Source organism: Lynx canadensis, chromosome C2 (assembly GCF_007474595.2).
Source record: "Lynx canadensis isolate LIC74 chromosome C2, mLynCan4.pri.v2, whole genome shotgun sequence".
In the NCBI taxonomy this organism is placed as follows: domain Eukaryota; kingdom Metazoa; phylum Chordata; class Mammalia; order Carnivora; family Felidae; genus Lynx; species Lynx canadensis.
In genome coordinates this window covers 155,159,887-155,299,450 of record NC_044311.2, presented here as the reverse complement: position 1 = coordinate 155,299,450, position 139,564 = coordinate 155,159,887, and the positions used below count along the sequence as shown (strand labels likewise).

The window sequence follows — 139,564 nt, the reverse complement described above, 5'->3', positions numbered from 1 at the left end:
CTCTGGTGGAGAGGGGAGGGGACGCGGGCCTGTCCCCTTCCTGCTCCTCTTGTCCCGCCAGGGCTCTCCCCCTTACCCCCACCTGGAATCGCAGATCGATGGAGAACGTGGTCTGATGGTTAGGCCCTGTTTGCTCCTTCTCCTTCCCACCCCACCCCCCCACCCCGTCCCCGCATCAGCCGACCCCGTGAAGGGTGACCCCGTGAGCCACTGTTGACACAACTGTGATTTTTCGGGCCACCTCTCCCGTGACTCACTCTTCGGTGAGTGTAATGTTGACATTCACAGGAGGGCCTCCACTGCGGTTAGGATCTGGATGGGGTCGTGGCCCAGGAGACTCCCACGGCACAGGAGGGACCTTCTGAGGTCCCTCAGCCAGATGACAATTCGGCACTTGCTTGTATCAGCACACTGTGTTGATCGGAGGAGATTATGCGGAGTGGAGAATTTCGGGACCCTCCTTAGGCAAATGTTACCTAACACTCGTTGGGCAAACAGGCCTGCATAAAATCCAGAGCCTGGACAGGTTCTCATCCCTGACTCGTGGTCTCCGGTAGAGCAGAGAGGAAGGTCACAGCTGCCATGGAGCCCAGGGTTATCTGCGTCCTGCTGTTGGTCTCCACACTGGCCCTCAGTTCCTTGGCCCAGGGCCAGCTGGGTAAGCAGCCTTCTCCCCGCGTCACGGTGGGCGCCAGCCCCGGGTCAGCCCCTGGCGGGGGGGGGGGGGGGCACCGTGCGTCACAGTCCATGTGTTTGAGCCGAGCACTGTTCTGGGCCCTGGGAGGATTTTGGAGGATGAAGGCAGGTGGAAAGCAGCGAAAGAGCAGAGGCCACAGAAGCTCCGAGCGCTGCTGGGAGGACGCGGGTGGACGCCCCAGTGGAAATCGCTTCCGCGTAGTTCCGTCGTGCGACAGTCCATTGGGTGGACAGCAGCTTGGAAACCTTGACTTCCTGTTGAGCAGTGCCGGCCGGGAGGGGCCGCATCGCCCAGCGAGCCCCCCGCCCCCACTCCCAGCTGCCACTTCGCCCTCGGGCAGGGGGAGGGACACAGAGCTGCGTCTGAACGTGCACACGCACGTGCACACACTCACACATGCATGTGTCCTCCTGACTTCACAGCCTCCCTGTGTGTGTGTGTGTGGGGGGGGTGGCAATGCCACCTCCCCTCTCGGGTGCAGAGCCAGACCCGGGGAGGCTGCCATCCTGCAGGGGCCGCCCAGCCGGCGGGAGATGGTCCAGAACTTTCCCGCGAAGCCACGGAATCCTTTCTTCAGAGAAAGCTTGAGGCGATCCTCCCCTTCATGTGCTTTGCCGGGTCTAACAGAGGAACAGACGTGGGTTCGGCCCCTTCAGTTCTCGTGTGTAGACCACACGGGAGCCCCGCGTCCCCTGTGCGGTCTGGCCACGTGGTCTGGCTTCCATCACCAGCCCGCACTCCTGGTTAAAGCTGGCGCCCACCCACCCCAGCCCCTGCGTCTTTCTTGCAAACGGGGCGACGCCTCCGGAAATGCACCTTGCTCCCCCTCTCTCTTGACTGCCTTTGAGCACACCGCTCCCCCTGCAGGATACCCCCACGGCCTCGTCCCCACCTAGAAGCCCTCCTTGCTTCGTTCAGTCTGGTCCCTGTCCGTCCCGTGCTTGCCCTCAGCACCCTGGGACGGACACACTGTGCCGTTTGGGGCATTTACTTGGCTTTCTCCTCCCTTAGGCTGCTAGCTTCTTAACAACGACTGTCTTATTTTTAGTTTCCGGGTCCCCAGCTCCTGGCACAGGGCCCGGCACGAGCTTGACCTTCACCGTCTGGTTTTGTTGTGCTAATTTCTGTTTCTAGCATGCACAAACGATGCTCCATAGGTGCTAAGCGGAGTTATTGTTGGCTGGAATGAATGAATGCATCTGTAAGTTCTGTCGCTGGGCGTGACGTTTCCAAATCCCCGGCACCTTGCGATGGCTCTGAGCTTCTGTGTCTTTGCATCTGGAGACGAGGGACAAGGTGTCCCTCTTGTCCCCTGAGCCCCGAGTCCCCATCAGCAGTGCCAGCTGGCTGCTGATTCAACTGGAGAAGGAAGGTGGACGACAGCCCGAGACCTGACTTGGCCTCTTGTCCCCTATACGTTCAGAGACGTGCGTCGTGGATCCTCACAAGAGGACGAACTGTGGCTCCCCGGGAATCACGCCCTCCCAGTGCAAAGATAAGGGCTGCTGCTTCGACAACACTGTGCGTGGAGTCCCGTGGTGCTTCTTCCCCGTGGCCGTGGACAACCCTCCCGAAGGTAGGGCCAGGGCGGCTCTGGGGGGTCTGAAGGTGTAGGATGAGTGACGGGACGGCCTGGGAGCGCACGGCCCTGGTCCGCACCACCGGCTGTGTCTGTACGCCCGACAGGGGCCGCAGGGTGGCCGTGGGGAGGTGGCGTCGGGCTGACGTCGGGCTGGGGGCACAAAGACCGGGCTGCAACGTCGCTCGGCGAGGAGTTCTGTCTGTTCGTGGCTTTTCTTCGCGTGGCTAACCGGAAGCCTCTGACGAATCCTGGTTGCTCCTTACCTGCCGCTTGGCTGCAGGGGAGGAAACGCCAACCACGATATGAGGCTGGAGCGAGTTTTCTAAGAAATGTCCCCCTTGGGCTGCCGAGTCCAATTTTTGTGGTTATTTACCTCTCCCTGCCTCGCGCCTTCTCCCCCCGCCTCACCCTTCAGAGGAGTGCTCCTTCTAGACGCGCTTCGGCCGAGCCTCGCCAGGAGCGGCCATGGCCTCCCCGGTGGCCGGGAGCCCAGCCCTCGGGGCCTCCGCACCTGCACCAGCGCTCACTGCGTGGACGGACTCACACACTCCCCTGCTCGAAACTGGCTTAAAGATTAAAAGACATGGATGTTACTCGTGTTTTCAGTTCTTGTGAAAAACTGCAAATGATTGGACTTTGCGAGGGCCCGAGGAGGGAATGACGCGCTCACCGTGCCACCAAGGCCCCCTAGGCATGTGTCAGCGGTGGGCGTCAACCCATGAGCCCGCTAGATTGTCTCGGGCAAAGCTCGCGTCCTGGGGAGGGCAGTTGGTCTGGTCCCCGGCACCAGAGGGGCGGGCTCACCCCCATGACATGGAGCCCCAGGCCTTTCCCCGGGTTCCTGCCGCCCATTCCCCACCTTCTTCCTTACCTGACTCCCACTCTACCTAAAGCGGAGGCAAGTACTCACTCTCCCAGCCTCTCGCAGCTGCAGGAGGCTGCGTGGCTTCCTTCTGACTCTTGAGTCGGAGGCTCTGGGGAGCGACTTTTCCTCCTTGGGAGAAGAGCTCCCTCTGGCGGTCCTGGCCAGGCTCTGCAGCCTTGCCTTCGGACGCTGTGTGCTCTGAGGGTGTGATGTGCTGCTCCAAGCAGCCGTTCTGTGCTAATGAGGAAAAGGCATAGAACTAGAGGTTTGACACCCCTGGGCTCCTGATTTGACTCACCCACCTTGAGACTTCATGTTGAGTAAACCCAAATGTCCCGATGGGTTAAACCACTGCTCGTTTGGTCTTCTGTTCCTCAACCACACATAACCAAGGCCCAGCCACCGTGGGGGGAGAGGGGTGCAGCGAACTCTCACCCAACGTGAAATCCTTAGGCGGAGTCCTCCCTTGAGCTGTTAAAGGAGCAGGCAATCTATTGGTTTCCTCCTTCACACCCAGCACTCCCCCCCTGGCTACTCCTTAAGCCCTTGGTGTGACGCAGGCTCTCAGCGGAAGCTCGGGGTCCGTGTCAGGAGTGAATGGCAGGTGTTGCGGGGAGAGTTAAAAGACATATCTTTCTGTTTTCGAAACCAACTCCTTTACAAATGATATCTCGTCCTTATCTTCCCAACTGACAAGGATGGGCGGGAGAACGTTTGCCAGTCTCCCGCGTGAGCAGGCACACCGCCCGACCAGCCCAGCCACCCTCCTGGATCACGGGCTCTCCAGAATCCGGGTCTGTGATAATTTCAAGGATGCAGCTGAGAGAAAGGTGGGGGGTGGAGGACGCCTTCGCTCCTTCCCGTGTCACACGGGACCTAGCGTGCTGGACAATAGACGACTTCTCTGCTGGAGCCAACACAGCAGAGCATGTGATTGTGAGATGCGCCCCCCCCCCCGACTCCCCCAGAGGGCTGTGTGGCTCAAGTGGCACTTTCAGTGACCCGCTGACCGGGGGCTCCTTGATCGCAGTGCTCCCGTGGCTGGGAGTGTCCAGCAGGGACGGGCCTTCCTCCTGGCCCATGCACCAGGAGGGGCCCCGGGCCGGGTGACCAGCTGTGTCCCCAGCTTCCTTGCATTTCCCTGGATTCCTGCCCGGTGAGGGCGGGGTGGGGGGAGGGGCTGAAGGCTGGTAGTGTCTCCAGCTCCCCCTCCCACCATGTGACACGGGGAGAAATCCGGGTCCGGCATCCGCTGGGGACCATCCAGGATGCGTGGCTGTGTGATCTTGGCCCCACCATCTGGACTGCAGCCTAGAGAGAGCCTGGGGACTCTGCAGGGATGGCCCTGCCTCCAGAGGGGACACGCGGCCTTCTGTCCCTGCCTGGGAGGTGGGGCACAAGGGAGGTTCAGTTTGGTCTCTGCTACTCTGTCCTTGTGGAAAATCGCACCCTGTCCAAGAATCCCGCCAGCAGACTACAGACGAGGGGAGGGCGAGAAAACACTCAGGCGGCAGCGGGGGTCCTGACGTATCAGAGGGGTGGGGCGCCCCGAAGGCTCTAGGACTCGAACTGCCTTGGGGACACTCAGTGTAAGCCGCTCTGTGTCTCTCTGTCCCTTGGTCCCTCCGTCCCTTGGTGGCCCGCAGCTCCCTGAAGCTTTGCTGCGGGGGCTGGGGAGCCCGAGGGGTAACGTGGGCGCAGAGGCTAGAGCTGGGGTCAGGGGCACTGGCGGCGTGCGGCTTTCTCCTCGGGTCCAAGGAGGGAGGGTGCCTGGCAGAACAGAGAGGCTCTGCGGCGGTGACAGGGGCTGTGTCCTCAGCGCTGGGAACACAGAGGAGTCACTGCTCCATGGGTGGACCTATGGCCCCCTCCCGGCCCCCTCCCAGCCCCCTCCTGACCACCCTCCCAGCCACCCTCCAGGCCCCTCTGGCCCCCTCTTCGTCCCCTCCAGTTCCCTCCGGCCCCCTCTCCAGGCCCCGGGGCCACCCCCAGCCCTCCCCTGCCTCCCAGCAATAGGAACCCCGGGTGGCCTGGTTGTGGCAGCCTGGGGCCCCTTGAGTCCTTGAAGTGCCAAAGGGGGTGGGAAACAGGCACCTGTGGCAACAAAGCACCTTCGTGGGAACCGTTGTGCTGATAAGGCGCCAGGAGGGACGTGTCTGTCACACGCGTGCACACACGCACGCACACTCGGCTCTTAAAGGGCCCCGGGGAACCCAGAGAAGGGGGCCGTTTGGGGCAAGCCTTCCGTACCTTACACCGCTGGATTTCCGTCGGAGGAGAGGAGGCCACCTGATACCTGCTCTGTTTGAACACATCGCTTGGCAGTGGAAAGATTTGTATATTTTCTATGTCGTTTTCAGGAACAGGCAATGGAGTGATGTGTCTGCTTACAGTGATCTTGGTTTTACTAGACACGAAGCTAAAACGCCAGCTTGATCCATTTAAACCCTGGCAAAGCTGTCCTTCCCATCCCGCCTGCTGCCCTTTTCCCACCAGCCTGGAAACCAGCGTCTCAGGGGACCTTCCAGAACTTTCCACGTCCTTGAAGGACTTCAGGAAGTCTCCCGTGGCAAGTGATTCACATTTCAGGCAGAGTTGGGGGATCTCGTAGGTAGACAGCTGGCGTGGGAGAGAGTTGGTCTCCGTCAGCCCTGGAACGGACCCAGAATCTCGGAATGCACGACGGAGGAGCTCCCAGGAGAGGAGCCGGGAGGACGATGGAGAGGGGCCAGGCCAGGGCGGAGGCACGTCCTGACCCTGAGGCTGACGGGGCTGCGGCCCTGAGGGTCCAGTGACACCCTGAAGCCAGATAACCCTCTCCCCGCTTTCTCCTCCAGCTGGAGTTGGTGTGTTAGCTCAGGCCACCTCGGTGAAGGACCGCACACTGAGGGACAGCGCAGAACGTGCTGGGGATCCTCTCTCTCCCCCTCTTTGTGCCCCTTCCCAGCTCATGTGCTCTCTTTCTTTCTCTCAAAGTAAATAAATAAAATAAACTTTAAAAAAAAGGTAGACGGTAACCTGTAGGACATGTGACATGATGAAAGGGAAAGAACAACAGAAATGTTGCCAAAAACAGGCAGGGCTGGAAAGGCCAGGCCATCAGAAGCAGACTGTGCATGTCTGGGCTGACAGCTTTCTGACACCCCTCGGTCGGGTACCCATCGTGACTCCCGTCAGGGCCCAAATGGGGGTCCATGTGTCAACCCCAGAAACACAGACTAGTGTCACGGCTGTTCTGCGGGTCACTGTGGGCTATGGCTGGGCAGGAAGGGTTCACCCCGGGTCTCTCCAATGAAGCCTGAGCTTGTGGTGGCCCCTGGTGCCATCCATGTCCTGGCCCCTTGCCCAAATGCCGATTCTGGTCCCGGTTACCATGCGTTGGTGGAAAGTCCGAGAACAGGACAGGACCCGTGAGTATTTCCTGACCCAGGATCAGGTGTGTGGTCCTTCTAAACCCACCTGCACCTCAGGCAAAATGTGAACCTGCCTCTCGATTTTCACACGCGTTACAGATGGATTACCACGCTCTGTGGCTTTGCTCCACGAGCCTTTCTGTTCTGTGTACCTGTTGGCGACCCTCGCTTCCGGATGATTTCCCGCACAGGAACAGGGTTCTGTTCAGAAAAATGTTGAACTAAGCGCCAGACCAGGAACCAGTTCTCGAAGCCAAGTTGTGGTTTCAGATCATGTTTGTAGGGTCACTGACAAGGATATTGTTAGCTTAAGAAAACTCCCTCACCTTTCTCTATGAGTTCGGGGAAAGGCGGTTGGTGGAAAGGTTCAGTGCCTGCGAGCCTGATAGGAAACATCAGCTCAAAGAGAGACACACACATGGCAAGCCCAGCACCGGAACTTACCGGAAGGTGTCAAGGGTTCCTAGGGAACAGTCACTCGTGTAGGGTCCGAGCAGATGGAAAGTTCCAGCTGGCAACAGGAAGAGCATTGGCATTGTTTTTAAAGGTATTTCTTAATTGTTCTCGGCTTGTAACATTGCTCTGAGCTGGCCGTTTGGGGGGTAGCAGATTGAATCGGGGAAAACCACACACAGCTACATACGTATGCGGTGCAACACGACTGAGTGACCTGAAAGTTGGGGACGTGTACTCTTAAGGCAAACGTTGAAAGGGCTTTCAGTCAGTGCGGAGAACTTGGAAGGGCTGAGAGTTTACCTTCCTTGCAAGCTGACAGACTGCCAGGTGCTGGCAGAGGATACGAGATTCCTGGTTCAGAGGCAAAGGGCTTTATTACTCACGGCAGAGCCCATAGCATGGGCCTCAGCATCTTTGTGCTGCCTCCCTTTGCCCCCAAGTCCTCCTGGGGTGGCATGGACGGGCCCGGACGGATGCGGGCACACACAGTGGGTTGCAGTAGAGGCGGGGAGCTCTGACCACTTCAGGGACTCCAGTCTTTTCAGGGGCAGGGAGCTTGCCTGCCTTTGTCCTGGAGGGAGGCATCGTATCTCCCTTCCGTGGTTGTTTGCTGCACAAACATTGGACAGATGAGATCAAGAGCAGTTAATGAGTCACATACACTCACCCCAGGGGGGGAAGACGTCACGCCACGCAGGGCCACATGGGTTGCAGCCCCGGGAACAGAAAGAGCCCCGAGAGCTGTGGCAGGAGGCTCTAGAGGAACGAGAGAGGGTGGAGTGCCTTCAGGAGGTTCCCACAGGAGAGGGTGGCTGGCTTGTTTGAGTAATTCTGCGGCTGGCCTGGGAGGGAGACCCACCGCTCAGGGGTGAGCAGAAACCGGGCCTGGCCCCTTGATAAGGAGGGTTGTTTGGCCAGGGGGCCATATCTGTGGGAGCAGAGCAGGGAGGGGAACTTGAGTTTCGCCACTCGAAGCCCTCCAGTTCCACCAGATGCCAAGGCAGCGTGTACCCCTAAACCTTGATTGTAGGTCCCATACCGTATGGATCGTTAATGCCTCGTTCACATGCGCAGAAATGAGACACTCGTGGAGAACTGTCTCCCAACAGTGTACCCAACGTATCGTTTTCGAGACCAGATTACGGAAAGAGAGAAAAAGCAAAAAACAAAACAAACATCGAGGCGTTTTTCAAGAGCAGATTACAGAAGAAGGAGAACAAACATCGAGGCATGTTCCCGCAACATCTTCTTTACAAATGAAATAAAATACAAATATTTCTCTCCATCTTTATTTTGAAAATTCACTGTTAGAATTTTAAGACTAGAATACAGGGTATAGAGATTTTTCTTTCATAAAGGGCCAGATAGTAAATAGTTTAGGTCTTGTGGGGTTTACAGTCTCCATCACAACTCAAAAGGTCTCCCACTATAACGTGAAAGTAGTCATAAACAGGATTTAAATGGGCATGCTGGCTTCTCATAAAGTTTTATTTAGAAAACAATGAGCCCACGGGCCATAGTTTGCCAACTTCTATTACAATGTATTATTCTTCCTTGATATGTAGTAACCTGTATGGTTCAAATATTTTTTTTTATTTAATTTTTTTTAATGTTTATTTATTTTGGGGACAGAGAGAGACAGAGCATGAACGGGGGAGGGGCAGAGAGAGAGGGAGACACAGAATCGGAAGCAGGCTCCAGGCTCCGAGCCATCAGCCCAGAGCCCGACGCGGGGCTCGAACTCACGGACCGCGAGATCGTGACCTGAGCTGAAGTCGGACACTTAACCGACTGAGCCACCCAGGTGCCCCGATGGTTCAAATATTTTTAAGTTTTAATATTGGCCAGATCGTGGCTTGTCTCAGCGTGGTGCCGGTAAAACGAAACAAAGTATCCACTCAGATACCACAGAGACATCTTCAAGTAATTTAAATCATTTTTTTTTCAACGTTTATTTATTTTTTGGGGGGACAGAGAGAGACAAAGCATGAACAGGGGAGGGGCAGAGAGAGAGGGAGACACAGAATCGGAAACAGGCTCCAGGCTCTGAGCCATCAGCCCAGAGCCTGATGCGGGGCTCGAACTCACGGACCGCGAGATCGTGACCTGGCTGAAGTCGGACGCTTAACCGACTGCGCCACCCAGGCGCCCCAATTTAAATCATTTTTAAAAATTTTCTAAACAAAATTATTTATTTATTTTGAGAGAGACAGAGTCAGCGGGAGTCGGGGAGGGGCAGAGAGGGAATCCCAAGCAGGTCCCACACCGCCAGCACAGAGCCTGATGCAGGGCTCAAACCCACAAACTGTGAGATCATGACCTGAGCCAAAACCAAGAGTCAGATGCTTAACTGACTGAGCCACCCAGGTGCCCCTAAATCTTTTTTTTTTTTTTTGGTAAGTTTATGTATTTATTTTGAGAGAGAGAGAGGAGGGGAGGGGCAGAGAGAGAGGGAGAGAGAGAGAATCCCAAGCAGACTCCACGCTGTCTGTGCCGAACCCTACTCTGGGCTCGAACCCACGAACTGTGAGATCGTGACCCGAGCTGAGATCAAGAGTCGGACTGTTAACTGACTGAGCCACCCAAGTGCCCCTTCAAGTAATTTCAATCTTAACAGGAGTCTTTCAAAGAAGTTCAAGGAGGAATTTTATCACACAGCACATTGAAAACGGTGCTAAAATTCATGTCTGTCTAATTATATCTCTCAAATATAAGTTATCAAGAATCTCCAATGTCATTCCCTCCCAGACTCTATCAGAATTCCTACCAGCATTGTTTCATTTGCTTATTTCTTCTCCCAGTTTTAGCCATACTTTTTATTATATGGATGATTTTAGTTTTGGGCTTTAAAGATTCTATTATTTAGCAAGTTTTAAAATATTTTATTTATTTTTGAGAGAGAGAGAGAGAGAGAGAGGACAACAGAGGAGAGGCAGAGAGAGGGAGACACAGAATCCAAAGCAGGCTCCAGGCTCTGAGCCGTCAGCACAGAGCCCGATGTGGGGCTTGAACCCACAGACCCCAAGATCAGACACTTAACCAGCTGAGCCCCCCCAGGCGCCCTTTTTCAGCCAATCTATTGACCAGCACAACCAAACTGCAGACGCCTGCATGCTGAGGAGGGGGCTGGAGGATCCCTGCTCTTCTGGATTTGAGGAGATTGGGTCTGTAAATGCTGGAAGTAACCATACATTTTCCCCTGATGATAGTGTAAAAATGATACGTTATTGGGGTGCCTGGGTGGCTCAGTGAGTTAAGCGTCCCCCTCTTGATCTCGGCTCCGGTCATGATCTCACACTTGGTGGGTTCAAGCCCCGCGTCGGGCTCTGTGCTGACAGCACGGAGCCCGCTTGGGATTCTGTCTCTCTCTCCCTCGCTCACTCTCTCTCTCCCTCTCTCAAAATAAATAAGTAAACTTAAAAATGTGAGATTTTATCTTACTCAGGTTTTAGGGGGCTTGTGACACTTTGAAAAGCATTTAAACTTCTTCATTCCACCTCTCCTCTTACCTCTCCTTGGGACACCTGCTCACTCTCTGTCTCTCTGTCTCAAAAATAAATAAAACATTAAAAAAAGTTTTTAATGACACACAGGTGCCAAGCAGGTGCCACGCTGAGGGGATCCTGCCAGATGAGAAGGGGGCACTCACACCCTGCGTTAGAGGTCACCGCAACCTCAGCCAGAAACGCGACCTTGAAACGCCCCCGGACAACAGTTTTGCAGGTGGCCGATTCTCTTGGCTTCTGTTACATGTCTAAAAAAAACCAAAACAAAATGGTTTGAAATCTCTGTGCCTTCCTCTGCTCAACTTTGCTGTGAACCCAGAACGGTTCTAAAACTAAAAGCCATTTTTTATTTTTTTGGTGTATTTATTTATTTCTGAGACAGAGTATGAGCAGGGAGAGGGGCAGAGAGAGAGGGAGACACAGAATTTGAAGCGGGGCTCCAGGCTCCGAGCTGTCAGCCCAGAGCCCGACACGGGGCTCGAACCCACAAACCGTGAGATCATGACCTGAGCTGAAGTCGGACGCTCAACCGACTGAGCCACCCAGGCACCCCAAAATCCATTTTTTAAAGCGTATTTTGCCTTTCTCTTTGAGGGGTATTCTTACTGAGTATAGAATTCTGTCTTTACAAATCTTTCAGTGCTTAAAAATTGTCACTCGGTTCCTTCTGGTTTGTACTGGCCCAGCGAGAAGTCAGCTGACTTGTCCTGTATGTGGAGAACTCCAGCGGCCGCAAGGATTATATTAAACACTCATTTTCAACAATCCGAGCTTTGCCTGGGTGCGGTTCTCTTCGTACTTCTCTTGCTTGGAGTTTGTTGAGCTTCTAAGATACATGGGTTTAGAGTTTTCAACAAGCGTCCCCCCTAAACTGCTTGCCCATTATTTCTTCAAATACTTTTTCTCTCCTCTCCTGCCGGCACCCCGATTACATGACTGTTAGAACCCTTGAAAATGCCTCTGGGGTCACTGAGGTTCTATTCACTGTTCTCAGCCCCCTTTCTCTCTCCGCAAGAGTCTGAAGAATTTACACTGCGCTGGCTTCAGATAAACTGCCATTTCTTTTCTTTTCTTTTTTTAATTTTTTTTTTAATGTTTACTTATTTCTGAGAGAGACGGAAAGGCACAGAGTGTGAGTAGGGGACGGGCAGAGAGAGAGAGGGAGACACAGAATCCAACACAGGCTCCAGGCTCTGAGCTGTCAGCACAGAGCCCGACTCGGGGTTCGAACCCACGGACCGTGAGATCATCACCCGAGCCGAAGTCGGACGCTCAACCGACTGAGCCCCCCAGGCACCCCTGGGTCTATTTTTATTCCCTGTGTTTTCCAGTGACCATGGGTCATGTTTTCCAGCTCCTTCACATGTCTGGTTTTGTGCTAACCGTCGTGAATGTAACGTCACGTGTCTGGGTTTTGCTGTCTCCCTTAGTAAAATGACTTGCTTTTAGGACTCGTTTTAAAGTTCCGCGAGGACAGGCACGGAGCGCCTCTGCTCTAGAACTGGATCAACCCCGCTTTTATGGCATAATGTGGCCTGAATGTTTGTGTCCCCATAAGATTAAGGTCCTAACCCCCGATACGATCGTTGTTTGGAGGTGGGGCCTTTGGGAGGTAATTAGGGCCAGCTGAGGTCATGAGGATGATGTCTTCATGGTCTGACACCAGAGCTCGCTCTCTCTCTCTCTCTCTCTCAGGCAAGGACACAGCGAGAAGGTGGCGTCTGCGGACTAGGAGGAGACCCCTCCCCAGAACCACACCCCCCTCATGCAGGGAGCCTGATCTTGGACATCCAGCCTCCAGAGCTGTGGGAAATAAAGGTCTGCTGTTCAAGGCACCCCGTCTGCGGCGTTTTGACGTGGTCACCTGAGCCGGCTAAGACACGGCAGGGCCTTCTGTGTCCCTGCTGAGTGCTCAACACGACCAATGGGCTTGCTCCCACTGTCAGAGCTCGGATGATTCCCGCCTTGTGGCCACCCCACTCGCCCTCCTCGGGGCTCGTTCTTTCCCCGGCAGCTGCTCCCACCTTCCCTGTGTCCGCGTGGGCAGCCTGGTTCTTTCAGTAAAACCCCAGGGAGATCCCCCCCCCACTCCTATTTCCGGAGCACCCCCCTCTCTGGGACCCCTCCCCTGAAATCCACTCCCTCCGAGGCTTCTAATTCGGCCTCTGTCCCCGCAGCCCGGCGAGTCTGCCTGCTGCCTATGGCCCAGCCGGCACCTGCAGGCAGAGAACGAGGGCGATGGAGGGGCGCCCGCACCGCTCCCTTCCCTCGGCCTGCCACTGCTCTGTACGTGCTCAGCACCCGTGCCCGCTATTTCCTATGTTTCGAGTTACCTGTGCCGGGAGGGATGGCCTGGGACCAGTGTCTGGGCGGGGATCCGTGCAGATCCCGCACCGACCGTGGCCGCAGTCGGAGGCGGACGTCCGCTGGGTTCAGCGGGTGCCGCGGGCCTGGAGACAGTTCGCAGATGGGCGCACCGCTGGGCACCAGGGCGACAGAGCAGATGCAGTGGGGACCGTGGGGAGCAGGCTGGGAAGGAGGGGCGGAGGAAGGGACGGGCACGATGGCTCACAGAGGGAACGAGGGGGATCGAGGGGTCCCTGGGATTTGGAGAGCAGAGAAAACGCCAGAAGCTTAGGACACCTGAACGGAAGGGACATTGCCGTGTCTTCTTTCTGAGTGGAGCGTGGATCCCCAGTGTGCTCGTGGGAGACCCGTAGCAGACACAGAGTAGGGAGGGGTGTTCCTAGAGATGAAACCACAAGCGACTATGGGTTTGGATGAGCTGCCCACGGGGACGTGGGAGGCGGAAGCCAGCAGGGATGTTGCTAAGTCTTGGCGTGAAGGGAACACAGCGAACTCGGTGCTGAAATCCTGGACGGAAGTGACCGGCTGAAGGTCGGCAGATGACGTAGGGCAGGGGCATCGGAAGTGGTGCAGGTCACAGCCTGCTTCCCCAAGGAACATGCTTTTCCCACGCACGTGGAGACATCTGGGCACACGGCCAGCACCCAGCCCCCCCCGGCCCCCACGAGCTCAGGTGACGGGCACGCGGCCCCCAGGACTGTGTGGGTGCTGAGTGCGCACATCCTGGGGCCGGACTGGGTGGGGCAGGAGGCCTGGAGCACAGAGGACACCGGGTTTGGGATTCTGTGCCTCTCCGGGTCCCGGGAGGCTCAACCTGCGACCCGCAGATGGGTGACCCCCTACAGGACCTCAGGCGGGAGTGGGGAGGGGGTCACGACCTCCTCTCTGCCCTCCATCTCCCCTCTTTGTCCCTTGGGGTGTCTCCCCCTCCCTCCCCTCCCCTCTCCCTCCGTCCCAGGCATGGACTCTCTTCCCCGGAGCATTTCACCCCTGCGCGTGGGCAGACTTCTGTCTTGAGGAGACAAAGCGCTCCCATGGAAGAGAAACCGAGGCATTTCGGGGGTTGCTGAAATGAACCTGTCATTTTACTCACCGGCCCGTGTCCAAGGGGAGCAGCCCCTCCCCGGGACGGACACGAGGAGACACAGGAGACAAGGGGCTGGGGCTGGCAGAGGCGTCCCCGCTGCCTTGGAGGTAGGGTCTTCTCCATGTCTCCGGCTGGCTTGGTCATTTTCCCCAGTAACCTTGGGCCTAATATTTAAAAAGAAAAAAAAAAAAATCGTGTAACCGCCTCCTTTATCAGGAGACATACATGGCTTATCCCTTCCTGGGTGTGATCCCGTGAGCGCCCAGTGCCAGATGTGCACGTGGCCAGTTTTCCACGTCGGCATCCTGGTGTGACCTGGCTCCCGGCCCAGGGCAGGGGGAGGCCCGGCCAGTGTGCCCGCAGCCCCTGGCGGAAACCTCGTATTGTCTCTGGAGCAGCGGGCTACCTCAGCCCCTTTTCCTAACAAAGGAGCCACAGGGCTGGTGCCCCAGGGGACACAGGAAGGTTATCTGCACTTGGTGAGCAAACAGAGAGCAGATTATAAAACAGCCCGTGGCAGCAGGCACTGTGCATTCTGCCCTGGGACGCAACATGGACATGGGACCTCGAGGCGTCCGGCTCCTGGCGGTTCTCCTGGTCCTGGGGCTGTGGGCCCCGGCAGGGGCCCAGAAACCTTGTAAGTGAGCGGCTGTAGGTTGTCCTGTGTCTCTCGGTGTCCTTGACCGGGCGACGGAGCACTGGGGCCAGCGAGCCCCGAGAACCTTCTCGCGCACCCCCAAAATGCAACGGAGGTGGGCAAACTGCGTGCTTTCTGCGGTGCCTCCCTTGGCCTCGCTGGGTCTCTGTGCTCTTGGTTGTTTCCCTCAAAGCGCCGGGGTGGGGTGTGATGGGCTCACTTGAGAGCAGAAGTAGCTAAAAAGGCACCCCGAGATTCGTGACGTGGGCTATGCGATTCGTGCACCCTTCCCGCCATCAGGAAGGACACCCTGATGACGGGGCGCCGTGTGACACCTCCAGGAAAGCCAACCTTCGCGGACAAGGTCAGGGTGAGCACAGGAGCCGGTGGGCCAGCTACGGAGAAGGGCTGAGAAGGGGCCCCCAGGGTGTCTGGAGCCCACGTTGGTCACCTTTTACTCTGACTTTTCCTGGGTCCCCTGTCGGCCCTGTTTCCAAAAGGTTTCTCCTTTTTTTTTTTTTTTAAACTAATAAAATAATTTCTGCAGAGCCCTGTGTCGGAAGGGGCATCGCATGGTTCAAATACAGGCAGGATGGGACTTTCCTGTTTCCCTGCGCGGCCGCAGGACCCACGTGGCAGGCGGGGAGCACGTGTGGTCCAGGCTGACCGAGGCTCTCTCCACAGCCCCCTGCCGGTGCTCACGGGTAACCCCCCACAAGAGGGAGAACTGTGGATTCCCGGGCATCACCAGCGACCAGTGCTTCTCCTCTGGCTGCTGCTTCGACTCCAGCGTCGTGGGGGTCCCCTGGTGTTTCCACCCCCTCCCGAAGCAAGGTAACCCCCAGGGGGAGCTGGCCCTCTTCCGGCGCCCTGACCGGCTTCCCAGAGCGTATGTGTGGACCCCCGCCCGGGCCAGCCAGGAGGGAGGGGAAAGGGGGCCCCGGCCCGCTGTCCACACCCGGAGCCCCCAGGGTCAGCCACTCGCCCTTCTGCAGACTTTTGTGAGAACCCGTCAGTTTCACTGTGTTAGAAGGAAAAGCAGCTCTCAGGGCCCTCCTAGCTGTGCAAGTACGACTTCGGAAGGAGCTTCTAAGGGCAATGAAGGCATTTCATAGGACGGTATCCACATGACCGCTCATAGACCTTAAGTGGTAAGAGGCTCAGTTAAAACTTCCAGGATTTTCCTTTGAGAAGGAGTCTGACGTCAGTGCACATGAGCAAGATACCAGGTCTTTAATTCCAAGGCGTGCACGAGAGAAAGTTGCGTGTGCATAGCGCTCCGTGTGGGTGGAGCTCGTGCCCGCGGCCGCCCGTCCACGCCGCCAGCAGCTGTGGGTGACGGGCTCCCTGGGCGTTGAAGGGGACAAGACAGACGGGTGGTTGTTAGCCGGGGCCCTCCCGCTGGCGGAAGCGGGGCTGGCTTTCAGCACCTCGGCCAGACGCTCCACATGCTCAAGTTCACGGTACGGTGGGTCGGCCCGTCTTACAGACGGGAATATCGGGTCCCGAGAGGCGGAATGGTTAACCCCGGCCCCAGAACTTCCGACGCGCGGCCTCTGCGTGGATCGAAGGCGGCCGGCCTGGGGGTTGCAGTCCGGCGGCCCCCGCGCACGCCGAGGCTGAGGTCCAGCGCTTCCCCCCGGGGAGGACGGGAAGAGAAGTTGCCGTTAGCTAGCTGCCCTAACCGGGTCTCCGTGTCGCTCCTTTCCCGGTTCCGGGGGCCGCGTGACCAGCGTCGGAGGAATGCGTCATGGAAGTCTCGGCCCGTAGGAACTGCGGGTACCCGGGCATCAGCCCCGAGGAGTGTGCCTCCCGCAAGTGCTGCTTTTCCGACAACATCTTCGAAGTGCCCTGGTGCTTCTTCCCGATGTCCGTGGACGGTAATGTCCGTGCAGGTCGGGGCGGGAACCGGGGCCGTGGCGGGGGGCTGCCGGGCCCCGAGCCGACTCTGGCCTCACGGCCATCGACGCCAGGCCCCTGGGCCCCGTGGGGGCCAGGTCAGCACCAAGCGGCTCTGAGGGCGAGTCCAGAATGCGGTCCACGCTGACGGCTGCTTTTCCAGAAGCTGAAAGCCCCCAGGCTCCCACTGTGGTTTGTGTGACGGCCGCAGGGAGCGGATCACTTCAGTCACGCCCCCGGGTCCCGGTGCGGCTGGTGGCACCGCCCAACTCACTGTCCTCAGGCCACCGGTTTGCGGTGCTACTTACTAAGGGTTGTGTGTGGTGCTGGGGGCCGTGGGGGGGGACGTGGGCCTCCCCCAACCCCCGGGGCCTTACTGCTCCCTTCACGTGGGGGCCGCAGGGACACGTTCTGCCCACGGCCGCCTGCCCAGCGCCACCCCAGGAGGGTCTGGCTGCCCCCTCCCCATTAGCTACAGCGTGTCTCCTCACACTGTTTGGCCACACCCAGGAAAGCTCAGACGCTTTCCCAAAATGGGCACCGTGGCCTTGACCGTGCTGGATGGTCTTTCCCTGTTTTAGAACCTCAGGGTCCTCCGGAGAGTGCAGCCTTCGCTCAGACTCGTCCGAGCGATGCCTTCGCTAAGGGTCGTTCTGGACAACTGCCATTCCTGGGGTGGGGGTGGGGGGGAGAATGGACCCCCTAGAAGTGTCCCCCTCCGTCCCCCAGAACGGGGGTCCTTCAGCAGGAAGTCTATTGACAGGAGCCCCCGGGCTCCCCCGGCCCCCTAACGCTGCCCATTTCAAACCTCCGCCATTTCAAATTTCCAGACTGTCATTATTAAGAGGAGTCCCTTCCGAGGACCCAGCAGGCTCCCTGGATGTCTGGAAATGAGGAATACTCACCACCACATCTCAGGTTTCCTGAGTTCCTGGCTTTCCTGAATCGGCTTTCTGTCCTTTCCACTGGTTCCACATACAACTCCTTCAAATAAAGAAAGTCCTTAAAATCTGCTAAATTTCCTCTTGGCTTCATTGAGGCAAAAGTGGAGAGAGGGGGAGAGGGAGCGTGTGTGTGTGTGTGTGTGCAGGTGAGAGGGTGCGCGGCTCGGATTCTCTCATTTGCTGCTGGAACAAGGGTCCACCCGGCACACGCAGGCTGCGCCAGCCGCAGTCAAGGATTGTGTGCACGGGAATTTCAGAAACCACAACCACTCCTGTTCCCGATCACTTGTGTAAAAACTCAAGTGCCTTTAGCCCTGAAAACCTCTGGGGGGGGGGGTAGGGGGAGCGCCTCGGTGGCTCAGTCGGTTAAGCCGACTGAAACTTTGGCTCAGGTCACGATCTCGCAATTCGTGGGTTCGAGCCCCGCGTCGGGCTCCGTGCTGACAGCTCAGAGCCTGGAGCCTGCTTCGGATTCTGTGTCTCCCTCAGCCCCCTGCCCCGTCTCAAAAATAAGTAAATATTTTTTAAAAACTTAAGTTTAAAAAATAAATAAATAAAATTTTAAAAAACGTCTTGGAGTAACACATAATTTCCGATCGTAGTTACAAAATTGCTTCGCTTGTATCAAACGCAACCCGGACCGCGGCTTCTGCACGGAGGGTGGGAGCCACCTGTTCATCCCGCGTGTGGGGCGAGGTGGGCTGGCTCAGCGACGCCCCCCCCCCACCCACCCAGCGACACTTTCCCAAAATGGGTTTCCATGTTTCCTGGCCTCCCCCTCTAAGTGCCGAGGTCTGAAGCCGTCCGGAGAGGAGGCTGACAGCTTCCATCCCATCAAGCCAGCCCGGAGGGAGGTTTGGGCGCAAAACCTCGTTCTACGGGTCTCCACGAAAGGGTCCCGGCATTCTTCAGTCGGGCGGGAGTGCGGGCGACGACACAGGCCAGTCTTTCTGTGGCCCCTCCCTCCTCCCCAATGCCGCCTCCAGCTTGAGCCCACCAGCTTAGCCAGGGTGTCACCCGCTGGCCTGCCTGCCACCGTGGAAATCCAAGGCCTCTCCTTTCAGGGCCGGGGGTTGCCCAGGGTGCCCACTCTGCATCCAAAGGTAGGAATGCTCAGAAACGCCTCTTCAAGGAAGGACCTCGGCCCACATCACCTCTCGGGACGCCTATTTTGAGTCAAGCCAAGTCCGCGTCATATCTTGGTCTGGCTTACAACACACCCGTGAGCTCAAGGAGACAAGGGCTCCCGTGGGACCGGGGTCTCTGACACAGGACAGATGGGCTGCGGAGACGGACCCTGGCGCCTGTGACGTCACTCACCACAGAGCACCGTGTCCCTCACCGTGTACTTCACGCCGGAGGCACAGCCGCGTCAGGCCCCGACCTTCGGAAAGGGTCTCGCCCCTGGACTGGAACCGAGAGTTTGGGGTTCTGCTGCCGGAACTGGCACAGGGCCGTCTTGCCTGCGGGGCTCGGGAAGCTCCAGGTCTCATGCCCTCCGTGGGCCTTTCCTGGCCCGCCGCTCCTGTCTCGGGCCCTCTGCACCCATCGGCGGGCGCGGGAACGTGGCGTCCTTCTCAGAGCTTTCTCGTGCCCCCCCCCCCCGCCCCCAGCCTCGCTTCCTCCCGGAGGGTCTCCTGGTGCGGCACGCCCTGCCTGGAGGAGCGGAGCCTACACCGCCCGTCTGATGACCAAGGGTGGATTCTTGAACAGCGGCCATGGCCTTCGCCCTGGGCTCAGGGGCTTGGCCGACTCACCCCGTGTCAGATACTCTGCCTCCTTCTCCGCCCCTGCAGATTGGAGGCCACAGCGGGGCACCCCACCGTGGTGGCTGGGGCTGTGCTCCCTCCTCCCCCTCCAGATGGGCCACCGGAGGGTCCTCGTCGTCCCAGGAGCAACAGCTGGTGACATTCAAACCCACCCCATGAGAAAAACCAACCTTCCTTTCTCCTCCTCCGATGACGTAGTTCCTTCACCCCTTTGCCGTGTCTGCTTCTCTTTCCCTCCTTCCGTCTCCCTCCCGTGGGACCCCGCTGGCCGGGCAGGGGTGCAGAGGGTCCAGCGGTTGCCCCCCGAGCCCGAGCAGAGGAAGGGGAAGGCCATCTCCGGCCCTCGATCCCCCCGTCCTGGTCTCTGGCTTCTCAGCGTCCTCAGTGCAGGCTTCTTCCTGGCTGGTTCAGGTAACAGGTGCCGTGACGGGTGCTCACAGAAGAGGGGACTGGCCAGCCTTTGGGCAGCAGGAGCAGCAGGACGAGCCACAGGGGACAAGTGGGTTGATATCCCACGTGCGTGACCTTGGCGGGGGGGTTCTCTTATCTCTCAAGATCTTCCGCTTTTCTGTTTGTAAAACATAGGTAGGAGTTAGATTCCTGGCCGTGTTGTGGTGGGCATTAAAACCGATCTTTGTGAACTGCCTGGTGCCTGGTGCCCGCGGGCTCTTTCGGGAGAGTCTGGGCAGAGGTGACCGTCTGCTCTCATCCTGACACCAAGTGGGGTCATGTAGGAAAGCCCGTCCCCACGCACAGCAGCATGGCTGTGTCCAGAATGTGGGGGGAGCCTGACGAATACGTATCTACTCCTCGTATTCACGACACGGTCACCATGTCCCGAGTATATACGTGCAGCCGATTCTCTGTTCGAGGTTCCCGAGGGCGTCCTAACCAATTTCATCAATGACCAATAGGTGACCGTGCTTGATGTGTGTGTCTGCTTAAAGACAATTTATTTCAAATGTATTATTGACTCATTAGCATTGAACCCACAGCCAACAGCACTATAACTCATGCCCGGACGTACCTCACACGCACACCTGCCTTCTCTGCACGGCACGACACGACCTTCTCGCCCACAGGTCGCACTTCCCCACTGTGCACGGGAACCATTTAAACAGCGAAATCAACGAAAAGCACAAAGAGGCGAAAAATGCAGTACTAAATCGGCCATGAAAGGTCTCCTGTCTACAGTCTGAGAGCTGTAACGAGAAGGCACAGTGTCACCTTGCCGGACCTCGGCTGGCAGTGTTCGTGTCACAAATAAACATTAGCCAGCAGGTGAATTTGCACATAGGGGATCTGAATTATGAGGATCGGTTATATATTCATCATAGGTATTGCATGCTCAATACGCGGATGTTGGAGGTGTGCCTTATACACACAAATGCCCCTCGCTGTTGCCTTGGGGTCCAGGGGCCCCGGGCCCCCCCTGCCCCTTTTGCTTAAAGAAAGAGAAGGAAAGACCACAGCACAATCTGAGCCTCCGTGGGGAGCCCTGGAATCGGACTGTGGCAGTGAGAGCATAGGTATCAGATCTCCAAAATACATATGCTGCACTTATGTTCTATATGATTTCTGCTTCAAGCTCAGTTCGCAGCTGTGTGACCTTGAGCAAGTTACGTAGATGTTCTGTGCCTAATTTTACTCGTGTGCAAAGTGGGGGTATTGACAGCATCTTTTCTTAATTTTATTTGAGAGAGAGAGAGAGAGAGTATCGTAAGCAGACTCCAAGCCCAGCCCAGAGTCCCATGTGGGGCTCACCCTGGGATCATGACCTGGGCTGAAATCTCAATGGACTGAGCCCCCCAGGTGCCCCCAATAGCATCTTGTCATGAGGAGTCAATGAGCCAATTCGTGCAACATGCCGACCACAGTGTCAGGCACATAGGAAGGGCTCAGTGAGAACGTAACGCCAGTTCCAGTCATTGTTGAAGCCACAGCCCAGCAGTCCAGGCCCCACCAGGAGACAAATGTGTCCCCACTGCCTCAGGACACAGCTCTCAGACCCTCCACGATCCTGCCTGCTGATGCAGGAGGCCAGTCCCTCCGAGTCCCCTCCCCAGGGCTTCTCCTGTGGCCCTGGCTGTGCTGAGGTCCTGGCGGGCAGTGGTCCCTGTCCCAGGCACTGGCCAGAGGTGTTCCGGTGAAGAGGACTTTTTCGGCCCCATCACCAGCTTCTCACAGCCTCTGTCCCCTGCCCAAGGCTTGTCTGCCTCTATGTGAACACCTGTGGGAGGTTTCCAGGACATTCCTGGGAGTTTGCCGCCTTTCCCCACGGCCCAGACGGGTTGGGAACAGAGGGGTAGCCTCTGTCCACAGCACCCGGAAGAGTCTGACCCCTGCTCCAGCCCAGCCGGGCTCCCCTGGCAGCTCAGACACGGACGTGCTGATACCACGGCTGGATGGCCAGGTTTCCACAAGGTCCCATGGCTGGCCGACTCCATGACCCCCTGTAGCCCAAAGAGAGCACAGAACTTCATAGGTGCTCAACCTTCGTCTGGCACAGGCAGAAACGTGGCTTGGGGGAAAGAAGGACCGTTCTGTTCTGTTTGTCCTACTTGGGACACAGGGCTAGTGACTAGAAGGACCTTCCGGCCAAGGACGCTCATGCAGCTCCCACGCCAGTCCTCTGGTGCCCTCTGCTGGCCACCCCGGGAGCGGACGTCCCCAGCATTCACCTGTTGGGCACCTGCGGGTCTGCCCAGGCAGTTGCAAGGATTTGGTGTCTGACCACATAGCCTCCCAATGTCAAGAGAGCGATCTCAGTAACAAGTGTAAGTTGCTGAACTCATAACGTAAGTCAGATTGGACCAGATTTAGTGACGTGGGCTCACAAAGCCCAGATTCTGTGTCCGACGATGCAGCTGGAGGGGGCGGTGGGGGGTTAGAAAAGGCTCTCTTGTGGCTGGAAGACAGTCATGTGTCTGCACATGGGAGGGGAAGCAAAGGGAGGTGGGAGGGGAGAGAGGAGGGTGGGAGAGAGAAGGGCAGGGAGAGGGAAGGAAAGGGAGAGGGGAGGCAGGGGGAGAGGGAGAGAGGGGAAGGGAAAGAGGGAAAGGGAGGACTGAGATCCAGGCTCTCTGATCCTAATCCTATCAGATCAGGGTCCTACCCTTATGGTTTCATTTAAGCTGAATTACATCTGTCAAGGCCCCTGTGTCCAAATACCATCAACCCGAGGGGCAGGGCTTCGGCATATGGATTTGGGGGCACCACTCAGTCATATCAGCTCACTGACTTGACACGAGTGATGCTGATAATTGTAACGGTTGTACCTTAAAAGTTTGTTCTTTTTTTCAAATCAGCTCTATTGAGATATAATCCAATACAACAAAACGTGCCTAATTTAAGTGACTTGGTTCGGTGAGTTTTGAAAAACGTACGCGGTCACGGGAACACTCCACCGCACGAAGGTGCCCAATTCCCTCCGCCCTTTGGCAGTCGGTCCCCGTCTCCCACCTCCGGCGCCGAGACACCGACCATCCACATTCTTTCGGGACAGTTTTGACTCCTGTGGACTTTCACAAGTTGACCGAAGAGTGCGTGCTCCTGGGCCTGTCTCCTTTCACCCGGCACCGTGCTCTCGAGACGTAGCCCGGTCGCTGCGGGTAAAGGGACTCCCTTCCATCGTCCCCCCACCGCGGGGACACCGCACGCTGCGAACGGCTTGCCAGCTGCTGGACGCGTGGGCGGTTCCTGGTTCTTTACTGCGAACCGAGTGCTATGCTTCAGTGGGCTTTGGGAAGACACCTTTACTCATGGCAACTATCTGGTGGTCAGATTGCCGCGTGGTGTTCTGCTTAACTTCCTAAGAACGTAACAGACTGTTCTCTGGAGTCATCGGCCGGCTTTGCCTTCCCGGGAACAACGTATGAGGACCCCAGGTGTCCTCCTGTCCTCGCCAGCACCTGCCGTCATGTGTTAATCGTAGCCAGGCTAGTGGATGGGACACAGTATTTTATTTTCATTTCTGTCTCCCTGGCAGCCGGTGATACGGAACACCCATTCGTTGGCCCATCTTTGTGTTACATCCTCTCCTCCACGAACGCGTCTGCTCAAACCTTTACGCCATTTTACTCAGGGGGCTTTGTGGTCTTTATACCAAAGCAGAGCGCTCTTCACCTGTTCTGCAAGCGAGTTCTTCATCGGGTGTGTGTTGTGCAAACGCTTTCCCCCAGTCCGCCAGGTACTTTTCCATTTCCTTAACAGGACCTTTCAAGGAACAAATGGTTTTCATTTTTCTGAAGTCCCGCCTTCTTTATGACTCACACTTGATGGGTCCCCGCTAAAACAAAATCTGTCTGATTCAAGGCCACAAGGACTTGCTGGTATATATTCTTCTAGAAGTTTCATAGCTTTTGCATTTTGGGTTTAGGACACTGTTCAAGTTAACTTTTCAGTAGGAATGTGGCTCCGATTTCGGCTCAGGTCACGATCTCATGGTTTGTGGGATCGAACCCCGCATTGGGCTCTCTTAACTTGACTGGGCCACCCAGGCGCCCCTATGCTGTTGTGTTCTTTAAATGAAACACGTGTCTGAAATAAGAGATTTTTATATCAATTTACTTTATCCTATGCCATACAAACTTATTGGCAATTATTTTTTATAATTCCATCAGAAAGGGTTTGGGGCTTTTTTTTCCCCATGTAAAGTGTTCACAGACAGAAGGGTTGGGAAGGGTTGCTCAGTCTGCTTCTACGCTCCTTCCACTCTCGACCCCCCTCACTCCTGACCTCTCACCCCCATGCGTTACTCATTGACTCTAGAATCTGAACTTCTGTGCTTTGTTGGGACACTGTTCTGCAAAATGCACCTCGGCACACTGGGCGTATCGAAGTAGGCTCCAAATGATCCTCGTCGTGGCAAATAAACCACGCAGGGCTCCCGTGTGCCCGCTCTCGCTTTGTTTCACCAGGTCTGCAAGAGCCTGATGATAAGAAAGTGCTCAGCCTCTGCGGATGGTTTTCCATTCGTATCCGAGGCCACTGGGTGCGTGCTGCCTAGCTCACCTCTGGCCTCAGGGCGCAGCTCTGTGGTACAGGGTTCCTCCCCAAGCGCGTCTGGGTGACGCTCATTTCCCCATCCTCCGTCTGCAGACCCCGTACAGCAGGGGGGAGCTGAGCAGGCCAGCGGCTGCCAGCTAAGTGGGGGCGGCTCGAGACAAGAGTGGGAAGGTCGGGTGAGGCCAGGCGTCTGCTCCGGGACGGTCCCCAGCTGCTCCGGGCGTAAAACTCAGGGGCTTGGTTAGCGAGTTAGACCAAGTCCCGTGGAACTGAGTCACAAGGGACCAAGAATGCTTATCGTCTGCACCCCCCGATCATCACAGCCGTGGTAAAGCAGTCACCGTGCGGGTCTGTGTTGAGCCGGCGACAACCCCGGGCACTGGCAGGTGGATGGTGCTTCGCCCACTAGGTTGTGCCGAGCGCAGCTCCTCGAGTCGCTCCACCTTGGAAGGAAGGCATCGCGGTTATCCATCAGGAAACCGCGGCTCGGGTGTCCAGGGACACCCATGAAAGCTTGAACCCTAGTCTCTGTCTCCAGACCCATCAGGGTCGTCCTCTCTCAACCTTCCTACCCCACCGCAAAGATCACGGCGAAGAACCCGGCCCGTGACCACTGTGCTCGGCTCTTGCCAAAAGGAGGCCAAGTACCGGAGATCCTTCTGCCCCCCCCCCCCCCGGGGCTGCCCAGGGTCCCTCCCCCCACGTTCGTTCCCAGTCTCCGGATGTCTCACCCTGCCCTGGTGCCCTGGAGAGAGGTGCCTTCCCATTTCAGGCGACACTGACTGACTCACATCCCACCTGCCTGGTGGAAGTCGGTGCAGGGTCTCCTGTCCCTTTACCACCGCCTCTGTTGGAAAGAGCAAGGTGCCAATGTTCATAGCCGACACCCACGCGTCTTTCCTCCCACGGGGGGGGCATGCGTGTTTGTGAAATTGTTTTTGCAATTAACACATTCACCGACTCGGTGTCCCGAGCCACTAGAGGGCGGTCGCTGCCGCCGCGAGAACGCGGCATGGATCCCACAGTGTGGCCTTTGACTTTGAGTTTCTGACGCCCCCTCCAGACCGCAGTCTTCTTATCAGGGGTGATCACATCTTCTTCCTTTATAGGCTCCCACAGCACCTGGGCTGAAGCCTGTGCACACAAAGGATGTTTGGTAAATATTGACTGATTGTTCTTTGTCCAATAACTTATCCACCTATGGGAGTTCAACAAACATGCATGCTTTGGTAAAACCCCTCAAGACGTTCAAACCCAACATCTCGGAGAGTGCTCTGTACGAATAATCTGCTAACGAACCGTGCTATTTAGCTTTTTACCTTTTGAGGCACCAGTCTTGAGAGCAGGTGGGCACCTTCATGACCAAGAACCACAGGGACGCATGGGCTGTTGAGGCCACCTGTTTCCTATGGATGTTGCCTCTTTGTGATGTGACACACTTTGCTTTCAATTCCCTGGTGGATTCAGTGCTTCACGGGGTGAATGCGTGACAGCAGGGAAAAAGCAGTCCTCAAAGCATTGATGGTGAGTACAAGAAGGGTGAACAGGAGAGACGTTCGCTTCAACAATGTCCGTGTGGCACCTTTGACACAAACCAGCCGGAGTCCCTGTGAACAGCAGCCCCGGAGAGGTGACTGGCTGTGGGAAGTTTCTCCTCCATGCAGAGGACCCCCCCCTCCCCTGCACAGACACGTTCAAGGAAGCAAGAGACTCTGGTCCAGGCCATCTTGTACATTCTCTTTGTAGTTTTGATGGTCCACTATGTGGGTTTTTTGTTTTTTTTTTTTTTTTTGCTTTTGGCAAACGATGCATGTCTTTTTTATTTTTTATTAAAAAAATTTTTTTAATGTTTTATTTATTTTTTAAGACAGAGACAGACAGAGCATGAATGGGGAGGGGGCAGAGAGAGAGGGAGACCCAGAATCTGAGCCGTCAGCACAGAGCCTGATGTGGGGCTCGAACCCACAACCCGTCAGATCGTGACCTGAGCCGAAGTCAGACGCTCCACCAACTGAGCCCCCTGGGCGCCCCGAACACAATGCATTGCTGAAGGATGGCGTCTGCTTTCCATTTCTTTTGAAGTCCTTAAAAACTACTGCAGCTGAACTAAAAATTGTCTGAGGTGTGGTTGGAAAGAACGAGGCATGGCATACGGTTGTGCTTTATGAGATGTAAGATGCTTTCAATTCTATCGTTCTTACTGTGTCTTTTAGTGAAACGTCTCATAGGCCATTTAGTCTCGTCTGATGGATTAGTGCTCATTTCCAGAAAGTCAGAATCATCATCTCTAGTTTATTCTCTGACGGACTTCGAGGGGGAAGGAGGAGATGAGGTACAGCAGGGGGACAAACCGATAGCACGTTCGATCCAGAGGTTAATAGTGCGAACCCTGATCACTTACTTGGCACTTGCCGCTGGGATGCCGAGCCACACACATACGGCCTCCTCGTCCCCACCCAGGACACAGCCAGGCCCCCATATCTGGATGATTTTTCAAGCCTACTGATACAGAGGGAAAGCTGAGGTTGCCTTGCGGAGGCCCAGAGACCTGGGACTCAAAATCAGAAAAGTTGAAATGACTGGAGGCATTGTTTCCTATTAAGATGGAATTCTGGAAGAGGTTCCGGAGTGGTCCCCTCCCTCATCCCTGACCAGATGAACCTCTCTGATATTGACCCGGCATCCCGGATGGAATATTACAATGGCTTCTCCAAACCAGGACCCCAGGGTTCTGATCCCCAGCCTCAGAGCCGGCTTGTCCCAGGCTTGGTCACACTCAGCACATTCCCTCCTTCCTTCCCAAACCACCTTACGTTGTCTGGATTTTCTAAAGAAACATTTTCAGCAGCCAGGAGGGGAGTTAAGATGGAGGAGTAGTAGGAGAACCCAGGGCTCGTCTCATCCCTTGAACGCAGCTAGATTAACATCAAATCCTTTTGAACACCTAGGAAATCGATCTGAAGATTAAGAGAACAGTCTGTCCATCTAGAGGGAGAGAACATGGCAGTTACGTGGTGCGGAGACGTGAATTAGGGGAGAGGAAAGCCGAGGTGGCGTGTAATGGGGGGGGGGGAACCTTTTTCTCGGAGAGAGGAGAGAGAGAGAGAAAAAGAGAGAGATGCACGCTGGGTTCGCTCAAGAAACACACTCCCCAAAACCATTAACTGGGGAATTGAGGGGAGCTATTGCAAGTGTTTACATGCAGCAGAGCTCAAGTTCTGAGGTTTTAAAAGTCTGAGCCATCGGACAGAGTCAAGCCAGGCCCGTGGCCGCGCTCCTGGGGAGGAGAACAGAGGCCCGGGAGTGGGCGGCAGGCAGGGGGGTGTGAGGATCCCCCGGGTCCCTCTGGGAGAGAATGTTCCCCTTCCCTGAGTTCAATGGCAGGAGGGCAGATAGAGTGGTCGCAGCTTGTCACTGTGCCTCACCATAAACTCCAGGCACCTGTGCAGCCGTGCGACTGCTTTTCTGGGGCCGAACAGTGCCGGGCACAGTGCTGCGAGGTCGCGAGGCTCTCCTCTGGAGGAGGCGAGTGGGTCTCCACCTTGTCAGGTCCTTTAAGATTTGGGGTTTTGAATTCCAGCCTCACCAGAGAGAAAGCACAAGAGAGCTGTGGTGCTGGCGGGTTGACGGCAGACAGGTTGAGGGCAGGGATCCGACGGAAGCCGGGGACATAGGAGGGGAGACTGCTTGTCTGTGAGGGCTACCTGAACCGCGGCGGGTGCCTGGTCCCCTCTCTGGGAATGAGAGAGCAGGGTGTCACCGTTCCCCTCCCCCCTCCCCCACCGGCATGGTCAGACTTCAGCGAGCAGCACGGCTTCCCCAGTGGAGGGGGGAGCTGCTAACACCAAACCCTATCCCCCTGCTCCGTGCAGGTGCATTTTTACTACGACAGGTCTGACTGTGCCCCAGCACAGTGGGATTACCTCCCAGAGGACCAGCACAGGCCCCCTGCATGCATCAAGTCTACCGATCATAATTTCTTCTTTTTTTTAAGGTTATTTATTTATTTTGAGAGAGAGAAAGAGAGAGAGCATGTGCAGGAGGGGCAGAGAGAGAGAGAGAGACAATCCCAAGCAGACTTCATACTGTCAGCCAGAGGAGCCCAATGCAGGACTCAAACTCACAAACCCATGAAATCATGACCTGATCTGAGATCAAGAGTCGGATGCATAACCAACTGAGCCACGCAGGCACCCCAAGTCTACTGACCATAGAGTGTCCACAGCATCAGCTGCAGTTCTGGTGGAAATAGAACCCGGCCTTCTTTTCTTCCTTTTCCCTTCGGAACCAGGCGTATAGTCTTTTGTTTTTGTTTGTTTATTTCATTTTCTTTTTTTTGGGTAGGCTTCTTCTTTTTTTCCTTTCTTTTTCTTTGGAATTGGGTTTGTAGTTCTTTGTTTCTCTGTTTGTTTGTTTTTTGTTCCTTTTCCTTTTCTCCTTTTTTGGATCAGGCTTTTTTATTCTTATATCAGGTTTATTGTAGCAAAGCGGGGTTCACACAGCACACACCAGAAATACTTCCTGAAGTGCCAGTCTGTGCACAGTATGACCCCTTCTTAATACAGCATTACACTCAGGAGCAGGAAACATACAAGCTTTCATAATAGAAAACTATTGTATCATAAATGTAGACTTACGGAACACAGTGACTCCAGAAAGCACAATAATATTTATCATAGGAGTCCCAGAAGAAAAACAGGGAAAAGGGGCAGAAGGTTTATTTGAACAAATTATAGCTGAGAACTTGCCTAATCTGGAGAAGGAAACAGGCATTCAAGTCCAACAGGCACAAAGAACTCCTCTCAAAATCAACCAAAACAGGTCAACACCAAGACATATCATAATGAAACTTGCAAAATACAAAGATAAAGAGAGAATTCTGAAAGCAGCTAGGGACAAAAGGTCCTTAACCTACAAGGCTAGACACATAAGGTTAGCAACAGACCTGTCCACTGAAATTCAGCAGGCTGGAAGGGAGTGGTAGGAAATATTCAAAGTGCTGAACGGGAAAAATATGCAGCCAAGAATTCATTATTCAGCAAGGCTGTCATTCAGATTAGAAGGAGAGATAAAGAGTTTCCAAGACAAGCAAAAACTAGAGGAGTTTATGACCACTAACCAAGCCCTGCAAGAAATATTAAGGGGCAGGAAAGAGAGACCAAAAGCAACAAAGACTAGAAAGGAACAGAGACGACCTGCAAGAATAGCGACTTTGCAGGTAATACAATGCCACTAAATTCATATCTATCAATAATTACTATAAATGTAAGTGGGCTAAATGCTCCAATAAAAAAACATAGGGCACCAGGATGGATTAAAAAAAAAAAAGACCCATCAATATGCTGCTTCCAAGAGACCCATTTTATACGCAAAGACACCTCCAGATTGAAAGTGAAGGGACGCAAAACTATCTGTCATGCTAATGGATGTCAAAGGAAAACTGGAGTAGCCATACCAATGTCAGACAAACTAGATTTTAAACCAAAGACTGCAACAAGTGATGAAGAAGGGCATTATATCATGAGTGAGGCCTCTATGCAAGAAGATCTAACAATTGTAAACATTTATGCCCCCATCTTGAAGAACCCAAATATATAAACCAATCACAAACATAAAGGAGCTCATTGATAATAACACCATAATAGTAGGGCACTTTAACACCCCACTTACAACAATGGATTGGTCATCTAAGCAGAAAGTCAGCAAGGATACAATGGCTTTGAATGACATACTGGACTGGATTGACTTAACAGACATATTCAGAGCTTTTCATCCTAAAGCAGCAGAACACGTATCTACTTGAGTGCACATGGGACATTCTCCAGAATAGATCATGTACTGGGTCACAAACCAGGTCTCAACCAGCACAAAAAGATTAAGATCATAGCATGCATATTTTCAGACCATAATGCTATGAAACTTGAAGTCAACCACAAGAAAAAATTTGGAAAGACCACAAATATATGGAGGTTAAAGAATATCCTACTAAAGGATAAATAGATTAACCAGGAAATTAAAGAAGAAATTTAAAAAAAAACACATGGAAGCAAATGCAAATGAAAACAGTACAAAACTTTTGGGATGCAGCCGGCAAAAAGTGGTCCTCAGATGGAAGAATATAGCAATACAAGCCTACCTCAAGCAAGAAAATTCTCAAATACACAACCTTATACCTAAAGGAGCTGGAAAAAGAACAACAAATAAAGCCTAAAATCAGCAGAAGAAAGGAAATAATAAGGATTAGAACAGAAATAAATGACATAGAAATAAAAAAAAAGACACACACAGTAGAACAGATCAATGAAACTAGGAGCTGGTTCTCTGAAAGAATTAACAAAATTGATAAACCCCCAGCCAGACTTATCAAAAAGAAACGAGAAAGGACCCAAGTAAATAAAATCCCAAATGAAAGAGGAGAGATCACCATCAACACTGTAGAAATACAATTATAAGAGAATACTATGAGCAATTATACAGCAACAAATTGGGCAATCTGGAAGAAATGGATAAATTCTTAGAAATGTATAAACTACCAAAGCTGAAACAGGAAAATAGAAGATTTGAACAAACCCATAACCAGCAAAGAAATTTAATCAGTAATCAAAAATCTTCTAACAAACAAAGTCCAGGGCCAGATGGCTTCCCAGGGGAATTCTACCAAACCTTTAAAGAAGAATTATTATTCTAAAACTGTTCCAAAAAAATGAAAAACTTCCAAATTCATTCTATGAGGCCAGCATTACCTTGATTCCAAAACCAGACAAAGACCTCACTAAAAAGGAGAATTAAAGGCCAACATCCCTGGTGAATATGGATGCAAAAACTCTCAACAAGATACTAGCAAATCGAATTCAACAGTACATTAAAAGAATTATTTACCACAATCAAGTGGGATTTGTTCCTGGGTTGCAGTGGAGGTTCAATATCTGCCAATCAACCAATTCGGTATACCAGATTAATAAAAGAAAGGATAAGAACCATATGATCCTCTCGATAGATGCAGAAAAAGCATTTGACAAAATACATCATCCTTTCTTGATAAGAAGCCTCAAGAAAGTAGGGATAGAGGGATCATACCTCAAGAACATAAAGGCCATTATACAAAAGACCCACAGCTAATATCATCCTCAATGGGAAAAAACTGAGAGATTTCCCCCTAAAGTCAGGAACAAGACAGGCATGTCCACTATCGCCACTGCTATTCAACGTAGTTTTGGAAGTCCTAGCCTCAACATTTGGACAATAAAAAGAAATAAAAGGCATCCAAATTGGCAAGGAAGAAGTCAAACTTTCACTCTTTGCAGGTGACATAATACTCTGTAGAAAACCCGAAAGACTCCACCAAAAAATTGCTAGAACTGATACATGAACTCAGCAAAGTCTTAGAATATGAAATCAATGTATAGAAATCAGTTGTATTTCTATACACTAATAATGAAGCAGCAGAAAGAGAAATTAAGGAATGGATCCCATTTACAATTGCACCAAAAACAATAAGATACTTAGGAATAAATCTAACTAAAGAGGTGAAAGATCTGTACTCTGAAAACTATAGAAAGCTTATGAAAGAAATTTAAGAAGACACAAAGAAATGGAAAAACATTCCATACTCATGGATAGGAAGAACAAATACTGTTAAAATGTCTATACTACCCAAAGCAATCTACATATTCAATGCAATCTCTGTCAAAATAACACCAGCATTTTCCGCAGAGCTAGAACAAACAATTCTATTTTTTTAGTTTATTTCTTTACTTTGAGAGAGAGAGATTGTATGAGTGTGGAGGAGAAGCAGAGAGAGAGAGAGAGAGAGAGAGAGAGAGGGAGAGAGAGAATTCCAAGCAGGCTCCACACTATCAGTGCAGAGACCAACTCAGGGCTTAACTCATGAACTATGAGATCATGACCTGAGCCAAAAGCAAGAGCTGGACGCTTAACCAACTGAGCCACCCAGGTGCCCCTTGAACAAACAATTCTAAAATTTGTATGCAACCATAAAAGACCCCAAATAGCCAAAGTGATGTTGAAAAAGAAAAGCAAGGCAGGAGGCATCACAATTCTGGACTTGAAGCTACATTACAAAGCTGAAGTCATCAAGACAGTATGGTACTGGCACAAAAACAGACACATCGATCAATGGAACAGAATAGAGAACTTGGAAATGGACCCACAACTATATGGTCGACTCATTTTCAACAAAGCAGAAAGGAATATCCAACGGAAAAAAGCCAGTCCTTTCAACAAATGGTGCTGGGGAAACTGGACAGCAACATGCAAAAGAATAAAACTGGATCACTTTCTTACACCACACACAAAAATAAATTCAAAATGGATAAAAGATCTAAATGTAAGACAGGAAACCATCAAAATGCTACAGAAGAACACGGGCAACAACCTCTGTGATCGTGGCCATAGCAACTTCTTACTAGACATGTCTCCTGAAGGAAGGAAAACAAAAGCTAAAATGAACTATTAGGGGCACCTGGGTGGCTAAGTTGGTTAAGTATCTGACTCTTTATTTCAGCTCAGGTCATGATCTCACAGTTCTTGAGTTCAAGCCCTGAGTTGGGCTCTGTGCTGACAGTGTGGAGCCTGCTTGGAATTCTCTCTCTCTGTCCCTCTTCCACTCTCTCTTTCTCTTTCAAAACAGATTAATAAACTTAAAAAAAATGAACTACTGGGACTTCATCAAGATAAAAAGCTCCTGTACAGGGAAGGAAACTAAGAGGCATTAAAACTAAAAGGCAACCTACAGAATGGGAGAAGATCTTTGCAAATGACATATCTGATAAAGGTCTAGTATCCAAAATCTATAAAGAACTTATCAAACTCAATACCCAAGAAAGAAATAATCCAGTTTAGAAATGGGCAGAAGACATGGACAGACATTCCTCCAAAGAAGACATCCAGATGGCCAACAGACATGAAAAAATGCTCAACATCACTCATCATCAGGGAAATACAAATCGAAACCACAATGAGATACCACCTCATACCTGTCAGAATGGCTATCATTCACAGCTCAGGAAACAACAGATGTTGGCAAGGATGTGGAAAAGGGGGGGCCTTCTTATACTGTTGGGGGGGATGCAAAGTGGTGCAGCCGCTCTGGAAAACAGTGTGGGGGTTCCTCAAAAAGTTAAAGATAGAACTACCCTATGACCCAGAAATTGCACTACTAGGTATTTATTCAAAGGATACAAAAATACTGATTTGAAGGGGTGCATGCACCCCAAAGTTTATAGTAGCATTATCAACAATAGCCAAATTATGGAAAGAGCTCAAATGTCCATTGACTGATGAATAGATAAACAAGATGTGGCGTGTATGTATGTACAAACACACACACATGCACACACACACACACACACATACACACACACACTGAAATATTACTCAGCCATCAAAAAATAGGAAATCTTGTATGGAAACCAATTTGACAATAAATTTCATATATTGAAAAAATAAAAAAAAGAAAATAAAAAAAAGAAAAAATAGGAAATCTTGCCATTTGCAATGACATGGATAGAACTAGAGTGCATCATGCTAAGCAAAAGAAGTCAGTCAGGGAAAGAAAATACCGTATGATTTCAGTCATATGTGGGATTTAAGAAAGAAAACAGATGGACATAGGGGGAAGGGAAGGAAAAATAAAATAATATAAAAACAGAGAGGGAAGCAAACCACAAGAGACTCTTAACGATAGAGAACAAACTGAGGGTTGATGGAGAGAGGTGGGTGGGGGAGGGGCTAGATGGGGGATGGGCATTAAGGAGGGCATGTGTTGTGATGAGCACTAACTTCTACTCATGAAACCAATACAACACTACACGTTAACTAACTTGAGTTTAAATAAAAACTTGGAAGAAAAAAAGTAGAATGTTGGTTGCAAGTTGAAATCTTAAATTTTGTATCCTTCAAAATCAGATATTAAAAAAAATTTTGCTTAGGGGTGCCTGGGTGGCTCAGTCAGTTGAGCGTCCGACTTTGGCTCAGGTCATGATCTCGCAGTTCAGGGGTTTGAGCCCCGCGTCGGGCTTTGTGCCGACAGCTCAGAGCCTGGAGCCTGCTTCAGATTCTGTGTCTCCCTCTCTCTCTGCACCTCCATGTTCACGCTCTCTCTCTCTCAAAAATAAATAAACATTTAAAAAATTGCTTAAATTGTTTGGAAGCTCATGATGTTTTAATTAAAATTATTTTTTTCTAAAAAACTTTTTTCCGTAGCCAGATTTTCCTCAAACTGTATATAATGCAGTAGTCATCCAAATGCACAATACCCAGATTTATCCATGTTGGACTTTTTTCTATTCACCTTGATAGCTCTCATTTTACAAAAAGAAATAAAACAATAAAAATGCCCCTTTTACCCATTCTTCTCTCTCCCTTCCTGGAGCTAACCACCATTCTGAAGTCACTGTATATTATTCACATGCATATTCGTGAACAGTGTGTAATGTTTGTTATTGTTGTTTAAATCATCAGAAATGGTATTATAATATGCAGGCTTTTCTTCTTACATTTTATACTTAACTTCTGAAATTTATCCCTATTGATAAAAATCGGTTTGATTCATCCATTTTAATGTGGGATGCATTCCCCTATTGATGAGCAATTAGGTATATTATTTTTTGAGAGAGAGAGAACACACAGGTACATGTGTAAGAGTGGGGAAGGGGCAGAGGGAAAGAGAGAGTGAGAGAGAGAAAGAGAGAGAGAGAGAGGGAACCATCTTAAGCAGGCTCCACACCCATTGTAAAGCCAGATGTGGCATCTGATGTGGGGCTCAATCTCAAGTCCATGAGATCATGACCTGAGCCAAATCGGGTGCTCAACCGACTGAACCACCCAGGCACCCCAGTGATTAGATTATTATTATTCCCGATTTCTTCCTATCAAAACAATACACACTTGTTCCATTTACTGGGAGTTGTCAAAATGGTGGTCAAAGTAGATGTGCTAATTACACTCAGCGACTCTGAGGAAGAGTTCCTATTTCTCTATACCCTTGTCAGTATTTCATGATATGGGTACGAACCATGTGAGTGAAATGGTGTGTTAATGTCAGTTTATTTTGTAATTCCCAACTATGAGTGACACTGGGCCTCTCTCCATCCTTTACTTATGTGTCTATTTTCAAAACCATGTTTGTCTTGCTCTCGTTGGTTTGTAGAAGTTCTTTATGTATCTTTGATAGTGATCCTTTGTCAAGTACATTGGTTTCAAATATCTTTTCCTAGTCCGTGGCTTGGCTTTTTTATTCATCTGTGATGTCTTCCTGAATAGATAGCCTTCATTTTAATCGAATCAAACCTAACAACTGTACCTTCACAATGTGCACTATTTTAGAAAATCCCAAGAAATCTTTAAAGGATACAAAGTTAATATAAAAAATGGATTGTGTTTGGGGCGCCTGGGTGGCTCAGTCGGTTAAGTGTTTGATTCTTGATCTCTGCTCAGGTTGTGACCACCCAGTTTGTGGGAAGGAGCCCTTTGTCCGTCTTCATGCTGACAGCATGGAGCCTTGCTTGGGATTCTCTCCCTCCCTCTCTCTCTGCCCCTCCCCCACTCATGCACGTGCACATGTGCACATGCTCTCTCTCTCTCTCTCTCTCTCTCTCTCTCTCTTTCAAAATAAATAAACTTAAAAAAATGAATGGTGGGGGCACCTGGGTGCCTCAGTCATTTAAGCGTCTGACTTCAGCTTAGGCCGTGATGTCAAGGTTCATGAATTCGAGCCCCGCATCGGGCTCTCTGCTGTCAGCAAGGAGCCTGCTTCGCATCCTCTGTCCCCCTCTCTCTCTGCCCCTCCCCTACTTGCACCCTCTCTCTCAAAAATAAATAAACATTAAAAAAACAAGAATTGTGATTTTACATGTTAGCAACAAACAATTGGAAGTAAAAGGATCGTCCGTGAATAAAGGCAATTTTATTTATTCTTTTGTGATCTTTATGCCTGTTTTTCTCTTGCCTTACTACATCTATCAGAACCACCATGACAATGTTAAATTGAAATGAAGGTAAGAGTCCTTGCCTCGGTCCCAATCTTACGGGAGAATGTTCATTTTTCTCCACGAAGCATGACACTATGATGTTTTTTGGTAGATGCCCTTTATCAGCTGTAAAATGTTCCTCTCTACTCCTCATTGTCTAAAAGTCTTCATTATGTGTGAGTATGAACTTCATCAAATGCTTTTAAAGCACTCATTGAAATGATCACATTTTTAATTTTCACTTTCTTTAACTAATGTGGTGAATTGCATTGACTGATTATTTGATGTTAACCCTACTTTGTTTTCATTAGATAAACCCTTCTCATCCGTGGTGTGTTACTGTTTTTGTATGTTTCTGGTTCAGTTTGCGAATATTTTGTTAATATTCCTGATCTATGTTCACGATGGTCTGTCAGGGTTTGGTATTAGGTATATGTTGTCCCATAAAATGAGTTGGGAAATGGCCCTTCCTCATCTTTTTTCTAAGTTTGTCTAAGAAGGGAGCTTGCTGATAGAATCAAACAGTGAAACTACCTGAACCTGAAATTTACTTCGCAGAAAGGTTTTTTGATAGGAACTTCAAAATTTTCCAGAAAAATAAGGCTATTTAGATTTTTTTTATTCTTGTGTCCACTTGATAAATTGTGTTTTTCAAGGAATTTGTCCGTTTTATCTGAGTCATCAAATTTGTTGGTGTAGATATTAATTAATATGAATATTATTCTGAACATAACCTGATTTTCCTTTTAATGTTTGTAGGACTATAGTGATAGCCCATTTTCATTTCCGATATTAGTAGTTTGTGTTCTCTGTCATTTTTTTCTTGATTGGTCTAATTAGAAACATATCGAGGGGCGTCTGGGTGGCTCAGTCGGTTAAGCTTCCGACTTTGGCTCAGGTCACGATCTTGCAGTTCGTGGGTTCAAGCCCCGTGTCAGGCTCCATGCTGTCAGCGTGGAACCTGCTTGGGTTTTGGGATTCTCTCTCTCTCTTTCTCTCTGTCTCTGGCTCTCTCAAAAATAAATAAATAAACTTAAAGAAATGTATTGTTTTTTAACCTTTTGAGAAACCCAGCGCTGTTCATTTTTTTTCTCGTCTGTTTTTTTTCTTTTTTATTTCTGTTAGACCTTGTGATACTGTCCCAGAGGCTTTGTTTATTTCTAACCCCTTTTGCCCTCTGTTCTTCCACCGTGTGAGGGGGAAACATCTGTGAGCAAGAAAGCACCGTCTGTGAACCAAGAAGGCAGCCCCAGCAGAAGGCGACCGTGCTGGTGCCATGACCCTGGACCTCCAGGCTCCAGACCCATGAGAAATCAGCACTGTTAATAAGCTACCCCATCCGTGGGCTTCTGTTACGGCAGCCTGAGCACACTAAGGGCCGGACATGCACCCTCGTCTCCACACGCAAGTTGCCCATCGGCACACAGCACGTATGTCGGAACACGGCGGAGCCTGACACACTCATGTTTGATCACACGGCTCGTGTGGTTTCCGAGCTTTGCCGAGTGCCTGTTTCTGTGCTCCATCAAAGTCCACGGACTCGAAAATGGCCACCACCCAGTGGGGGGGCTGGTGGGTGGCCCTCTCGGCAGGTGGCCCTCACCCCATTGGCTTAGGACGATCGATCCGTGTTCACAAGTCTTCTCCCGGCATAATCATTACTAGTGCCCTGCATGCTCTGAGAAGCGTCCCAGTTTGGACAAGTCATGACACGGTCACCTCCCTAAAGGGTCTCCCCTGGCCTCGAGGCGGGTGGAGGCTGGCCCTGCTTTGACCAGGGTGTGGGGCTCTTGCAGCTGCCCTCCCGCTGGTGTTGTCTTAGCCTCCCCTGAGACGAGGAAGTTAGAACAAAGCCTCCACGGGGATTATTTGGGTGAGGTGCAGAGAGCAGGAAAGGATTCTGCAAACATTGGTGATTGATTATGAAGGGCCGGTGATTCACAGAGACCAGCAATGGAATGTGTACAGGGAGGGCGGAGGCAGGCCCGGGACACTGTGGAGGCACAGGCCTATGGTCGGACAGGGTCTCAGGTGCAGGGGCGCCAAGTGCCAGGCGGAGGTCCCCGGAAGCCCAGCCAGGGTGGGTAAGGGGAGGGACCCGGGCCCGGGTCTTTTAACTGTGTTCTTCCCTCCCCCTTGTGAGAAAATTTCCAGTGATGGTAGATCTCAGAACCAGATGCGCCGAGCCCTGGGGCTGCCATAGCAGAGGCCATCACACTAGGTGGTTCTGGCCACAGCGGGAAGTCTGCAATCCAGGCGGTACAAGCCGTGCTCCCTCCCGAGGCACTGGGGGAGGGTCCTTCCTGCCTCCTCCAGCCCTGGTGGCTGCACGCTGCCCTTGGCATTCTTGTTCTTAGCTGCATCACCTCAGCCCCCGCCTCCGTGGTCACCTGCTGTCTCCCTGCGTGTCTGTGTTTCTCTTCTTACAGGGACACCAGTCATAGTGGATGAAGGGTCACCCAGCTCCTGTCTGACCTCATCTCAACTTAAATAATTACACTTGCAATAACCCAATTCCAAATACGGCCACGCTCTGAGCTTCCAGGAAGGGTATGAATCTGGGGAGGATGCTATCCATCCTGGCACTCTTGGAAGTCACTTAGTGACAATGATTTGATTCACAGGCAAATCTGAAGCCCGAGAGCACAGGGGCTTGTCCGGCTCGGCTGGCAGGGGACCATCTTCCGCCCTTCCCCGGCTGTCCTCCTGGGACGCGGCTCAGAGCAGCGCTGAGGGCTGGCTTGCACCAGGTGCCAGCCGGGGGCACATCCGCGTCCCGGTGTCCGTGCGCTGCCAGAGCCTTGGCTTCCTGTTGGAGCCCATCCAGCGGCTCAAGAAAGGCCCATCCGGGTCTGAAAGGAGGGGCTGTCAAGGAGGGGCCTGGCGCCCCAGGCACATCTGCCTCCCGGCTCTTAGTTCTGTTTATTCCTGACTTATCTCTGTTCCTTTGGGTGTCCTGGTCATCGGCTAACTCATGGCTGGGAAGCTTCCTTGTCGTAACAGCACCTGGGGTTGATGCAATAGCTCAAACCCAGAGGCGCTCCGGGGTGAGGGGTGCTGTGGCCGAAACCGCCAGCTGTAGACTTTGGGCTAAACATTGGTTTCTCCAAAACACCCCGGGTTTGTCCCATGCGCCTGCACGTAGCAGGACAGACAGTGACCCAGTGTTGGGAGCAGGAGACCCTAGGTCTTTGAGGGGCATCCTAGGGCTCCTGGCTTCTGTTCTGACTCACCAGGACCCTCTGTCCTCTCCCCCTGCCCCTCCAGAGTTGTGGGGAGGCTCATCTGCACAGCTCCACTGCCCCGATTTGTCCTCCGAGTAAACCACGCCAAAGACGGGAGCCTCCAGGAAGGGTCTGGAAGTCTCTCTCCAGGAAGCAGGAGGAAACTCTGTGCAGGACACAGAGGGAGGTGCCCACACCCAAGGCAGCTGTGGAACGGTATGACAGCCGGTGGATAGGACTCTCCCCAGGGAGGTGTGTGATCCCAGGGGCGAACCCAAGCGCCCCGATTAACAGGACTGCGGGTCCACCCCTCCATCTGGCTCTCTGCTGGCTGGAGGAACCAGGAGGGACGGTGCTAGTGAGCTGAGAGGTAGCCCGGGGCATATAAGCCTGGGAGGAGGCCACGTTGACTCTGTGTTTGTGTGGGTTAGCAGTGCCTGTCTGGAGCGCCCTGTGACCCTCACCCATCTGGGAGCTCCTATTCACTCTCAAAACCCAGTTCAGATCGCTCTCCCAGGGAGAAGCTTCCGCAGTGTATCGCAATGCACGTGTCAAGGCTTACTCTCCCCCGTGGGCTGTGGGTTGTGGGCTCTGAGGCCAGGGGTGCTGCCCGGGGTCCGGAGGCTCCAACGTTAGCAGGCCACGCACCTTGCCCTTGATCCACGGTCAGTCCACACCCGTGACATATACATGCCAGTGGCCGTGCACTCCGCAGGTGGGAAGGTTGCAGCCCCAGCGCTCAGCGCCAGACGGCCTGCTTCTGGACCCGTCCGGGAGACCCGTCCAAGACACCAGAGCACAGGGCCCAGGGCAGGTAGGGGAGGGATCCCAGGACAGTGCAGGCAGAGATAAGGCTTCAGAGCAGGAGGAAGGAGAGAGATCCCAGCAGGTGCCAGGATGTGCTCACCCTGGGTTCAGGGACGCCCGCGGCAGCCACCTGTCAGGGTGTGGCTGGCGACCAGCTCTGGCCCTGGTTTTCGTTCACTCCTAGAAGTTGAACCACCCCCCTCCCCCCCGCCCCAAACAGGGAGGCTGGGGTAAGGCAGCGAGCCCTCGAGCTCTGGAAGGCAGGGCAGGCTCTTTGGATCCCATCCTCTGCCCCTGGGTCGAGGGTTCCCTAGCACCGAGGAAAGGAACACACAGGAATTCCCTCCCCACAAACATTTACCCGACGCTCCAGTGCCCCTGTGCCAGTTCAAGCTCACTGTCCTCTGACCCAGCTGTGCTCCTGCTGCATGCCCCTCCCCCCGCCCCGGCCAGACCACAGCTGCCCTTGTATCACATCTGGGGTCCACGAGCCCAGACCCCCGGCCTCTGCACCTGCCGTGCCACACCTGCTGATCGCCGTGTGTCCCCAGGTGCCTGGCTTAGCTCTGCATTACCTAAGTGTGCAGCCCTGTGGATGAGGTGCTACGGGACAGGCTGGGAAACCGAGGCACAAGTGGTAAAGTGACTCAGGACCAAATGTCTCACCCTCCCATCATAACTACCACATGGCCCGGTCTCCCCACGGAGGACTCTTCAAGGACAGGGATTTTTCACTCATCCCAAGCCCCAGGCTCCGTCCACGTGAACTGAGTTAGACTGAAAGCAAAACACCAGCTGTTTTTTGGCGGTGGTGGTGGTTGTGGGCACTGGCTGCAATCTGAGGGGTCTTCCCGAGCTGGGGGGAGGCAGGGGACCAGCTCCGACACGGCTCCAGCTTCCCCGGTGATTCTAAGTGCAGTCGGGTGGAGGCCAAGGCGCTCTGACAGTTCAAATAGGTGTTCCCTCTAAGCCCGTTTCTGGGGTGTTTGCATCTTCCTGGAACCTGGCTCAGCTCCACGACGACGCCGGGCCTGGGGGTACGGTGGGGGCAGGAAGGCAGCGGTCTGGCCAGAAAAGGCTCCCAGGGATTTTCTCTATGATGACCATTATTGTAAATATTTATTTGTTATTTTGAGAGAGAGAGAGAGAGAGAGAGACAGAGTGCAAGCAGGGGAGGGGCAGAGAGAAAGGGAGACGAATCCCAAGCAGGCTCCAGGCTCCGAGCGGTCAGCAAAGAGCCCAACATTGGGTTTGAACCCATGAACTGTGAGATCATGGCCTGAGCCGAAGTCAGGTGCTTAACCGACTGAGCCACCCAGGCGCCCCATATGATGATATTTAATAACAAAGACCATGCCATCTGTTAGCTTGGGTGCACGCTCGCCTTCTGGGAACAAAGCAACCTCTGAAAACAACACAGACTTTGCTCTGTCTTCAGCCTGCCCTTGTCTTGCAAGGAATGGCAAACCAGACGGTGAGCCTCGCCTCAGGTCCGTTTCTCATGGGCTTGCTGCACAAGGTGGACCCCAGGCCTGTGCCAGCGTGTGCACGGTCAGGCCCCGTCAGTCACTGGGTGGAGAACAGCTCTGTGCACAAACTCCGGGGTGGCCCAGGTCTCCCTCCGACCCCACCCCCCTACCTCGGGGGCTGAGGCGACCAGCCAGGCGCACCTGCTCCGGGTCCAAGACAGCTCCCTGAATCCCAGGTCTACGAGAGTAACCCCTGACAGGCACCTTACATTGTGAGCCATAGTTCATTCCTCCGGAAAATGGGTCTATTTTTTCCCCACCTTGTTTTGATAGGCTATTATAAAATAATCTCCTTTATTTAAAAAAAAAAAAAAAAAGCAAGCTGAGCAAAGGTATCCACTAAGTTCTCATTTGGCTTAAAAATGTGCTTAGATCTAGAGAGAGCATTTCTGGAAAAATACCTAAGAAAGTGTTAAACCGATACCTCTAGACAGGACAGGGCTTTTTTGTATCGTGTGATTTTTATTTATTTATTTTTAGTTTATTTCTTTAGAGACAGAGAGAGAGTAGGGGAGGGCCACAGAGAAGGGGGGAGGGAGAGAATCCCGAGCAGGCTCTGTGCTATCAGCACAGAACCCGCCACGGGGCTCGACCTTACGAACCGTGAGATCGCGACCCGAGCCCAGATCAAAGAGTCTGACGCTTAACCGACTGAGCCACCAGGCACCCCTGCACGGCCTGATTTTTCGAACTTACTGCGCTCATTCTGTTTTTATCAAAAGATTACAGTTGATTACATTAAATGTTATCACGATAGCGAATTCGTTTATTTAACACATTTATTAAAGTGTAGCTAATGGTAGAAATAAGTCTTACCGGAAACAATACAAAAAGAAAGGGTGGGAATTTCAAGAGTTTCGAAGGAGAGACGACACCCGTGCGCACAGTGCTGACTCGCTGACTTTTCAAGCACCTGAGGTCTGGGATTAAGTGGCCTGGGCGCTGTGGCCACGGAGGTGCGGAGCCTTCACCCTGGCCTCCAGGCCGGGCTAATCCCGGCTCCCGGTAGAGGACTGTAACCCGGAGCCTGGAGCCTGACCTCCCAGCTTGCTTGCTGCCACAGCGGTGGGGTGGACTTGCTCTCTCCCCCGCAGGAAGACGGGCCGCTGGGGGACTTCACAGTCCCGTGCAGGCAGCAGCTGGAGCCAGAGGGAAGGGCCATCCCCAAACAAACAGAAGGCAGAGCCCTTGTACAAACACAGGGGTATAAATGAGTCTGCTCGGCCGACGCGGCACGTCCTCTGAGCGGTCGGGTCCCCAGAGCCCACCCGTGACCATGGAGGCCAGAGTGCTCTGGCTGCTGGCATTGGTCCTGGCCTTGGGGTCCTCCAGCTTGGCTGACGAGTATGTGGGCCTGTGTGAGTACCGTTCTGACTTCGCTCTGTAGGAAGGAGGGGCCAGGAGGCGGGGGGGGGCTGGACATAGGAGGAGGAGAAGGGACGCTAGGTCCAGGCTCGGGGCGGTGTGTGGGGGGGCTAGAGGAAAGGGATCAAGCCCCCACATTGATTTATAATTGCCATTTACCAGACGCGCATGTTCCTTCCCAATAGCCCTACAAACTGGGTCTTGCTGTTTGCAGACGAGGTAGCTGAGGCTCAGAAAGTTAGTAACTGGCTGCAGGCACCCCCTCCCCGCCGGTGTTGAAACCGGGATTAGAACCCAGGTCTGCCTGGCCGGCCGGCCACCCCACCGCCTTCTTGGCTGCAGGTTTCTGAGCGACGGTGTAGGTCTTCACGCACCGTTCTAGCGCACTTGCAAGGCAGAGAGGAAAGACCGAGGAACGCGGATCCCTGAAGATCATTTTCAGCACACGGTTTTCACTTGGCCGTGGCGTTGTCCCTGCAGGTGGGGGGAGGGCGGCTGTCCCACCCACCCAGCTTTGAAGAAATTAGGGTGTGGCTATTATCAGGGGCCAAAGGCAGTGGTTCCCAAACGTGGTGCCTGTCAGAGTCACCAGGACGGCTTTGCGACCCCTACAGCCCAGGAGGTGCCCTTCATGGCACAGTGCCTCTGGGATCCCGGTGCGACCAAATCTGGCTGGGGAACCAGCGGGTTGAGGCATTACCGCCTGGCACAATAGAGTGGGATTTTACACACTTCACACGGTTCTGTTTTCCTAAGGAAAATCCCATTAGGCAATGGGGCCGACTTGGCGGAACTGGAATTTTTTTTTAATGTTTATGTATTTTTGAAGGAGAGAGAGTGTACAAGTGGGGGGAGGGGCAGAGAGTGAGCGAGGCACAGAATCCGTAGCAGCTCCAGGCTCCGAGCTGTCGGCACAGAGCCCGACGCGGGGCTCGAACTCGTGAACCACGAGATTGTCACCTGAGCTGAAGTCGGACGCTTAACCAACCGAGCCACCCAGGCGTCCCAGATTTTGCAGAACTTTAGACACTATAGGCTTGCTTCAACAACGAGTATTGAGGACAGAAGGATGTCCCAGGAGGACGTGACGAGCCAAGTGCCTGGGGGACAGGGGGACACAGGAAAGAAATGGAAAATAGCATGCGCTGTGGTTTTCTGTACTGAACGTGCATCTCCTCTTACACTATTCATTTTTTTTTAAGGGGGCAGTTTGTGTTGATAACACAGTGAAGGGGAATTTGTTTTGGGGTTCAGGAGCCCCTAGATTCCCACGGGTTCCTGCCAGCCGGAGGGACCCGAGGCCCATGGACTTCCCGACAGGGCTCCAGGGGCATACGAGGGAGGGGGGCGCCCTGGCAGAGGCCAGAGTCCCCACAGAGCATACAGAAGTGTGCGTGGGAGGAGGGTGCTCCTCGAGCCGATGTTGGGGTGCGGGTGGGGTCACGTGCTTCGAACCCAGAGGCTGGGGGCGGTTGCAAACTTGCCAAATGAAGGCAGCAGCCGACACCCCGGGCCGGCAAGGGCTCCGGCCGCTGACCGGGCTTTGTTTGGGACAGCGGAGAACCTGTGTGCCGTGCCGGCCAAGAACAGGGTGGACTGTGGCTACCCCGAGATCAGCCCCGAGCAGTGTGTCAACAGGGGCTGCTGCTTTGACTCCAGCATCCCCGAGGTGCCTTGGTGCTTCAAGCCTCTGCAGGACACAGGTGAGAGGCCCCGCAAGCCCCGTGTCCCTCCCGGGCCCCCCGGGGAAGCCTCCAGATCCCCAGGAAGCCACGCGCACCCGGGCGGGACGGCCGGCACCGTGACTGTCCATCGGGGAGGGGGCCTCAGCCAGAGGCGTCGTGCACAGGGAGGTCAGCTGCCAGGGGCCGTCCCCTGCCGTCCCTTTGCTCGGCGGTTTGTGCGAACTATGAAAGCAGTCGTTTCAAAAAGGTGCTCAAAGTCAAGGCACTGTGTGCAGGGAACTAGTTTAAAAACCATCCTGGAGAGAAGTGGAAAACACACGGGTTTGGGAAGTTGGGCCGACGTTCGAGGCCTCGCTCGGCAAACAAAGCATCGTCATCTGTGACGCGCTCCCGGCAGACGGCAGATGGTGGCAGCACCGGGCACAGAGCCCTGGCGCCTGTCCACGCCCTGCGACCTTCCCCGCCCTGCCCCCACCGCGATGCACCCCTCCCTCCCTCGGTGTGCAGCGGGGTGCGGGACGGCCGCCCTGGGGAACCCCACGTCGGCCACGAGCAGGTGTCTGTGCACGTGGGTGGTTCGTAGCCCGGCTCCCCGGTCCCACCTCGAATCTTGGGCGTGAGGTCTGCTGTGAGCCCCCTGGAAGTCCAAGTGCCAGCTCATCTTCTGAGAAGGGCACGGGCTCCACCTTCCTGGAGCCAGCACTCGCCCTGTGCCCCCCCCCCCCGTAAGCGGGGAGTGGGGCCGCAAGCCAGCCTCCTGAGCAATGATGGGGCCCTGCCCACGGCCCTGGGGCTCCCTGCCCCTTCCCGGCAAATCGGGGCAGAGGCCTAGAGACAGCTCTGGGACCAGGAGGGAGCTGCCCGTTGCCCCTACTTTGGGGCCCCTCAGTGGGGGCGGTGGGGGGGCTACACCCTTTCCTTTGGGCGCTGGTGGGGGCCTTGAGACGATGCCATCTCATATCATCTGCCTGAACCCCTTGTTCTGGGGGGACACGTGCTATTCTCCACGAGGCCGGACCCTCAACACTTCTCCAGGGACTGGGGGAGAATGCAGCCCAAGGCGCTGACCTTGGAGGCTGTCTTGACCTTGAGAAGCGGGGCACCTGGTGGGTGGAGCCAAGGTTGGTGGTGGTGATGCACGTCTGCGCTTTGTTTCCAGAATGCACATTTTGAAGCGACGCCCACCGGCCCCGGACACCCTGGAATGCGACCTTCCGTGCTCCGGGGGACCCAGCCTGCGTCCTCTGCGGGGCCGGCCGCGGCCGCTCCTCCCTGCTTTTCTCCCACCCTGCTCCTGGCAAGCCCTTCCGCTGAAAGCTGATGCCTGGGGCCTGATGGCTTAACGAATAAAGATCCTGTGCTCAGCATGAGGGCTGCGCCTCATTCCCGAGACTCCTCCCGTGCTGTTGAGTTTTATTTCTGCCAAGTGCATTTCCTTTCTCAGCCTCTCCCGGACGGCAGGGGGTGGGGGGTGGCAGGAGGGTGTGATGGCATCTGCGGCCCGGGGCCTCCCCAGGCCCCAAAAGGCGGCCCCTAAGGAGACGCCCCTTGCGTGAGGATGTCACAGGCCCCAGGCCAAGCCCTGACACGACAGGGAGCCCAAGCGGCCTTCTCAGCGGCCACCACCTCGTGTAAATTCAGAAAAGACATTGCAAATGTAAGTTTCAAAACAAACAAACAAAGATCATTAGTGTCTTTCTTGGGGAAGAGAGCAAGCCAATAAAGCCATGTTCCAAACTGGCACTTTTCTGTACTTATTTGCAGGTCAAGTTTAACACCTGTGACACCTCGGGCGGCTTTCTTTTTCCGTTTTCTTCTGAAAATGGCTGCAGCTCTGTAAGGGAGCGAGTCTCACCATGACGATCCCGTCCCAAGTCCTCACGGGGTCCTAATGACGCCTAGACGCAGAGCACCCCACCTGCCCCCTCTCCTCCTGGGACAGGTGGCTCCCCGCGGACTGTCCCCCCCTCTCCCCGCCGCGAGGCGGTTTCCAAGGTGGAAGCCAAGCGCGCAGCTCGGGGAGAGGGGCCGCCTGGTCCGAGCCACCCTCCCACTGGAGAAGAGACCCCGGTTTCCATCAAAACAATAAGCTTTTTTCTGGGCCGTTGGGGCCAGGCCCCCAGAGCTGACTCTATCCCTGGAAGGGACATGCGGTTGCCCTTGTCTTACAGATAAGGAAACATTAGGAGAAAGACTTAAAAAGACCCATCCAGTGGCTTCTGCTGAGAGGGGACCACTTCAGGACGCCCAGGCCTCTGAAACCAAAGCTCTGTGTGTTCCTTGTAAAGCCCAGCAGCTACTCCTGCCAGGCCGAGGGAGGGAACCTTTCCAGAAGCATCTCCGACCAAGCAGCACGTGCAAAGTGCAGCTTCCTCTCCTGGGGACGCTGCTGCCCAGAGCTGTTCTCGCCCGGACACGCTCCTGGTTCTGCCTTTGTGTCCCTTTCTCCTCACAGACCGAGCCCGGCCTTTGAGGCCAGGCCAGATCTTAGCTGGAGGGGTTCAGGGGTCACCTCGGGCCCTGGGCCTTGGCCTCAGGCCCCGGCCCCGGCCCCGGCCAGCCAGGCAGAGAGGCTGGTCACTTCCATCAGTGCCGGGCGGACGCCCAACAGCAAGAGCGAAGTGGGTTGTTGGGTGGGCGGGGTCTCCAGGTCAGAGATTCGGGCGCTAACCCAAGGTTCAAGATTCTTCCTCTCTCCAGCCTGTGTCAAAAACGAAGTGAACAAGCAAAACCTGTAGCTCACCTGTCCCCACAAAGCCTCTGGGCCAAAAAGGCCACAGACATCTGGGGACCCTGCCAGGCCACTTAAAAAAAAAAAAAAAAAAAAAAAGGCTCCACTAAAAATATCATTTATCTTGATCGCTGAGTTTTAGGGCAACCTTCCAATTTTGTGCCTCTCCCGTTCTGAGCCCATGGAGGCCATGATATTCTCATGCACAAGTTCACAGAGCACCAGCAACCGGCCAGACCCCCGACCGTCTTGGAGGGAGATACCCCCAGCCGCCGCTCAATCCATCCACCTGGTCCGAGCCCCCAGGGCCCACCGGCTCCCTCTTCAGGTCACCACGAGTACTGCATCTTCCTACCCATCACGGCTGCCACCCTTTCTCCCCTTCTAGAAAAGATGTATTAAGATCCCCGATCTCTCCGCTACACCTACCTCCTGCCGGCACCTCTTGAGCAAAACCCCATTTTCTTGAACACCCTCAAAACTGCATAACGCACGCCTAAGTCCTATAGTTAATCCTTCCTAACACTTTCTTAATGAGATGCCCCATAATGTGCCGTGTTCCTGTGGTTTTTCGCAGGAGGACGTCGTCAAGACACAGGCTGAAGGTTTGGTGGGGTGACGGGGGCGTAGGGACACATGGTCTCAACCCATGGTCCTCAGTGGGGCCTTCACGGCCATAGGGGATGTTTGGAGATCTGTGGGCATGTCTCTTAGTGCCATATGAATGGGGGGAGGGGCTGCTGGCATCGAGTGGGCACAAAGCCAGATATGGGGGGCCTGCAGTGTGCTGGGGGGTACTGTGGATGGCCAGTGTCCTGTTGGACGCTCAGGCAGCCACAGACCTGTTTGTAATGGTTGGAGACTAGAAGTAGGTTAAAATCCTAGCACAGGGGCGCGTCGGGGGCTCAGCCGGTCAAGCGTCTGACTCTTGATCTCTGCTCAGATCATGACCTCATGGTTTAGAGGTTCAAGCCCTATTTCGGGTTCCACGCTGACAGTGTGGAGCCTGCTTGAGATTCTCTCACTCCCTCGCTCTCTGCCCCTCCCCCACTCACTCTGTCTCTCTCAAAATGAAATTAATAATAATAATAATAAATGAAATGAATAGGGGTGCCTGGGTGGCTCAGTCCGTTAAGCATCCAACTCTTAGTTTCAGCCCGGGTCATGATCTCACGGTCTATGAGTTCAGCCCCACGTCAGGCTCTGTGATGAGAGCACAGAGCCTGCCTGCCTGAGATTCTCTCTCTCCCTCTCCCCCTGCCCCTCCTCTGCTCTCTCTGTCTCTTAAAATAAAGTAACTTAAAAGTATTTTTTTAAGTCAATAAATGAAATAAAATAAAATCCTAAAAGCAAAGTTGTTGTCAAGTTTGGATATACCAGACTTCCCAGGAATGCAAGGGAAGCCTTCTGCGTAGTTCGGAGCTTTGGCCGAGTGGGTCATTCCCGACACGCCGTCACCAGGGACAGTGCCCCACGTGCCTTGTGACTTGTCCACCCTGGGGCTGCCTGCATCCCCGGTACCTCGATGCCTTGCATCACTCGTAACAAGGGTTGGGGGGGGGGTTGGTGCAGGGGCGAGCCCCCGCCTTCACCTCTGTCTCCTCCTCCAGCTCCGGCACGCACAGCTACACAAACATGTAACATTATCGCCCCATCATTACTTTCCCTTTACTTCTCATTTTTTCTAGGGGAGGCTGCATGTTTATTTCTTTTAAACTCTGTGTGTAGGCAGGTTATTAAGTTATTAAGTATAAAATTATTAGGTATAACTTCAGTTCAGGAGATCAAAAGGGGTCTTATGAAATCCTTGCTGTAAAGAAGGGGGCTGTGCTGGGATGAGACTCCCCACCTCCCAGGGGGGCCTCTTGTCGCTTCTTGCCGGGGTCCCCAGCGAGACAGCCCCAGGAGACCCCTGCCTCCCCCGCCTCTCTTCGTTCCCGTATTTTCAATCTGAAACCTGGGTCATGGCTTTTGAACTTAAAAAACCCCAAAGGCTGACAAATGTGTTCTCTGGTTCCCCAGGACAACCTCCCTAAAGCCCCCTCCCCCTCGTCCCCAGTTCAGATGAGGGAGGGTCACCAGGCCCACAGAAGCGTGGATAACATGACCTTGGCTCCCACCTGCCCGGTACCCTGTACCTTTACTTCCCATTCAGGGGCCGTGCTCCCTCTTTCCAAAACAATCCATTTCTCCCCAGTATCCCCGCAGCTATGGAGGCCGAGTGGGTAAAACCTGGGGTCGTGAACCCCCAGCCCATACTGCTGAGCCCAGCCCTGCTCAAAGCGCATTGCTGGGGCCCAGAAGCAGGCATCTGGGAAGGGGTGGGGGGTCTGTGCCCCTCCAGGGCTGTGATGGAGCCTGGTGAAAACCCTAAACCCCATGGTCTGTCTCTCGCTCACCCCCTGTTCCCTCCCTCTGTCCCCACTAAAGGATCAAGGGGTTCAGTTCCAACTCCAGGAGATCTTGGCTGACCTGACCTGCATGTCGAAGTGTGTGCCCTCGAGGCCCAGGACTCCTGCAGGAATGACTGACACCCCCTCACGGCCCCGTGTACAAACCCACCTCCGGTCTCCACCAATTAAGGGGAAGCTTTATCTTTGCCAAAATTTCAAAGTTCCTCCTTCTCCTCCTGTGCTTGAGCCTAACCCAGGTGTGGCCCATGCCTCCACCTCCCACCCCTGGAGATCTCCTCTGTGCTGGGGGAGAGAACAGATTGGAGGGGAGGACGGTCTCAGGGAAGCACTTGGCGCCCTGCCCCCCCCCAACGGATGATGAAGCAGAGGCCCAGCCTTCTTTAAGGCTCATTGCTGCCCCCGCTACGGTTCACATATTCCACTTCATTTAGCCCCACGGCGGCCCTGCGAGGTACAGATTATAAGCGAGCAAGTGGACGCACAGAGACGTTAGGCCGAGAGCCCAAGGTCACACAGCAGAGAGAGGGACCGGAGCCCAGAGTCTGGTTCCAGGGTCCGCAGACACTCGCCCAGCAGCTCCAAGCTCTTTGAGTAGAGGAGAGGGGCTCCTTCTCAGTTCACGGCCAAGGCACTGGGTGGGGTAGTCCGTGGAGGAAAGGGGGGAAGAGGCAGATGGCTCCAGCAGTAGCAGTGGCCGGATGGCTACTTTGCGTCCTGCCAGAGAGAGCTAGAGGCAGCCCCCCGACCTGCAGGCTGCTGAAGGGTCTTTGAGGGCATCCCAATGTCCTGGGACCCCACCCAGGTGCACGCTAGCCCAGGGCAAGCTGGAGGGACAAGAGGAGCAGACATCTGGGGGACGTTTGCCGAAGCCACCCGCCCCAGCCACCTGGGACTCACTGAGCAGTGCCCCCAGGACAGACCGACAAGGACCCCGCCCCCTGGTGGAAGCCAGGACCCCGCAAGCCCCCCAGCTCACTGGGCTGGAGAACCCGGACCCAGTTTACCCGCAGGTTCCTGGGTGGGGGCAACAGAGAAAAATCAGGTCGCTGTTTTGCACAAGGAGTTTTGGGGTGAAGGTGAGTTATGTGTTCGCTACACATCTTGTGCTGCTGCCCCAAGTCTGCAGCTGCCTCCCGCGTTCCCAGGAGCCGTGGGGAGGCCAGCCCGGGCAGGAGGAGGCGTCCGGACAGGGGCCTGGCTCCCCGAAGTGCTCCGTGTGTGCACAGGGCAGGGTGGCCTCTGTCGGCTGGGGTGTCTTTCCCCTTTGACCCGGGTCTGACCGTCTCCTGGCGCCGCCTCACCGCGGCCGATGCCCAGAGAGGTTGTGGACGTGGAAACTAGGCCGGACCGAGCACCTGGTGAGTGTCAGATGGCGACTGAGCACACGAGACCCGCAAACCCACTGAATGCTCCGGAACCAGCCGCGAGGCAGGGGGCGTCTCCACCTCCTTGGCAGAGGAGGAAACAGACACGGAGCCAGTTAGTAATTTGGTCGGGAGTTTGCAGCCAGCAAGGCCGGGCTGTGAGGACATCCCTACGGCAGGAGGCCGCCCGGGGCTCGGAGCCCTTCTAGAAGAGCGTGGTTGGATTGCAGCACCTGCCGTGCATAGGCCGTTCTGGTCTGTTCCCAGCCACAGCAGTGTCTGTCTCCTGACAGTGGCTGAAGAAATTAAATAGTTCTGTGTTTCAACCTTGTGTAGAGGCCCCGCGGTAATCTGCTAGGTTTAAAAATGAAACACCCAAATCCAGACAAACCAAATGGGAGCGATTTCCTCTAATTACTTGCTTGCCAGGAGCCAAAGGTCCCCTCCCCCCAAGCCCAGGTCTGCCCCTGAGTCCTACGGGGTCCGCGGAGGTCTCCAAGGGGTGCAGAATCTTCCTGGGGACTTTTAAACAACAACATTCTTGGCTGGGGACAGCCGGTGTTGATAGAGCGCCCAGAGAGCGTTAACCAGTTTTAAAATTGGGGGCTACAAGGTGCTACAGTGTGGGCCGTAGCCTTTCCCCAAACTGCAGTGAGAAATCATGTATTTATTCTTACTTTACTGATGCGGAAGTTGAGAGAAATTTACCCGAGGACCCAGCCTTGCTGAGGTTCAAAGCTGGGACGTGCTGACTGCTCTTGTGGGGGCTACACGGACCCGATCACCCTCACAGCCTCCTCAGGCTCCCTGGGCACTCAGCTGACACCGGGACCCCCACATGGTGCCCATAAGCCTGGTCAGAGCTCCTCTGAAATTCACACCCACCGTGGCCATTAAACCTGATTATTATCTCCGGTGATGTGTACCTGCCTTCCCCACCTCTTGAGTTTAAGTACAGCTGGGCACTAAAAGTGTGGCTTTAAGGGACGCCCGGGTGGCTCAGTCGGGTAAGCATCTGACTCTTATTGCGATCTCACAGTTTGTGGGTTCGAGCCCCGTGCTGGGCTCCGTGCTGACAGCGTGGAGCCTGCTTGGGATTCTCTCTCCCTCTCTCTGCCCCTCCCCCGCTTGCCCTCTCTGTCTCTGTCTCTGTCTCTGTCTGTCTCAAAAATAAATGAATAAACTTAAACAAAAATTTTTTTGAACCAGTGCAGCTTCAACATTTATTCGGTAACGGTTCCTTCTGCGTAGGCTGCATGGCTCTGGGTCGTCCTGGGATATGTTGGCTTTTCACTGGAATTCAGCACTCTCTTCTACGGATCTTCAAACGTTCAGTGGCACACAGAGGAAGGTTTTTGTTTCACACTTAGACACGAGGGTCAGACTGGCGACAGACTCCACGGGGAAACCCCGAGAGGGAGGGGGTCAGGCGTCGCCGGGAGTCTCAGAACTGCTGCGGGTCTGGCACCTCTGAACGCAGACAGGGAAGGCACGAAAGGGGGTGGGCAGGGCCTCAGACCATGGCCAAGTTCAGACGAGGTGTCCTAGCGAGCCAAAGTGCCCCTTACAAGAATCCTTTCTGGGGGCAAGAAGGGCCCGGCACCGGCGCCGTGTTGCATGGTAAGGGGCATCGCCTGGGGGAGTTCGTCCACCTCTGCCGGATTTTCTCGGACGGACTTCTGGACGGCGTGTGGCCCAGGAATTGTCACAGAGGCTCCTTTTTCGCTGTGCGTTTTCTCTGAGGCCCTTCCGGAACCTGGGCTGGAAATCCTCCCCTCGGACCGCCGGCCTTTAGGGCTGAAGAGGTGCGGTCGTGCCCTGGAAAGAGACATCCTTTGAGCTTCAAAGACCCCGTCGGCAAACTTGGGAAGCGGCCATGGCGACATCAGAGCGTGTTTGATAGCTGTGGCCGCAAGACGCAGGCTGGGAAAAACCTGGAAAACGGGCACACCGTGGTCGGCCTTAGCGCCGTGGGGGGAGGCGGGGGTCTCAAACCTTCCTGAGCCACTGGCATTCCTTCTCATGTGTGAGAGGCTACTTTTGAAAACGAAACGAGCTTTATGCTAATTGAAAGAAGCCAGACACCAAGACGGCAAGAGCGTGACTGCATCTCTGTGACGTGCACAGAACAGGCGCATCGAGACAGGAGGCACCTTCGCGGCTGCCGGTGACGGGCTGGTTGTGGTGGGTGTCTTCCGCAGGCGACGAAAGAGTTCGGAAACTGGAGACCGGCCACGGCTGCACGAGTCTGTGAGATCCTGGAAAGCAGTGAACCGTACACGTTAGCAGGGCAAATTTCACACTGAATGAGCTCGCTCGCTCTCTCTCTTTCCATATACGTTATATATAATAAACACAATTGTGCTTCTAATCTCTCTCTGTGGATTTACTGACTTTGGACAGCGTCAGACTTTCTGCTCCAAGAACTGAGTTTACTTCCAAGAGTTTACCAAGGGCCACGGTGGGGGCCGGTGCATCCTGTCCTCCGCGCCACCGGCCTTACCAGATGGCCTCTGAGGGGGCCTCGTCCCCTTCCAGGTGACCCCGGGCCGAGGGCTCTCTCCACCTTCTGCAGCTCAGGGTGCAAGAATTATTAGCTCTTCTCACCAGACAGCTGCCCTTGCCCCTGTTGGCCTGGACGCTGCAGGCTTTCTCTGTGTTTGGTTTTGTGGGGTACAGATGGTCCCCTCTGCTCCGACCTACAAACCTTGCCAGGAGGGCTGGGCTGCTCCGTGGCCCACGGCGCACAGCCCCGGCGTCCACTAGAGGGAGCCCTTGGCACCCACGTCTGTTCTGTCATTGCTCTGGTCCAGCCAGCCCTCCCCCACTTCTCACCAACCCAGCGGAATTTTCTGTCCTGGGATGTGCAGAGATCCCTTCTCCTCCTGCCACCTGCTCTCAACTGTGACATCCGGATGAGGAAATTGGGAGAAACGAATCAAGTTCCAAGGTCACTCCTGGGTGTGGCCGGATTAGCATCTCCTAAGAGCGGGAGCACAGAGCACAGACCCACAGGGCCGGCCGGCTGCTCGCATAGCAGGACAAGCAGAGGAAAGAAGGCAGCTGGGGGGAAGAGGGTTTGTCCATCAGGAAGAGTACCTGCCACAGGGCTTTATCTCTACTGCTTACATCATTGTCTTTCTACAGAACGGGGTTGCCGACACGAGGCCCTTACTTTCACCGCCAAGGCCATGGCGACGTTGTCAGCAAGGATTAGCACTCTTGGGTGGGGTAGGACCCTCTTTCCCAACAACATCCCCCGGGCCTGGCGGCTTTGTTGGGGGTCTCCTGTCCCCCGCACACCTGCAGCTCCCAAGCGTCACCACGTTCGCATGTAAGGGAAGGCCAGAGGGCTGGAGACGAGATGTCAGCCACGTGGGACTGCCCCAAAGCCACCGTGAGAGTGAGGGGGCACACGTGGGGTCCGCGGGTCCCCGTCTTCTCTGTGCACCTGTCCTTCCTTCCACTTGCGTTTCCAGAAAGCCTTCTGTGATTTAAATTGTGGGTTACAAGGATATCAGTAGAAGAATGCCGTCCAGATTTTCAGATTTATTAAAGCCTGTTTGTTATTGTGGAAACAACCACAGCGTCTCTCCGAAGGGAAATGGCTGCAGGGATTCTGGAACGTTCCCGCGGTGATGTGCCACGCAGCTGCTGAAGTGAGAATAGGGAGGGCTGTGCCCTCCGGTCTGGAGCGCCGTCTGTGACCCGGTGGGAGGGGAGGCGAGTGGGGGCGTGGGGTGGGGGTGCTGTGTCCGCCTCTCTGGGGGAACAGACTGCTGTCTGCTTGTTCACTCTGGGTACCTCGAGGGGGGTGCCTGGGATGGGTTCGGGGCAAGATCATTCACTTTTGCATTATTTGTTAAAACAAGTATGTAGAATTTTTGTAATTTAAAGATGCAAATGAAGATAATTTTGGAAAAAGTGTGGAAGGAATGGGGATTTTGATGGGGGAAGGAGCAGAGGGGTTTGGGAGCATCTCACAAGATTTGGGGGCAGAGAAACCCGGGCAGGAAGAAGGGGTGATGAATGCTGGGTCATCGGGTGGTGGCTTCTCTCTCTGTATGTCCCTGCATCCACACCTTCCTCCACACCTGCAGAAGTAATCTGGTCCTCCCCATCACGGCCACACCCAGGTGATGACCCCAGAGTGACACCTGTGCCCAGGCCCAGCCTGAACCCCAGTGTTGACCTATACAGGGGCCCTTAGAACATAAAGCCACCAGAGCTGACTCCTGGGGACACTCGCCCATCATCGTGCCCCTCGGCAAAGTACCTGGGAGAAGTTTCCTCTGGTCATGGGGGATGGGTTCCCGCAACCACTTCCTGTGACAAAACAGATTCTCCTCCTTAGCCTTCAACCCCACAGTGTCTTCTTCCCACGTGGGGGGATGACGCGGGGGTCAAAAGCCCTGGCTCCCTGCGAGACCGTCACCATCTGAATTCGGCCCATCACTCGTCTTGGGCCAGCTGTGAAATCTCTAAGAACCTCGCTTCCTCATCTGTGGCTCTCCGACCCGCCCGAAGAGGGCGTTTAAATGAGATAGTCCACGAAAAGGCACTTGACCCGTCCTCCCGCAGAACCAGTGGGGGCTGCCCACCACACCACTACCAGTCTTGTTCCTCTTCCCATCCATTACAACACCAGCTGAGCCAATGGCTCCATCAAGAGCGAGTTTCTGCCAGACCCCGGGCCCCATTCGCCCGGCAGGTGCGAGCGCTGGCATTGTGGAAAGCAAGAAGGAGAGAGAAGGAGAAATCTGAAAATAACAATGCTTTATTTGACTTATGTCACATTTTCATAAGTGGCATCTAGTTTCAGAAAACAAAGTTCAGGTCTGCAAAAAATGCACGTACAAATCTTCTAAGGAGGTAACTCTACAGAAATGTACACAACAGGACCGAAGCCTGTAAGGTACAGTTAGAAAGCTCACATCCTAGGGTCTGCTTGGGTCTCTGTTCCAACGGAGTGGACAGCCCCTGAAACAGGTACCCGAGAGAGCCGACGTTATTTTTAAATATATATATTTGTATATAGGTATGTACGTACACGTGTGGTGTTTATCTACAACGGTGCAAACCTCTCGCAGAGCGCAGGCGACGGTATTCCCTAAATAACAATGGCAAGATTGTTGCAAAGTCATCCATACCGTATTTTAAAAACCAGGGATTATACAATCACAGATTAGGTATACAGATATATGCACGTGTTCGCACGCTGATTGAAAACGTTGCTTGCATTGACTCTTGCTTTGGGACAACAAAGGGATAACACTCGGTAGCGACTCATCAGATGAAAGGCAACGACTGGCCACCTGCTCACACACCCACTATGTCTGCAAAGGAAAATGCAAACAAGGCTCAAAGGGCTGGTTACAGACAGTAACTTTGTTTTAAACATACGTGTTCTGCTGAGAAACTACTCTTTCAGCCCCTTCTACAGTGACCCTAAGATTATAGAAACGGAAAACCCACTGTGCGGCTTCGGTGGCCCATTTTATCAGCAACTCGGACGAGAGGACTCTTTCTACCGTTTTCGAGTGGCCGAGAACTTAAAAATGAGATGTTGATGGCGACGCTCGGGCGTCATGGAAATGTCATGGGAAAGAGACCCCGGGGGTACACGAGGGCAGAACTGTCAAAAACAATTATACAAGGTAAAACAAATAAGAACAAAGAACAAAGAACAAAAAATAAGAACAAAATAGCTACCACGACCATTGAAATACTTCCAGGAAAACCAAGACCCGTGGGACCGTTCGGACCGGGTTGCACCCTGAGATGTCCAGGAACCCCAGACCCTGGGGCTCCCAACCTTCACCCTGTGTTCCCCATGACTTTTACCTCCCCCTCCGCCTAATCATTCCGTCCAGCGGGAGAGGGCACATTCGGGGCGGCCCAGGAGGGGAGGCCGTTTTGGTGACCTGTGCGGCAGAAATGGGCCAGCGGTCTCCCCCAGCTCCCTGTGCGCCCCCAGGCTGTGCTGGGATCTGTTGCTGGGCCAGCCCTCAGGGCAGGTGGGGCAGAGGAACACCGTCCACCTGTGAGCTGCTGGCAAGGGGTTTCCTTCCCCGGGGGGACTGGTCTGGGGGGGGGGGGGTTGAGAACTGGGCCCAGCGGGCCTGCAGTGGAACTTCACCGGGGCGCTCTGTCGCCCACCGGCCTGGCCCCAGCATCCCCTACCCCGGCCCGCCCGGCCCTGTTGCGCGTGGCGAACGCCTCCCGCGTGCAGAGGTGAAATGCCGTTTAACTGTACACAACACCAGGGCCACGTTTAAGTTCATGTGCAAAGTGTAGGCCAAAGGCACCCAAAGGCGACAAACGGGATTCTCTCTTCCGTTCACGCAGATACTCCAGGACAAGGAGGAGCTGCCCCACAGAGGAAAACCTCAGCTCCGTGTAGCAATGTCGAGTTTTGCTGCTGCTTCTTTATGTGGCTTGGGGCTCCTGCCGCTCCCAAGATTTGGTGCTCCTGCTTAGGGGCTGAGGGAGGACCCTCTGGAAACCGGGAACTGCAAGCTCGGCGAGAAAGGCACGCGCGCCCGGGGTCATGTCCTCGGTGGAGACCGTGGGGGGTCTCCCGGGAAGGAGGAGCGGATCGGGCGAGCCCAGCCCTCCAGCCGTGACGGACCCCCAGGGCTCTGCCTCCTCCATCCTGCAGCCTCAGAAAGCCGGGCCCGGACAGAGCTGCAGACTCCCCCCGCCCCGCCCCTGCGATCAAACAAGGACACTCCATGCTCTGGCTTCCTCCTCTTCTGCTTGACGATGGTCTTTGTGCTGCGGGAAAGCCCCCAAGCTGTGCCCCCACCAGGGACAGTCCCTTGCCCGGGCCGCAACACGGTACCTAATGTGCCTGGTCGTTTTCTCCTTCGCGACGCCAGGGGGACTATTTCTGAGAACAGGGAGGCGTCAGGGGCTGAGCCCGACCTAAGCTCATTTATACAAACCGGGTTGACATAAACGCACGGCGGATTCCCTCGGCCGGCCTCCGTGCGCCCCCAACCCGGCCACACAAGCGTCTGTTGGAGGAACGACTGCAAGCTGGCATGTTCAGAGGTAACGTACGAAATCGGGCTCGGGCTAAACCCTTCTGTCTGCGCCAAGATGAGAGAAAGAAACGGGAAGAATGTGCGGTGGTTCTCGGAAAACCCAGCTACACCGCCTGGAAGGGCGGGCCTGGGCGTCACCTTCGCTCTGCCTTCCTGCCCTGGACGCTTGCATTTCACAAACGGGCCGAGCTGAGCCCGCCGTGAGGCGTCTTCCTTGCCCTGCCGGCCTCTGGCCCCAGGGAGGCCCCCGGTCTCTGCAGAGGGCGATGATCCCAGAGGAGTCCAAGGACAGTGACCCAGAAGGGCCGAGGCGGGACTGGAGGGTCTGCAGAGGCAGGTGGGTGCGGAAGGAGAAGCAGAGGGAGCAGGTGAGCACACGGAGCCACTTCGAGCCGGTCCCACACGTGGGGTGCCCTCCGATCTTGCAGGCCACCTTCTGTCCCTGTCACTTAGGATTTGCAGGGGCAATCGTTCTGCCACTTTGCTCAGCCCGGCTCTCTGCTTGTTTACCAGAGGTGGGAGCGAAGACCCGTTTGAAGGCCAGGCCTTAAGCACCACTACCCTTAAGTCCTTGCTCCGGGGGAGCTAAAGCAGTGCACAGCACCGGCCTCCCTCTGGGTCCCGCTCACGTCCACCTGGGGAGCCAAACCTAGGGAGAACATGCTTTCCCCATCACAGCCGCCTCCACAGAGGCCAGGCCAGAGAAGTGGGTGTCCGGGAACATGAGAGCAAGGAGAGGGGGATATTCCTCTGAAGAATGGCCACCAGTGCCTGTGTCCCCGGAGCTCACTCCAAGACGGAGGGGATTGGAGAGGAAGGGGCACACGGGCCACAGCGCACGGGGGGGCTCGGCCCTGTTTGAGGTTGTGGCCGACATTGACAGGGCAGGAGGAAGTGGGTGGGGGTCTGGGAGAACAGAGCAAAAGCACAAAGCAGAGCAAAAGACACAACATGGTGTCCGGAGAGGAAGGTGAATTTACAAGCGGGGGTGTTAGACCAGAACGCCAAGTAACGAAGCGAGAATCTTACTAGACGCACAACAAATGTATTCAAAATGCAACCTAAGAACCCATTTTACCTAGTAAGATTTAAGCAAATCATTCTGAACTGGAAGCATTTAACACTGAACACAAGTGAAACGTTTTATGTAAAATATTTTATTAGCAGTCTTGATTTCTTAGAAGTTATCTAACTTTATAGTCACACACTCTGCACTTCCCCATCTTGGGTGTTGTGTTTGACCCTTGATCACATTTACACGGCATTGGATGTGGGAGCCTCAGCGGATTTTGACTACGCTCTTGGCCATCTGCACGGCAGGCATGAAGTGGAATTTTCTCCCACCTTCTGGGAATAAAGGATGACGGAGAATTTGGAGACGGAGCACGTGTGCATGCACACACACACACACACACACACACACACCAGCCCTCTCTAGCCCGAGCTAATTCTCAGGTAATTTAGGAAGCCAAGACCAGGCCAGGGCAGAGGAAGGCACCTCTCCACGAGACAGGAGTCAGCTCAGCCTCCAAGGCCAGAGGGACAACCCCATGCCGGGCGATGGTGTGGGGGGAGGGTAGGGGCATGGGCCACCCTCCTGTCTCGGCTTTCTGTTTGGTAGCAGCCAAGTCCATAATGAACAGCCACTAAGCTAGTATTCTAGTATTGCACTTTATGCTTTAGGAAGTATTTTCATGTGTATTTGTACATCACAAATAAGAGGCAACAGGGCAAAGCGAAAAAAAAAAAAAAAAAGACCTGGGGTCAGACCCCCACTCAAATTCCCAGTGCACTCTTCCCTGGTGTCGGACTGAGACTTCGCCCGTCCTCCCCTGCCCGGCCTTCTGCATCTGCAGAATGAATACAACCCCTGGCCCCAACACCTGCCGCCCTGGAGGCCAAGCCACCTCTGGGTTCCCTCCCCCTGGGACCCCAGGGCCTGAGACACTAGCACCAAGCACGTGGGGAGCACCAGTGACCGTGTTTGCTGAGTGAGGGGATGAACAGAGGGCCCCCGCGGCTCCTGGCTCGGTGTCCGGGACAACCAGCAGGGAAAACACGCCTCAGTACATGGCGGCCCGGGCTTTCCGTCCTCTCAGCCAAACCACAGAAGGTGACTCCACCTGTCCCTGACCTCCCGGTCATGCTCCCTGGGAACATGGCCTTTCTGTGGGTCTCTGGGATGAGCTTTCTCCTGGTCCCAATTCCCCTTGCCCAAGGTGACATCACCAGACTCCAGCATCTTCCATGTAAAGGGTTTCTTCCCTCCCTGGGGAGAGCTCCCCATGGCACCCACGCGGGACCCTTGGAAGAACTGCCCCCTCCGGCTGGTCCTCAGCGAGACCAGGAGCAAAAACGGGCACAATCCTACCATGGCACCCGTGGAAGGCTCCCAAGGGGAGGCTGGCACCAGACCCCAGGCCCCGCAGCTGTTGGACCCCGCTGCTCCCCCTTCTCGCCTGACAAGCCGAACTTAGAAGCGAGACCCTTTGGACTCGCGCTTTTGCCTCTCCTAACACCGGAGGGGCTGCACATCTCTCACGCAAGATTTCACTCTTTCCTCTAAATGAAGAATCACAGAGACGAGAGGAGGCATTGCATTCAGAACTCACGACGAGAATTAAATCTGGGCAGCTGGCCTCGATTTAGTCCCAGCAGGTGGACACCCCCCTCTTAACCGCAACGAGTTCAAAAACAAGTCAACAGGTTGTCTGGACGTTAGCTTAGGTCATCCGAGTGAGACATTGTACCCAGCTACCTGGGGACGCAAGGAACACGGTTTGCATCACTGTCGCCCAGGGTCTGTGTGAAGGCGCCAGCGGGGGGCACCTGCCGCCGACGGGGGAGGGACGGCATCCCGGGACTGACCGCCTCTCTCAAGGCGCCCCAAGGACTTTCTGAGCAAATCCCCTGCCTGGCCACGACAGTATTCGTGCCACACACCAGTCAGCGCCCTGTTGCTTTGCACATGCATTTTCCTCGACGGCGGACAACCTCACATCCGCCAGATCTGCCCCCTACCCGTCTTCATCTATTAAGGGACAAATGTAATTTCTCAAGAGTGGAAAATGGAGAATGCAGGGAGGATGCACTCCTAGGGAAATACTTCCTTCTGAGGACGCAGGGACACTTGGAAACTAGATTTTCGGTCTCAAGGAATCGGTTTCCTTCTGAAATGTCTGAGACACCGCACGGTGGGCTTGGCTCACAAATGGTGCCTGGTAGGGGGAGGGCTGGGTCCTGCATTGCAGCTCCCGGCCAGCCTGTCCTTAGCAGGGTCACAGACCTGCCTCCAGCGGGCTCACCTGGAGGGAAAGAGGTCTTTAAATACCCAGCGCACCTGATGTCACTGTGGCGTGACCAAAGCCATCCCCCCGGCCCCACGCCCTCTCTATTTCACCAGGCTGTTCCCATGTGGGACTTCCTACCTGTGACATCTTGCAGGCAAATCTGTCTTGAAATTAAACGAAGACTTTTTATGGCGCCTAAAAAGCGATCCTGGTTAAATCGCTTCATCTGGCCGGTGCTGCCCCATTTGCACAGAACCATGAAACTCAAAGCTACGTTGTAACATGTCTCCACTAGGTTTACTAAAACAGATCAAAGCGGGAGCAAAGGGATCACCAAGTATCTGCGAGTCAAGTCCATGCGCCGGCAAAATCTGAACGCTCTCCATTCCCTTCAAGTAGGAAATAGAAGCTTTGGGAACACGGCTGAGGAGGCGCAGAACCTCTCAGGGCTGAAAGCGGCCTTGAAGACCTCCCGGCGCTACCGTTCACAGACCAGGAGATCCAGGCTCAGGGCGGGAAGGAGCCAGAGTCGCTAGGAGACCCCGGCCCCAGGGCAAGGAGATTCCGAGGGGGCAACACTCCATTCCCTTCTCTGGCCTCTTCCGACCTCCACCCTGTGGTCACACTGCCTCTGACAGCTGGTAAGCGCCCAGGCACCTGGTAGCAAGCCAGAGGCCGTTTACCCCCCTCCCCTAGATGCACCCTCGACCTCCTTCACGGGGAAGAAGGAGCTTCTGAGCCGCGACATCGCCACCAGCCCAGCCAGGGCTGAGAGGGAGGAGATGCCACCGAAACGGGGCTTGGCAGGTGGCATTGCCCACAACCCTGTCCACCGCCTGGCCAAACCACAGGCGTCTCGGACACACGGCGTTCGCCGCTTTCTTGCAAGGGCCTTGGATGCTCTGGGGTCTGGGCACCCTCCCCACCGCCCCCCCCCCCCAGCCACAGTGGGGTCCCCTCACGGCCCTCCGTGTGCCCCCCTGGACTTTCTGCAAGCCCAGCACCCCCAGCTCCGTGGAGGTAGGTGATGTGATACGTGGGGAGAGAGACACACGGGTAAAACGTCAACAAAGCCAATTTTCTGGACATGTTGTAGGCAAAATTAAGGTGTTCAGAGAGTTAGGAAGAAATAAACAATATGTTTTGCTTAAGATAAGAAGCACGGGGGGAAACAGAAGGCTTGGGGGGCGTCGGCCAACCTCACCCTCCAGCTTTCCTCACGACTTCTTTAAATTCCGGCGCGGCTGAGCGCGTGCAGCTCCAGAACCTTCTCTCCACCGGGGACCGCGTCTCCATTTTTTACAGCTTCAGCCCGAAAAACGAGACCAGCCCCGCAGTGAAGTTCAACCCCTTGCCTCTCAAAGCAAAGTGTGTTATTTACCCTGAATCGTGTTCTTCGACAAGTACTAAAAAGATACAGTTTCTTCAAATGGATGAGAGTTATCGGCTTTTGGCTTGGAAGGTGACTTCTCCGTGGAGAAGGAGGCAGACCGTGGGGGGGTGACAGCGACAGTCATGAGCGGGGCCGCGGGCGCTGGCCTTCCTCCCCGGCCGCCCCGCCGCTGCGTTGTGAAATGCTGCTCGCGGACACACCTCTACACCCGCTTCCCCGGCGGAGCCAGAAAGGGGGACGGAGCGAAGGCCCGGCCGGGCTGCGCGGACGGGGCGGCCTGATGCCCGCGGCCCCGAGGGGCGCTGCAGGGCTGGGTGGCGGGGGGTCCCTGTGTCCGCGGGCACGGCCCTGCCGCCGCGATCCTACAAGCCACCCTGGGCCACACTGTCTACTCCGCCCTCTGCCGGCACTCCGGTGTTTTACCTCTCGGCCCGGATCTTGTATCTCAAGACGAAGTAGGCAATGAGGCGCAGGGAGATGAAGAAAACCCCCAGGACGATGAAGTCCAGGTAGAGCTTGGCGTCCTCCACGTCCAGCTCCCGCAGGATGGCCTCTGACTTCTGGAAGTGGCACGTCTCGTCGATGCCACAGTGCAGGTCCTCCCGGTCCAGGCCGTAGATGGACAGGATGACCCCTTCGAACCCGTACCTGCGGAGGAAGGCACGGAGCGTGAACACGGCTCTGCCCGCGGCCAGGGGACCCCACAGCCCCGCGCGGGGGGGGATCCGGGTGGGCCCCTAGCCAGCCCTGACCCACAGCGTGGCCGCCTTCCCTTCCCCACACCTGTCGTCACGGAGATACCTCCCAGCCCTGCAACGTCGTCCCAAGACAAACACATCCAGCGGCTTGGCTGAGGTCTGTCCACTCTTTGTCTCCTCCAGAGCCTCCTCCCGAAAAACCAAACTGGACGCACAGTAGGGATTCGTTCAGTGGGGAAATGAATTGAAAACTCTTTGATCAGGGCGCCTGGGGGGCTCAGTCGGTTAAGCGTCTGACTCTTGGTTTGGCTCAGGTCACATGATCTCACGGTTCGTGGGATCGAGCCCCGCGTTGGGCTCTGCACTGACAGTGCAGAGCCTGGTTGGGATTCTCTCTCTCCACCCCTCCCCTGCTCATGGTCTCTCTCTCTCTCTCAAAATAAAGAAATACAAATTTTTTAAAAAGCTCTCTGATCACCTCTGATATTACATACTTTTTTTTAAAAATAGTTAGGACCTGATCACCTTCAAAGGAACGTAGAACATCTTTTTTAATTAGTTTTCCTTATTTTTGAGAGGCAGAGAGAGACAGAGCATGAGTGGGGGAGGGGCAGAGAGCGAGGGAGACACAGAATCCGAAGGAGCTGTCAGCACAGAGCCCGACGCGGGGCTCGAACTCATAGACCGTGAGGTCATGACCCGATCAGAAGTCAGACGCTCAACCGACTGAGCCACCCAGGTGCCCCAAAGGACCGTAGAACATTTAAATAAAACCCTTCTGTGCCAGCTCTCGTTCTGTCCCAGCTCTACAGCGCCAGACCAAAAACACCAATTTTTAGGAAGAAAGACCTGGGTTTCTGATTTCTTGGTGTTGGAACGTACACCGATCGCTGAAACTCTGTATGAGTGCTTTGTTTTGATTTTGTTTTCCTGAACAATACATCTGGGTCTGAACTGACATTCTAGAAAAGGAAAGCTTCTTCCCAGCTTCGGATCTCAGGCATCACCCGGAGTCGCTACAGCTGGGGGAGGAGAGCTCTGAAGGCGGGTGCTGTCCAGTGAGGCCAACGTGCCAGGAAGCCCCCAGCAGAGAGGACGAGGTCCGGGCGCCACAGTGCCGAGGGGCCAGGACGCTCTTGGTCGAAAACAGTAGGATGTTTAAAACATGACTTGGTTTCTCCTGGATTTACACGCGGTCAGAGTGACGGGTGCTGTTCGTTCCCGAGAGGAACGAGGTTCCTAAGATGAAAACACTCTCCCCACGGCAGCTCTCCAAAACAGGCGGCATTTGGGGGTCCACAGTGGCTCCTCCAAGGCACAAACTGCTAGTATTCATTTTATTCTTATGTGTGTGTGCGTGTGAGTGTGTGTGTGTGTGCATGTGTGTTGGTGACGATGGGAACACATAAGACTTAGGGAAAAAAATGAAAGGCACCAACGGCCTTGGATCCGTGATGCAAGCATCACGCTGGCCTGTAGCTGACGGCTGAGAAGTGGCTTTTGTCCCCTCCCTCTGTGTGCACAGCGCTCCGAGTGATGAGAGACGTCACACACGCTACCTGACGTAGGAGATGTACGACATCCACTGCAGGTAAGCTGGGATCGTGTCGAAGCTGACGAAGAACCCCGAGAAGAGGAGGACGGGGATGGCCGTCACAGGGCCCACAAAGGTTGCCACCTGGCAGGACACAGGGAGCACGTGCTCAGATGCGGCAGGGGGGAGGTCCCGCCCGATTTCCTCAAGTGTCCCCAGGAGGCCATCCCCCGCGTGTCTGCAGGGTCAGCAGCAGCCGGGGCCGGGCCAGGGCGTCAGGCTGGGGCCCACGAGGCCAAGATGGCACGAAGGAGCCCCCGTCCTCCAGCGGCAGGGAGCGGCTGGGATGTCGGGCTTGGAGATCAGCAGGCCCCAGCAGAGGGGACGGGAGGCAAAGAGACAGAGCCTTCTGCAGGGCTACAGTGGGGACCGCAGTGACCGGCGGTGAGGCAGCAGGAAGAGCACCTGGAGGGCCGGACAGCCAGGTGCTGCCACCGTGTCCGAGGGAGGAAGGGCCGTGAGCGCTATCCCCTGGGCACCCACTGTGGCCGGTGGGCCCAAGCACTTTCCACAGCCATCCCGGGGGTACCATCACTATTCCCGTCCGTGGAGCGGGGGGCCACCCTAGGGGCTAAGCAGGTGGGGCTGGCGGGTTGGGGGGCAGGGCGGTGCCGGACACGTGAAGGGCACGTGAAGCCCCAGAGAGCACGTGGAGGGGCTCGGGGCAGGGTGGGGGCACAGACTGCAGCTGGGGGGGGCGGTCCACGGGGTAGTGGAGTAGATTCCCCAGAGGCTGTAAACCGTAGGACTCGGAGCCAGCTGCGTGAGCCTGACCAGACCGTGTTGCCTCTTGGACCTCAGTCTCCACATCTGTGAAATGGGGACAGCATCCCAGCTAGCGGGAGGGCGTGGGGGGGCTCCATGAGCTATCATGTGCCACCCGAGGGCACCTGCTGGTGGCAGCGTACCAACCCTGACCCTGGCCACAGCAGTGTGAGTCCTTCCCCAGGGAGCGACCAGGTGAAGCCGATCCAGGCGGTCAGGGCAGAAGCGAGAGGGGGGTTTGGGGAGGAGGGGTGCTACTGAGCCCTCGCCAGGGCAGCAGCCCCGGCCGCACCGGCCCAGGTGGGGGAAGGGAGGCCCCTCGGGTGGTGTTTCCTCCGCCGGTACCTGCAGGGACGTCGAGGCAGCTCCAATCAGCAGACCCAGGGACTGCGCCACCAGAGAGGTCATGGTGCCCAGCGCGGCAAACAGGACGAACCTCACGGCGTCGGACGGCTGTGACGTCATCCAGTACACGATGCTGCAGTAGGCCACCGGGAACATGATCTGGAAGCACAGGGTCCGTCACGCCCCCTGCAAACGGCTGCCTCCCCCACCCCCTGCCGGCAGTGACAGTGACGGAGAATTCCCGCCCCTCTTCCAACCTCGCCCCTTCATTCACACACCTGGAAGGGGACATCGGCCATGGTCTTGGCCAGGTAGTAGGCTTTCAGGCTGTACCAGTAGTTCAGGTGTTCCCGAAGGAACACTCCCATCTCCAGGGGGACTAGGAGACAGAAGGATGGAAAAGGGGTCGGGCGGACGTCCCCGGCCAGCTGGAGACGCGCCCAGGCGACCCCGTGCTGAGCTGGAGGCCGCGGCCTGGGCCTGTGTGCGTGCAGCGCCCAGAGACGGAGCGAAAACATGTGAAGTGAATCACCAGCCTGGAAAAACTGCCAACTGGTTTTATAACCCGAAGAGGCACCGAGCGGAAAATCAAAGAGCGGAGGACGTCTCCTCGGAGACTGAGCGTTATTTCAGTGATGCACTCAAGTAGTTACGGCTAACCTCACCACTGACCAATGTGAGTCCTTCCGTGGGCAAGAGCCCCCAAGCTGGTCCTGAGGATTCAGGGCCATTTAGGGCGGCAGCACTCGGGCCGGGGGGCGGTTTTTGCGCCAGAGTTCACGGTCAGCCCGAAGTGAGCAAGGGCAGTGCACTCACAAACAATCCGGAACTACACAGAAATCCATCCAGAATAGCTTTACCCGCTCGCAAACTTGGCCACAGCAGGCTCCCTTAATAAGTGAACGAGGTCATGCTACCCCAGTAAAATTTGAGGGATTCCTGATCAGAACACCTTTCAGAAACCCCCCATCAGCCTTCCTCCATGCTTACAGATATGTCGTTAGTGATTAATTCCTTTGGCTTAAACATGGTATGTATTTTCTCGTCTAAGAGAAAATATGATAGTACCTGTCAACCAAGAAAATGGCACTTCGAAGAACCAAGATAGAACGCGTCAGAAAAGTCATCTATGGGCCACGCCCCGGTCTCAGCGCCCCACTGGTGGGTGGGTCTAGGGTCAGGCACTCACATGTGAGAACGGTGGGCATGAGGGCCGCGAACATGAGGAACAGCATGGAGAAGAAGAGGAAGCCGGAGTTACTCAGGACCTTCTTGGCTTCATTCCCGATCCCCAGGTAGAGCAGGCCGATGAGGAGGCCGATGCCGATGTGAGACGTGATCCGCAGGTGCGTCAGGACCTGGGGGCAGACACGGCTCTCACTGGTGTTCGCGGGGGTCAGACAACGACAACAAGGCCAAGGCCTCTGGAGGCATCGGCTGCTGACTTCTCCTCCAGAAAAACAAGCCTGAATCCTAAACCAACTCTCTCTCTCTCTCTCTCTCTCTCACACACACACACACACACACACACAGCATTTAACTGCTGTGAAAACAGAAGCAATTGCTAGAATGGATACATCCGAGGCCCCTCCTTGGAGCACACTGGCCCGGGCGGCCCCCAGCCCTCCAACTTTCCAAGTAGGTCCCGGAGCCCCACTGGGCACTCGGCCGTCCTCGGCAGGTAGCCCGTCAGGTTGTCCACTGGGACGGGTGGACATGATCACAGCTCCCGGTCACTCACCACCTCCCGCCTGACGGGCTCTGTACCTCTGCCAGCACCTGGGCCCCCAGGGACTCCTCGAGGGAGGAGCACTCCCACTTGGGCCTGGCCGGTGGGACGTGCGCACGGGAGACGGTCTGCCGCCCCCAGCGGGAAGTTTTACAGGCCACCTGGATTTCTCTCTCACGCTTGCCCTTTGCCGCGTCCCAGAAAAGGAGCCGCGTGTCCGCTCCGGGTTCCAGGATGAGACACGTGAGGCAGGGCCATAAGCCACGGCCACCAACACACGACACCAGTGAGACATACATGTTTCCTATTGTAGCCACTGGCATCTGGGGGCTGTCTGTCACAGCAGCATCGTGGAGGGAAAGCTGACTGATGCAGATGCAGGGAAAACAATTCGAGAGCCCCATCGGGGTGAATAAAGCGGAAAATGACCCGACACGCACGAGACGTGGGAGAATATCTGCAAACACCCTCACCGAATCCCTCATGATACTGAGGAAGGTCCTCTTGAAGAGAATGCAGAACTGGGTGAGGCAGCTGGCCGAGAAGCTGTGACAGCCTTCCACGGAGGTGGAGTCCTGGGGACACACGCGGGAAGGGGGAGGGGTGAGCCGCCCGCCCGGGACACGCCTCCCCCCGGCTCGGAGCCCCCATGCAGCAGCGTGCAAGGTGCAGCATGCTACCGTCCCACGGGGGGGCCGGGGGTTTGCATTACCTTTCTCAACCCCTTTAATCGTTTTGCCTGCTTTACCTCTTCAGAGGGCCGGTGCCAAAGGAAAGGGTTCACCTCGGCATCCCCCCCAGGCTCTCTCCTGTGGTCAGAATCACACATGCCCTCCCGGACGGCTCTCACCAGGCGGCTGTTCTGGTCACCGTATTCACCGGACGCTACCTCCATGACTGCAGGAGACACAGGCGGGTCAGCCCCGGGCCTCGGAGAGGTGCCCCCAGGTCCCTCCCATGGAGCCAGGCGGTGCTCGTTTTGCGACAACACAGCCATTAGCCTTGTAGGGATATTTTCAACCCATTATATGGATGCTGTGCGACACGATGAAATCATTTCACAGCCAGTGTGTTTTCAGCCCTAAACTCCCCTCCCCCCCCCCCACCCAGAAAGGCCATTCATCATGTCGGATCCTAGAAATGCAAATTCAGGTGGTGATGCCAGGGAGCCTGGGAGGTCATTAGCTCACCATCTATTGACTTATCCACCCACTGATGTTAATTGAATGCCTGTTTCAGGCATTCAGGCCACAGGGTTGGAGCCAGAAGGTGAGCAGAAGGGGGCTTGTGTGTCCCTATGGGCCGAGGCGGGAGTGATTCTTCAGCACCATGGAGAAGGGCCCCGGAGGCACCAGGCTGCGTGGGACCATCAACCCCACCTCTCCATCCCCAGGGATGTCAGACCCTGACTCTGGCTCCCACTGGCCTCTCCTTGGCCCCTGGCTCCACACCCCACACTACTGCTGCCCCTTCTCGCTCCCGACCTGAGGTCTTGGTGCCTCCTTCCCACGGCCCCACCTCTCCCTAACATCCTTGCTGGGGCCCAAAGTCCCCGGCCTTGATTTTTTGGTTCTGTCCTCTGCAAAACCAGCTGTCTGCTTTCCCCGAGCCTGAACCCCTAAACCAGGTCCCTCCTAGGTCCTGTCATAAACCAGGACATGTTGCCTGGAGACTGGAGGGACATAGCCACAAGCCCAGGAACGCTGGAGCCACCAGGAGCTGGAAGAGGCAAGAAGGAGCCTCCCCCGGGACTTTCAGAGGCAGCACGGCCCTGCCCACACCTTGACTTCTTTCTGGCCCCCAGAACCACGAGGTTTTAGACCACTCAGTGTGTGGCTCAGCAGGCACAGAAGGCAGGAGGTGCTGGCAAAGATTGGACCCTGGCACCGGGGTCGAGGTGGGGGAACAGTACTGAGTCGGGGATCTCCAGCACTTGGGGGTCTAGTCAACATGAAGCGGGAGAGAAAGAGAAGGCAAGAGGGATGCCAGGGACTCCAGCTTGCAAAGCAAGGTGGAGGACATTTGGTTTTGGAGACGGCCTGGAGAGGCTGTTGGGTTTGCTGAGAGCTATGCGGGGAAGCATGATGTGGAGGACGGTGCTGGGCATGGGGACCCGGTCGGGGGAAAGTGATGGCTGGCAATGGTCAGTGCCCTGGAGGGTGTGGGCAGAGAGGAGAATGCCTGGGAGCACTGCCAGCACGGAGGTGTGGGCCCCTGCGTCTCAAGGCCCGTGAAATGGTTCAGCTGGCCTCCAAGCACCAAGGCCACCAATCCCAGGACCACCAGCTCAGAAGGAGGAGCTCGGACCATCAACATAGTCTCTGCACACCGAGCATCGCCTTTTTTGCTATGTTTGGTCAAAATTTAAATCAGCATTTTAACAATTCGGTTAACCGACGCAAAAGGGTCACTTTTTATTTTTAAAGGTTATTTCTTTCCAGAAATAACTTCTTTAAAAGCAGAAGCATAGGGGCGCCTGGGTGGCGCAGTCGGTTAAGCGTCCGACTTCAGCCAGGTCACGATCTCGCGGTCCGTGAGTTCGAGCCCCGCGTCGGGCTCTGGGCTGATGGCTCAGAGCCTGGAGCCTGTTTCCGATTCTGTGTCTCCCTCTCTCTCTGCCCCTCCCCCGTTCATGCTCTGTCTCTCTCTGTCCCAAAAATAAATAAACGTTGAAAAAAAATTTTTTTTTAAAAAATAAAAGCAGAAGCGTAACACAGCATAGCATTAGGAACTTCTGCTCCTAACAGCTCCCTTGTTCTAGTTCCCAGGTATCTTATCTGGAGGAAAGACAACCTCTTATCTGTTCTTAAAAGCTCCACCGCAGGATGGCACTTGACCCGTGTTTGGAATAGTGAAGGAATTCCAGACTTTGGGGCTTCAGGTAAAAGCAGAAACCCCCTGAGAGCGGAGAAGAGCCCTTTTCTTTCCCCTCCAGCTGGCCAAGCCTCTACTTACCAAAGTCAGCAGGGTTGTGATAGGTTGGGCAATTCAGACCTAATTCCCTCAAGTATGGTACAAGGTTTGAGACTTTTCCCCGGTACACACATTGTCCTTGACTAAGGACATAAAGCTGGAAAAAAGTAAGGAAAGGGAGAACACCGACCTCGTCTTCCTTTGTACAGCAACAAGAGCTGTCAATCCGTCCACCCCTCCACCCACCACCCATTCAACCATCCACCCACCCACTCACCAATCCTTATACCCACTCACCCACCCACCCCTCCACCCCTCCATCTAACCACCCACCCATCCATCCACCTACCCGTTTACCCACCCATCCATCCAACCATCCATCCTTCCATCCACCTTTCTACCCACCCACCCATCCATCACCACCCATTCAACCTTTCATCCATCCATCCATTCTTCCATCCACCTTTCCATTCATCCACCCACCCACCCACCCATCCACCACCCATTCAACCTTTCATCCATCTATCCTTCCATCCATCCACCCATCCATCGATCAATTTTTCTCACTTTCAGGACAGCTATACATTACCTCCCGCAAACTGTTAAAGTTCCAAGGAAACTTTAAGTCAGGGAAGGTATTATATGGACAGGCATTACTTTACTATATCGCTTCCTGCCCCTTCGCACTAACTGCCTGCTAGGAAAGATTTTTGAAGCTATACACATTTCATCCCTGGGCCTTTTTTTTTTTTGCTTATTATAATACTGAAACCTAAGATTTATACAAGAGATGATGTCGTGCACACGTGATAACCTGCCATTTAATTCTGTAAAGCAGGTGTTCCCCATTGTTACAGGGGTGGGGGTGGAGGATGAAGCTTCCACAATGTCAGTGACTTGCCCAAGACCCCTTGGCCAGATACTAGCCCCAGAGAGAGAATGCTGGCCAGCTCTCTTGACCCCCCCCTGCCCTGCCACCTTAGCTGCCGATGACTCCAAAGTCTTATGAAAAATAACACTTGAGGCCATTCAGAAACGAAGACGCCTGCGGGAACCGACAGGAAGCAGAGTCCCTGGGACTTGGCTTCACTCGGGCTATCATCAAGTGGTCTGCGAACCTGGTCAAAGAGCTCGAAGAGCTTGGCGCTGGGCTGATGGACAGTGCAGATGATGGACCTCCCTCCTTGGGCCAGTCCTTTCATCAGGGAGACCACCTGGAAGCAGGAGGCGCTGTCCAGGCCGCTGCAAGGCAAGGGGTACCGTCAGATGCCTGTGGGACCCCCCAACCATACCCTGTATTCAGCTCACACTGGGGAGGCTTGTGCTGCACGCCTGAGCCTGTCATGTCTTCTAGAAGCGGATGGAGAGAGGGAGGGAAGTCAGGCCTCCCCTCGGGGACCCCGGGATAGGAGAAAAAGATGGGCAGGCAGAGCACATGCCTCCCCCCTTCTGAGGCTACTGTGGGGCCCCCCGTGGACACTGCTGATGGGGAGGACGGGGCTCCTCCCTCATTGCTCCTGATTACCTGGTGGGCTCATCGAAGAACATGACGGGAGGGTTGTTCACCAGCTCCAGTGCGATGGCCAGGCGCTTCCGCTGGCCGCCCGAGAGGCTTCCGGTTCTCGTGTTGGCGCAAGAGAGCAAGCCCAGAGCCGTCAGGATCTCCTTGACCTGAGAGAGCAACGGGGCCAGAGTGTCCGTCAGGGACTGCCCACCACACTTCACCACCTACAGGGCCCATGTGGAAACACCTGCTGCCTCCCGCATCCCACTCGTGGATACACACGGATGGGACTGCAGAGCGGGGCCCGTTGCCGAGTGGACAGGCGAGTTTCCAAGTCCGAGGTCCTGATTTTGGGCCCAGGAGGCTGGGAAGCAGTGCTGGAGCCAGGCCTGCCTGGGGCAGAGTCTCCGATATGCCTCCTGCAGAGGTGACCTTGCGGGCCTCTTTAAGCCTCGCTCAGGGCCCAGGTCAGGGAAGGTGCCCAATCACCGTTTATAGAACAGGTAGACCGGCAGACGCACAGAGGATGATCAGGTTTCTGACCAGCACAGAGGGGAGGGCCATTGTGGCAGTTAAATGGGATAAGATATCAAAACACCCAGCTCAGGGCTTGGCACAACACAAGAAGCATTTAATCAACAGCAGCGACCAATGCAACCATTTTTAGCACACGCGGTTCCTGCAGACGCGCCCCACGCAGGCCGGGTCTCTCCGGAAGAAGGAAAGCTGCCCCCTGGCACTTGTCAATAGAAGAACCAGGTGTCCGACGTGCCAGCAAGGCCAGGAAACCGCTAAAAGCCGTCACCACCCTCCACGGTGGCCCCGCCGAGGCCGGCCCCCGGGAAGCAGGCTGGGCACCGGGATACAAACAGTCCACTGGGACAACGCCTTCCTGTCCGCTCCAGATGACTGACCCAGCATGGGCTCAGGGAACAGAAAGTCAGCAGGCTTTTAAGAGCAGTGTCTTCCCGGAGGCAGCCACTGGGAAGGCGGGGGTCCACCGCCGCTGTCCCGCGTCCACACCAGGCTCGCCGCCCAGGGCCAGCCCCCTTGGAGGTCCCACCACGGCCACCATCCTGGCCCCTTGCGGCAGAAGCAGGCGGACCCCAGTCCAGTGGCTTCTCTGGAGAGATGAGGTCATCCCAAAGGAGAAAGAACTCCCAGGGAAGAAAAATTTCACTCCAGCTCTTGAATTCCTGGTGCACGGTCAAGTACAGAATGCAAGCCTGGGTGATGATAAGAGCTGGGGCACCACTGCCCCCCAGCCCGGGAGGCAGTCAGGTCAGACGGACCTGGGTCTGAATCCCACCAGACTCTTCCCTTGCTGACCCATAAACCCAACCCACGGCCCTTCTAGGACACACTGCATTTGAGGGATCCCAACCTAGAAAGAAGGTCAGCGAGGTTTCCCGGGAAGGGCCATCGAAGGGGGGCCGTGGGGGGTGTGTGTGCCCTGGCCCACTTCCTTCCCCTGCAGACAGCACCTGTTGGCTTTCCCAGAGCCACCAAGCTCATTCGGTCTTCTGGGACACAGACTGAACTTGCAGAATGAAGGGTCATTCTGGTTGTTCCAGGCTCGTCTTTGGGGTCCCCCTGCAGCACGGAGCATGCCCTGTCCTGTCCACGATCTGTCCTCTTGGGGATCCCTCCTTGTGGTCAGGCATGGTCCCGTTCCATGTACCCTCGGCCCCCACAGACAGGACGCAGGAGGTGGAGGCAAATATCGGTGCCTGTCCTTCTCCTGCCTGTCCAGCCCATTTCTCCGGCGTTCTCTCAAGAGTCATGCTCTGCTGGTTGGTTTTGTTCTAAAACTAGTCAGAAAGAACAATGTCCCAGCCCTGGGAGACCTTGCTCCTGAGAAAGCCCCTTGCTGGGGACCCTCGAGGGCTGAGGCTGCTTTTCTGGGAACCAAGGAAGGCTGTGGACAACACATTCCATTACCTAGTAGAACATTCTATCCTAAGGGCACCTGGGTGGCTCAGTCGATTAAGCATCTGACTTCGGCTCAGGCCATGATCTCAGGGTTCGTGAGTTTGAGCCCCGTGTCAGGCTCTGTGCTGACAGTTTGGAGCCCGGAGCCTGCTTCGGATTCTGGGTCTCCCTCTCTCTGCCCCTCCCCTGCTTGTGCTCTCTCTCTCTCTTTCTCTCTCTCAAAAATAAAGGCTAAATTTTTTTTTTTTTAAAAAATAGAACATTCCATTCTATTGTGTTTCCACAAGATACAAACAACTGTAACTCAGGCTGGGGGAAATGAGTCACACTCGCCACTGTTTCATCCTGGAAATAACCAGCCAATCCGGCAGATGCATTCTCGGGGGAGGCGGGACCCACACCTGGCTGAAAACCAGAACGGGGGCTTCTGGTAAGAAATGTGTGCGGGACCCAAGACCACCGCTAGGCGTGCATGCTCACGGCCTTGCTCGGTCCAGCAGCAGACGAATCTGAAGACGGGGCAAGCCTCTTGCTCCCTCGGGACGATCAGCCACGCAGCTGGCAGACGAGACCCTCACTGACTTGCTGTCTTTGCTCTTGTAACCCAGCTGAGAACAGCATGAGGCTCTGGTCTGCTCGTGTCTTAGGTCAGGCGTATGGAAGACATGTGCACAGGCGTGGCCCGCCCGGGAGACACCTGCTCGCCCCACCAAGAAGGCCTTCTCTCCCCGTCCCTTTTGCTAGAGCAGGAAGAGTGGGGGTTCCACAGCCCTCCCCAAAGACCCCGACCAGCTCCCTGATGGGGGCTGGAAGCCGGTTTCTGAAGACCTGGCTCAGGAGGCAAGAGGGCCTGTGTGTGACACAGAATGTCAGCCGAGAAGCACGCATTGCCCTCCCAGCCCTCCAGCGAAAGCTACGTTCCTGTTCCCTTTCCCCACGGAGAGGACTGTCCAGGAGAGTCGTGCTGCAGGAAGATCGCCCCGAGTCTGCTCTGTGGATCCACGAGCTAAGTCAGCTTCACACTGCCCGGAGGGCAGGGGCGGCCGTGGTCTCTAGCCCTCATTACAGACAACGGTCCAGAGCGCTGGAGGCAGTGACCCAAGGTTATCCAGCGGGTCCTAGGAGGCCAGAGCTGAAGGGGCGCCCCTGTGGACCTAGCTCCGCCTCACGGCAGGGCCCTCTCCGTGTCAGCAAGACCCTCCACCTCCCCTGTCCGCTCACCACCGTATTGTGTAGTCCTGAGCGGAACTATAACCTGGCCCTCCATCGCTCCGAGGGGCCTTCCCTCCACGGCTTTCCCCGGCGGGCCCGAGGTGGTTGTTCACTCCTGGGGGCCTTCCACGTTCGGCACCAACGACCCAGCCCACCCCTCCCACCTTCCTAAGGGGGTCCCCACATTTGCCCCGTCTCTGTCCTGGGTTCCAGCAATCTATTTCATTCCTTTGGGCTTCAGAATAAAAGAACGCCACAGGGGGCATCCTGACAGCAGCAGGGGTCTTTGCTCTGCTCCCACCTGCATCCACCGCGTGGCTGACCTTGGACTCCCGGGGCTGACCCTGAAGGGCGCCGGCCAGGCCAGGGTCGGGGTGGGGGGCACAGGGGAGAGAAGGAGCCCCAGCGATGCCCAGCATTGTTTTCATGGCACACTCATGGAACATGAACTAGTATGTGCCATGGGAGAGGGAACAGACGTGGGAAATAGACTTGCTATTAATGTTCCTTAACCGGGCCCTGCCTCTCATCACTGCAGATTACGGCAAACGTAAGGCGCTGACCAGCACCGCTGGTGCTGAACCTGCAGCCTACTCTTTCTGCCTCCGGACTGTCGTCTTCTGATGGTGTCAGAAGACAAGAGAGTACTGCGAGAGTGGGATTTCGCCCAATTTTACTCTTCCATTGAAATCCCACTAGCACCAGGCTAGCCGGGGAGCGGAGGAGGGAAGTTGAGTCTCCCCCAGACGATGTGTAAACATAAATCCGTCACACCCGCCGCCGAGTGTGGCTTGCCCACTTCCGATGGGGTGCTGACCCGGCACCTTCCCTGTGCCCTGGGCTTTTAGGGAAGCGGCGAGGAGGGGGATGAAAAGGTTTAGAAGGCCTCCAGCATCCTGGAAACTTACTTACTTGATTTTTTTAAGGCTGCTTAATAACACGTTAAGAACCAAATATCTTCTTGTGAGTGCGTGTGGGTGAAGGCTGGTTATTTTTAAGCGAGTGACTAACCATCTTCATTGTTAGTGTTTTATAAAAAACAACAACAATGGAGTACAAAGCACATTAAACACTAAAAAGGGGCAGAACGCTTGGTCTAGTGTTGAGGCTGGTGTCCTCTGACCACCTAAGCTTTCCTGCCGCGCCCTTGCCATTTGGTGGCCACGCTAAGAGCTGTAAGTCTTGTGGCAAGGCGGCCACTCCTGGGTCCCGGCTGCCGAGCCTGGGGCGCACACGGAGATGTCACTGTCCCCCATGCAGAAGGCTAGGTGACGAACCAGCAAACAAAAGCAGGGCCACAAAGTCCCTCCCCACGCCTCCGCCAAAGGGATTTCACGCACTTTCTGGACCACCCGTGGCCCAATCCCACACTTACCATCTCCCTCCTGCCTTCGTCCTTCTCCTGGAGCTTCAGATGTGCAGACACCTGCAGGGTGGGGAATCAGAACAGGCCGCGGTCAGCAGGGCAAGCTAACTCACTGGTCTGCTGTGGGCTGGAGCCTGAGCGGCCACGCTGCCAGATAATGGAGGAAAGCCCCTGGAGCTCTTGGCTTCCTACCCCCCCCTTGGCTTAACAAAGGCGGGGTCCCAGAGAGCAGCACGTGTCTGGATTGCTTCCTGTCATCTCAGACAGCTTCTCTGCTGTGCCCACAAGAGAAGGTGGGTAGGGGCAGCTGACAGTTAAGGAAACCCCAGGCATCGGGGGCTTAAAGACCAGGCCACCCGTTGAACCACTGGACAGCTTAACGCTATCCACAGTGGGGGTGCTTACACCGCAGAAAGTGGAAAGTGCCCCCCCCCCCCCGGCATTGCTTTGTTTTGTTTGAGATCCGGTTGGCTGGGCACAATGCTGCTGGGTAAAACCTTGGGTAGCAATTGGCATCCAGTGTCAGCCCTGGTTCTGCCCTGCCGGGGTCTGTGGGCCGCCCTGGGAGACAGGGGCACACCTCCCATCCAGGCGTGGGTGGCTCACAGGGCCAGCTGCCTGCTGGGTAACACCGAGTGTCACCTGGTGGTCTGCCTGGTGGTGGTAAGGATCAGAAGCAGCACGTGGAAAGGCACAGCTGTCGCGACACACGCCTGGGACTGGGTGTGGGTGGCTGGTGTCACCCCCACCCCTGTGACAGGACCTTCTGAAGCCAAAGGCATGCTTTCCCCAAGAGAGAGGTGGTTTTCAAGGTATCATACAACTCTCAAAATCAAAATCTTATTTAATTTCATGCTGAAAATGGATTTCACAGCACAGCCTGGTGACAGCTTGGTGAGAGTCACCAATCTTGTCTGCAAAAGAAAGCAGTGATCGAGCTGGAAATCGAAATGAAGCTTCTCAGTCAAGTAACCAAGTGTTTATTTAGCTCAGTAACTCGCCAAAAAGCTAAACTCTGGTCTCCCAGGAGAAAGGCGAAAAACTAAGTTTGAATTTTCTAAATCGACTGTTCTTTTCGTAACCCCTCCTAAGTTCCCTGTGCCCCATGAGAATGGCCATTTGGAGGCAGAATAGGCCATTAGAGGCACTGAGCATGTGTGCCTGCCGGCAAGGCCCAGCCTGGTGGAGACGTCTCTCCTTCCAGAACATTCAGCACCAGGCACGTGAATGAAGACAACCCACGGAGCAGGTCGGGGACAGGTGGCATATCCGACATCTTACCTGCTCCCCTTTGCTGATCTGAGAAGCCCTTGGAGTTGCCCTTCAGATAAGTTGGCAGGCAGCCCTCTCCAAGCCCGCAGAGAGGAAGCTTTGCCCTGTCCGGGTCAGGAGCACAGGGCAAGACCTCTCTGGGCAGGAGAGTGAAGGTAAACGCCTGTTTACTGACCAGGCCCCAGGCAGAGCACCCCAGAACATTCCCCACAGTGCCAGGAGGGACCTGGGGGCCGCACACTATCTTTTGCAGCAGGTGAGGTCAAGGCAGACAAGCTAGCAGCCCCATGCACAACCAGCGGGGGGCCGAGGACGAGACCCTCAAGGCCCTAACCCAGGCACCAGATCGGGATACTTGGGCCCAAAGCCACAAACAACTAAGGGCAGCTGATGGCCCTTAGGGGCGATAGGGGTGTGTCTGATGGTGTATCAGTAACCTCACAAACTTGGCCATGAATTTGCCATCCAGAGTCTATGAGAAGTCAGGGTCTTGGGAGTTTGTTTTCGATGAAGCTGTCCAAACAGCATGCCTGGTGTGAGAGCTGTGCTGGAGGGAGGTGGCCGGCAGAGCCCCCAGCCCCACGCCGGGCACTGCTCTAATGGGGGGAGGGGGAAGGGGGAAGGGGGGCGGCCTGTGCAGGCTCAGGCCGGTGGGCGGCTCACCATCATGGCTTCCTGCACAGTGAGGTGTGGCAACAGCATGTCGTCCTGCATGATGTAACAGGACACCTTCCGGAAGCAGCGCAGATCCCGGGGCAGGCCGTTGATGAGGACGACCCCCTTCATGCCAGTCTCCCTGCAGAGCCGAGAGCGGACACCGTCAGCTCCTCCTCCAGGGCCCTGGGGAGGGAGGAGGCCCCTCCCAGCATCTTCCCGACGGACCGTTTACCGCAGGGACACCAAGGGGCAGGCAGGAGGGGATGGGGACCCAGAACAGTACCAGGACTCGCAGGAAGGAGCTGCACGGAGACCACACTCGGGATGGACGGGGAGGTGAACCGAATCCGTAAGTAACCAGCGCTTACGAACAAAGATGCACGTGGGTGCTCCCACGCGTGGCCACCAGGTGGGACGTGCACACACCCCCCCCCCCCCCACTGTGCTGGGGTTTGTGATATTGGCTTCTGAGCGATGTCGTGAGTGGCCAAGGCTACCCCGAAGGCCAAGACTCTGCAGCTGGGGATGTGGCCGCTATATAGGAACCAGCTCCTGAGGGCGGAGACTGAGCAGACTCCCTGTGTGCAGGTGGCTCGGAGGAGGGGGTCTGGGCCCTGCATCCATTCGGCCAAGCGGATGCTCCTTCTCCACAGGGGAAGTTGTCCCCTGGCCCAGCGACAGGTCGGGACATGGCGTGCGCACCCCGGAGACCTGAAGGGCACGGCCTCCTCCTCCCAGACCCACGGTACATCTGCACTGGCCCAGGGAGGTGGGGGAGGCTGGGACAGGCCCCTAAGGAAGTGCCTCCTGGATGTCTCCAGGCACAGAAACACCAAGGGATAGTGGAGACCAGTGAAATTACGGAGTCTGGTTTCCAGCCTCATCCTGGCCGTTACTATGACCTTGGGCTCTTTCTTCCAGGCAATGGGCTGGGATCCCCACCCCCCCCCCCAGGGAATAGCAACCTCCAGGCAGTGGGCCACAGCCCCAGGCTGCTTGAGCACCCCTAGGCCAGGCAGCAACTGTGGGTGTGGGATGTGCTGACAGTGGCTGCCCCCCCCTCCTCCCCCCCACCCATGCATCCCCTGATGCTGGACGTTGACTTCAACCTTTGTCAGGTTTTTAAAAATCCTAATTTCTGGCATTAAGGAGTAATGCAGAGGTCCCAAGGAAAGAGGTGATAGTGTCTTTTTTGTTTCCAGGAGATGAAATTCTCCTGAGTATCAACAGCGTTTTTTGCTACAGTTAGCAAACGCAAGCCCGAGAGCTGAAGACAGGCGACTTGAGGAGCACAGTTTTAACACCCATGAGGATCGGGCTTTCCGGTGACGCCCCCAGGAATGACACGGGGCAGGACGTCCGGGGCTAACACGGGCACTGGCAGGAGTGCGTGAGCTCGGGGACCCAGCCTGACGGTCCTCCTGCTCATCTTACATTAGACCCTGACTCACACCAGTCTTAGAGTTCTCCTGTCGTCCCCTCCCCAGCCTTGACCTTCCTCCTTCTTCCTATCCTGTGCCTGGCCGCGGCTGAGCCCACGAGGGAGCCCACCCGGCTGCTCCGTCCCGTGGCCTCCTTCCCTTGCACGTGGGCCGTCCACCCTCCACCGTCACGTGACATTGAGCAGATGCTGCCCTCTGACACTTTCAAAGTCACTGCCGTCCCTGCAGGGCTTCCTTCCCGGATCCCAAGGCCTCTCGCTGCTAAACCCCACAGGTCACAGTCTGTACAGAACCTTAAGAAGTGACAGGTCGAACAGAAGGGGCTTCTCTCTCCCGACTGCCACCCACAGGCCAACCACGGGGTGAGGACCTGTTTCTCCGCAGAGGCGTGCTCACCTGTACCCAGCCAGAATGTTCATGAGTGTGGACTTCCCGGCCCCAGAGGGACCCATGATGGCCACCAGCTCCCCGCTGTTGAACTTCCCGGAGATGCCTTTCAGAAGGGTCTTGTATCCTGCAGAAAGCACATCACACCCGTTTCCCAGCTGCCGATCGCAGGGATCGTGGGCTTTTCTGCCAGGCAATACGGGCAAACCCACGAGGACACCTGACGATGTAACCACGGCCAGAAAGCAAGATCTTACACGCGTGGTCTAAATGCTGAGTTCTGAGGGCGAAAGCCCACCACCCGTGTGCCCCCGTCTTCCTCAGTTGCACACCCCCCGGCATTATGTTAGCAGCGACCCGCACACGTGCGCTGCTCTAGTGTTTACAAAGCACTTGCACGTGCATTAATTATCTGGCCTACAGGGAATCCACCACCTCGTTTTGGAATAAGACCAGGGGGTCTGGTGTCTCCTTCAGGACCCCCACAGCCAGTGTGAATGGATCTCAACCCAGGGCCACACCGCCAGCCACGTCACTTCCGCCCCCACGATGGGGAGCAAGTGTGTTTGTTTACTTCTTTTAAAAAAAAATTTTTTTTAATGTTTATTTTTGAGACAGAGAAAGACAGAGCGTGAATGGGGAAGGGTCAGAGAGAGAGGGAGACACAGAATCCGAAGCAGGCTCCAGGCTCTGAGCTGTCAGCACAGAGCCCGACGCGGGGCTCGAACTCATGGACCGTGAGATCGTGACCTGAGCCCAAGTTGGACGCTCAACCGACTGAGCCACCCAGGCGCCCCCCCAAGTGTGTTTATTAACGAAACGGTTATTTCATTTATTTACAGTTTGTACACACACGAACTATTTACGCAAGACTTCTTCATAAACCATCGCCTTCTAATTAAATAATTAAAATAGTATTAATTAATTAATAATTAAGGGCTTGTCGTTTTGCAGCCACATCAAATTGCTCTGGAAGCTCTGCCAAGTCTCCATCCGAGAGCCTCGTAAAAGGAGAAGGACCACGCGTCACAGAGACAGCCACGTGCGTCCGCCTTCGAGTAGACGGTTCAACGTGCGACAATAAAACGGGGGCAGCTGGACCCACAGGTAAAGACTCCTGATTCGGACCCATTTCCTCAGTTCCTGAGAAATGTGCTCAGAAGGGACCCCTCCGGGACCACAGTCACGCAAACGAAGCGTTTCACCCCCCACGGCCAACACTTACAGGGGCCGGTGAAGCCCTCCGGGCAGGGAGCCCCTCCTTTCGACTTTCTCCCCAGTCGCTGGCTGTATGCTCCCCGTACCCCCAAACCTGCACGGGCCTGGGGGGGGTTCTCGCCCAGCTGTCTACTCGTCTTCCACAGATGGGGCACCTCAACCCCGCACCTGTCACCATGTGCCACCTCGATTTGGACAGGGAGTCCCCGAGGACTTGTTTAATCAGGCAGAGAGAAGCAGAAGCAAGAGGCAGGAAGCCTGTGGCCCCGCGATCTGCCTCATTACGGAGAGCGGCAGAGTCCCCTGGGGAGATCGCGCCGGGTAGGAAGGGGCAGAGCAGCTCACATTCCTACCGCTGGGAGGTGGGGGACTTAGCGGAAGGAGCAGAGGGAGACCAGCTGCAGGCAGGGGCTGGGACCCCAAGGACGGCGTCTGCATCTGCCCCGCGGCGGACGGACACATGGAAAAGCTGGGGGTCAGCGGAGGCTTCTCCTCTGCAAGGTCAAGCTCCCCGTGCGGTGGGACCTCATCAGGCGCCCCGGGGCCTGGGCCACAGGGACTCGAATGACATCACTGAGGGCGCACTAATTCCAGGCAGGCGTCTGCTCCTTCCTGGCCTCCCGGTGGGCAGTTCAGGTGGGGATCGGGGTTACTCCCGAGCAAACCCTCCCTTGAGTCTGTCCTGTGAACCAGTAACCTCCCGAGGATGTAGGTGACTCACTGAGATGGCCATGTGCGGGCCAAGGGCCGTCTGATGGCCTGGGGGCGGCCTTGTGCCCCGGGGTTCCGAGAGGCCCTTCCCTCTGGGCAGAGCCCATGGGGGCTCCTCTGACAGCAGCTGGGGCTGCCCCTTGGTATTGGGGTGCACACTGGGCACCAGATAATAGCACAACTCACACAGGCGGTGATGCCCACGGCCGGCACACCGGGACGTGCACCAAACCCATGGGAGCGGTGGACTCATCGGGCCCTTTCAAGAGAAGGTGGGCCCGTAGGGGTGTGGCCTGTGGTCTTGTCATTTAGAGCCACCGACTGGGACTGTACATGTGCCCACGAACCCCGTAGTGGCTTCGTGGGCCAGGGCCAGGTGGAGCGTGCCTGGTGAGGCTGACAACTCATGCCTCCGGGAGGGGCGCTGGCTCCCAGGGCAGCCAGCGAGGCCAGGTGCATGCGGCGGGCTGGCCGAGGGGGTCCTCCCGAGCGGGGCCTGCACGCGTCCGGTGGCGGAGAAGGTACCAGACCCGGCGTGGGGCTGTGCTTCTTTGAGATCAGAAACCTGCTTTTCTTTAGAAACAGTGAACACACATTCGGGAGTGAAGAGTCGTAAAAGTGACAGGGAACCAAGAAATCACCAGTCTGTCTGGACCCGCAAGGGTCCGAGTTCACACTGGGACGTGCGGCCCCCAGTGTGGTGCCCAAGGACCGGGCGCACCCATCAGAATCGCGTTTGTGAGTGTCCCACACGTGCTCACTCCATTTGCGCAGCAAAATCGTCCTCGGCTGCAGAGTCTTGCACTTGACCCCTTGCGGAAATACGGAATGCGAGAATACGTGAGGCGTCCCAAACCCCCGCCCTACATCCCGAGCTTGAGCTCGGCCCAGCCCAGCTCTTGGCACGATGGGGGAGCCACCTCCTTTGTGTGCTGTGGACACTCGATACGCGTGCTCTCCCTGCTGCTTCTGGTGAGGCAGTGATTTTCCGGGGATCGCCAAGTGCGGAAACCACAGAGGGGCAGGGCCCCCCTGCCGCGTGCGGACAGCCCATCCCTAAAACAGCCGGGCAAGAAGCCAGATCAAAACCCACACAACAGAGGGGCGGAGAGACAGACACAAAGACAGAGAGGACAGTGCCCCAGGTCCCTCCAGCCCAGGGACGAGAACTCTGCTCAGACACCGGCCCTTCCACCTCAGAGGAGGTTAGTGCCACTCTGTCGCGGGGACCCACGTTGGCGAACAGTGCTTCAGGGGGCAGCGGCGTCTGTCGACCCCCACAAGGTGCTGGGGACACACAGCGGCAAAGCTTCAGCCTGGGGGGGGCACACAGATGTCTCATTTTGTAGAAACGTGCCCTTGGAGGGGAAGGACGGGGGACAGCCCGGCCCTCGGGCGAGTGCCAGCTCTGGGCGCGCTCACTCGGGGTGAGCGCGGCACCTGCTTCGCTCACATCTTCCCCTCTGTGCCCCACAGCAAGCTGAGTACTGGGTTCCTCCCCATAAGCTGCAGACCAGAAGCTAGGGCCCAGAGAGGGCGTGTGACCTGCCCAAGGTCCCACAGCGGGTCAGCAGAGAAGGCCAGCATTCCAAGCGCTGTGCAAATCTCCAGCAGGGGCTCTTGCAGCCGGGGGCTTGATGTGCCGCCAGCAATGCCGTCGCAGGGTTTGGGCGTCGCTCCCGCCCCCCAGCGTGGCCTGACCCCCCCCCCCCCAAATCAGTGTCCGCTCAACCCAGGCACGTGCGTTCCGTCTGCTACTGTGTGAAGCACTTCACAGAGAAAGGGAAGAAATGACGCGCCTTTCGTCCCCCAAAGACAGGATCCCCTCCCTCCCCGGAGGCCCAGGTTGCCACCCGGGGGCAGGAGGAGCTGAGAGGTCCCGGGGGGCTCGGGCCAAAAACGCCCTGTGTGCACCCAAAGAGCTCGGAGCGGGTCGAATCCTCCCCTCCCCTTTCAGATCTTCATTCCGTAAAACGCCCTCAAGGTAAAAACAAACACTTCCTGCCGGGGTGAGGGAGGGTCTTCTGTGGTTTAGGGAGGACTCAAGCCCTGTGTATGTTAGGGACCCCTCAGTGCACGTGGGAAGACAGGCGTCCTCTGACGGAACAGACGCTCCCTGATACTAAAGTGCCTCCAGCCACCCAGCCCGGCGGCGCAGGGACAAAGGGGTTCGGCAGACGTGTTTCAGAGCAGCGCCCGCAAATCGGGGCCCGCTGTCGGAGCCCTCGGGGACCCGTTAGGCCCCGATCCTGGTGACCTGCAGAAAATAACAAGCAGCATGTCCCGCAGGCTCCAGCCAGTGACTCGCTGGCTCAGGCCTCACTGACCGAGTTGTGGCTTTAGAACAGGCGGCTGTTTCTAGAGAGGTTTCCAGGGTCAGTGCGTCGCTAGGTTTTGTTTCTGAGCCGCGGCAAACAAGGGCGCGCTGTCTCACCGCGCCGGGCAGCGGACGGAGAAGCGGGCGCCCCCAGAGAGGGGGCTCTTTCCGTGCTCGTCCGAGGGCCGAATGCCATCCTGATGGTCCAGGGCGCTGACCCCGCCGGGGGTGGGGCACTCACGCCATAAAAATAACGGTGCAGGAACAGTCCCCACGCGGGCAGCTGTGCAGAGGCCACAGAGGGGCCGCCCTCCTGGGTCTGCTGGCTCACTCAAGACCCGGCCCAGGTGGCTGTGCCCACAGAATAAACCACGGACTCCACTGCTTTGCTGCAGAAGCAAATGGGTGTGGCCACGTTCCAATAAACCTGACTTACAAACCGAGGAGGCGGGTGGATTTGGTGGTTTGTGACCCTGTTCTAGAACTCTGGAGCGGGGACTGGCCCGGCACGAGAGGCGGCTGGGCTCCCGCCAGGTCGCTTCTCTCAGGCGGGTGCGCTTGCTAGCTGTGGGAAGGCCAGGTCGGGCTGGCGTGTGCCTGCTCTAGGGGAGAATGGGGAAACTGAGGCAGCTCTGAGAGGAAACGAACTTCACCCTACACCCCGGAGCGAGGGGGACGCTAGCCCAGACCCAATTCAGCAGCATGAATGAGACGGCCTGTCAGGGTGCCCGCTGCTCCCCCATCACACCCAGACTCCCCATGGTGCCATCCTAACCAGGAAGCCACACTGCCCCTGGGCGGGGCGGGGGGAGCCCCCTAGGACCGCGGTCTCCAGAGCCACCCACGGGGGCCACCTCCTCACGGGCCCTCAGGGCAGCTGCTATCAGCACCCCACTTCCACGGGAGCCCGAGAAAAAGTGACCTCAGGGCCCATTCTCCGATAGAATGTTCTAGTCCCCATCTCCAAAGCTTACCCAGGTATACTAGAAACACGTTGGTTCGAAGCAATCCCCAGCTGCAACTCCCAGGGTGGTTTTCAGGCCTTGAGTGTTGGGGGCTCGGGGTGGAGTTGTGGGGGGGACAGGGAAGGGAGGGAGGGAAGGAGGGAAAGAGGCAGGGATGGGGGGATACGTGCTCTACCCCTGGAGTGGACCGAATACTAGCCTCCAAAGAAGTCCACGTCCTAATCCTGAGAATCTGTGTCTCCCTGCAGATGGGATTAAATGAAGGATCTTGAGATGGAGATATTACCCTGGATTATCCGGGCAGGCTCAAAATAATCATGAGAGTCTTTCTAAGGGAAAGCGGGAGACAGGCAGGTCGGAGGCAGAACTGGAGACACGACCAAGGACGCAGAGGCTGAGGAAAGAGACACATCGGGTGATGCCCCCCTGTTGGCTCTGAAGATGGGGAAGGGGCCACAAGACCAGGAGTACAGCCGCTGGATGCTGGGAAAGGCAAGGAAAAGATTCTTCCTGGAAGTCTCCAGAAGGAACACAGCCCTGATTTTGGACCCCTAACGTCCCAAACTTGAAGACAATCCATGTGTGTTGTCTGAAGCCGCCAGGTCTGTAGCGATTTGTTACCTCAGCACCAGGACGCCCGTAAACCCCTCCCTGCCCCGCTCAGCCGATGCCCAGGTGCTGCCTGCGGGGCCATGTCCCCCCGAGGACCACGTCCCCCCTCCTCTGTGGACATGGCGGACAGGCCAGCAAGCCTCACGAGGAGCAGCTCGACGGACGGTCTTCCCTCCGGGAAGGAAGCCCCGGGCTGTTCTAGAAGAGATGAGTGGTACCATCTGGCAAAATCTTCCAGAACGAGTGTTTCTTCTATCCGGTGTCATTCTGACTTTCTCGGGTCATCCACACGGCACAGAGCCTGGTTAGACCAGGTCCCCAGTGTAGACTTTTCATAATGAGGTTAAAGGAAGCAGATTAAACTTTGCAATTAAATGTGAACAGAAAAACAAGGAGAGGGAAGAGTAAGGTGGTGGGAGACAGCCAAGGGCCCCTCCAGCTATGCTCACGACTAGGGAGTGGCCATGGACAGACCACCTACCCGTCCTGGCCTTAGTTTCCCCAGGATAAAACCCGTTCTGGCACTAGAATCCTCTAGATTCCTCCGGGAGTCACATGTGGCTTTCTTTCCCTAGATAACCAAATGGTAGCTGGGGGTTACGTGCGGATCCCACTGACACGGCCACTGGGAGTCCCCTCTGCACGTGCCAAGCTCACGGCGAGCGTCTGCGACTGAGGCCAGGTCCAGGTTCGTCATCGTGCAGGGCCTGACACAGAACCTTCCCTCAGTCCGAGCACGTGCTTGATTTTCACACTTTCGTCAGCTCTGAGTAATGACGACAAAAAAGAAAGGAGCCCCAAGCGGCTTAGGAAGAGCCAGGTAATAGACACAGACCGTCGACTATTTTTAAATGTATGGGATTTAACTACAGATCTTTTCAGCGGTAAAATTTCCCACAGCTAACGCCCAGAATCCTAGAGCGAGTCATTTTCCAGCTCTGTCAGGCAAGACTCACGCCAGCCAGTCCCTCAGACCACACACAGCGTGACCCCCCCCCCCATTACCCAGAACTGTATTTCACTGATGCTTTGTCTTCTCCCCCATGAGGGAGAGACGCAATCAGACGTTCCTACCCAACTGACGAAGATCAACGCTGACGCGACGGCGATCCGAAGATTGCGTGATCCGGTCAGTACCGAGACACCCCGGATCGTTCTCGAAAGAGCAAATCAGTGGAAAGATGGGAGAGGGGAGCAGGTGAGGTACAGAGAAGGCTTCTGCGTTCTGGGGCAGGGGGCTGGCTTCGGGGGCTCCAGCGTGGGCCCGGGGCTCTGATCGCTCACGGCACACCGAAGTGTACAAGTCTCCTGTGCACGCCAAAGCTGCCCATCTGTATCCAGACAGCATGCAGCCCAGGGAGCCCATATGCACGTGCTCCCTCCTTACACAGCTTTATTCTCAAGAAGCACAGTGCCTCCCACCGTGCAGGGAGGCATCTCTGGACCAGGGGGATGTCAAGGCCAGTTCGATCGAATCCTAAATTACGGGACATTCTCCCTTGCCCCTAACTTAGACGCATTCCCGTGAGGGCTTGGATCTTGGCATCAGCATCAGAGTGGCTCTGAGCCCCGAACATCGTGGTTGCTGGCCCCAGGTGACCTGTGTGACCTGGTGATGGGAAATGGCGTCCCGGTTAATCTCCCATCGGGGTTCTCTGAGATGCTGACCCGCTGAGACAGCCGTGGGGCACGAAGGCGTGAGCGGGCCTGGGTACAGTCGATCCGGGAGGATAGACATGAACCTCTCTATCCCAGCCACCGCTCCTGGAGCCCAGCCGACAGTGCCCGCCGTCCCCTGTGGCCTCGGGCGCAGCAGCCGAAAACCCCACTGGTCCCGGTGGCAAAACAGACAGGGTCCTGCCAGTGACACCGGCAGCATCTTTCCTGCATTGCCATCAAGGGCTGTTTTGAGGCGAAGCCCTCTGCATATACCATTGAGTCAGCCTCAGTGAGCCCAGCAGCCCTGGGGGCGGGGGGCAGAATGAATGTCAGAGGAGGGGACCGAGGCTTACAGAGGCTTACAGAGGCCGAGGGACTTGCCCAGGGCACACGGGGAGGAAGTGTCCACCCCTGGATCCAAGTCGGGGCCGCCCCTTTCCCAGTGCTGCTCTGGAGACGGAGAGGCGGCGCCCGGTGACAGGGTCCCAGCCAGCCCCCCTTGGGGGCGTCGGCACACGGGCCGGAGGACAAAGCCGAGGGCTTGCCAAATAGCAAAAAGTCTCAAAAACCCCATCGGAATTCCTTCTCTCGGATCCACCGTAGAATCAGTCAGGGCATAAAGCCATCACGTCAGAAGGACGACTGAGAAGTGTTGTTTCTGGGACCTCAAAGAGCGGGAATCGGGGAACATGAAGAACTTTAGGCGAAAGCAGGCCCCCCCCCCGAAACCAGGGGGAGCCCGAGCCGCGATTAAAGGGGAAGAGCAACACAAACCAACAAGAACGGACGAGCAGAGTCTCCGAGGGTGGCTCCGCGATTTCCATAAAGCCCCCGCCCCGAGCGGTGGGCAGGAAGCTCACAAATGAAATTCTGATTGCGTGTCCACTTCAGGTGCCCCCTCTGTGATCCTTACCTGCACGAGGCCGCCGTGCACCCACGAACGTGCCCACACACCAGGTACACACAGGCACACTCACACCCCACCGCATGCCCACGCCCTGGTACGCACACGCACACATGTACATGCACACCACACACACACACACACACATGCACACCCGCACCCCACCATGTACACACACAGGCACACCGACACCCCGCTCCACACACACCACACCAGTTCGTGAGAACACTGGCAGTGGAACAGCCCTGCCCCAGCACAGCCACTAAAAATTGGATGCAAGTCATTTACATCTGCCTGTCAGGCATGAAGCAGGTTTTTATCACCACGTTATTTTTATACTTCTAAAAGCAGAACTGGTCTCTTTCACACACTTCTAAACCTGGCTAGAACAATGAAGAAAAAAATCCTGATTCTTCAAATGATGCCAGCAGGGCCTCGAGGGTGCCAAACCATCCTCCCGGCATCCCATCATCCTCACCTGAGCAGAACACGCAGTACCTGGTCTCCACGCCCACGGCGGAATTCTCTATGGAGACCGACGTTTGTAAGATAAGCCCAGCTGCACACCTCCCTCCCCCCCATGCCCCTCCCCCTCCTCCCTTCCCTCCCTCTCCTTCCCTGGTCTCCCTCCCTCTCGCTCCCTCCTCCCCCTTCTTCCCTCTCCCTCCTCTCTCCCTCTCCCTCTCCTCTTCTTCCCACTACTCTTGGCCCCAGAGCTAAAAGGATCTCTTGTTCAAAGTGTCTCTCTCCAGCCCCTTCCCCCTCCCCCTCCAAGAGTAACCCCAAGGCACGAAGGACAGAACTCTGTGTTCCTATAAACCCAGACATTTCGTTCTTAGCCCACCTGCTTCTTCCCTGCAACACCCAAGGGCCTTCACATTCACGCCTCGGTTTTCCTTATTAAGTGGCAAAGCCACGCCTACAAACCAACCCTCTTTCTCCTTTTTTATGCACCTTCCAAAACAGTGAAGGGGGCTTCTGACATGACAGCAACAGCAGGGAAGACGGGCTCGTAACGTGAACACGGGCCCGAACACGGGGTAGGTGAGGGCTTCCGAGACGTTACCATGTGTCCCCAAACCGTGCAAACAGCACGTCCCCGCTCTCTGCCGGCCCAGCGAGTGTTGGGGCAGCAAGTCCAGTCGGCTTCGGCACGGCTAACTTAACCGGTCCGACCGTGACCATCTACTACTGGTCTTACAGCTCCCTCTCCCCCCACCAGCAGCTGGATAACAGACAAAGCGCTGAACTTTCCAAGGGCTTTCCTTTGGGCCGTGACTTTAATGGACCCAAAATGGTCACCCGGCCACGGTTCAGGATGCCTTTCCACCCTTCCTTCCCTAGAGCCTCTCTGCTTTATTGTCCCTGGTTGATGGTCTCCCTCACCGCCCATTTCCCCTGTCCGTCTCTCCGTCTGCCGCCCCACCTCGGCCCGGCTCTAGGCCCAAGCAGCTCCCTCATTCTTTCCGCCGGCTTCGGCCTCAGGATTTTAAACCGCACTGGGGAACGATCACATCAATGAACATCACGGGAGACGGTGCTCAGTGTCCAGAAAGCACCCCAGGGAGGCGCACACGCCCCCTCTCACCTCCTGCCCCAGCAGGTGCATCTGGGGTCGCTGGGCAGAGCTGCATAAATGTGGTTTCCGTTTCCCCGGGAAGCCAGTCGCGGCACCAAGGGTTTCCGTCCAGCTCCTCTCTGCGCAGGGCTTTTGGCCTAGGGGTCGGTGGGCTACTGACACCCTGGAGGGTCACATGAGGGCCTTTCTCCCTCTAAGGAAGGGCTTTGGGCAAGAAAACCATGCAACGGGCATCATCCGGTGCCTTGCTGAACTGCGCCTGGTGTGGCCGGGATTTAGTGCCCCACCTTCCGCGGTGGCTGGGGCTGTCCTCCCCCCGCGAGCACCAGCTCATCCCCAGTCTGGTCCTGTGACCTGCTCCGGGCACCCGCCCTTGGAGATGCCGCGCTTGACCGGGTCTCCACGTGTCTGCGCCACCCACGTTCTCTGCCGACGTGCCCCACTCAGACCCCGGTGTCTGTCTCCCACCGGGGTGGTGACCAGCCCTCGATTCCGGGCAGGGCGGATGCACTCCCCGGGGCCAGCGGCCCCAAGGCTGGGATCCGGATCCCAGCGCCCTGGAGCTCCTGCCGTGTCCCTCCCCGAGTGCCGACGCTGCACGCAGGCCTGCGGGGACGTTGGGAGACCGGAGCACTCGGGTGGCAGCCCCTGGCGCAAAGATTCTTGCTGTTGCTGCCTGCCCCAAGGAGCACCAGCGTCAGCCGCGCTCACCGCCGCCACCGCCCGCCAGGATGACGTGTGGGGAGGGCTTCCCTCCAATGACTTCCCAAGGAGGCCGTGGTCACCGAGCTGGAAAAGGGACCGTCCCCTCCACCCTGCAGTCACTGCACCAGGAGGTTGCCCCCGGCCTCACAAGCAGCTCTTCTGTGAATGACAGTTTATCGCGGGACACGTTTCAGAACTGGAGGACATTCACCAGCGTCTTCCGTTGAAGAAACATCACAGTACGACTCGGACCAGAGACCACACGCTCTCCAAAAAGGCACGGTGGAGGCTCTCAAACGGGACAACCTAGAAGTGTCGCTGCATTTCCCCATCAGCCAGGCTGGCTGCCATAACACGTCACAGTCACCCGAGCTCCGTGCTCGACGGGCTCTGAGGCGTCCCGGACCTACTGGACCCGTTTGTGCTCAGCGGGGCTATTTAAGGAAAGTCGTGGTTACCTCTGTCTCTGTCCAATGACTGCTTCCCCATCCCAAGTTCAAAGTCTGAAGGGGGAAAGGAGAAACTAAGCCCAAATCAGCACATGTGCAATTGTACATACAGAGGGCTCTGGGCGGCTTCCAGAAGTACGCCATGGCTGGCGACCGCTGGGCTCTACTCCCCTCCCTCATTGGGAAACGTTGATGGCATTTCCCCAACAGGAAATGGCAGCCACAGCTCGGTCTCCTGCACGCACCCGGGCAGAGCTGGAGATAGCTCAGCCACGCGTCACCGTGCGTGGCCACATCCGAGAAACGTTCTGGGGACAGCTGCAGAAGACGCAGATTGGAGGACACTGTATTTCCACATTTGGCATTTCCAAGGACCCCGTGGCATGACCGAGGTGGCTAAGCCAGGGATGCCAGTGACCCCACCAGCTTCATGAACTTTCCCTGTTGTTCTGGGTTACACAGCCGTGGAGAGGACCCCACACACAGACGCAGGCCTGACACCCATCCTAGAGGGTCACTCTGGCTCCCCGAGTAAAAGCTCGGTACCCTCTGGGCCAGTGGGGATTCCCCGTGGCATCCTGAGCCTCTCGGGTGTCCCTCTGGATGGGGCCCCACTATCTCCCCCTCCAGGACCACCTCTGTGTGGCCAGGCCCAGGGTTCCGGGCCTTCTGCCACAACTGGGCCCTGCCAGGCCCATCTCCCACCACCCAGTGATGAAACTCAACTTTCCCCGCACACCAGGCCGGTCTGCTGGGGTCTCCCAAACATGCCTTGGCTGGTGTTTTTCACCCCACAGAACGCACCCCCTGTGTTGGCTCCATCATGGTCTGGCCAGGGACGTGGCCCCTGGGAGAGAGTGACCTTTACGGGGTGACTGGTGATGGCTCAAATCCCAAATCTACCCCTCTGTTTTCTCATCTCTAAAGTGGGGATAACCACATCTACCTGCTTGGAAGGCGAAAGGAGGCGAGCACTGGGGGGGGGCCTCTGGTGCTGGGCTGGGCCTCAGTGAACACAACCCCCTCCGAACTAGACAGGCTTCTTCCTCCAAGCAATTGGGCCATTTTCATCTATTCATTCCATTTGCCAACTCATTCGCCACCTTGAGAGTCAAGGCAGCAGGTGCGGAGGCAGGCCGGTCAGAAGCCACTCCTGCCTTCCTCCAGGCTCGCCACCTGCCGGGGGAGGGCCACCCAGTCCCTCACGGGGCCGGGGGCCGGCGTCCGTGGGGCGCGGTGCCTGGGGCAGTGTGGGACGTCAGAGCACAAGTTCCATCATTGTCACCGCGCTGTGGTCGCTCTGTTGTTAGCTCTGCCCTCACGTCCCTTGCAGGGGGAAGACGGGTCCCTCCTGGGAGCCTGGTCCTCCTGGGTACCGGGGAAGGCCTCACACCCAGCGCCCGTCCAATCCTCGGCCTGGCTCCTGACCAAGTCTCCAACCAACAAGGCGTGATGAGAAGCCATAATCGCAAGAGACGAAGGCTTAAGTGTTACCTGCAGTTCGGGGAGCACGGGACCCAGAGACGGCCGGGGTCACGGCACCACGCGGGAGAGGCTGACTGACACAGCCGTGCGCTAAGGGCACGTGCAACCCACGAATGAAACTCCAGGGACCACGCGCGGCCACAGGGAGGACTGGCGAGCCGGCCGGAGAGGAGGCCCTGCCCCTGGATGGACTGACTCGTTCTCTGGACGGCCCGGTGCGTGTCCTCAGCGCCCACTTCCGAGGAGCAAGCCGAGTGTGGCTCCTGAATGTCTGAGCGCCACTGCACGCAGCCTCCTGTCCCTGTTGTCCCCGCCTGTGAGCAGGACACCCCACAGGCACCCACAGAGCAGAGACCAATGAGGTGCCCAGGGGGGCCGGGGGAGCCAGCTGAGCTTGAATCTGGCATCTGCCCGTTTAAAGGCCTTCAAAATGTGACCAGACGTGCCACAGTCCCCCAGGTCCCTGGTCAGCAGGGTGGCAGGATTCACCCGGGGGGAAGGCCGCTCGGCCAAGGAGGCCTCGTCACCTCCTTCTAGGGCGCTCTCCTCCTGTGTCTTCCCTTCCCGTCGTCCCCCGGGAGCCCCAAGCCCCGGGCTTGCAGGTCAGAACCCCACGTCACGGACGGGCACACGCCGGCCCTCCCTCAGCGGGAGCTCTCCATCCATCCATCCCTTCTGCTTTTTCCTTTCTTGATCGCAGACCGCTTCAGTCACAGGGCGCTGGCGACCGCAGCTGCCCCGGCTTCCGGGCTCCCTGGCCCCGGACACCATTCCACACTCCCACCTGGACTGACTCAGCGGATTCCCACACGACCCTGAGTGGGACGTACTTTTAATACACCCACTTTACGGGTGAGAACATTGAGGGATGGAGAGCTAAAATAACCTTCCCGGGGTCCCGGGGGCCAGCGGCTGAGAAGTCAGCACTTAAACCACCTGGCCTGGTCCCCAGTGTATCTGTGATGCTAACTCCCTCTCCGACACAGACGGAAAGAAAAGAAATGAATACTCACGTGCCCACCACCCGGGTGAGGAAACACAGTGCCTGCTGTACCCCGTGCCCTCCTGGGGTCCCCACGCTCTCTGTGGGCCGCAGCCTGTCTCCCTCATGGCACACAGACTGGTCAGGTGGTGGCCCTGGAGACCCTGGTGCCCGCACACCACTGATCCTTCTACTCCCCCCCCCCCCCCCCCCCCCCCCCCCAGATCTGGACACCACGCCGGGCCCTCGGCCGGGCTCTGGCCCCCTTCCTTCCTGGACAGTGGGCCTCCCATTACACATTCTGTCCCCCGCCCCTGCTTCCTCCCAAGAGGATGGTGCCCACCCCTCTCGGCTCCTGGTTTCTAGAACCCTGCCATGTATCACTCCTGCTCCCAGTGACCCCCTCCCCTGTGTAAATTCCCCTCCCCTCAAGGGCCATACTTTATCCACTTTTATCCTCCCCGAGACTTAGCCAAAGCACTTTGCTTATAACAGATAACTAATAACAAATTTGTTGAATGATGAACAGATGCTTTATGAACTTGTTAAGAACATGGGGAAAAAACTCAAATATTTTCTAACCTGAAAATTACTCAAATGGAGAAAGAAGCAACCCCCCCAAGAAGGGCTGACTAGAAATTGTTTCTCAAGAGTATGTAACACCTCACATTTCTTTTTTTTTTTTTTATGTTTATTTATTTTTAAGAGAGGAAGAGACAGAGTGTGAGCAGAGGAGGAGCAAAGAGAGAGGGAGACACAGAATCGGAAGCAGGATCCAGGCTCTGAGCTGTCAGCACAGAGCCCGACACGGGGCTCGAACCCACGGACCGTGAGATCATGATGTGAGCCTAAGTCGGACGCTTAACCGACTGAGCCACCAGGCGCCCCTACACCTCCTGTTTCTTACGTTAGATGTTCCTGTCTAATTTGAAGCAGGAAAAGGGCTTCCCTGGTGTAGTTTGAAAACTCATGGTCAAGTTTACAATCTCGTGATCCTAGGCTTTTCCTCCCCCCCACCCCCCGCCCCACTTATCCTAAGCTGGTTACATGCGGCTTTGTGCTGATAGTAGAGGTAATAATATATCACCTTCTCACTCAGAAGGAAATAAAGATATGCACATAAGATACAAATTTAGATGTGGCAGGGACAGTGTTTGATCTCAAAAGCTGATTTATCTCAAACCCAACTCTGTCAACCCAGGCCTTACTTTTCTAGAAAACTGGATTCTGTGAATCTTTAAGTTCTTTTCCTTACTTAAAAATAAATACTCACATAGGGGCGCCTGGGTGGCTCAGTCGGTTAAGCGTCCGACCTCGGCTCAGGTCATGATCTCGCGGTCCGTGGGTTCGAGCCCCGCGTCGGGCTCTGTGCTGACAGCTCGGAGCCTGGAGCCTGCTTCCGATTCTGCGTCTCCCTCGCTCTCTCTCCCCCTCCCCTGCTTGTGCTCTGTCTCTATCTCTCGAGAATAAATAAACTTAAAAAAAATTTAAAACACAACACTCACATATAAAAGTAATCATACGTGAATACATCACATACACAAGCGCTGATACGTGCTTATGCGGCTGCATCTTGAAATTACCTCTCTGACTCCCTGTAAGGCAACATTATGAAAAAGAAACGGAAGAAAGCTCATGAGATCGCTCATTCCTGTACATTAGGGGGCTTTCAGCTGTAGCTGACCACCTTCCCTCAGCCACGGCAGCTCTGTTTACACTTCTTGCACTGAACTGAGGCTACTTTATGAAAACGTTCATCGCCAGGTAATTACTGGAACAGTTTTAATGTTTTGCCAGCATCACGAGTGAAGAAGGCCTCAAGAGCAATAAATCCTTTTTCAAGCCTCTTTACATCCACTGAGGACTCTTCTTCCTCTTAAGAAACTGCCTTCCATACCCAGCCTCCGTCAAAACCCCCACGCTGACTCCTTTGACGTGCATGGATGGCCAAGGTCGTACAGCTCGAGGCCGACACCTGTAGATGCAGGGAGCCGCCCCGGGGGTCGGGATCACTGTCTGTGTCCAGTCACTGGACTGGACACTGGACATGTGTCTGTGTCGTTGTCCCCCCCTCTCACCAGCCTGCTCCTCCCCGATCCGCCCTGGGTTCTCTGGGGTCTCCGGCCCGGGCCACTGTTCCTGACCCAATTCCAGGATGTTCCCCAGGGAGAAGAGAGGCAGGCATGGCCCCCCACGGGTGCTTGGCCATCAGGGTCCCCCCGAGACACTCGCTTGGCTGTGGAGGTGTGCCATCACGGGTGGAGGCCAGGAACGGACGGGGAAGTGCCTGACATTGCCTGGTTTCCCCTGCAGGTTTGCCCACCTGGCCTGGCCGCATCCCAGCCCTGAGTTGTTCTCTTTTTTCTGCCAGCCTCGTGGGCCTCTCCACGCCTCCCCCACAGTCTTTGTTTCTGCTCTGCCGTCTGCCCTGACCTCTCCTTGTGCCCTGCTTGGCCCCTCGTCTGTGTGGGGGTGCAGGACGCGAGGCAAGCCCCAGCTTGCAGGCAAACGGACCCCACTCTCCACGAGAGCGCTTGCTGTATGCTGAAGCAAATTGGGGTGAAGTCCTGCTTCCCCCCCCTTAATAATCCCCTTATCTGCACCGAAGGCCTCAAGTCAGCTGGAGAAGAATGTAATTTTCCAGTTCCCTTCTCATTTTTATGACGCCAAAACCCCAATCCAACAGCTTCTTTATAGATCAAGCTTATCCACAAGCCAATGGAAAGGCTCGCGTTTTCACGTAAATCCCATTTTCTTTGGTTCCTCCATCTACGAAGTCCCAGAAGTCTTCAGATGCCGACGTCTGCTTCCCCTTACGCACTCTGGCACAAAGCACGGGGCATCCAGAATTTACTGGAGGAGGCTCCAGAGGTCCAGAGGCAGCCCAGGGGATACAGGCTCAGCGTGCAGAGCTCGTAGGGTGGGTTTGAAGTCCAGCAGGCATCTGGGAGGTAGAGCTGGGCCGGTGACTGGGGGACCCAGGACCCTGCCAGGCACAGGGTCTTCCTGCTTGGAAGTCACCCTCAGCCGGCAAGTTGAAAACGAGAGAGTTCACGCTTCTGGTTTCTACATGTCCCCCCCGCATGACTCCTGCCAAGTCAACAACCCTTGTGAACCTCCAGTTCTGCCAGCAAGCTTGGGGATTTCTCTGCCTCAGTCATTCCACATGTGAAGGTGCTTCCCCCATGGTAAAGGCCACTGCCAGTCCTCAGCAAGTTTTTTCCAACGGAGACACTTCAGTGGCAGAGTCAACTATTAGGTGGTGGGGCAAGGGGTGTCACGTCAACAGCCCCTGCCCTTCAGCACAGAGGCGAGAAGCCTTGGAGTCGCCCCACTCACGCTCCCACCATTAGGACCGCCTCTGTGTTCCCAGGAAAATTTTTTAAAATTCGTCAATTACCGTCCTGCGATTCAGAATAATCTACCCTCTGCGAGACGAGGAAGATGCTCAGGTTCTTTGCCAAGAAGGGAGTGGGGATTGCAAAGCAAGACAGCAGACGGCAGGGAACGTGGTGCATCAGAGAACAAGATTTGGGGGGCTTTTACATGTGCCCGCCTACGGGCAAAGCGGTGGCCGTGCCGACCGCGGTGTTTCTTCTCGAGTCCCTGGAGCTGGTGCAGAGGACTTTGGAAATGTGACCTTATTCTGCTGTGAGCGAGTATTACGAAACACCGACAGACGGCTCAGGTAGGCTCGTGTTGGAACCCTGCTCCGGGAGGGGAACGGAGAAGCCCGGGGTCCGAAGGGCCCATTCTGAACACCCGTGGGCCCCCGTGTCTCCTCTGGCCGTGCCCTCCCACCCGGGCCGACCTCAGGCTCCAGCCTCCGCAAATGATTTTGCGGCTTACAGTGACGTTTTAGCCAGAAGGGAGGAATTTTTCCGTTAGTCAAAGACGAGGCAGGTTTACAGACAAAGAAAGAGGGCGACCAGGTTGGAAGGTTGGAAGTGGGCTCCCCTATGCTCCCCCCACCTCCTCTGTCTGGCCAGTGCCTGGGGTTCCCACAACGGACCCCCGTCCCTTCACACGGCCCTCTTCCCAGATTTCACAGAGGAACTGGCCAGCGGACAAGAGTCCAGCCGTGTCAGAGATCAGAACAGCTTTCTTTGGGGGCTTGAACAAGCTTTACAAACAAGCAGGAGGAAGCCTTATCTTCTTTATCCCGCACGGGTGAGGTCTCAAACCAGACGGCGCACACACACATACGCGTGCACACACGCACACAGGGTATCTAAAATACCGTGCTCTGGGTGAGACAGAGACAAAAATACAATGTGTGTTCTCTTGAATACGAACACTAAAAATCGCTGAATCCAGGCATTCCCGCCCTGCTATTCCCCAGAGATGCCCCGGGGAGGACAGTGAGATTTTAGTCCTCAGGGGAGGGGAGGGGAGGGGACGGACAGGCTCCCCAAGTCCACGGTGGGGCTCAGAAGCCTGGGCCCTGCCCTGTGCTGCACGCGGAGCGGCACCTGCACCCCGGTCCCACCCTCCTAGGTCCCCCGGGGAAGCTGACCGTGAGCTCTGGGGCTGCTGAGACCCTGACGCCCGCTGGGTCCCGCCTCCAGTGCAGGTGTGGGCGGGGCCCTTTCCTGGGCCAGCTCCCACAGGGTCAGTGTGGCTGTCAAACGGCCACCAGCTCCTCTTTGTTTGAACTCAGCGGTTCTCAAAGTGAGGTCCCTGGGCCAGCAGAGGCAGCATCACCCACACGTAAGGGACGTGCCGATTCTCGCCTGCCCCCCCGATGCTGAATCCCACCCTCTGGATGGCACCGGCCACCTGCGTTTCGCAGGCTTCGCAGACACTCTGGCACTCACTCGGGTGTGGGGCCCCTGCTCCTCTGACTGCCTCTCGTCCCTTCAGCTTCTGGAGAAGCCAAGGAACAAACAGAACAACACAGAGGCTGGTGCCCCTGCATCCGCTCTGAGGGGGGCCGTGTGGGAGGCGTGAATAACAGAAGAGCTAGAGAAACCCCAGCTGGGCGTATTCTTGGTTAAAAAAAAATACAGTAAGAATAAAGTTTTTTAATAGCAAAAAAAAAAGAAGAAGAAGAAGAAAGAAAACAGCAAGAGGAAATGAAGAGGCCCCGAAACGCCAGTGTTCTCCCTGCAGCCAATACACCCCATTACCCGCGCCGTTACACCCCTGCCTGGGTCTGATAGCAGAACCCAGGCTCCTGCCCGCCACAGCACCCTCCCTCTTGCTGCGCAGCTTTAAAAAAGCCAGCGTCCCCTAACGGAAGCTCAGAAAGTCAAAATAAAGTAGAAAGAACAGCACACGCTTCGGTCATTTTGCTTAGAAGAAAATGCGCTAAGGATGGGGCGCCCGGGTGGCTCAGTCGGCTGTGCGACCGACTCCGGCTCAGGTCACGATCGCGCGGTCTGTGAGTTCGAGCCCCACGTCGGGCTCTGCGCTGACGGCTCGGAGCCCGGAGCCTGCCTCGGATTCTGTGTCTCCCTCTCTCTCTGCCCCTTCCCCGCTCACGCTCTGTCTCAATCTGTCTCTCAAAAATGAATAAACGTTAAAACAAAAAAATTTTTTTAAAGAAACGCACTAAGGAGTCTACTGTAGCACTGGCCCCTCGGGTCTTAGAAACGCATCTCGCCACGGGGCATTCCTAATACCACGGGATTTCTTAAGAAAACACTGCACGGCTACCGTGGATTCTCAAACCCCCAACAGAAGAAACACGGGCCCGACACGTCCCCCCCTTCTTGGGTGACGGCGGGCTCCCCGACGTGTCAAGAACGAGGCACGTCCACTTCGCACTGCTATGCATGAAAGCTGGTGGCCCGGCGTCCTGAGCCTCTCTAGAAGGCGGGCAGAGCTGTCGCAGTGTGTGTGCGGACACCGGATGGCCGGAGAGGCCCTCCCTGGTCCTCCCAGGCCCCTCTTCTCCTCTGGCGAGTCTGCCCTGAGCGGACAAGGTGACAGAGCGTCTGGATTCACCCCTCCCTGCCCAGGTCCGCCCCGGGTCAGGCGGGGCAGCGAGTGCAGTGTGTGCCCATCACAGTGCCACACCGTCCCCGGGGACGGGCAGGGGGCGGTCTGGGCCCGGTCAGGACCCCCGGCTGCAGCCTCCACCACTCGGCTGTGCTCCGAGATCCTCAGACTTACTCCCTGAGGACACTGCCTCGTTCTCCCCGAAAACAGGGCTGCAGGGCACAAGCGTGAAGGAAGTGAACATTTTCGTGTAGGGAGCTGACTCAACAGGGCCATGGGCGAGTGTGGGCGCTGGACCTGCTTCACACGATCAAGGGCAAAGAGGAGGAGAGTGGGGTCAGCCGGGCTGGCCGTGATCGGGCGTCTGAGTGGCCCCTGCAGGAACTCTGAACCTGTGGCTTACACTTCTCCAGCCACAGTCTCCTCATGGGTGACGTGAACAGGCTGCCGGACACGGTGTTGGGGACAGAGCAAGACAGGTCACCCTACCTCTCTCCTATTCCACCCACGGGTGGAGCCTCCAAGGTGGACGCCCAGGGCTCGAGCCTCCAAGACTACAGCCTGTGACCCCGGCTGTCTCACGAGGGCCCCTCCCCTCCGTGGGGCCAAGGTGAGGGTCACGTGAGCTCACAGGTGGTGATGCGTCATTTACCGTCACCGTGAACCAACTCCACTGCTCTTATTTGTAAAGCCTAAGATTTTGCCCCCAACTCACTCTCGGAATGATAACCGAAGGGCTTTGATCCACCCTCGATTCAAGGCTATTATGACTATTTTATTATGTCGCATACAGAACCATTCATGGGGATTGTAGCTACTGTCTATTCCGCACTACGTGTTGGGCACGGCGCTTCATATATATGAGGTTACTGGATCCAGTCAGAGGGATATGATGACGGTGAGGATAATGATGGCCTTTCACAGAGAGGCGAGGGGACTCGCCCAGTTGCCCAGGCGGTAGGTGGCAGAACCAGGCTTCGAACGAACGCAGACTCCCTTATTCTGGAGCCCACATTCCCAAGCCAAACCCTCTGCCACAAAGCATACGTTGCCAGGAGGTGCTGGACCCGCAGTCCTTTTATTAAAAGAGAGAAGGAGAAAGAGGTTCTGACTAAGCCCCCTGTATATAGTTCAGTTCGCCTTACCCTCCTCCGCCTCGTTGCATGTTAACTTACGACTCGAAAGAAAGAATATGCGTTTTTTTTTTTAATTTTTTTTTAACGTTTATTTATTTTTGAGACAGAGAGAGACAGAGCATGAACGGGGAAGGGTCAGAGAGAGAGGGAGACACAGAATCCGAAACAGGCTCCAGGCTCTGAGCTGTCAGCACAGAGCCCGACGCGGGGCTCGAACTCACGGACCACGAGATCGTGACATGAGCCGAAGTCGGACGCTTAACCGACTGAGCCACCCAGGCGCCCCGGAATATGCGTTTTTTACAAAACTACAACCTGGCAGGACTTCACACTTTGTATCTGCAAATCCAAGAAGATTCACACGCCGGCGATCTGCCACCACGCCGAGACCGCGGCCCATCACCGCGCGTGCCCGAGAGGTGGCCGACCCCGCCACGTTCCAGCACTGGGCACGACGTCCTTCATTTCCAGCCATGAAACTCTAGCCAACAAGAGGAACACGCACAGCGCCCTGTAACATCTCACACCCGCCTAAGATAACCCAATGAACCTCGCTCCCGAGCCAACTGCTGAAGGGTAATGTTGCTGGGCGCCTTGTTCCTGCGGTGGAAATTTCCATCCAGTCACTCCAAGTGTAGACACTTCCGTGTCAGTAGACTCATCAGCCGGCAAGCTGAACGTGCCTGCGGGACCTCCCAGAAATAATGGAACCTCTGTCTAGTTCATCCACGGACGTGCACAAGCCTTAAATACGGTATTTATTCACATCCCTGACGTGGTGGGGGTCAGTCCTGACAGCCACCAGGAGCAGGAAGCCACTTTAGAGAAGTACAGAAATTCCCCCAGAGCACAACTCTGGGATGCTTGTCAACGGTCTTCCTCGGACAGGGCAGAGAGCCCAGGGCATCGGGACACGAGGTCGAAGGTCCCAGGTGAGGGAGGGCACTCTGTGCAGCTCGGGCAGAGGACCTCACTGCTCCGAGCCACAAGAGAAGGGGGTAAGGAGACCTTCCCCTGCGGATGCTGGGAAGACAAACACACTCGTATCGTCGTTCTTATTCACGAGTAAAATCCCCAGGGAAGCCAAGACCACAAGAACCAGGACTTCAGCAAAGTCTGACCTACCGTACCGACACGCACTGTGCCCCGCTGTGTGTGGGTGGACCTCCGCCCCTCCCTGCTCGCACCCACTGAGGGTGGGACCCTCCTCACCCCATTCTGCAGATGCGGGAACTGAGACCCAGAGCCACATGGCTCGGGGGGGTGGGGGGGGTGGTGGAGCCAGGATCCAAGAGCAGGGTGTCTGCCCCAGACGCCAGACTTAGCCACCGCCCATCTCCCACCCGCCAGCCTGCCCATCCAGGTTGCTGGAGGTGAGGCCCGGGGCTGCAATGACCCAAGGAGACAGCAGGCAGCCTCTTCCTGGGTGATCAGTCAGAGGGGGCTCATGGGCTCCATACAGCATGGGAAGATCAAAGCGTCCCATGTCCCCGACACCTCTTCCAGGCTGAGGCCGCGCTTGTCTGCTGTGACCTAGGCTTCTGTGACTCCATTCATTGGACTGGCGTTGCGGGCCGGGCTGAGTCAGGCCCTGGGCTGGACTGCAGCCATAAGGGGTCACTGACATGGTTCCTGTTCGGAAGCGGAGAAAAAGAAGACACAAAATCGTGTGCTGAGCGCCACGACCACGGGGCACAAGGGTATGGAGGCACAAGCCACAGAGGGGAGGACGGCAGGAGGAACACCTCCCCGGCCGGGGTTCCTGGCCGAGGGCACGGCGCGGGAGAAGAACACACACATACTGCCAGCAGACGTCTTTCTCACCAGGCAGTTCTGCCGGCCCACCCTGCCTGCAGAGCAGCTTCAGGGAAGACAGGCTGGAGGCGCGCAGGAAGGGGCCGAGGAGAGCCCTTGAGAGACACGGCCAGTTCCAAAGTCAAGAGGTACAGAACGCTCCTACGAAGACAGAAAGGGACGAGATGACCGTGATCCCTCTCCTCCCTGAGCCTCATCAAAACGAGAGGGAGGAGATGTCTGAGCTTTGGCTCAGAGCACGTGACACATTCATGAACGACCAAAAGGAAGGAGGACGAGGCGCACGTGGTTAGAAGGCTCACCCCATTTAAGACGTAACCACTTTCTGGACAAGCTGATATGCAGGCCTCAGAAACAGGAAACCCGCAAGCTTCCTTTCCTATGACGGGGGCCTCTGAAAACCGCCGTAAGGGCTCCCCACTCGTCAACTAGAATTTTGGACGTAGTATATCCTTATGCTGCCAACATGCATTGTTATTGTTTATAACGATGGAGCGTCGCAGTTGTCTTAAACGTGCACTTCCTTCTTTTTGCAAAGGTTTGGGACCCTCCTCACCAGCAAAACCTCAAGAAAACGGAAGAGGGAATTTCTGGCAATGAAATTTGCCCCCCGCCGTCTCCGACTTCCTAGATGCTACCTTCAGCTCAGCGAGTCTCAGAGGACTAAGAAGGTCTCTACGCAGGTTTACAAAAATGTCAAGGCTACAATCACAGAACCCGATAAGCAGCCCAGTAAAACCCAAGAGTACAAGAAAAATCATTAGACATCGGGTCAGGAAACCGAAAGGTTGAGGAGAGCATAGGAATGACAGTGTTTAAAGGTTTCCTGACACACGGAAATTAAGCCCAAAGGAACCAGACCAGCGTGTGTCTGGACAGGGAGGGCCCCGGTCCCCAGGAACGGTGACACAGGGCACCCAATCCCATCACGGCATTCCCAGGCCCTCGCGGTGTTGGAACGGAGCCCAACCGCAGAAACTATGTTTATCGCCTCGTTTGTGGGTTCGCAAAAAACGTGCACTAGGTGCTCCAGAAAACACGCTGGTCAAGTTCAAGCCATTATTTCTCCTGGCCTCGGGGACACGCCCAGGGTGGAAGTGACTCAGCAGACAGGGAAGCAGCAGCCTGGCTCTCTGGATGCCAGCCGCCTTACTGGATCCCCCGCTTCAGATTCCTAAGGGGAATTCCAGGATTCCAAAACCCGCCCGGGGTCATGTGTGAAGGCTGACCTGACCGCCGGAAGGGGGCCACAGCGGGGGCTGGGTGCTTTCCTCCCAACCCGCTCGGCCCCACCCCCAGAGGCCGGCCTCACAGCACCTCACCCACAGGTGAGCCTAAAACAAAACAAAACAAAACAAAACAAAACAAGAACCTTTCAGGAGGACTGAGAAGTCGGTCGCCTCAAAGGGAACGTGCGCCACCCGACCTAATGGCGCCACCTTCCACTTCAAACAGAAGTCTGGAAAAGTCGTGGAGCCTGCCCAGGATGAAAGCTACAAGGACACAGACACTGCACAGGACACCTGCCGTGTTCCTGCGGCTGGCCTTTGTAAATGTCTGTGCGCTGTTCCCACTCCGGTGAAGCGCCCAGTTATGCTTAAACGGACATCAAAATAATAAGCAGGGAGTAAAGAGTCTCTCCGTGCATCAGGTCCGTTTTAGGGACGTCTCCGGAGGAAAATTAGGCTCCCCGACACGAGAAAGAGAGAGAGAGAGAGAGAGAGAGAGAGAGAGAGAGAGGTCTGGGCGCCGGGGTCTGTCGGGGTCGGGGCGGGTGCGGGCGGAACACGGGGTCTGCCGGGCCGGGGTCCGAGGATCAGAGGGCGCCGGGCCGGGGAGGGGGGACACCCGGCCGCCCCAGGGCCCCAGCATCCCGCCCGCGCTCAACGCCTCCGCTCCCGCTTGGCAACAGCGCCCCGCGCGCAGCCAATCGCGCCGCGCCGCCGAGGTTACCAGCGAGCGTTGACCGAGAGTAACCCCGGCGCGGGCGGCGGCGGCGGCGGCGGCGGACGGCGGCCACTGCGCACGCGCGGGGGCGCGCACCTGCCCCGCCCGCACCTGCGCGCGCTGGGGAGCCGGCCCCTTTCTTCTCTCGCAGCCATTCAGAATTTAGGGTCCCTGAGAACACGAAAGTCTTCCAGGCAGCCTCCGCCAGACCCGCGGCTAGATCTGCACGTGGGAGCAGGTGCATCGGGCCGCCTGGCGGGGACAGCGCACACGTCACCCCCACCCCCCACCCCACCCTGGGCAGCAGGCCCGCAGAGTCAGCGCCGCCCCCGCACCGGGAAAGAGATGGGGTTTTACTCCGTATTGAAAGCCTGCTGGAGAGCCTCCGCTAGGCCGATGGCCAGAACCTCATTTTTCCCCCGAGAACGTGCAGGTGAAAATTGGCCAAAATGAATTCGTTCTTTGGGAACAGGCCAGTCTCGCGGCCCTCGGAAGGGCCGTCCGGGTGGACGGCGGGTGGCCCGATACCCCCATCCTGGAGGGTGAGGGCAGGCAGGTGGACAGCGATCCTACACAGGACAGAGGGAAGTGCCCCTCCTGAGCCAGGAAGGAAATCTGGGAACCCCCTCCCCAGGGAAGTGGGGAGGCCTTTTGTGGCACCTCAGCTGCCCCCAGGGCCTGGGGTTGTGTATGTCACAGGCAAAGATAACGCGGTTCATTTTACGTGGGCCTAGGAAATGACAAAAGGAGGAGAGTTCTCCGTGGAGCTTGCTGAGAGACTGTAGTTAAGACTTGAGGTTTAAGCCTGAATCTAAGATAGAAACCTCCACTGCTCCTGGGTAGGATGTCCAGACAGATAGGCCCCCACGACTCTTCCCCAAGTGCCTAAGGATGCAGTGTGCTAAAAATAAAAAGCCAACCGCTTTTGCTTAGTGGACAGTTATTTTGTAATAAAAAATAAACCCTTCCAGAAAAAAAGCGGGAGGGCAGACATAACAATGAGAAAGCCCATAAAACTCCTACTAAAAAGATTCGGTTTCAAGATAGGCCATGGAGATATATGAAGGTGAGGGACTTTTTGGACGAGCACACTGCTTGCCTTATGACAGTAAAAGAAACAGAAAGGGGGCCTCACATGCTCCTCTTCTGTTAAGCTCCACTCGTCACTTTGCAAACCAAGAGAGCAAGAATATTGTGGGCAGAGGCTCCTGCTCACTGCCCTGCCCCCCTCCAGGGATGTCACTGGGATGCCCACACCCAAAGCAAGACTCTGGGGCTACGTGCTTCTGTCTCTTCCTCTTCAGGTCGTCCTTGGCCTTGATGCACTTGGTTGCTGTTTGGTACTTGGTTAGGTTTTTCTGTTCCTCATTGGGGAGCTCGTTTCAAGACCAAGGTTATACGTGTTCTGCAGAGTTTCAAAAAGCAGAACTTGGATCAACAGATGAACTCGAATGCAGATTTCGGCTCAACAGACAGAGGCCTTTTCTAAGAATTAGATTGTGCCAGCAAGGACCTGGCTGCCCGGGGAGGTGCCAGTGCCTGGTTGCTGGAAGTTTCCAGAGAAAGGCTGGCTGCCCGTTGGTGGGGATGCTGCAAGGAAGGTTCCTCCACCGGTAAGAGGTCGGCCTGAGGGAGCTCGGAGGTCCTCCTGGGCCTACAAGATTGGGACTCTAAATACAGGCCTGAGCTGGAATTAATAAGAGTCTTGAAGTGACTCTGGTATGTCTTAATCTTGACATCGGATGCCATTTACCCCCACAGAGCACTAGGTGGCCGACAGAACAGCCCAAGAGTGAGGAACGAAGCTGATGGCTGGGGTCAGACTGGCTCCCAGCAGGCACGTCGGCCTCCACCCTGACTCCGAAAACCCCTCTTGGTGCCTTTTCTCATGAGCAAGACACTCAGTATTAGATATAGTTCACTTGAAGGTAAGTTTTCCTACAAAGGTTTTGGAAGCTGGGCAGCACGGGGCTGACAGAGAATGCACGACCTTTCTACAAACCCCTGGATGGAACAGGTCAGATGTAATCTGACCACGTGGTTACCTTTGGTTCCTTAAATGAGCAGATCTGTTGATTCCAGAACTGAACTCAAAAAGAGAAGGTGTATGGTTACTAAACATTTTTTTTTTTCTGCCAGTTCAGAAACAACAGAAATGGTTTCAGGTTCAGCAAAATATCACCTTGGGTTATAGCTTTGCCCTGGAAGATTAGGTTCTGGTTCCTAACAGAGGACTTTAGTTCAAGAATGTGATGTTCTCAAGATACAAACATATTTGGGGTTTGGGCAGCAGGTGAAAACAGGTGTGGCCGGAACGTCCTCAGAAGGTGGAACAGTGACACCAACGCTCCACCAAGCAGAGCACAGCCCTGCAAAGTCTCATCGAGGAGACCAGATGATTCAAGAATGAAGCAGACTCTATGGGAAAGTGACAAAAGGGTAGCATGCCCGGGTAAAGAGCCTGCAGATGGGAAGGTGACAGGGTGGCCAGACATCGAGGCGGAGGAGAAAAGGAAGCCTTAAGGCCCATGATGGCCGGGCCACCTGAGTCGTGTCTGCAGAGGCCATTGAGCTGGACGGTGCCACCTTCTCCATCCCGGCACCTGATTCCAGGCCCCGGCTTCCACGCAGGGTGCTCGAGGGCACAGGATGTGCCGGCTGGAGAAAGGGGAGCACCCTGACCCCTGGGTGTTAAAAGTTCTTGTAAACTAGCAGGCCTTTCCGGTTTTGAACACAGTCACCGTATCTATCGTGATTCTGTGTGAGAGCCGGCCCCATTCTCAACACGTCTTTCAAAGCCTCTTTCAAAGCCTAGAGAACAGAAGATCAAAACTATTCCAGAAGACCTCACCGCTACGGGGCCTGAGTGGGTGGCCTGCCTGCCTGCCCCGGGGAGCCACCCAGTACTGAGGACCTAAGAACTGGCCCCGGGAGGGGAAGGGAGGAGCTCTCCAGTGTCTGGACTCACCACGGCAACTACGTAGGGCCACTGGGCTTCCTTTGTGAACACCCCAGCCTCAAGGAAAGAGCCCTTGTGAGCAAGGTGTAGGTTCACCACAGTGCCCTACAGACTAGCTACAGCCTCAGACAGAGAGACAAAGGCAGAGTATTAAAGACAATTTTCTTTTGTACCCCAAAGAAAATCACCTTAGTGCGATGGTTCCCAAGAAGCTCGAAAGCCATTCATTCATGCTGGGGAGTGCAAACCCCCTTGAACGTGAGCTGCTCACCCCTGGGAAGACCCATGGCTGCTGTGGGATCCCCACGGCGCTCCTCCCCACCCCTGCTCCCGTGGGCCGCATCAAGCCGGCCAGCGCGTGGTTGGAATCCAATCTTCCCTTAACGGAATTCCTGAAAGGGGTTTATTAGTGGCACATTCCACTCATACTCGCCGGCCTGTCGTTGCAGGCCCCGCGAAATAGCTTTGGAAAGTAAGAGAAAACAAACTTTCATTTGAGAAACGCATGTTTAAAGCTTAGAAGCAAACCAGGACCGATAATCTGAGGTGGGCCCGCCCAGAATGTTGAACTCCATCCCGGTATCCCGGGCAAGGAGGGAGGGTTCCAGAGGAGGCAATTCTCTGCCCTTCCGTCTGAGACTCACCACGCTGAGACAATTGCCAGGCTCTCTAAAGCCCCAGATACGATTACTTTCATTCTCCGCCTGAACTTCATCACAAGGTAATCATGGGAGGTGTATTTAATTTCTAAGAATCATGTCACTTGTTTGGGTGACAGCATGCCATGCACATCAGCCTCCCCTGGTGACGGGACAGGTCAGCTGGAGCCTCTCCAAAGGCCCAGGAGGTCTTTTATGGGTCCTCACGGATGGCAAAGGGGACGGACAACGCAGCAGGCCAACTAAAAGGGAAACACGTCGGCGTTAACGGTCAAGGCGATGCGTAACGGTTTCATAAAGTGGGGTGAGGCACATCCCTGCCAGAGCGGCCCTGTGGTGTGCCACCTCAGGGCCAGGAGCTTGCCAGGTTCCTTGTCGTATCGTGGCCTCAGATTGTACAGACCCGCTTTCAAGGGCTGTCTTCTGTGCTCCTGTGACCTGGGCCCTGTCTCTGAGCCTCAGGGATCCCACGGGGAGAAAGGGCAGAATTGGCCGCACAGCCAAGGGGCCTCACAAACGACATGAATTCTACAAATGGAGATGGCACTCGTCCCCCAGGCGAGCAGCACCCCTCTGGTACCCTGAGTATCCATTCCTTACGATCGGTCACATCCCACTAAGTGCTCCCCAAGCCAGGAGGTGCTATTTCGGTGTAAAACGTCCTCGTCACCACCTGTGGCAGTACAATGTGCACCTAAGAATTTCATGATGTGGATTCTGTTCTTAATCAGGGCTCCTAAATATTCCCAACGCCGCGCCTCCTTTACAGGAACCAGAGCTGCTTTCAAAGTAAGTCACGCTGACGGTGAATGAGAACCGCCGGACCGGATTGTTCCGGCGCATCCCCGACCCGATGGCTTGTGTGACGGGGCCGACGTCCACACCGTTCCAGATCATTTGTCCCATCGACTTGTGCTACGGGAGCCAACTCCTTGGGGAAGAGTAATTACTGTATCAGAAGCCGGTGCGATTATCCTTGGGGTGAGCTGTGTTCTCCTGAGAACACTTCCTTTCACAATTGTGTTCTCTACTAGGAATCTATTACATGATCTAGTTTTCCCTCCAAAGACATCATTAATCATATGGTGAAAACGTTACTACAATTGAAAACGCGAGATGTTTTGTTAAATGCCGTATTCAGGGGTTGGCAATCGTCACGCTCAAGGATCTTAAAGAACCAGTGCCTGACATCTTACAAATAGTGCTACTGATTCACCGGACACCTTCCTGCTAAGGATTACGAAGCTCTCTTTCTTGGAAACGCTCACGTAGGGGTGTATAATATTATTCTCATCGCGACACCAAGCTTTGCTACAGCTTCTGTGTCGAGCTGTGTCCCAGCGCCTGGTTCTGGGAGAAACCGTGGAATCTACAGAGCGGTCCAGTGTCTCTGTGATGGAAAGAAATCTGGAGCAGGAGTCGGACCGCGGGTCCCTCCTTGGCTGTGACCTGGTGCAGTCACTGGGCCCTCCGGGAACTCAACGTCCGGAGACGCCAGGGCATCCAGGCCCTGTGTGATCGCTATAGGGAGTGCAACACGTAAAGCCGAATTTTAAAAAACCGAAAACTGATAATGGTGAGAGAAGCAAGGGAAAGAGCCCCTGCCCCGAAGGTCGGCCGCACAGCCAAGGGGCCTCACAAACGACATGAATTCTACAAGAGTGTCGCCAAATATAGAATGGCCACGATGAGAAAAAGGGGGGTGCAGGGTGGCTGGCTTTGACTTCTCAGCTTAGCCTAATCATTGCTGGGGGCTGAGGCAATCAGCAGCAATCAGAGGAACAAAATCGGGAAAGGCAGGGTCCCACGTTGAGGGCGAAGGAGACGGACCCCGAGAAGGAGCGGGCTCCCCGAAGAGGACGCGGCGAACCAGGCAGGAAAAGAACGAGCAGACACACACGTACCAGCTTAAGGACACCCCCCCTCCCCGCTGCCAACGTCGGGGGACAGCCCCGATGCCTGCCTCCAGATTCAATGCCTACTTTTACTCTTCATCCTGGGCGGGGGCTCTTAGCTGGGGTGCTACGGTCCCCAAGTTCTGACCCCACTAGACCTTGGACCCCACTCAAGAGCCAGCTGGCGATGAGGTAGTGAGCTCGAGCCACGTGGGCGGCTAACTTCCCTCATTCGGGAAGCTCTAGGTTTCCCTGGCCGCGGCTTGCAGCCGAACGGGGCAGCCAAGCCGCCAATCAGCCAGAAGTGAGGCCCTGTGGGCACCAAGCCTCCAGGAGGAACGCTGCTTCCCTGTGGCTGCGGGGACCCTGGCACCCCCGAGGCCCTGCAGCCCGGCTACAGAGTTAGAAACCACCCCGGCTGACTAGCTCAGGTGCACGGACAAGCCCCCTGACCACTCAGCTTCCTTTCTATTCTGTGAGAAGTATTTCCCCCGCTGAATTTACGGGGAGCGGAAAGCCATCGAAATTCCGAATCGCAGGACACCGAGAACAAAGGAAACCATGGGGCACCGAGTGGGGGAAGGGCAGGGGGAGCAAAGCGGAAACAGGTGCCGCTGAGGGGAGCAGGGAAGGAAGCCAGGCAGCGAGATCAGGCCCCGCCGGTTCAGAAACCAGCAACTGGGACACGCCAGACCGATCGTGCCCATCTACCCCTCCGGCCCTCGCCATCTCTGACTCACCGGCAGGTCCCGTGGGGCTCACTTCCTACTCCTCCCCTCCCGAGCCCACACAGGTTACTGTAGGGCAAGTGTCTGTCTGGAGGCCGCCTGGGTGGAGTTTCCAAGGAGGCCACCGGGAATGGACGGCGGTGGCCCCTCCCTCACTCGTTAAGATGCCCGTCACCTTTGGCTAGCTTTGACAATTATGGGGACAGGTCCTAACACTGAGAGAATACAGGGTTAACAAGCCCCTTACCTAAATAGGAAACGATACTTGCAAGTGCAGAGCACTTCCTGGGTTCTGCCAGGGTTCTGCAAGTGTTCCCATGTCTGCACCGCAAGCCCACCTTCTGTTTACAGGGTACCCGTCCACGCACCGGGACGTCCGGCCACACCTAACGGGCGTACAGAATCCCATCTCTGCCTCTCACGGGTTTGCCGCAATGTGTCTGTATAGACAAATCAAGCCAACAGAACAAGGCGAGTTTTTCCCTAAGGTCTTTTGTTCACCGTGAGAGTTGGGAGAAGGCTGTAACCCTGTACTAACATTCCAGTCGGCTCACACCAATGGACTCACCCGGAGCCTTCACAGAATTTCTTTCTCTATGACCCTGGCTGGCAAACTCGGATAACGGACGTATCAGCAATGTACATTCGGCCATCGATAAGGCTCAGGGTCTGTTCCTAGTTGTACAAACAGACAGAAGTCATCCAGCAACCAACGAGGCTCGCCGGTCCCAGCGGCCAGTCCGCCGAGGGTCCAACACCGTGGTCACAAGGAAGCCCAGAGTGCCCAGGCCAACAATCTCAGCAACTCGGCCTCAAGGGAGGAGGAGAACAAAACAGAGGTGACGGCGGAAAAAGACAGGAAAACGAAAACTAAAAAAGTCCTGGTGGGTCTTCCTCAAAAAGGAAGAAGGGTTGACTCTGGATTTGAGCGGAGACTCCTAACGTACGATATTCCAGCGGTACCTGAGTCACCGTCATTGTTCCACACACCGTTCCGAGTGACTCAGTAGATGTTCCCTGGTGAGGTCTGACGTGCCCTCTCCCAACCAGCCCCCCACCCGCCAGAAAGAGGGGTGCAGGACGGGGGCACGGACATGCGGAGTAAGTTCCGTGGGAAGAAATAGGTCAGGCTGGAAAAGGAAACGCCAGCCCAGGGAGGCATTAACTCTACACACTTTGAAAATCTAGAGCTAGCACAGGGACATCCAGGTTGCTAAGGAAGCTGGAAATACCGTGGGTCGTCAATTCTCGTTAACGCGCGACAAGCCGCGGCAAATACCTGAGCCTCCCGTCCTTTCTCTCCCTTCTATTTTTATTTCTGTGGCTCATTTGATACCAGTTTATTCATAGCCCACCGGCACCACTCTTACTGTAGATGACTGGTTTCCCCGGGGGGCCACTCTAGGTCACGGCTACTTCGTAGCCCCTCAAACTTGCGACGGAGCGCCTGCCTTCCTCTCTGCTCTGAAACGTTGTGAAACGGTCCCCTCTCGGGGGGCTAATGGGAACAGCAGCCTGTGATGAGGAACCAGCACACGTGGACATGAAAGCCTTTGTAATCACATCAGGCTGTAAGAGCCACCCTAAGTCCGGAGGTCTCTAATCCCAGCTGTTTGTAGTAGAGGTCAGAAAAAGCTGGGCATGAGGAAATTGGCCGTGGCAGTGACTCGGGGGGGGGGGGGGGAGGACTCCCCGCCTCCTGGCTTCCAGACCCAGATGGCCCCAGACACCTGTCGCCTCCTCCACAGGCTCGTCCCGGCCCGAGGCCCACAACAGCCCTGCCTACCTTTCTTCCTCCACCAGGGTCCTTCGGGGACGGAGTAGGAGAGGTCCTTGAACTCGATGTTCACGGCCGCCCTGCGGGGCAGGGACGAAAAGCGCTGAGCCTCCGTGAGGTTGTTGTCCACCTTCTTCAGATGTCCGTTCAGCAGGTCCGTCTCGGTGGCCTCCATGGTGCCCAAGACCACCTCGTCCACCGAGACGCACACGGACTTGGGCTCCGTCATCGCTGCAGAGTAGCTGCTGGCGTTCTAGAAAACCGGGGAAGAAGCACCAAGAGACGTCACGATCTCCATAGAGGGAAGAGCGTAGGGGACTGGCCCTGAGGCTCGGGGTCACTGAGTATTCATGGCAACGCTTCTGAAACTACGTCAAGGTGCTTACCTGGAGGGATCTGTCGTCTCCAGCCGTGACTACCTCTTCCGTTTAAAAAAAAAAAAAAAAAAAAAAAACGCTAAGAGAGAACACGAAACTAACCTGCCAAAGTCTTACTTTGGAGTCAAAATCTCCCAAAACTGTAACAGAAACGAATTGTTTGTCTCAAAGAATCAAACACGGGCCACCATAAAAAAAATGATCTGTTTACATTAAGTACACCGGTTAAAAAACCAATAAAAATGCTTGGGGTTCCTAAGAAATGTGTAATTGAAAGCATTTTATTTAAAATGAGCTCTTTTAGTGCCTTCCTGTGTAGGCTCATAAACATTTCTCAAGAGCAGTGGCTTTACATCAAGTGCTGGGGTTTGTGGGAGTCAGCATTTGTGTCTTCCTTGTAAATTTTGCAAATCACTTCCAACTCTCCCTCTCACTCCATCTTCCTAGTAGCACTGGGAAGTTGGAAAGGTCGATTTCTTTTTTTTCTCTGTCTCTGTTATACAGACGAGGCAATGGAGACACAGCCACTCTGAGGAGCTTGCCCTGAGCCCTAGGATCAGGGCAGGGGCACGATGGCTCCTAGGGTCGAATCACCAAAACAACAGGGGTTCCTTGCACTGCAATGCCAGGGGACCTGATCTTTTGTAGCTACCTTGGCTTTTAAAGCTTCCACGGGGAGCCAATTGCACTGGTACAGATGTGCCAAGATTCAAAAGTGTTTGTGCGAAGGAAGGAATATCCTCGTCTAATGGCTTGGCAACCCCGAACAGATAAATATGCTGCAGCCACCCCCCAAAACGCAGAAGAACCCTGGGGTGGACAGATATTATGCTCTGCCTTTCCTGGCCGTCTCTCGACCCCAAGGAGAACGTTCCACAGTGCCAAAAGGGTGGGCCTTTGGCAACTCTCCTCCGTACCGTTGAAGACAGTCGGCCTGATTGGGAGAGCCCATCGAGAACCATCCTTGATAATTCAGGCCACAGGACTGTGGACACACTGCCACGTCGTCATTTGTTCTAAAGCAGAACAGCACCACACTGTTCTGTTTCCGTTAGGTTTGCTAGGTGTTCCTCTAGAGGTGATAGCTTCTTGATCATTATTGTTTCCAATCAAAACCCCAAAACAAAACCAGAAAGTGGATCGTCGATAAACATGCCTACAAACCCTAGCAATTCTAGCGGCCAGACCAGCTCTGCCCCCACCTACAGGGCCCGCTTTAGGGTACGTGACTGCATCATTGAAGAGCTGGCATAATTTCCATCATGGGATTTAAAGGCTCAGAAGTCTTGGAAGGCTTGAAGGTTTTGAATATCTGAAGTACACGTGGGGCGAGGGGAGAGGTGCGCACGAGATTTCTGGTTCCTGTGACGTTTGCAAGTGTTGTTTTGCCATTTGAGTGAAAGACACACGCGCACACCCCCCTCCCAGGCATCTCCTACCTCTGAAGAGCTTAACTCACTGAGATCAAAACTTAGCTCACTGACTGTAACATTCTGTGGATAAAAATTAAAGTGCAAAGTAAAACTGAGAAAATTAAGCTTGGTTGGCTGCTGGCACCCAGCATGTGAAATGCTTCAAATGCAAACATAAGCCGGTTCATACGTTCCCGACGCAGAGTCCGGGAAGGCTTGACAACGGACTCCTGAGAGCCTTGGCGTGGGGATGTGGCCGTCCCGCTCCCGAGAGGAAGCTGCCGGACCACCTCCGGGCCTGGGTTTGCCCAGTGCCTTCTGTGCCGGGGCCTCTTGAAGGAATAACGGGAGCCCACCCTTGCTCAGCTGGCTCTTGGCTTCGGCCCCTGGGAAAGCATGTGCGAGGCCACTCCGGCACCTACCGCGGGCACCACACGCTATCCCCTTGCCCATCCATCCTGCCCTTTGGGGCGCACATGCTCCAGCTTGACGGCCGGCTTTGACTCTGCAAATTCTGGCTTTGGAGGATAGAGGAGAGAGCCGTGGGGATGGCCGTGAGCTCCAGGGCCGGTCCCCAAAGCCCATTCTCCACCCCCCACCTGCCGCCTCAGTGGAAAGGCTAAATGTCTGCTACTAAACCCACACCCTGGGGGTCCCCGCTCACTGGGTTCAGCTGGCAGCAGGGGGCATCCAGCAGCCCCTCTCCAGCGGTGGCCCCCGGGACCAGCACCCCGGCATTCCAGCTGTCGCGGCCCATCCATACCGCCCTCCTCTCCCCGGCACCCACCACAGGCGTCACCCTCGAGGAGGTTCCAGGGATGGGTGGCGTCTTTCGTTTTTTGATAAAACCCACGGGAACGCAGGGGTGACGGCCATCACTCCACTCACCAGCCGGCTGCCGCGGATACCAAACCCATGTTATGATGAGGGTCTGACTTCCCCTCTAGACTCCAAGGCTACCTATTCTCTCACTCACTCTCTCGCTGGCTCCTTCACGAATGAGAGCACCAAGCAGAGCTGCGGGGGTCAGCAGTCAGCCAGGCAGACGAGGCCTGTGGCCTCAGCACAGGCTCCCTTCAAGGTTGGGCCCCAGGCAAGAATGCGGGCAATCACAATGCCAGGAGGCAAGAGCTATAAGGAGCCCTGTGCAGAAACCCAGAGGGACCTCCAAAGCAGCAGCAGACCCCGGGGTGTGGTGGGGGGCACTCGGCACCAATTTCTTCTGAGGGAATCAAATCTAAACTGAGATCCTCCGGGTGAGGTGGGGGGAGGGTGCTTGATGTTCCCCACAGCAGGTGCAGAGGCTCAGTGGCAGAAGGGAGTGGAACAAGGTGGGGGGGGGAGGATCTGAGAGAAATTCAGAGGCTGGGCCCCCTTCCAGGTGGTGGGGAGGAGGGAGGGAGGGTAAAATGAAACTAGAGACACAGGGTCTGCAAACCCTGTTAAGGGTTTTGTACTTTATCTACAAGTCGTTGGGGGGGGGGGCACCAAGGGATTTAAAAGGGGGGTAACAGACCAGAACTGTAATTAAAAACCATCTCCTGCCTCAACGTGCAGATGGGAGGGTGACAGTGGCCTTAACCAGCAAGTGGCCGTGGGGATGGAGACAAGGGGACAAGCCCGGTAAGACAAAGCTGGGTAACTAAACTGATCTGGGAGAGAGGGAGAGAGAGAGAGAGAGCGCGTCAAGTACTCATTATTTAAAGTATTAAATAATAATGCCTCCCGCCTACTAGGTAAGTGATTACAAACAATGGTGACTATTGATTCAGCAATTACAAGTGCCTGTAAACTCCAGACTGCCAGGAGTAGGCCTCTTCCTGTCTCCACCCGAAGGGGGTATTACCATCTCCCACTCGCCTGGAGTTGGGATCTAAGGCACAGAGACCGCCTTCTGCCCCCGACACCCCACAGTGCATGAGTGGCCAAGTCAGGGTCCAGCCCCCTGTGTTTCCTCTCTGTGCCCCGTTCCCCTGGCCAGTGTCCTTAACGGGGCTCGAAGGTTGCTCAGCTGTCTCGAGGCAAGTTGTAGGTGACCCGGGGTCATCCCAGCCCCTGCCCGTTGTAGGAAAATCCACAAGGAACTGAGGAAACCATACCATCCCGCCCCCGCCAAAAACCAACCGTTACCCACCTTTCTTCCGTGGGTGTCCAATGACCTCGCCCAATTACTAAAATCATGGAATCTTGTATGATGAGAGGCAGTGGCTGTCACTCGGAAATAGACCAGCTCTCTGGAAACACATCCTCAGATGAGAGCGGCCGGCAATGTAGGTTACAGCTAACTTGTCCTCAGCCTCCTGAGCTCATTAAAAATGAAACAAATACATCTTCCCTGCACATTTGTTCCCTTTCATTGTATGTTTCCCTGTCTTCTCCACACATTGCCTCTGACCTCCCCATCTACACACGGTGTGTGCTACATAATACATGATAAATAATAACACGTCCATTCGTGGTGTTGAATGCCGAGGAGACCCCGTTTGGATTGTTAGTGCCTGCCGTTCATGAGAGTATTTTCTTGGGCGCTCATACCAATTGGCAGGCAAGCATACAGAGATGCGTGTTTAGCTGGGGAGGGTCTCTGACAGTCAGCAACCGCCCCCAGTCCACTGTGAGGCTGGTTCACTCTGTTTACCCGGGAACACACAGTGAGAGCTAGAAACTTCTTCCCGCAGCTCACGGGGAAGGGAGGAAAAGGAGAGGAAGGTGCAAGCGCCAGGCATTGGCACGCGCTTCTCTGTCGGTTCTCGCTTCTCTCTCGGTTCTCTCTTCCGCGGGTAGCTGCTGGGCTTGGTCCCCACCTGGAACCGGTGGGCCCTTCACTGGAGGGCAGGTCCCTCCCAGGGACGCTGGCCACATCAGAGGACAACGCTGGCCAAGAATCCTCAAGGCCATTGCCCTGGGGAGACTGATCCAAATGTCACACCCTTAACCAAGCAAAAGGCAAGTGCCACTTGCGTGGTCACTCAGGCCGCTGACCTCACCATCACCAAAAGCCACTTCATACGGCTCCAAATACCACCATCCCGTTGGGACCTCGTGCCCGCCCCTCCCAGCCCAGCTCAGGGCTGGGTGCTCTGCTCACCCTCTAAACCAGCTTCTCCAGGTTCACCGCTGGCGCACTCAGTCCCAGGTGGGACCCCAGAGCAGGGGGCAACGAAAGAGCTCAGGATCCTGGGGCTCCCTCAAGTGCTCTTTATGATTTGGGTAGAATTTTTGTAATAAAAAAAAAATTACACGATTTTGGGGGGGAGGAAAATGCTTTTCAAACCAAACAATGTTTCCTGAAAAAAATGAGCCCAGCCGCTAGTGTGTCCATCTGAGTTCAGAACACTGTGGAATTCTGGGTCTGCATCAAACTATAACATAACATTAGAAAATCCTGACATAAAAACATCAATACCTTAAAACGTTTGGATTCATGGTTTTTCCACACGTATAAACCACTTTTGCAGCTTTGAAAGGACTTCAGGAGTTACCGGGCATCTCAAAGATCTGAAACATTCTTTACCTACGACTAACAATAAGGATCGCCTTAATTTTCCATTATCCACGTAATCTAGGCAACCCAAAGAGATGGGCAAATGTGAAAGGAAGAATTACCAAGTGTTCCCCAAACATTCAATCACATAAAAGCGAATGTGAGAGGGGCTGCCTTTTTTGTGGTTCCATATCCCCTTCCGGGTGAGAAGCCAAGTAATGAAGGCAGGGCACGCCCAGAGAGGGGACCTGGTCAGTGCGTCCCCCTCCCGCCAGCCTCTGCTCCACCAACCTCCTAAACATGTCTGCGGCCCCATTCTATCGGTTTACACAAAATCATTATATAATGAGCTGGCGCCGCTCGGTATGTGTTCCACAGTAACCTGTTTGGAGCATAGGATGCGGTTGTGAGAGCAGAGAGCATGCGCAGACCGTCAGCTATGTTGTTTTTTTTTTTTTTTTTCCTCGGGCTCAAGGCAAGAGGTAACTGTCGGTCAGATCCTGCTGAGCCCTGCTGACTTCAAACACAGGATGCTAAAAATGAAATAAGGCGAGGGGTGGGGGTGCGTGCTGTGCACCGTGGGCTTACAGCCTATGGGGAGTAATTAGCAGGATAGTAAATCCACAGACAGAGGATAGAGAGAGGGATGGAGAGGGAGGGCGAGGTGGGTTGGAAAACGGAATACTTTCTATTTGTACTTTAGGTGACCTGAAATCTAGTCTGTAAGTACCTAACTGCAAGGTCGGTGCGCTAGGCATAAAGATGAAAGGCCCTAGGATGGACGGGTCGATGGCTACTTTGTTGTTTTTTTTTTTTCCTAATGTGAGTTTCTGGAGCTCGTATAAAGGAGCAAAAGCAGACTTTGGGCCACCAATGGGAACAGCACTTGCTGTCACTGGGTCCAGCGCTGAATCTGCCGGCACCCGGTGGTCCCCCTACGGAGCTGGCACCCTCGGGAACGGGAGATCCGCGTCCCTGTCCCCACCCTGGGCTCTCTCCAGGGTGCAGAGAAGGTGGCCTGCAGGTATCCGGCTCGCCCCTGGGCTGCCTCCCCGGAATCCGCCACCCCCTCCCGAGCACGTCCGGGAGAGGCTGTCCCTGCGGAGCGCGGGGGGCAGCGCAGGCTTTGGCTCTCAGGGAGCAGCCTCCTCTTTTGTTCCCCCAGACCGTGCCAGGCACTCCGGAGGGTGGCGCGGGAAGTGCGGGCTCCCCGCGTCCGGGCCGCGCGCGCGCCGGCAGGGAGGGAGGGACCCCCCTCCCCTTCCCTGGGGCCCAGGCTGCCACCCAGCTCAGTGCGCTCAGGAACCCAGGCCCCACGCCCCTAGCCAGAGGGGACCCAGACGAGGCCATCTGTGCACTGGTGGGGCTGCCCGGCCGCCTCCCGCACACTCCTGGCCCCTCCGCCTGCCCCGCGTCCCCTGCCGGTGCGGGGAGCATCCCGAGGCGTCAGGTGGCCGGGGCTGGGGGCAATGGGAACCGGGCTTCTCCCCGGGGGCTCAGGGGCGGGTGTCAGGGTGAGGGTGCGGGGCTTTGTGCGTTTCTCGCTCTCCTGGAAAACAGAAGCAAGCCCCGGAGGCGAAGGATGCCCTCACTCACCATGGCGGTGCCGACCGAGAAAGCGGCCATCAGACAGGCCATGCCCCGGGGGCGGCGGGCACGGGCGGCGGCGGCGGCGGCGGCGGGCACGGGCGGCGGGCACGAGGCTGCGCTCGCTCCAGGCTGGGCTGCTGCGCCCCGCGCCGGCTCGGGCTTCTGCTGCCGCTGGGGCTCCGGCCCCGCCCGCCGCGCCGGCCCCGCCCACGCCCCGCCCACGCCCCGCGATTGGCCGGCGCGCGGGGCGGGGCGGGGCCGGCAGGTGCGCGTGCTCTTGTTTTGCTCCTGCGGAGGGCGGCGGGCCCGCCGGCTGAAGTCCCCCGCTCTCCCCGGCGCCCCGCGCCCCCGCCTGGCCGGCATCGCGGTGCCTCCCCAGCCCCGGAGCCCCCGGGGTCCGGAAACTCGCGGGGGCTGGGCGGGCGGCCCCGGGCGTCCAACTGACAGCCGGGGTCTCCCTCCAGGACCACCGCCTCCGAGCCTGCGCGGCTATGTGGATGGGGCCCGAGGGGGCGTCAGGAAGGAGGGTAGAGGGACAGGGCGTCTTTTCTTTTCTGTTTTCACTGTTGAGCACCTTTCTGCCAGGTAGGAGCGTGAGGACTAGAGAAGAAGAGATGGCCGGTCCACTGCCCTCCGCACTACAGCTCCGTATCTGGGGTGACACCCCCCTCCTCCTCCACACACTGAGACGATGCAAATTCTCATTCCTGGTGCACTGTTGTGGCCAGATGCAGAACTACTCTTTGGTTAACAAGGGGACGCCGGGTGAAGGTGCCCAGGCCTCTGTCCTCGCCCCCGCCCATCGGCCGCACCCCAATAAAAAAAAAGACACGGCTTGTTGCCGGCGCCTGGCTCAGTACGGCCCACAGCTGTGTTCAGGTAACTGCGTACGGAATGGAACTCCAGGCACCCTCTCATTTGGCCCCAGACTGGAATATCAGATGGCCTGGCGTCTGCTAAAGCCCTTATTATATATAAGTGGGTCCATTTCCTGGTAACCATGGTGACAAGACATTCTTACTCCCAGTCTCGGAGGCTAATGCTTTTGTTCAGCGGTTTGCATGTTGGGTCCGCAGGTAGGAACGCATTTTTTCTCACCCCAGCACACCTGGCTCACCCGTCCCCCCACACCTCAAAGGAGCCAAGTCCCCATCTTTCTCCTCACCTAGAAAGAAGTCAGGGCTTCTCCTGCCAGGCAGGTGGACTTCACACCCAGGGGTCTGACGACCATGGCCAAATTCTCCTCTCAGATCAAAGGAGGAAAGGGCGTTACAATATACGAGTTCAAGGGGAGTGCGGCCCTGCTTTTGTCTGAATAGTTTCGCTTGAAGGTGGACGCATTACCTCGATTCTACCTTTGGCCAAGACGAAGGAATCCTGACCCCGGTATTTTCAGGGGCCACTGTGCACGGCGGGCCCAGCAGGCTGTGTGGTGCCTTAAACGTAGTGAACGGGGAAGCCAAAAAACTCCAAGTGTTCTGGAAAGAGGATTCAAATCCACAAACCTCCTGGGGAGAGATGAGGCCAAAAGGCAGAGGCAAAGGGGCCTGGCTTCTGGGGCCCAGGGTGGCTGACCAGCCCTGCAGCCCAGCACCTGCTCTGGGGCAGATGGGATTTCTCCGTGAGAACATGCCTGGACACTGCCCCGCTCTGTGGTCAGGGCAAGTAATGTGACATTGTAGTCCCGTTGTGCCGGCCTCCATTCTCTGTCCAGTATCCATTCTCCTCGCTCCCAGGGACATGTCCGGAATTTCCTTCTGGAAACCTCCCCACCCCCCCCCCACCCCCCCAGTTCTGTGTTATGCAATTTATAGCACTGGTTGGTCAGGAACTAGAGATGTAAGGCGATGCCTGCTGGGCTTCAGGGGATGGCCGAGGGGACAGCATGTAGGAGCTGAGTATGAAGCCAGGGAGGGAGGACAGCGGGAAAGCGGGGCCTTGTTGGCGTGACTCGAGCTGCCGGCTTTCCCATTGCAGGTGCTGAAAGGGTCCTCACTTCTACATCTGCACACTGGGTAATTAGACTCTCAGCCACACGGGAACTAGGGCATGTCAAGCACTTCCCACCACGCATGGCCCCTGGCAAGCAATCCAATCCCAATCCTCTGGTGCCAAAGCAGGGAATATGCAAACAGCAGACTAATTCAGATCTGTGATGTTTGTCTCAGGACTCTAGGTTGTAAGTAACAGAAACTCAACCCCAACTGGGCTATGTTAAAGGTAACGCGTGGTCCTAGGTTCTTGATCTCTAGCTCTTTCCATGCCTCCACCGTCCCTCTGCTGACCTCCCCCCCCTCCCCAGCAACGCTGTCTCTGCCCAGCCCACCCAGCAGCTTCAGGCTTGCACGTGCCAAACATCGATTAGCCCGGTCAAACAGGCCACAGAGGAGAGCAGGGGAACCGTGCAGAAAGGTTAGGACACGGGCGCTTCACCGAGGCCATTTTGGAGCACTCTGAGCGGACGTGTGTGCGCCACACAGGCAAACACAAGAGAAGCTCGTCACAAGACTGGCCAGTCCAGAGCCCAAACCCAGTAGGAATTTCTGCTAAGACACTACTGACAGGCGGGCCAGGCCGAGCTTGAGAACTTCCCGTGGAGAGACACTCACCCAGTATGTGGCCCTTGCGGCACTAAGTAGCTGTCATTGCCAGCAATGTCATTGCCAACATGTGCCCAACTGGACTCCCAGTCACCCTGGGTGATCCGTGATCCACGGTCACAGAGCCAGCCCTCCTCCCCACGGTAGACCCTAAGTTGTTCGATCAAGGCCCTGTATTTCTCTCCAGGCCTTTGCCTAGAGACGGAAAGTCCCTGGGCCCCCCATCGTTGCTTCTTGGACCATGCCCCTTCTTCCCGCTTACCTTCCCCTGTGTGGGTTCCATTTACCCAGTGTCCCTCGTGAAGCTTGGGGTAAACCACTGACTGCCTATTCAAGGTACTCCCTCCTCTCACTGGGAAGCCGGTGTTCCCAGGCTCCACTCAGACCACCAATAAGGACAAACTTCCCTGGGGCAGAACCAGCTCCCTGATATCCTGGGGACACGCAGGCCAGTGGACTCAATCACCAGGGACTGAATTCACTTTCTTTATAATTACGTACTCACAGTTGCCTAGTTGGCCTGTTATCCCCCAAATTCCATTTTAAAGGCTGTCCGATTTATCTCTGTAAGATGGCCAGCCACTAAGCCTGGGAGATGGGGGGGTGGGGGCACCCTGGGGACTTGGCCTTGGGTGCAAGTGTTCTGCCCTTGGTGTCCAGTGAAGGGAGGGATGGGTAGGTCAGACATCCAGACAGGCTCGTAACGGGACTGCGGACTGACACAGGTGAACGTCTGCAGGGAGCCTGCTGCAAGGGGTGAGGCTGGCTTAGCCTCTTGGACTGCCCCACCCCTGCAGGTCCCCAACACAAGATCCCTCCAGAGCAATCTTTGGGGACATCCCATGGCTTCCCAGCCTCCCCACTCCCAGCTGGCGAGGAAGACATCTAATGAACATATTCTCTATTAATACGGTCTTCTTCATATTTTGGCGATTTGGTTTCCAGCAATTTTGACCTTGAACCTTCTTTGCTTACAGGGTGGCTGGCTCTGAACTGATCTAAGCGGACTCTATCGGCTGCTTTTCTTCTGCTCAACAACAGAGCTACACCAACCTCAACTTCGTTTTCCAGAACCTACGACTTTAGCCCCACCCCCTGCCCCGCCTTAGCAGACACGCAGAGATTGCCTGCTCTCCGCATCGGAACACGGGGTACAAAACAGAGAAAACCCTGCCCTATAGTGTGGTCAGGCAGTAGTCACGGTGGAAAGCTGAAGTTCTTATCCAGACTGGGTATGTTTGTAATTTCTCCCATGAACTCACCATACTTCAGGGATCCTTCTTTACCTAAGCTGCGCACTTGCTTTGTGGTTTAGGGGAGAGGCAGAGTGGGGTGCACGGACCTCCCGGCATCCCCTCCGGGGTGGAAAAGTGCCTGTCCTGCCCATCTTCCAGCATAAGAACATCTCTCTCATTTCACACACCAACATTTCATGGAGGAAAACACAAAACCTCACGGGTCTCCCTGCCCAGTCTCCAGCGCCCCTTCCACTACACCTGTCTCTGCACAGTGACAACGTGCCGGCTAATGGGACTTCTTTCCCCGAAGCCTCAAGGAAACTGGGTTTAGGAGGGGACGGTGGAGAGAGGTGTTTGCTAGCTTTTCTTGCTACAACCCAGAGCTCTGACTCTGAAGGTGAACGTTTTCAGACAAGTAAAAGCAAATATAGCCAGCAGGAAAGGGGCTTGTCACTCCTCCTGGACTCCTGGCTCATGGTGGGGGGGGGGAACGTGGTGGGGACCCCTGGGCTGGGCCAGCGGGGTGAATCCCACCCCTGCTGTATCCCAGACCTACGACCTCGCGGCAGGTGCTAGAGACCTACCTGGGGTCGTGGCCCATGCCTTGTTGGCTTTTCTGATCCTTTCTCTGTCATGTTAGCAGAGAATTAGGGCCATTGGGCCTTTTCTGTCTCTGTTTACATGACAGCCAATGCCTCCACTTTAAAATAGGAAGAGAGAGAAAGAGGGAAAGTACAAAGCTGAGGGAGTGAGATAGAATGAGAAAGAGAGAGAAGGCGGGAGGGGTGGGGAGGGAAGGAAGAAAAAGAGAATATTAAGAGGTTGGAGCAGGTGCAGAGGAAAACCATGTCCCAGCCCTTGTGGGCAGAGATGGGAAATAGCAGAAGACATATGCGGTGTGTCAGGGAGGGCAGCCTAGGCTGGACCTGCGTAGCAAACTCTATAAGCTGCTTCATTCTAAAGAAACATTGTTTTCATCTCCATGGTTTGCTGGGTTCCTGTTTTGCTGGCCCTCCCGCCTCTTGCCACTTTCCGTCTCCAGTCCCGCATTGCACCCTCTGGCCCAGTCCCCAAGGGGGCCTCTCTTTCCTCACCCTGCTGGGGGGGGGGCAGAAGAAGGGCTGCAGGTGCACGCAGGGTGGAGGGAGGGAGAGGGGGCACGCCAGAAGATGGAAAGATTAGGTCAATGAGGGATGCTTGCAGGAAAAGAAAAATGCAAGTAAATATTCACAAACTAAATTAGGAAGTAGTAAGTGTTGCTGATTATTCCTGTTTTCCTCCATTAGCACAGAATAGAGAGTGGCAGGAAAGTTCTAGGAAAACAATCTCCACAAATGAAGAAAGAGAAAATAACATCTGGTGATGAGATGACCTCCAAAGCTGAAGATCAGGGCAGAAGTCTCAGAGACAGACACAGGAAAACTCCTGGAGGCCTCCTCCCACACCTAAATAAAAGCCTTCCACTGAGCCCTTTCGAGCTTTCCAGGTCCCAGTTGGGAAATAACCAGTAACCCGTGGAGTGCACCCCACTTTTCCTCTGTGGACCTGCCCTCCCTCGATCAGTCCTAGAATACCACCCCCACCGGGAACCAGTCAGAACGTTCCATCCCTCGGGCCACTGCATTTTTTCTGGAGAGGATTTGCGAGCCCCATGGAGCCATCAGAGTTGTCCCGGGGACTCGCCAGGGCCCTGAGAAGAGAGTCGACCTCCCCACACGGCGGCCATCTTCCCTGCCTGCACGGCAGGACCCGCTGGGCACCTTGAACAGGTCCGTGCCTCTCGGCACCTCCCTGACCGCAGCTGTGAAGAGAGTGACAGCTGTGTCCACCTCATAGGATCATTTGGGAGGATTAAATGAGTCAAATTTTTGATAATCACGTCTGACTCATAGTGTGTGTCTTATAAATAAATGTTGGTCATCCTCATTAAGAGACCCAGCACTTTCCCTCTGACCTTGAACTAGTACGAATTAGGTTTCAGTCATTTGAAGCCTGAAAATCCTGATTAGGACACACAGTCTGTTAAAAGTCAGGGCCCCTAAGCCAGTCTATGGGGGAGATCTCACAACGAGTTTATAGGTCAACCTCATAACCCTTTATTGCCTTAGCCTCTGTTCACCCAGGCACGTGCCTTATCTCCCCCAGGAGGTCATAAATCCCAATGCTTCTGGAATGTTTCTTTGTCTCCAAAATCATGCTGGCACCTAGCCAGAGTAGGTGCTTGATAAAAATCATGAGTTATGTTGAACAACCTCTAATGTTTTGGAAGGTGCTCTAACAGGCATTGTCCCATGTGACACTCAGGACGTCCCCTCAAGGTAAGAAGGCAGATGCCCTCACTGGAACACACTAGGATCTGACACTCCAGCCCCAAGTACAGGGCAGACCACATTTTGTTTTTCTCAGCAGTCAAATAATCTGCCCCTGGTCCCTGGAAGGCAAGGCTTCCATACTGTGTCGGCTCCGGTACAGACCTACTCTCCTTGCTCCAAAGACCACAGGTGGAGTCCTTTGTGCTCTTTGCCCTGAAGTCCTCTTGCCTCCCGAGACACCTGAGCTCTCCTGTGATCCGCAAACCCCACCTGTTCCCTCCCCAGCCAGGGGATGTTTTTCCTGAGCCGCCTCCCTCTCTCCTCCACTCACCCGCCCCCCCCCCAACTCCCCAGGAAGACCTGGGCAATCACCTACTTGAACCTGGGCTTTTGGAAGCAAAAATTTGGTTGGGGAGATTATTTTCTGCATGGCTGGAAACTTCTGGGCAGGCCCCTGCAACTCACAAGTCCCCAAGGCAAGAGAGAAACAATTTAATTAAAAAGATTTGGCTACTTTTTAAGAGAAGGGAGGGAAAAATAGCTAAGGCAAGGAAATTAGCTTCCGAAATTATCTCAGTAAATGATCCTGCCTTGGAAACACAGTGATGCAGGTTCCGTGAGGTTTGGAAACCCCGGGTCTCCTGACTCTTGCTGAGTACTCTTTGCACTTGAGCACCACACCTCTTTCAAACAGGGAGAGAGATCTGAAGAAGTGCGCGTTCAATGTGTTAAAAATCACAGGCACGCTAGTGGGGGTGGGGATGGGGCAGATGTGCTTTTCTCTATTCCCCCCACCAAAGCACGGCTAAAATCTCTGGACATTGGATCCCCCCAAGGAAGGCAGCTATGCTCACCACTATACCACCAATGCACACCTTAGGGGACCCAAGGAACCACACTGACTAAGGTCCCTGGGTTTTCTTTGTGACTCATATATCCCAAACACTCATTTGAAGAAACCAACAACCTGGAAATGCTAATGGGGACAAACAAGCAAAAAAAAAAAAAAAGCCCCCCACCCCAAACAGCCAAAAAAACAGAAAAGGGGCACCCTAGAAATATAGACATTTTTTCGGCAATTACTGCTCTACTCCAGTCAAATACCACATGATAAAATGTGGCCCCATCCCACCTACACCAATAAAGATGAGTGGTGAGCCTAATTTCCACCCTCCTCAGGCCATAATGGAGCACCAGAACCTGTCCCCATCCCTGGTCAACATGGTGGCAGAGAAGACCATAAACGGAGGCTGGAATCCGTCCGCACCAGGCAGTAATGAGGAGCCTCCCCTTTCCTCACTGGGACGGTGGCAGAGGAGATCCAGTAGAGTCAGGACCTTCACCACCGCCCAGTGTCAACAAGAACTCTACACTCTCCCCAAACCATGGTGCCAGTGGAGATCAGGTGGGGAGCATAATGAGGTCCCCTATCTCTCCCAGCCGGGGAGGTATGGGTGGAAGCCAAGAGGGGATCCAAACTCCAATCCTTCCCAGCAGTAATGAGGAGCTCCTCCCTTGGAGGTCAACAAAGACTGAGCAGGAAACCTGGACTTCTACCCTCATCTGGCGGTAACGAGGCAGTGACCTCCCACTTCTCCTACCTTCGTGATATCAGAGGAAGCCAACTTAAACAGAAAGCTTAAATAAGATCTAAAGTTTCATTACATAATATCAAAAATATTTAAGTTTCCATCAAAATTCTCATGATCCAAGAACCAAGAAAATCACAATTCAAATGAAAAAAAGCAGTCACTGGATGCTAAGATCAAGATGACAAAAAATACCATGATTACCTAACAAAATTTATTTTTTTTTTAATTTTTTTTCAACGTTTATTTATTTTTCGGACAGAGAGAGACAGAGCATGAACGGGGGAGGGGCAGAGAGAGAGGGAGACACAGAATCGGAAACAGGCTCCAGGCTCTGAGCCATCAGCCCAGAGCCTGACGCGGGGCTCGAACTCCCGGACCGCGAGATCGTGACCTGGCTGAAGTCGGACGCTTAACCGGCTGCGCCACCCAGGCGCCCCTACCTAACAAAATTTAAAAGCAACCTTCATCAAAATGCTTCAGTGAACAATTGTGACAACACTTGAAACAAAGGAAGCCAGAAAGTCTCAGCAAAGAAATAGAAGATATAAAGAAAATGAAATGGAAATTTTAGAACTGAAAAATACGATACCTAAAATGGAAAACTCAGCAGATGGGCCCAACAGCAGAATGGAGAGGAGAAAGGAAAGTATCAACGAACTGGACAATAGAATGACAGGAATTATCCAGTCTGGACAACAGGGAGAAAATGGCCTATACATGAGCAGAGGCTGAGGGCTCTATGGGACCCTAACAGAAGATCTAACAGAATACGTATAGTCTCAGAAGGGTGTTTGGAGGTTGGAAATACTCAAAGAAATAATGGCTAAAAACTTCCAGATTTGGCAAAAGACAGAAACCTCCAGATTCAAAAGATTCAAGAAGCTAAGTAATTCCAAATAGGATAAATCCAAATAAATCTACAATAAGACACGCCATAGTCAAACTTCTGATACTGAAGACAGTGAGGGAGACATGACATCTTACCTGGAAAGAAAAAGCAATTCAAATTACAGCAGATTTCTTATTGAAAACAACAGTGGTTGGAAAGAATTGGCACAACATTTTTCACTCACGGAAAGAAAAGAACTATCAACCCAGACTCTTATATCCAGAAAAAAAATCCAGGAATGAAAGGGAAATCAAGACAAATTTAAGAAAATGTGTTACAAGTACACATACCCTAAAAAAATGGCTGAAGGAAATTCTCCAAAACATAAAGAAAATGGTAAAAGAAGGAACTTTTGTACACCCAAAAAGAGAAAGAACACTTTAACTAAAAATATGAGTAAACAAAATAAACTTTTCCTTCCACTCTCGAGTTTTTCAAATTGTATCTGATGGTTGAAGCAAAAATTGTAGTATTGTTTGATGTGCTTCTACATGTGTGTAAAGTAAATATTTAAGACAATTACATTATAAACAAAGGAGGTATAAGGGGAGGCAAGATCTCTACATGATAACTCCAACTTATAAAACCATGACACTAAAAGACTGATGTCATGTAATGTAATACCTAGAGAAACCACTAAAAAAGTAATACAAAGAGATGCTTTCAAAACACAGAGAAGTCAGAAAGCAATTCTAAAAAAAAAATGTTCAAGTGACTCCTAGGAAGGCAGAAAAAAGAAAACAGGAAAATGAAAAACACAGAACATGGAAAATAAAAAATAAAATACATACTTAAGCCCAACATGTCAATACTTACAGGGGCACCTGGGTGGCTCAGTCATTTAAGCCTCCAACTTTAGCTCAAGTCATGATCTCACGGTTTGTGAGTTCGAGCCTGCTTCAGATTCTGTGTCTGTCTCTATCTCTGCCCCTTCCCTGCTGGCTCTCTGTCTCTGTCTCTCTCAAAATAAACATTAAAAAAATTTTTTAAGTGTAAATTACCCAAACAACAGAACTACAAGGTATGTGGAGCAAAATCTGATAGAACTGAAAGAAGAAATAGATAAATTCACAATTACAGCCGGAGACTTAATCGCCTCTCTCAACAACCACTAGAACAACTAGACAGAAAAATCAGCAAGGATACAGAACTCAACAGCACCACTGAGCAACAGGATCCAATCAGTATTTATAGAACGCTCCAGCCAACAATGGGAGAATGCACATTCTTCTCAAATGTTCATGGAACATGTACCAACATAGATCTTATCCTTATAAAACAAACCTCAACACATTCAAAAGAACTGAAATTATGCAGAGTGTGTTCTCTGACCCAAATGGAATCAAACTTGAAATCAATAATAAAAAGATAATAGGAAAATCTCCAACACTTGGAATTGAAACAGTTCACTTCTAAATAATCCATGAGTCTAAGAGGGGATCCTAAGGGCAAATGAAATACAGTTAACTGAATTAAAATGAAAGTACCTGTATCAAAGTACACATGTGAGGACTACATCAGTGTGGAGTGGAAATGTATAGTGCTAAAAGCATATTTTAAAGTTAAAATTTCCTCATTAAAAATGAAGAAAAATCTCAAATCCATAATGTAAACTCTTACCTCAAGAATGTAGAAAAAGAAGAGAAAAATAAACCAAAATATAGGAAATCATAAAGATATGAGCAGAAATCAATGAAATTAAAAATGGAAGAATAAAGAAAATCAATGAAACACGATCATTTAGAAATGATCAGTAAAACTGAAAAACCTCCAGCAAGACTGACAAAGAGGAAACACAGAAGACACAAATTACCAATATTAAAGACAAGGCAGGGGACATCAATACAGATCCTACAGACATCTGGAAGACCGTAAAGCAACAATACAGACAACTCTGCACAATAAATTTGACAATTTAGATGAAATGAATGAATTCCTCAAAAAAGACATAGGTTATTTGAATAGCCCTATAACTATTTAGGAAATTGAACTCATCATTTTAAAACTCAAAAAGAGGAAAGAAGGAGGTAAGGAAGGAAGGAAGGAAGAGAGAAAGAGAGAAGGAACTCTCCAGGCCCAGACAGCTTCCCTGGAGAGTTCTACCAAATGTTTGAAGAATTCACACCAATTCTATACAATCTCCTCCAGAAATAGAAAAGGAGGGAACTCTTCCCAATTCATTTTATTTAACTAGTATTACCCTCGTATCAGACAAAGTATTAAAAAAAGAAAAACTACAGACCAAAATCCCTCATAAATATAGATGCAAAAACCATTAACAAAATATTAGCAAACAATTCAACAATATACATTTAAAATGATACACTATGTCCAAGTGGGGTTTATCCCAAGCATGCAACTCTGGTTCAATATATGAACACCATATTGTAGTACACCATATTAACAGACTAAAGAAGAAAAATCATACAATCGTGCCAGTTGATGTGGAAAAAGCCCTTGACAAAGTTGAACACCTATTCATGGTTTAAAAAAAAAACACTCAGAGAAATAGAAATAGACGGCCATCGCCTCAATTTCTAGCAATTGCACTCCTGGACATTTGTCCCAGAGAATGAAAACTTATATTCCCACAAAAATTAGCAAGAAATGTTTACACAGTTCTATCTGTAATAGCCAAAACCTACAAACAACCCAGATGTCTGTCAATAGGTAGTTAAACTGTCGCCCGTCTATAATATGGATCGCTACTCAGCGATAAAAACCAAAGAACTCTTCAATACCCAACAACCTGGATGGATCTCTAGAGAATTCTCCTGGAAAAAGCCAGTCCTAAGAGGTTATACATTGTATAATTCCATTTATGTGCCATTCTTGAAATGGCAAAATTACACAAATGGGGAACAGGTTTGTGGTTGTCAAGAGTTAGGGAGGGGACTGAGTGGAAAGAAAGAGAATGGAGCTATAGAAGGGGGGGGGGGATGAGGGACCCTTGTGTGGATGGCATTCTGTATCTGGACTCTATCAGTGTCTGTATCCGGGATGTGATGTTGTACTGCAATTTTGCAAGATGTTACCATGGAGGGAGCTAGGTAAAGGGCACATAGGGTCTCTCTTTGTTCTTTCTTACAACTCCATGGGAGCCTGCAATTAACTCAAAATTCAAAGACTAATTTTTTTTTTTTAAGTCACAGGACAGTCCTGAGTGAGGCCACTCCAGATGAGGTGGCCTTAGACCACCCTGTGGCAGAAAATAGACGTCTCATGGAGCATGGGGAGTGAGGAGGTAGGTGGTAGAGTTTTAGGGATGAATAGGGAGAGGACACGGAACCAGAGAGCACTAGGTCACTCAGGACCACACGGTGGGCTGCCGGGCAACGAAGCATTTATGACCGTTCTTTGTCAACTGTGAAGGTGAGAAGGTGAGGAGGGATGGGACAATGTTCTTCCTCCTTACTAGAAATTATGTGTGTGCGTGCACAGGCACCCAGGCACCTGCAGGGACAGTGATGGGTAGGATGCCGGCCCCATCATTAGCCATCTGTGGTGCTGAGCCGGTCCTAACGTCTCAAAGCCTCAGTCTTCATCAGCAAAATGGGAATATCAAGAACACCACCGTGGCAGTTGGATAAGATGGGGTAGTTACAGTGCCTGGGAGCTGAGAAGAGGGAAGGGTGGGTAGCTCGTGTGCCTCTAATATTGTCTTCCAGGTCCTCAGACCATGACCTTCTTCCACCCTCCCCCACTGTTGTCGTTACTCACCATCCTCCCAAATGGCTTACTCTTCTCTTCTTCCTGTGATGAACAGTTCTGTGTGGGAAAAATGGGTGCATAAATGTACAAAGGAACTCCTAGCTCAGAGTGACATTTCAATATCAAATGTTAAGGCGTCAGTATGGTAGTCAAAGGTTAAAACTTCTAGTTATAAGATAAGTAAGTCCTGGAGGATGTAACATACGTAGGGCACGGTGAACATTACCGTATTGTGTCTTTGAGAACCACTAAGAGAATAAATCTGAATTTTTTTTTAATGTTTATTCATTTTTGAAAGACAGAGAGACACAGCACAAGCCGGGGTGGTGCAGAGAGAGAGGGAGACACAGACTCCCAAGCAGGCTCCAGGCTCCGAGCTGTCGGCACAGAGCCCGACGCGGGGCTCGAACCCACGAACCGGGAGATCATGACCTGAGCCGAAGTCAGACGCTTAACGGACGGAACCACCCAGGCGCCCCACTAAGAGAATAAATCTTAAAAGTTCTCACAGGAAAAAACTCGTAACTATGCGAGGTGATGGGTGTCAGCTACGCTTATCGTGGTGATTCTTTTGAGATACAAACATTATCAAATGGTTATATGGCACACTTCGGACTAGTACCATATTCCCTGTCGATTCATTCTCAATAAAACTGGAAAAAAATTAAGGCATCTTACTTTTCCTTGACAGGCAACTCATCCACATTTACAGACTGGTTGTGTTTCCCTCACTGGTCTGTGGGCTCGGAGGACAGAGAGGCGCTGGCCCATTCTCACTGAGCCCCAACATCCAGCCGATGCCTGCCTCCTACATGGCTCTCCAGTATTTGCCGGCTGACTGATCTCAGTCACAGACACTTCACGTCACAGCTTACATTATAAATTTTTGTCGGTGCCCGTACTAACACACGCGACATCTTTTCTTTGATCTACAACTGGCTACATTTACTGTATACATTTATATTAAAAAAAATTTTTTTTTACTAAAAAGCACCTTGTCAGCGACTTACCCACAAGCTTAGATGTAAACACTTCCCAGGGAGCCTTTCTGCTGCAAAACAGACCCCTCTGCACGCAATGTATTTATTTTGCCGTTAAGAAAGGGAAGTAACATCTGCCTTATGCAGGCCAGGATTTCAATTTTCATCACTGCAGACATGTGAAAACCCCCAAACCAGAAGCCATGATTTCAGTTTCTGTTCTGTGTCCATACAAAACGAATTGTTTTAAAATGGGCATAATGCAATCACATGCGTAATAATATTACCAGTGCAATGGTTCCTGCAGCAAACAGGAAGCATGAGAGGTTACTAAGGGTCGGTCTGCTCCCTCTGGGGTTACTGTCACAAAATAGCACCTGTCTGCCCACAGACTGGCTGAGTGCCCGTCTACGGGTAGCTTCCCGCTTTTGGTCAGATGATAGATTTCACATTTCGGAGCGCTGTGAAATTTATTTTTTTAATGACGCACGTTTAAAACAATTAACAGCAAAGACTGCAGTTCATCAGGGCCTTGAGGGTAATAGTCAAGGATAAAGGGAGCATCTCCTAGTGGAAGGTCTAGAATAACTTACATAACATCATATCATGATAACTCTGGTCAATGATCGTCGCTGCAAAGTGGGGACAAAGTGAGCTAGTGAAGCATCTGAGAGCTCAGGGCTTTCGGGGAGAGCAGCCATCACCTAATAGCAAAAACTGATAGCCTTAGAGGCCATGGTGGTTTCGAGAATAGTGCTTTGAACTTTAAAGCTGCTAATTCACTTAATCCTCATCACAACTGCATGGGCCAGACACTATTACTATCCACAGCGGGGAAGTAAGGCACAGATAGGTTATGTAACTCGCCTGAGGTCCCACTCTCCCAGTACCCAATCTCAGAGCCTAAACAGTCAAGGCTGGCTCCAGAGATCGCAACATTTTTCCCCCGTAAGAAGGATTTCTTTTCACTTTTTAAAGTAGAGCACAAAAATGTCAATGTCAGGATGGGTGAATTTTACATGTCTCTACACTTGGATACTCACCGCCCAGATCGCGATATAGAACATTTCCATCTAGAACATTTTCACCGTGTGACCTGTATCGTGTGCCCGATCCCAATCAAGCCCCGCCTCTGAACACAAGTACTACTCTGGCTTTGATCAGCATCGATGAGTTTTGTTTGTTCTGCACCTTCATATAATTGGCTTATCGAACGTACTTCTTCACGTCTGGATTCTTCCACTCGACAGGGGATGTTTGAAACCCATTCACACGTGGATGTGTGCGCACCCCCAGCTCCTTCCTTTGTAGTTTGCTTTCCTTTCTGCCACAGGCGGGCAGGTGGCCTGTGTCCGGTTTTCAGCCATTAGAGTGAAGCTGCTGTCTTATCGGCCTTCCTGCATGTCCTCGTGGGGGACACGGACATTCATTTCCCTCGAGGAAAAGTCTGGCAGCGAAATCCCTGGGTTATGAAGTAAGAAGGTTTAACTTTAGTAAATCCTACCGATCAGCTTTCTACGTTTCTACCGATTCATACTCCCTGCTGCTTCACACCCGTACCGTCACTGGGCATTTTTGGTTTTTTAGAAAACGTGGCCACCCTGACAGGTGTGTGGTGATTGTATCACCAAGGTTTTAATTTCCTTCCTGTACTGACTAGTGATCGTCAGTTCCATTTCCCCTCATTTAAAAATGGCATTGTTTTGGGGCGCCTGGGTGGCGCAGTCGGTTAAGCGTCCGACTTCGGCCAGGTCACGATCTCGCGGTCCGTGAGTTCGAGCCCCGCGTCAGGCTCTGGGCTGATGGCTCGGAGCCTGGAGCCTGTTTCCGATTCTGTGTCTCCCTCTCTCTCTGCCCCTCCCCTGTTCATGCTCTGTCTCTCTCTGTCCCAAAAAAAATAAATAAAACGTTGAAAAAAAAATTTTTTTTAAATAAAAATGGCATTGTTTTGTCTTTAGTCTTGGTCTATAGGATTTCTTTTTTTTGTTATCAAGACTTTTAAATTTTTAAGTAATCTCTACACCCAATGTGGGGCTTGAACTCACAACCCCGAGATCCAGAGTCGAACGCTCCACCAATGGAGCCCGCCAGACGCCCTTGTTGGGTAGGATTTCTTGATGTATTCTGGATACGTGTTCTCCGTCCCATCGGTAGGTTGGAAGTGTGTTCTCCCAGTCTGAGGCTCGCCATTCAGTTTCTTGTGTTCCTCCTTTTCATAAAATCCAAGTTCTCACTATTTTCCTTGATGGTTATGGGTGGGGGTTCTATCCGTAGGCGTGCCTTCTTTATGAAATCTCTGCCTACGACAAGAATATGAAAATATTTTCCGGTGTTTTCTTCCAGAAGCACCATTGTTTTCTTTTCACAGCTAAGTTTAGGATCCATCTCAAAATTTTTTTTAACGTTTTATATATTTTTGAGAGAGAGAGAACAAGCAGGGGGTGGGGACAGAGAGAGAGAGAGAAAGGGAGACACAGAATCCGAAGCAGGTTCCAGGCTCTGAGCTGTCAGCGCAGAGCCCAACGTGGGGCTCAGACCCGTGAGCCGTGAGCTCATGACCCGAGCAGAAATCAGACGCTCAACGAGGAGCCCCTAAGTTTTAATAATTTTTTAAAATTATTCATCCTGGTTGGATTGAGTTTCTTGAACCTATGGGTTACTACCTTCCATAAGATTTGGAATATATTTGGCTATTTTTTCTCCAAATACTGCTTTTCTCTCTCCATCCCTCTCCCTCTCTGTCTCCTCTACACCTGTTTGCTATCGGTCATGTCCTTCTTACAATTTGTTCTGGGTTTATGATTTTTTTCCTCTCTGTGGTTCATTTTGGATACTTTCTACCGATCTCTCTTCAAATTTATTGTCTTGTGTTCCGCCGTATTCAGTCTGCTGTGAAAGCCACCTGAAATACCCTTGTTTAAAATATTTATTTGTTCACCTAGCGTGTCCACTTGGCGATTTTCGTAGATTCCAATTCTCCTGCGAAATGCCCCCTCTTTGCATTGATTTTCTCTACCTTTTACTCTATGCTTCACATATTTACCATAGCTATTTTGATGTCAGGGGCTGCTAATGCTTTTTCTGAGTCATTCTCTGAAGTGTGACCTTTAAACATGTGAGCCATTTCCACAGAGGAGGTGAAATGAAGCCTGTCTCCTGACTCATACGGCTCCTGGTGCTGTGTTACTTCTCACCTACAGCGTGTGGCTGTTTCGGGGGGGTGCTTGTCTTAGGGTGCTGGTATACATTTCCAGGAACCAGTCAGGAGACGGGCGTTGCTATCCACCCTCAGTAATAACACCGATGCAATAACCCAAACTGTGTGGTCACTGGACATCAGGAGGCGTCTGTCCCTCCCACAAACCACAATCAATTGTCTTGGGCAACACCAAGTCTCTAGATAAAAATTAATTTTCGGGCACCTGGATGGCTCAGTCAGTTAAGCGACTGACTTTTGATTTCGGCTCAGGTCATGGTTTTGCTGTTTGTGAGATCAAGCCCCACATCGGGCCCCATAGCTGGCAGCACAGAGCCTGCTTGGGATTCTCTCTGTCTGTCTCTGTCTCTCTCTGCCCTTCCCCCAATCGCGCTATCTGTGTCTCTCAAAATAAATTAAAAAAAATCATTTTCACCATTCTCTCTCCTTGAATTTGCCCATCTGTATTGAGGATCGCCGATTCACCCATTTACAAACCACAGTTTGAGTAAGATGGCCCAAAATGAGGTTTCTCTGTAGAATCTTCTGGGAGAGGGGCTCTTTAAAAATTTCACTACCTCCCTTCACCCCAGACCGTGAATCAGCCGCAGTGGGGGAGCCGGGAAAGAGGTCCAGGACCATGCCTTGGAGCCACTGCTGGGCCACTGGAGGCAGACCAGGACCCAGGTGTCCCCACGTCTTTTACAACCCTTGGCCGCCACTCTACCCACATCGCTGGGAGCGTTGCACCCCAGCAGGAAATGGCTGAAGCTGTTTCCTAACTTGACCTGCCGGCCTGAGTCTGTCCAGCTGCCCGGGCCCTCTGTGCCTGTCACACAGGGTCCTGCGGTCTGAGGTCACTATGGGGCAAGACTGTAGCCTACAGACTGAGGCTCTCGAGGACACAGAGATGAGGGTGGGGTTTCCCTGATGAACTGCAGGGTAAGAGATGAGAAGTAAAAGGTGCACTCAAGTCAACTGCTTTATTTATTCTCCAAAAAGTGTCCTGGAATGTTTTCTTGATATGCCCAAGGTTAAACGGGCTTGATAAGAACAGGCCTCAAAACAAAACAAACAAACAAAAAAGTAGGAAGTTGGGGGCGGACCCTTTTGTCCCCAACAAAGGAAGAGGGATCCTAGGATGCTCCCAATTAACGGCAGCAGATTCTTTAAACAAATTTTTAATGTTTATTTATTTTTGACAGGCAGAGTGCAAGCAGGGGAGGGGTGGAAAGAGAGGGAGACACGGAATCGGAAGCAGGCTCCAGGCTCCGAGCCGTCAGCACAGAGCTCTTGAGCCCACGAAGTGCGGGATCATGACCTGGGCCAAAGTTGGCCACCCAGCCCACCGAGCCCCCCAGGTGCCCCGACAGCAGCAGATTCTCACAGCCACCTCTCTCTGTTGAATTTTTTCAGAACAAGGACACCGGAAAAGCACGTAAGAATATCTCACGCGGTTGGGATTGAAAAACATACATATACAATTTGATATAAGTCACAAGGATGCTGGCAAAAAAAACCTCAAACCTGCTCTCACAGTGGGGACAGTCCCAGTGGCCATGGGAAAGGCTGTTCGTGTGACCCTGGAGCCAAGAGGAGAGACAAAAGCAAACCCAGCAGGTGCCTCCCCAGGGTCAGAGGACTTTGAAGACAGGGTGAATGGCTGTGGTCTGATGTACTGCAGCTCTCCCCACGGTCAGTGTTCACGGGGACGGGTGTTTGTCGTGGTCAGGTCTCCGGGCAATGACAGTGGGGTCCGGGCTAAGCCGAGGGGGTGGGTGGTACAAGCTGGTGTGGAGCATGGAACAGCTTGTGGACAGGGCCCCCAAACCGTCCTGTGATGTCTAGAACCCATGAGAACCAACCCTGAAGGCTGAGCATCTGAGGAACTTCCATCAGGGCGGTGGCAGTGATGTGGGGACAGAGCGAGGCTCCGTTCTGGCCTCCCCGTCTCAAGAGCCTACCCTTGAGGCCACGCCCACCCAGCACCGAACATGCGCCCCCGTTGTCAGGACGTTAGCTTCCGAAGGCTTTGCTTTCTGAATCCTAGAAATCCCAACTTAAAATTTTGACTCTTCAGTTGGGTGTCCGACTTCCGTTCAGGTCACGATCTCACAGTCTGTGAGTTCGAGCTCTGCATCGGGCTCTGGGCTGACAGCTCAGAGCCCGGAGCCCGCTTTGGATTCTGTGTCCCCCTCTCTCTCTGCCCTCCCCTGCTTCTGTTCTGTCTCTTTGTCTCTCTTTCTTTCTCTGTCTCTCAAAAATGAATTAAAAACCATTAAAAATTAAAAAAAAAAAATGCTTTGACTCCAGAATGCCTTCACAAAATGTCGGTGGAGCGTTGTAGGGAAAGGACTTTTCCCACTTAGCAGCCTTGCCCCTCCACCTCGCCTGGCGCCATTCCACTGGGGGACACGCAGGATCCGGAGCGCTGGCAGTCCCCGCGCTGGGCGGGCCAGCGGTCTCCCTGGCTTATCGTTTAGAATTTAGAAAGCACTTTCCCATAGACACAGGGGTTAGGTTCCCAGGCCAGGCATGAAAGCCCATTCTTGTTTCACTTGTAGATAAACTGCATTACTGCAATCCTCCACCCGACCACATTGTGGAACTCGGTATAGAAAGTTCTACCACCCTACGTTTGTTGGAAAATATCCCCAATTCAGTCTTCGACCTCCCGGACGTGGGGTATGGGCTCCGTCTCCCCTCCTGCGAGAGACCAATCTTCAGTGACGTGGGCCCTGGGGCTCCCACCTGCGTCCAGATGGGGGCTGGTGCGTGGACCACCATGGCCCAGAGGTGGCAATGCCAGGGCCACAGAAGCAAAGCCAGGAATTGAGGGAAAGAGCGGAGTC

The 139,564-nt window shown here is 54.7% G+C and overlaps 4 protein-coding genes and 1 long non-coding RNA gene across 11 annotated transcripts; 3 read left to right on the top strand and 2 right to left on the bottom strand.

The window, feature by feature from the left end:
- The first annotated feature begins 518 nt into the window (after positions 1–518).
- On the top strand, positions 519–2,872 carry TFF1 (trefoil factor 1). Its single transcript, XM_030330593.1, has 3 exons — positions 519–658; positions 2,121–2,273; positions 2,695–2,872. The coding sequence occupies exons 1-3, from the start codon at positions 583–585 to the stop codon at positions 2,709–2,711; spliced, it is 246 nt and encodes an 81-aa protein (XP_030186453.1). The 5' UTR covers positions 519–582; the 3' UTR covers positions 2,712–2,872.
- An 11,622-nt stretch (positions 2,873–14,494) lies between these two features.
- TFF2 (trefoil factor 2) lies at positions 14,495–17,527 on the top strand. The gene is made up of 4 exons (XM_030330571.1): positions 14,495–14,610; positions 15,295–15,444; positions 16,344–16,490; positions 17,340–17,527. Exons 1-4 carry the CDS (start codon positions 14,526–14,528, stop codon positions 17,351–17,353), a joined length of 396 nt encoding a protein of 131 aa, XP_030186431.1. The 5' UTR covers positions 14,495–14,525; the 3' UTR covers positions 17,354–17,527.
- A 25,510-nt stretch (positions 17,528–43,037) lies between these two features.
- On the top strand, positions 43,038–46,250 carry TFF3 (trefoil factor 3). Its single transcript, XM_030330419.1, has 3 exons — positions 43,038–43,137; positions 44,701–44,847; positions 45,989–46,250. The coding sequence occupies exons 1-3, from the start codon at positions 43,056–43,058 to the stop codon at positions 46,000–46,002; spliced, it is 243 nt and encodes an 80-aa protein (XP_030186279.1). The 5' UTR covers positions 43,038–43,055; the 3' UTR covers positions 46,003–46,250.
- Positions 46,251–52,704: 6,454 nt separating this feature from the next.
- ABCG1 (ATP binding cassette subfamily G member 1) lies at positions 52,705–133,591 on the bottom strand. 7 transcript variants are annotated; one of them, XM_030328542.2, is made up of 17 exons: positions 133,547–133,591; positions 132,546–132,593; positions 113,341–113,584; positions 80,896–81,013; positions 79,064–79,196; positions 77,138–77,188; positions 72,640–72,785; positions 72,233–72,356; positions 71,157–71,271; positions 68,914–69,098; positions 68,675–68,776; positions 67,662–67,830; positions 66,751–66,851; positions 66,473–66,631; positions 65,328–65,446; positions 63,494–63,718; positions 52,705–53,596 (listed from the first exon to the last, which is right to left on the bottom strand). In XM_030328542.2, the coding sequence occupies exons 2-17, from the start codon at positions 132,546–132,548 to the stop codon at positions 53,359–53,361; spliced, it is 2,232 nt and encodes a 743-aa protein (XP_030184402.1). In that variant the 5' UTR covers positions 132,549–132,593; positions 133,547–133,591; the 3' UTR covers positions 52,705–53,358. The 7 variants fall into 7 exon arrangements, 6 of the variants coding, with proteins under 6 accessions (XP_030184402.1, XP_030184399.1, XP_030184401.1 ...); XM_030328539.1 differs by lacking the exons at positions 132,546–132,593; positions 133,547–133,591 and adding an exon at positions 120,201–120,273; XM_030328541.1 differs by lacking the exons at positions 132,546–132,593; positions 133,547–133,591 and adding an exon at positions 120,201–120,273 and having other exon boundaries at positions 68,950–69,098.
- LOC115523001 lies at positions 101,864–105,226 on the bottom strand. Its single transcript, XR_003971612.1, has 2 exons — positions 103,376–105,226; positions 101,864–103,183 (listed from the first exon to the last, which is right to left on the bottom strand). It is a non-coding gene; the product is annotated as an uncharacterized LOC115523001 (long non-coding RNA).
- Positions 133,592–139,564: the final 5,973 nt, after the last annotated feature.

Excerpts from the sequence above, each read along its gene's own strand:
- TFF1 (XM_030330593.1), top strand. The coding sequence starts at position 583 with ATGGAGCCCAGGGTTATCTGCGTCCTGCTGTTGGTCTCCACACTGGCC. Across the intron at positions 659-2,120 it reads CTTGGCCCAGGGCCAGCTGG|AGACGTGCGTCGTGGATCCT; the intron begins GTAAGCAGCCTT and ends CTATACGTTCAG.
- TFF2 (XM_030330571.1), top strand. The coding sequence starts at position 14,526 with ATGGACATGGGACCTCGAGGCGTCCGGCTCCTGGCGGTTCTCCTGGTC. Across the intron at positions 14,611-15,294 it reads GGCAGGGGCCCAGAAACCTT|CCCCCTGCCGGTGCTCACGG; the intron begins GTAAGTGAGCGG and ends CTCTCTCCACAG. Across the intron at positions 15,445-16,343 it reads CCACCCCCTCCCGAAGCAAG|CGTCGGAGGAATGCGTCATG; the intron begins GTAACCCCCAGG and ends CCGCGTGACCAG.
- TFF3 (XM_030330419.1), top strand. The coding sequence starts at position 43,056 with ATGGAGGCCAGAGTGCTCTGGCTGCTGGCATTGGTCCTGGCCTTGGGG. Across the intron at positions 43,138-44,700 it reads TGACGAGTATGTGGGCCTGT|CGGAGAACCTGTGTGCCGTG; the intron begins GTGAGTACCGTT and ends TGTTTGGGACAG.
- ABCG1 (XM_030328539.1), bottom strand. The coding sequence starts at position 120,242 with ATGGCCTGTCTGATGGCCGCTTTCTCGGTCGGCACCGCCATG. Across the intron at positions 77,189-79,063 it reads CTGTGCAGGAAGCCATGATG|GTGTCTGCACATCTGAAGCT; the intron begins GTGAGCCGCCCA and ends CCCACCCTGCAG. Across the intron at positions 71,272-72,232 it reads TCTTCGAGCTCTTTGACCAG|CTTTATGTCCTTAGTCAAGG; the intron begins GTTCGCAGACCA and ends ACTTTTTTCCAG.